Here is a 129798-nt window from a genome sequence, read left to right on the forward strand (position 1 = left end):
GAAGACCCTCAACGAGATGGATTGACACAGTGGCTGCAACAATGGGCTCAAGCATAACGATTGTAATTATTGTACATGACCGGGCAATGTTTTGTTCTGTGGTACATAGGGTCGCTATGAGTCAGAACCAACTCAATGGCACCTAACAACAACATATGCCAACAATACCACAGGTGAGGGACATGCTTCATAGTTGAAACATGTATACCAGACTAGTGGGCACAGCAGCCCAAAAACAAAGACAAGAAGACAGGAAGGAATAGGAAAACTGAACGAATGGAAACAGGGAACCTGGGGTGGAGAATGGGAGAGTGTTGACTCATTGGGGGGTTGGCAACCAATGTCACAAAACAATTTGGGTATTAACTGTTTAATGAGAAATTAATTTGCTCTGTAGGATTTCACTTAAATAGCAATAAAAATTGTTTCTATGTTCATGAGGGGTATTAATCTATAATGTCTTTGGTCTTCGAATAAGGATAATGCTGGCCTCAAAAAATGAGTTGAGAAGTGTTTCCTCCTCTTCCATATTCTCGAAGAGTTTGTAGAGAATTACCATTTTCTTCCATAAGTGTTTGATATAATTAGCTAGTAAAGTCTGGAGTTTTATTGGTCACAAGGGTTTTAACTACAAATTCAATTTCTTCAATAGATAGGACTATTCAGGTTATCTATTTCTTTGTGAGTCAGCTTTGGCAGGTTGGGTTTTTCAACAAAATTTAGCCATTTCATCTAGTTTGTAAAATTTATGGACATAGAATTTTTCATAATATTCCATTATTATCATTTTAATGTCTGTAGGAATCTGTAGTGGTGTCCTTTCTTTCCTGATATTTTTAGTTTCTATATTTTCTTTCGCTTATGAGTCAGAATCAATTCGACGACACTGGGTATATTTTCTTTTCTTTTTTTTCCCTTGATCATTCTCACTAAAGGTTTATATATTTTGTACAGTTTTTCAAAGAACCAGCTTTCCGTTTCAATGATTTTCTGTTTCATTTTTCTGCTCTCAATGTCATTTATGTTTGTTCTTACCTTTGTTATTTCCTTCCTTCTGCTTGATTCAAGTTTAATTTAATTTGCACTTCTTTCTCTATGTCCTTAAGTTGTAAGCTTAGATCATTGATTTGAGACATTTATTCTTTTGCAATTCAGACCCCCACCCCATAGGAATTATTCTTGAGTGGTTGATCTTGATTCTCCTTTCCCCTTGTGAAGTTAGAGGAGATCAGACAGTGCCTCCACTCCTGTTTCACAGTTGGTGTCAGAAGCAGGATTCTTTGCAATGGATTCATGGTAGCATGGAACTTTGTAAGAGAAAGAATGAAGGGGTTTGGGAAATGAAACTTTTGATTCTTGGATAGTTACTTTGATGGTTGTTACCTGTAATGGCTGAAAGGAATGTTATGCTGCATCTGGAGAGGCCTGGGGCCAAAGCCAGGGCAGATAAACAGAAAGATTGACAGGAAATCAAGATCTACTGATTCCACCTAGGCAGAGGCCCAAGGCCATAGGCATATGAATGGGAAGATAGTCAAGCGGTGAAGAAAAAATGTAACGGGAATGTCTTTAAAAAGGTTATATGTTTAGGATTATATGTTTATCTGAATGTACTATGGACAGTGAATATTTCTCCTACCTAGTGTTGTAAACTCCATTGCCATGCAGTCGATTCTGACTGTTGTAGTTTGGGTTCTCTAGAGAGGCAAAACCAGTAAAGTGTATAAATTTATAGAGAGAGAGATTTATATCAAGGAAACGGCTCACATGATTATAGAGCCTGGAACGTCCCAAGTCCGTGGATCAGGCTAAATGCTTCTCTCAATTCATGTAGCCACTGGGGCTGGTGAACCCAAGATCAGCAGATCGCAGAGAGCGGGGCCCTTGCTCACAGGCTGTGAAGATTGACGAATCCCAAGGTCGGCCGATAAGCTGATAGCTCAAGTCCCAAGAGCCATAGGTCAGATGACCAGGAGGTAGCCACAGGATCCAAAGCAAGCCAAAAAGCCAGAATGTCTGCTTTCATTCAAATGCAGGCCACACCCCCAAGGAAACTCCTTTTCAACTGATTGGCTACTCACAGCAGATTCCATCATGGGAATGATCACATATAAACACTGAGAATCATAGCCCAGCCAAGTTGACACACAATCTTAACCATCACACTGACTCATAGTGACCCTATAGGACAGAGTAGCACTGCTCCATAGGGTTTCCAAGGAACAGCTGATGGAATTGAACTGCCAGCCATTTGGTTAGGAGCCAAACACTTAACCACTGTGCCACCAGTGTTGTATAGCTGACCTAAATGTGCAGTAGAAATGAATATTGAATATTACAGATTATAAAAAAAATTATAGACAGCATATTAAATCTAGCTTTAGCCAATACTTGATTGGATATGCTAAAAGGGGAACTAGGATTTGCCTGACGGAAACATAGATTATTGCCTTGAATGCAGTAACCCTGTGTATAGAGTGGGGGCTTAGGTTGAAAGCCTGAGCCCCCAACCAGATTTGCATTTGAAAAGATGTGCAGAACCAGCCGGAACTGCTGAAAGAACAGAAGATTTGCATTTGAAGGAAGGACCAAAGGAAAAAAAGTAACTTTTGTTTTCAGAATTTCAAGCAACCAGTTTGCTGTTGGATGCATCAAGGCAGGAAAAGTCACTGCTCATAAATGGAGCTCCATTCCAGGACTGGAAGTTAAAGGGAGCCCACGAGTGAACAGCTTGACCTGCTCACTTGCAGTGACCATCTGGGTCCCCTCCATGAGTAAAAGTGGGGGAAGTGCAGCAATAAAGAGACAGTTTAGTTTGGACCTGTTCCACTGGCACCCATTGACCCAGTCCACAGGGGCTAGGGATGAGAGAGTGAGAGGAAGGACTGGCTGGTTGGAAGTAAAAGGAGTCGTGTGGACTTCTAAGTTTACAGGTGGAACCCATTGACTTAGCCCAACGGGAGCTAGGGATGAGAGAGTGTGAAGAACCTGTCTGAAGTGCCGGGAGGTATGTGTGAACTAGAAAGCCTGAGGCTGCTACCCATTGTGTCCTAGCTTTGATGGCTAGAGATGAGCTGACCAGAACCCGACCAAATGAAGAGAAAGATGTTTGACACCATGAGGTGTCTACACCATGAGGTGGCATAGATTGTTGTAATTTGACACTTCCTCTGGACTACACTTTGCTTATGGATACAGATGTTCCAAGTTCCGACCAAAACAGAAAACTCCACCACCACCAAGGAAGGAGAGACCAGCAAGAGAGACCTGCAGGTGACAGTGCAGTGGGCTTCCTGTACCATGGAGTGAGAAAGCTGAGTGCCTTTGGGCAGAAACTGAGGGCCAAGGAGAGGTGTGCCTGTGAGCACAGCTGGTAAGAGGCTGTCCTGATGGAAGAACTACATCCTTGAGTGTTCCTGAGCATGAATTGTAACCTGTTACTTCCCTACTAAACTCAATATTTGTGAGTATCATCAGTGAGTTCTGTGTGGCCATTGCAATGAATTATCAAATCCAGCAGAGAAGTACAGAGTGCTGTGAGAGAGATGGCTGGTGTCAGAATTGGTAAAGGTGGTGAAGAGAGGAGGTATATCTGACCCCTGCCTCATAGGAATCAGCCTTAGGCTGCTGATCTTGATTCTCCTTCCACATTGTGATGTTAGAGGAGGTCAGAAACTGCCTCTACTTTTTACAGCAATATAAGATTCTAATGCTATAAACTTACCTTTAAGCACTGCTTTAGCTGCATACCACTAATCTTGATATATTGTCTTTCCATTTTCATGTAATTCAAAATGTTTTCTATTTTTTCTAGTGATTTCCAATTTGACCCATGAGTTATTTAAGAGTTTTTTGTTTACTTTCCAAATATTTGGGTTATGCCTTCTTCATGCCAAATACAAAAAACATTCCCAGGAACATTATAGATCTATATAGGAAATATTTTCACAGCAGAAAAGAAAAATAAAGTTTCTAGAAGATGCCCCATGTGTGTCAAAGCAGAACTGTGCTTCATAGGGTTTTTAATGACTGATTTCTCAAAGTAGATGACTAGGCCTTTCTTTTAAGGCACCTCTGGGTGGGCTCCAACCTCCTGGTTAGCAGCCAAGCACGTTAACTATTTGCACCATTCAGGACTCTTCCAGAAGACAACATAGAACGATATTGTCAGAACCTTGGGGTAAAGAATGATTTCATTAAAAAATAATACGAAGCACTAACTGTAAAAAGGACTACTTTAAAATACAAAACATCTGTCATAAAAGATACCATTAAGAGTGAAAAGGCAAGTCACAAAGTGCAAGAAGATATTGCACCACATAACATAAAGACTAGCCCAAAATAAGCATCTATTGTATCCAGAATATTTAAAGAACTCCTGTAAATCAATAAGAAAAAGGTGAAAAATTTAACAGAAAATGAACAAGAGGAATGAGCAGACATTTTGCTAAAAAGAGTAATATCTAAATGGCCAGTAAACATATGATAAGATACTCAAACTCATTAGTCACCACAGAAGTTCAGAGAATGGCTAAAATCAAATGACTACCACTATTAAGCATTGGTAGAAATGGGAAGGAACTAAAATGCTCACAGTGCCTATGGATATATAAATTATGTGTTTTCAAAATCTTTTTGGTAATATCTACTATATTAGAATATAGGCATTCCCTGCGAGTCAACGAATTTACTCCTAGGTATTACACTTAACAGAAGTGTATATACATATGCAACAAAGGACAGATACAAAAATAAATAAATTAAAAAGTTCATAGTGGCATTATTTGTAATGTTGTTTTTGTTAGGTACCATTGAGTTGGTTCTGACACATAATGACAACAGAACGAAACACTGCCCGATGCTGTGCCCTCTTCACGCTTGTTATGCTTAAGCCCATTGTTGCAGCCACTGTGTCAATCCGTCTCATTGAGGGTCTTCCTCTTCTTCACTGACCCTTGGCTTTACCAAGCATGATGTCCTTCTCCAGGGACTGATCTCTCCTGAAAATAGGTCCAAAGTATGTGAGACATCGTCTCGCCATTCTTGCTTCCAAGGAGCACTCTGGTTGTACTTCTTCCAAGACAGATTTGTTCATTATTTTGGCAACCCATGGCATATTCAGTATTCTTCACCAACACCAAATTCAAAGGTGTCAACTCCTCTTCAGTCTTCCTTATTCATTGTCCAGCTTTCACATACATATGAGGCTATTGAAAACACCCTGGCTTGGGTCAGGCGCACTTTAGTCTTCAACATCTTTGCTTTTCAACACTTTAAAGAGCTCTTTTGCAGCAGATTTGCCCAATGCAAAGTGTCTTTTGATTCTTACTGCCACTTCTGTGGTTGTTCATTGTGGATCCAAGTAAAATGAAATCTTCAACAACTTCAATCTTTTCTCTGTTTGTCATGATGTTGTCTATCAGTCCAGTTGTAAGGATTTTTGTTTTCTTTATGTTGAGGTGTAACCCATACTGAAGGCTGTGGTCTTTGATCTTCATCAGTAAGTGCTTCAAGTCCTCTTCACTTTCAGCAAGCAAGGTTGTGTCATCTGCATATCTTAGGTTATTAATGAGTCTTCCTCCAATCCTGATGCCCCATTCTTCTTCATACAGTCCAGTTTCTCAGATTATTTTCTCAACATACAGATTGAATAGGTATAGTGAAAGAATACAACCCTGATGCACACTTTTCCTGACTTTAAACCACACAGTATCCCTTTGTTCTTTCTGAACAACTGCCTCTTGATCTAGGTACGGGTTCCTCAGGAACACAGTTAAGTGTTCTAGAACTCCCATTTACTTGTAATAGCCACTCAGAAATAAAAAGGAACAAACTACCAATACACACAACTACATGGATGAGTTTCAAAAACATTATGCTGAGCAAAAGACACAATAGATTAAATGCCATAAATTCCCATTTATATGAAATTCAGAAATAGGCAATTTAATCTGTAGTGATATTAATCAGATCAGAGGCTGCCTGGGGAAATGATGAAGGTTTGATTGCAAAGGGTCACAGGGAACTGAAATATGATGGATACATTCTACACTTAGATTGTGGATGAGGTTACAAGGGCGTTTACATTTTTCAAAACACATTCAACTACACACTTAAAAGGGATTCATTTTATTGTATATAAATTATATTTAAATAAAAATTCTTTTAAAAATATATAAGGATAGGTAGAGCAAGATGGCAGCAAAACAGCTGCATGCTCCATCCCCCCCCCCCGAAAAAAAAAATCAGTTAAAACCAAGCAGAAATCGGTGGAATCAACTCTGGAAATCAAAGCGTTACAGCATCCAAGCAAATGCCAGATTGAGAAGAGGCTATAAAAGATAGTTTAGATTAACTAGTAAAGAAAGCCTGCCTTGAGCTCTGTGCATTTTTTAAGATCTATCTACTATATATGGGATCAAATTGACAACAGCAACTCAAAGATTAGATAGGAAACGTAGTGGGCAGTGGGGATAAACAGAAGCCCTGGTGGTGTAGAGGTTAAGAGCCCAGCTGCTAACCAAAAGGCTGGCAGTCCAAATCCACCAGCTGCTCCTTGGAAACCATATGGGGCAGTTCTATTCCATCCTACAGGATCACTACGAGTTGGAATCAACATGACGGCAACAGGTTTTTGGGGGATAAACAGCTCAGAAAAAGAGGGTGAGAATGGTTGCACAACTGGAAGAATGTAATCAATGTCACTGAATTGTGCATATAGAAATTGTTGAATTGGTGTATGTCCTGCTGTGTACACTCTCAACATCAACAACAATAAAATATTTTTATAAAGATACCACTATGTGATAAAGAAAAAGGCTACATATAAATGGTAGGAAAGTATTGATTCTATATCTGCAGGTGGACACTTTGTTTAGAGCACTGTACTGCCTCATCATAATGGTTTTTATCGCCACTTCAAGGATAGGTGTTACATCACTACGACAGCCACCCCAGTCACAGGAATAAAGTGGAGAATGAGTCAAACATACATTTGTTATGTCAGCTTTAACAGACTCTAGCCTCAATATAGACAAGGGAACACTTTGTACAATGCCACAACTTCTCATAGGCTGAGCATGTCCCCATTCCCTCCCCTCTTATGTCTTAACAAGCTTTCCCAACTCTCATCCCACTTACATTAGAAACCTACTGCCCACTCTTATTAACAGTTTATTTATCCTACATATACAAAGTCTTGTTATACCCTGTGGGAAGAAGTGTGTGAAGCGGGAGGAGAACACTGGGAGAGAAAAAGACTGGGCCCATGTCTTGAAGCAACCAGCCAGGCTATAATAGACTGGAGTTATAGACTAGGCGTGGTTTAGGCTTACAAGTCAGCATACTGGGTAAAAACTTCATATATTCAAAATTACCGTCTCTTCCTTTTTGATATTAGGGAAGTTTTCTATCAGCAAATCTTCAAAGATCTTCTCTGTGTTTTCCATTTTCTCTTCTGTTCTGGAATTCCGATCACACGCAAATTTTTGTTCTGGATTGTATCCCACATAGTTCTTAGGTTTTCCTCATTCTTTTTCTGATTTTTCCTCAAACAAACTGGCATCCATAGATTTGTCCTCAATTTTGCTGGTTTTGTCTTCCATTGTTTCAAATTTGGTCCTAAAACCTTCTATTGTGTTGTCCATTTCTGAAATTTTGTTGTTTATCTTTTGGATTTCTAATTACTGTTTTTGTATGATTTCTTATTATTTATTTTGACATTTTGCTCCTGTATTATTTTCCTGAATTCTTCTATTGCTTTTTCTGTGTTTTCCTTGATTTTGTCTTTTTTTTTTTTTTTTGGTTTGGTTTGTCTGTCTTTTTCATGAGCTTGTCTGCATTTTCCTTGATCTCTTTCAGAATGTCTTGGAGAGCCCTGAGTATTAGACTTTTGAATTCCCTATCAGGTAGTTCCAATGTTTTTTCTTCTGTTGGAAGGTCAACTAGTGCTTTATTCTCTTTGATTTCTAGAACTGTCTTATTCTGTTTTTTCATGTTTTGATATTGTCTGCCGTTTCCGAGACGTTCAGGTATTATTTCTTCATTGATTGTGGGTTTGTTTGCTTCATCCTGCTCTATTGTTTTGTTTGGTTATGTCTGGGTAGGTGAGCTGGGCATGCTTTGTTGCTTGTTCATCTGTGGGCATGACAGTTCTCACCACCTGTCCTGGTGTGTAGAGCTGGTCTCTCAGCTATGATGCAGCAGGGCAGGTCCAGCAGAAAGGGAATAAGTAGAGATGGGTTATTTGTCTGCGGCATGGACTATGCTGGGGGCTGGATTGGGGCTGCTGCGGTCTGTGGGGGGGGGTCTTGAGCCAGTGGGAAGAGGCCTGAGGTCTGGGCCAGGTTCCCTAAGGGCTGCAGTGGGCACAGGTGTGGTCCGGAGCTGGCAAGAAGGGCCTGGGGCCCAAGGTGGGTCCCCTCAGGGCTGCAAACAGTGGCAGGAGGGGTCTGGAGCAGGTGGGAAGGGACCTACAGTCTGGGCCAGGTTCTCTACTTGCCTCAGTGGGCAGTGGGAGGCGTCCAGAGCCAGTAGGAAAGGGCCTGCGTTCTCAGCCCGGTACATGGATGCCACAGTGGGTGGTGGGGGATATGGAGCCAATGGGAAGGGAACGAGGGTCTGGCTGGATCCCCTCAGGGACATGGGTGGTGGAGCAGAGAAAGATGGGGGGGGAAGCAGGGGCAAGGGGCCTAGATGGAGGGGGCAATAGGGTGAGTTGGTACTCTTGCTCCCAGCAATCAGGGTGGCTATGATGGGATGGTTATAACCACTGTTCACCAGAGGGGTAGAGGTTGTAGGAGCATGCTTCTGTGGTTACCAGGTGAGTCTGGGCTTCTCCTTGAGTTGCAACCAGCAAACATGGTCTTACTTAACACCAGGCCTTCATCTACTATTGGAAATTCCATGGGACTACCTTTCTGTGTGCAGGGTTGTTGGCTTTATTCCAAGATGGCAATGCTGAGCCGTTGTGTTTGGTCAGGAACCTCCAGTCCGTATCTCTATTCCTTCCCCATTTTCCATCAGTTTCTTTTTCTCCCCAGTGAGTTGCAATCTAATACTTTCTCTCTCCAAGGATCAGGGTTCTAGGACTGACATTTTTATCTGTTTTACTTAGTTTCTGGGGTCTTTGATGCAGTGGGATGACTTAGTGCATCTGACTAGTCTGCCGTCTTGGTTCCACCTCTTATTGTTTTTCAAGCATGTACAATTACATTTATGTAAGGTAAATTCAAGTTGACCATATACATCAGTTTGCCCAGGACAGTCCTAGTTTATTACTGTTCTGTGCCCCTTTCACTCTCAAAACATATTCTAGTTTGGACTACAAAGGGGTAAAACTAGAGAGTTCCTTTGTGGTGATGGAACAATTCTGTATCTTGATTGTGGTGGTGGTTATACAAGTCTATACATGTGATGTCATAAACTGTACACAAAGACGTATAAAAAAGAATTGGTGCATGCAAAAGCTGGTAGAATCCAAGTAAATTTGTAGTCTAATTAATTGTATTGTGCCAATATCAATTTCCTAGTTTTGATAAAGTATTATAGTTATATAAAATGTTACATTGGGGGAAGCTGTGTGATAGATACAAAAAACCTGTCTGTACTGCTATTTTTGAAACTTCTAGTGAGTCTATAATTATTTCAAAAAATAATTTTAATTTTATAAAATTGAATGGAATCATATAATTTATGTCTGAACAATGAATTAATAAATTTTATGGTCCCTCCTTTCTGGACTTTGCAGGTGCCTTATGCATAATGTGGCCAATACAGCTAAGTGGGCATCAGAAGTTCGTGGTCCTGACTCCCTGAGACTATCTCCCTGACATACTCTTTAAACTTGAGCCAAAACTATCCCCTGAGGTCACCTTTTAGAGAAAAAAAAAAAAAAACAGATTGGCACATAAAAAAAGGATATTATCCATGAGTACGATGCCCCAGTAAAAACCTTCTATTATGGATTGAATTGTGTCCCCCAATAAACATGTCAATTGGCCAGTTCATGATTGCCAGTGTTGTGTGATGTCCACCATTTTGTCATCTGATCTAATTTTCCTATGTGTTGTAAATCCTACCTCTGTGATATTAATGAGGGGGAATTAGAGGCAGTAATGCTAGGGAGGCAGTACTCAACCTACAAGATTAGGTTGTGTCTTTGGTCAATCTCTTTTGAGATATAAAAGAGAGAAGTGAGGAGAGACAGAGGGACTTCATACCACCAACAAACAAGAGCCAGGAAAATAGCACTTCTTTTGGACCCAGGTTCTCTGCACTGAGAAGCTCTTTGACCAGAGAATATTGATGACGAGGACTTCCTCCACAACCGAAGGAAAGAGAAAGCTTTCCCCTGCAACCGGCACTCTGAATTCAGACTTCTAGCCTCTTAGACTGTGAGAGACTAAATTTCTGTTTGTTGAAGCCATCCATTTGTGGTATTTCTGTTTTAACAGCGCTAGAAAATTAAAACACCATCTATATGAGAACAAAAAGTCAACAATAATTCTAAAGCAAAGATGAGAAAATAAGGGGCCAGAGAAACTAGAGCACTGAAAACAGAACAACCAAAACACAATTAAAGAGAATGCTGACACATTGTGAAAAATGTAACTAATGTCACTGAACAATTTGTATAGGAATTATCAATTAGGGACCTTATTTGCTGTGTAAAATTTCTCCAAAAACATAAGAAAACACTGTATGAAAAACTCATGATTCTATTCTGTAGCATAGATTTGAATATAACAATTTATTAACAAATAATTTCTCAGCCCCTCCCCCTTGCGACTACACTGAGTCATGTGATTGTGCTCTGGAGACTGAAGTGAAGGTCAAGGTGATATATATCACTTCAAGGCCTGGTCCATAAAAACTTTCCATGTGATTCTCTACTCTCTGTGTTCTTACACCTGAATGTCAACACCTGAGGCAACCTTGGCAACCATATTTTGAAGAACTCAGAGCCTCCTTTAGCCTGACAGCATGAAACATAGTGCCTCTCACACCCAATGCCAAATGGATTTTACATAAGAAAAAATTTTTGTTGTATTACATTTGAGTTTATTCATCATACTAACTAATGTACCTTAAGTAACACGTGGAGAATATTAAAATAAATCAGAAAACAACGTTAAATAAAAAAAGAAAAACTACATGAACAATAATCTGGTTTTGTAAATACAGAGAGAGAGAGTTACTTGGGTAACCAAGTGGAAGGTAACATCATGAATCAAAATATGGAATATAGAAAAAAGAGAAGGCTTGAGAGGAAATGTAAAATGTTCAATTTTGTGCATGTTAAGATAGAAGGGCTTATAGATCAGCAAGTAGAGATGTCCACTGGACAAATGAGAATAAAAGTTGGGATCTGGAGAAAGGTCTGGGCTGCAGATGGAGGTTTGGATGCAACAAAATATACAAAAGAATTGAAATGATGGATTTAGAGGCATCAAATAAGAAAAAAATGAGGATACAAATGGAGCAAGACTGGAAACCTAGACCACGTCATAAGCGGAACTAAGATTTTTAAATGAATTACCCTTCTTCTCATTTGCAAGGTGGGGGGAAATGAGCAGAAGAGACTCCTGAGTCAGATAGTCTGGGATCTTAAGTAGGCACAATACTGGCCCACTCTAGGACCTTGACAAGTCATCAAATTCCAATTTTTCAATCTGTAAAATACTGATTTTTGTTTATTTATTTTTTGGGGGGTTAAAAAAGTGATACGATTTCCTTTTGTGCAATCTTCACAAGGATAGAATACGTTATGGATGTAAACTTTGTTGACAAATTACAAAATATCGACAGAGAGACATCCTTAAAGACTGAGGTTGTTTACCAACTTCTGGCTTCCTTCCTCATACCTGGGGTGGGGGGGTTAATTTTTAGGATCTCTAGGTATTAGTAATTTTTAGGACCCCTAGGTATTAGTTAGCTCCCAGATAAAGACAAAATAAACTCTTCTAACAAAGGAGATAGAAACTTTCTTCCAGGTTCATATCACAGCAGAAAGATGATGTAGACATAAAAATAAATCAGGGGTAAAAAGGTTAAGAGACAGAATGAAGTGAAAACTTGTACAGGAAAGGACATTAACAGAATTTAGAAGAGCGGTGCTGAGAGGCTAAGATGTTTGGGTTTTAGTCAGTATTGATTTGGAGTGACAGCGTATTATTTTGAGTAGAGTTTTGGTTAAAAAAAATAACAACATATAACACCACCAAGAAACAAGAGCCAGGAAAATAGCATGTCTTTTCTGGGGGCAATAAGATCATTTAAAACTATGCTCCTCCAGGATCATCTGGGAATGATGAAAAAGGAAGACTTTGCCAGCATGTGACCGAGAACCACTTCCTAGTTCAACAAGATAGCTCCACTTCATCTCTCCTACTTATTAGATGATTCTGCAATATTTCATTTTAACCAAACGTTCCATTCTTCTAAAATAAGAAGCCTGAAAAAACATTGCAATATCAGAGTCTCTACTGGATAAGATGACATAAAAATTTCATAAAGAAAAGGGAAATGTCCTTTTATGAAAGGCCCTTCCTAGGGCTCCCTTTATGTCTCTGTTTCTCAGGCTGTAGATGAAGGGGTTCAGCATGGGAGTCACCACAGTGTACATCATAGCCATGACAGTCTCCTTAACAGTAGAATTATTAGCTGATGGGCCTAAGTAGAGACCAGTAACAGTCCCATAGAACAGTGACACCATGGAGAGGTGGGAGCCACACCTGGAAAAAGCCTTACCGACGCCCCTGACAGAAGGGACCTTGACGATGAAGGAGATGATTCTTACATAGGACATAATGATGAGTAAGAGTGGAATGACGAGAATGAGTCCTCCCATGATAAATATCACCAATTCATTAACATGAGTGTCAGAGCAGACCAGCGTCAGCAGAGCAGACATATCACAGAAAAAGTGGGGCATCAAGTTGTCTGCACAAAAACACAACCTGGCCATGAGCAGGGTGTGCAGCATGGCATGGAACGTGGTCAGCACCCAGGACAGTGCCACCAGGGAAAAACAGAGCTGGGGGCTCATGATGGTGGTGTAGTGCAAGGGGAAGCAGATGGCCACATAGCAGTCATAGGCCATGGCCACAAGGAGGAAGCTCTCCAGGTCACCAAAAAACAGGAAGAAGTACATCTGGGCCAGGCAGCCAGTGTAGGGGATGGATGGGTCTTGGCTGTGCATGTTCTGCAACAATTTGGGCATTGTGACAGAGGAGAAGCAAATATCAGAGAAGGACAAGTTACTGAGAAACAAATACATGGGTGTATGGAGGTGGAGGTCCAGGCGAATGAGGACAATGATGAGCATATTCCCCAAGATGGTAGTAAGATACATGGACAGGAACAGGGCATAGAACAGGTTTTGCTTCTCTGGCTCAACAGGCAGGCCCAGCAGGAGGAAGTCTGAGACTCCAGTTTGATTCCTTCCAGCCATGATCTGTCTCTTGTAGCTTTAGGAATAAATAAGAGCATCCATTAAGAACCTGAGTATAAAGAAACATGTTAGCTGTTCTGCAACAACACTTACTTCACCCTCATCACCCACAACAATAACAATTTCTGTAATCAGAAATGTGCCATATCATTCAATCTGATACACTCTTCAGACTTATTTTCTTCATTTCTCCTTAGCATGAACAATATTAATTTTTCCCTCTCTTCTAAAACACTCTCATTTCTTAGCTTCTGTGTGATCACACTGGTTTTCCTGCTACCTTCCTAGCCATTTATTCTCAATAACCATAATCGGCTTCTCCCCTAACAGGACCTTGTATGTTGGTGTATCACAGAGCTTTTTCCTAAAATCTGTTCTCTTATAATTCTACATCTATTCCTATGGCATGGATTACAGTCTAACTCTCTTGGGTAGCTCTCTCTATCGCCTTCAGAACTGCGTTACCAGTTTCTTAGTCATTATGTCTTCATGGATATATCACAAGCATCTTAAGCACAACTGATCCCAAACTAAACTCATGATCTCACTCTTCCTCTCTCTAATCTGCGTTTCCTCCAGTATTGCGTATCTCAGTAAAAGGTATCCGGGTGATCAAGTAGAAACTTGAGGGTTGTCTTTCATTCTTTCCTTTCTCTCACTATCAACATCCAATCTACCATCAAGCCCTGCAGATTCTGCCACTTAATTCTCTTTCTAATTTATCCACTCCTTACCCTAATTCCCACTACCCTAGACCAGGCTGACATCATACCTTGTCTGGATATTGAGACAGTATCTGCAAGAACATGTCCCAGTGCCCAAGCTCACTCCCCTTCAATCCCTTCATTCACGCTGTGGCATTCTAAGACGAAAAACTAATCATCTCTCTCACCTGCTCAAACTCTTTAGTAGCTTCCATGGCCCTTAAGATTAAGGCAAAATTCCTTTCAAGGGCACAAAAGGTGCTTCACGACCTGACCCTTGCCTACTTGCACAGCCTCATCTGGCTGCAAAATCACACTTACACACCGCTGTTCAGAAATACTGGACTTAAAACTCATCATTTCTTGCCTCTAGCCTTTTACACTTGCTGTTCCTCCTGCCTAGCATCCTCTTCCCTCTCTCCCTCTTCCCTTGGCTGAATCCTACTTGTCCTTCAGGTATGAAATTACATGCCCTTACTCAGCTAAACCTTCCCTGTCTCCCAGGCTAGGTCAGAACCCACTGCTGTGTTTCCACAGCATCTTGTACTTGTGCCCATAGCACTCCATGCACTTGGGGTTACTACAGCTTTTTCCTTTTCAGATTGTAAACTCTATGCAGGAAAGGCCATGTCTGCCTTCTTGACTGTTGCAGCACCAGCACCTGGCATGGTGCCTGACATGTAGCCAATGTTTCGTAAATGTTCATTAGCTGTCGTGAGACATGCATTCCTCCAACTTTGAAGATATCAAAAACTTCTGTTGTTATAATAAAAAAAAATAATAACCACTATTAAATCCTCCCAGAATAAGAACTCACTAACCTTAACCACTTAGCACTTGTTTTTGACACTTTTATTATCTAATTCCTGGATGCAGCTTAAAACCCCATCGCTGTTGAGTCGATCCTGACTCACAGCAACCCTATCGGACAGAGTAGAACTGCCCCATAGGGTTTCCAAGGAGCAGCTGATGGACTTGAAATGCCGACCTTCTGGTTAGCAGCCAAGCTTTTAACCACTGAGCCACCAGAGCTCCATGTTGCCTAAGACCCATGGAAAATATTATCCTACTTAACCACACCATTCTCCATCCTAAAACAGACAATCTAGTACACACATCCGTGCTGTCATGTCACTCCTGTGTTGATATCCACATGATTCAGTGGTATTGATGTGAAAAAATAAGCCTGACAGGGAGGTTTAGCAATATAAAAAAGGAATAAAGACATTTTCTACCCATGAGATCTATTTCCAGTTCTTCCCCAGATAACCATACCCCAAACTAAGAGAACTGAAGAGGATCATTAAGGGATATGGAAAGTTCCTTCCCTAAAGAGACATAAATGAATCCAACTTCTGGAATTTTCACTCACCGATGCTATTTAATCCAGCAACACTAACAGATTTTTTACACTTGGACATATGTGCTGGTATTGCAGTGGCGGGGAGGGGGGAGCATCTGATTTCTCAGAATTTTGCTTCCTTGGGAAACAAGTGAGTCCATCTCTGGTTTCCAGGGAGTTATTAGGAATCACAAACCAGAAGGATGCTGCCACTGATACAGCATATTAGCCTCAGCTACTCCATTAATGATACCTCTCATCTTCTTCTCTTCAAGACCCTCAGTTAGGAAGGACCCTAAGGGACCAGTTTATTCACTCCCCTGCCCAACTTACCTAGTGTGTCTGAGGGTGACTCCTGGACCCCGACCCGCGATTTTGCTCCCCTTTATTCACTATAGGCATGTGAAGCAACATCCTCTGTAATCATCACCTATGTCTGCCTGCACCATCCTTTCTTGCATCTCCTGTTCTACATTTCCCTGGGCCTATGGGACCCTAGACCCAGAGGAGTCTAGATCCTGGAGGAATTCATTAAAGACAAAGCACTTACCCAGGACTTCGCGAGCACAAATTCTCTCAGAGAACTACAGCAGCAACTGATTATACATTTAGTATACTTCGAAGCAGCGTGGGGTTAGGAAAAGCTCATCTATGCATGCTATATCATTGCCTGTTTAGGGAATAGACAGTAGTTCTGTATGGTAGAATGCACATTTTGGAAGGTGAAGGAGAATAGTTAGAGAGCCATAAAGGTAAGCAGGGACCAGAATATTAATGTCCTAAAATATCTTAGTAGTGTTGAAGCTTAAGCTTTATCCTGTGGGCAACAAGAAGCTATCAGTCGTCTTTGAGCAGAGTACCACCATGAAAAGATAGATGTTTTGTAAAGATTCTCACGATAGAAGGATCTCTCATTGCAATCTAATTCCCAGGAAACAAACCCCAGAAGAGATAACTCTGAAGCTAACAAAGATCAGACTTCTATGACCCAACCAAATGCAGATATGTAGAAGGCTGGTGTCAGAGAAATAATGAATCCTCCCATATCATGTTCAATTCCTCTTCAGACCAGGATAGAAATGGTAACCCAAATTCCCATCTCACTGAGTTACTTCTAGCTCTTTACCTCTCTAGGAAAACCTTAATGGCACCCCACCAGCTCCATCATCCCTACCACTCTGCATATATGCCTCCTAATGCTTAGTGAGCTGCTGTAGTTCTCTGTTGAGTTTTATTTTGGACATTGAAGTACTAAGCAGCATCCCCCAAAGAATCTCTTGGATATCAGACATAGTCCTTCCTTTCCTCATTGTGTAGAGAAACCCAATTTCTCCTTGTTAATTTGGATCGAATTACCCCAGGCAGTAGGGTCACCCCCCATGTTTTGCCTTTTGTTTCGGTGACATGAAGAACCAGGAAGTCTACAGTCCATGAGTCACACCTTTTGTGAAGTTTGTATGTACTCTTAAATAAGAGGGTAAGTCAAAAAGTACTGATACAAAATCATAGAAACCTTTATTAAACAAAAATATCAAAATTTGAAGCTATTGTTCCTTGACATATCCTCCATCTAGGTCTATATACTTCTGAAGGTGGTGTTCCCATAACTCTAACCCTCCCCTGAAGAATTCTATGCTCTTCAGTTTATACCGCATCAAAACAGCAGTTTTCGCATCTTCAAGGGACTCAAGTCATGTTCCTTTTAAATGTTCTTTGAGTTTTGGGAACAAAAAGAAGTCTGAAGGGGCAATATCAGGGCTGTAGGATGGATGAGATAAGGTTTCTCAATGAAATTCTAGTAGGACAGCCATTGCAACCCTCGAAGAATGAGCAGGTGCATTGTCATGATGGAAAAAAACTTTCCTTGCCTTTTTCTCCAATGCAGTTTTCAATTTCCTTAAAATGTCTTCAGAATAAGCCGCCACTAGACATTACAACAGACCCAACTGAAACAAAAAGAATCATAACAGAATACTATGAAAAACTAAACTCCCACAAATTTGAAATCCTACAGGAAATGGACAAATTTCTAGAAACACACTACCTACCCAAACTAACACAAACTGATGTTGAAAATCTGAACAGACCCATAACAAGAGATTGAAAACGTAGTTAAATAAATTAAAAAAAAAAAAAAACTCCCAACAAAAAAAAAGCCCTGGCCCAGGCGGATTCACCAGAGAATTCTACCAAACATTCAGAGAAGAGCTTACACCAGTACTACTCAAATTATTTGGGAACATAGAAAACGAAGGGATATTTCCGAATTCATTCTACAAAGCCAGCAAAACCCTGATACCAAAACCAGGCAAAGACACCACAAAAAAAGAAAATTACAGACCAATATCTCTCATGAATATAGATGCAAAAATTCTCAACAAAATTCTAGCCATTAGAATTCAGCATCATATCAAAAAAATAATACACCATGACCAAGTGGAATTTATGCCAGGTATGCAAGGATGGTCCAACATTAAAAAATCAATCAATGTAATCCAACAGATAAATAAGAGAATCACATGATCATCTCAATCGATGCCAAAAAGGCATTCGACAATGTTCAACACCCGTTCCTGATAAAAACTCTCAATAAAATAGGTTTAGAAGGGAAATTCCTCAACACAATAAAGGGCACCTATACAAAACCAACAGCCAACATCATTCTTAACGGAGAGAGCCTGGAAACATTCCCCTTGAGAACAGGAACAAGACAAGGATGTCCTTTATCACCACTACTATTTAACTTTGTGCTGGAAGTCCTAGCTACAGCAATAAGGCAAGAAAAAAAAATAATAAAGAGCATCCAAATTGTAATGAGGAAGTAAAGCTGTTCCTATTTGTGGATGATATGATACTATACATAGAAAACCCAAGAGACTTCATGGGAAAACTCCTGGGACTAATAGAAAGATTCAGCAGAGAAGCAGGATATGAGATAAACATACAAAAACCAGTTGAATCCCTATATACCAATAGAGAGAACGATGGAAAGGAGATCAGGAAAACAATGCCATTTATAATAACTCCTAAAAAAAATAAAATACTTAGGCATAATAAGCCCGCACGACCATCCTGTGTCCTTCAAAAAAATCTATCAAGAATACGCCTTTGGAATCCCCAAAAAACAGCTACCAAACCTTATGAGTGGTCTTCCCTCTCTTTGCTCATCTTTGAGGTCTTCCTGACCTGTCTTAAAATGCCTGCTCAGTCTAAAAACTGCTGTTTTATGTGGAGTAGCATTCCAATAAACTTGTTGCAAAGCTTCAATGATTTGGGAAGATCTCCACTTGAATTTTGTTAAAAATCTGATATTACCCCTGACCTCAAAATTGGTTTTTTTTCCCATGGCACAAAAAGTATCCTTTTTTTTTTTTTTTTAAGGCACCCTAACAAGACTAAGATAAGTGTACTACTGAGAGAACTTGTCTGCCGTCATCCACTGATTGCAGAGACATGTTTAAAGACATTTTGTTTGGAATAAACTCGTGCATGTATGGACTAGAACCCTAGTAGCAATACTTTCTGACTTGCCCTTATATATATATGTGTATATATGTTTATATATATATATATATATATCATATGCATCACTGGTGATGCGGGGATGTGTCTGACCTCTGTCTCATAGGAATCAGCCGTTGATCTTGATTCTTTTTTGCATTTGTGAAGTTCAAGGAGGTCAGATGAAAGCCCCACGCCCTTCTCACACAGGTACTAATGTTTTTACTGGGGAGGGTGGCTAAGCAGACAAATACGGAGTAATCTCTTCAGATGGAAGTGAAAGGGCTGTTCCTGTTGGGAGGAGTTATTCAACAGAATTTATGGACTCTGTGTCCCCAGCTTCCTGATTATCTGCCCATAACTTCCCCATCCCAAGTTTCAGGATCCCATTTCTTCCCAATCAATGGCCTCTCTTTAACTTCAGACACTATTCAAGGTTGGAAGTTCAACTGGCATTGTAATTCAGCCACTTTTATAAGACTCTGGGTTTTGTTTTTGGTAATATCAGCTCTGTTACTATAAGAAATAAAGCTTTCTTTCAGGCAACTTTGAGGTAGTTTATGTGGCGCTTGAACTCAGGAGGAGTTATGCTATTCCAAAAGAACTGCTTGACTTTTCTAATATGTACAAACAGAAACCTAGGAAATATGTGCGGGGATGGCTGTTGAAGATATGATATAATGGTGCAAGGAACATGAAGTTCAATCAGTCTGAGTTTACTCATATAGGCCCACTAAGCACAGATTCTACAATCAATGTTTCAGCTTGAGAGGTTAGGAAAGGATCTGATAGTTTATTTTTTTGGTTCAATGAAGTGTGGATTACACAGTGGCCTACGCTAAAGCAAGATGAAGTGCCAGACCTGCCTTGGTATACTGTAGAAGATACCCAAAGGCTTAGGGAAATTGAGATGTTAGAGTGCATTGATCAGATTAGGCCCACACACCCAAACATGGACTGCCCAGAGGACACACCTTTTACCACACAGTGAGGAACAAATTTGTGAAGGGAGCCCCAGCATCCTTAAAGACTGCTATGATTGCTATTTTATGTAAGTCAGATTTGATGTGGGAACTGCCCTAACTGAATTAACACACCTTATAGGGTTGCTATGAGTCAGAATCGACTCGACTGCACTGGGTTAACTACAATGGGTCTGATTGGACCCCTGGGTGGTAGGAGCCAAGTGGCTGCACTCAATCAACAAAGACAAGATGGGTGTGGTTACAGTAATGGACAGTGGAGTCAAACCTGTAACCAGAATTGTCTGACTAGTATGGACTTATGGCATTGGCTACTCAGTCATGATGTCCCTAGGAGTAAAATAGATAGGAAATCTACTAAATATTTACTTCGCCTGTACACACAGAAGAATTCTAGGTCAAGTGAATGGCAGTCTAAGTTGAATTGGCACAAGAGAGTCACAGCCCCTCTATCAATTTCCAGACTTGAGCCAGTTTAAATACTCACAACCTCTTGAATGAAGGTGAGATCGGGTTCCCTTGAGGAAGGACCCTACTGCACTTCCAAAAATTTATACCGTTAATCTTTCTCCAAGACTTTCCCAAAGACATCTACAGCCTTTTGCGAGACTGACTATTCATTGAAACAAAAGAAATAATCAGACTTCTCAGGAATTATTAAACACTGGCTCTGAACAGACGCTAATTCCGGGATACCCAAAACATCACTTTGGCCCACAAGTCAGAGTGGGGGCATATGGAGGTCAGGTTATTAATGGAGTCTTAACTCAGTTTCTTCTCACAGTGAATCCAGTGGGTCCCCAAACCCATCCGGTAGTGATTTTCCAAGTTCCAGAATGCATGATTGGAATAGACATACTCAACAACTGGCAGAATTCCCATGTCTTAGGTGTCTAGTGCTCCTATAACAGAAATACCAAGAGTGGATGGCTTTAACAAAATAAAGTTTATTTTTTCACAGTGTAGGAGGCTAGTAGTCTGAATTCAGGGCGCCAGATCCTGGGGAGAGCTTTCTGTCTCTGTTGGCTCTGGAGAAGATCCTTGTCATCAATCTTCCCCTGGCCTAAGGCTGACTTGACAACAGCCACTGCTCAGTGCCCAACTGCCAGCAGCCAAGACCAATGCTGAGTTTCCAATAACATAGCATTCCTACAGGTGATCGGCCAGCAAACTGGTGGCAGGTTGATTACATTGGACTGCTTCCATCATGGAAAGGGCAGCGTTTTGTTCTTACTGGAATAGACGCTTATTCTGGATATGGATTTGTCTTCCCTGTCTGCAAAGCATCTTCCAAAACTACCATCCATGGACTTACAGAATACTTTATTCACTGTCATGGTGCCCCACAACAAGTTGCCTCGAATCAAGGAACTCATTTCACAGCTAATTAAGTTTTACAATGGGCCCATGCTCATGGAATTCACTGGCCTTACCATGTTCCCCATCATCCTGAAGCAGCTGGTTTGATGGAGCAATAGAATGGCCTTCTAAAGACACAATTACACATCAGCTAGGTGACAATACCTTGCTAAGTTGGGGCAATGTTCTCCAGGAAGCTGTATATGCTGTAAACCAGCATCCATAAGCATATGGTGCTGTTTCCCCCATAGCCAAGATTCACGGGTCCAGGAATCAAGGGGTGGAAATGGGAGTGGCACCACTCACTATCCTTAGTGATCCACTAGTAAATGTTTTGCTTTCTGTGTCCTTGACCCTATGCTCTGTGGGTCTTGAGGTCTTAGTTCCAAAGAGAGGAATGCTTCCACCTGGAGATACATCACTCATTCCATTGATCTGAAAGAGCCGCTTTGGGCTTCTCATGCCTCTGTATCAACAGGGAAAGAAGGGAGTTACTATATTGGCTGGCGTGATTGATTCTGCCTACCAAGGGGAAATAAGATTGGTGTTGCATAATGGAGGTAAAGCAGAGTATGTCTGGAAGATAGGAGATCCCTTAGGGTGTCTCTTAGTACTACCATGCCCTGTGATTAAAGTCAATCAAAAACTACAGCAACCGAATTCCAACGTGACTACTAATGGCCTAGACCACTCAGTAGTGAAGGTTTGGGTCACCCCACCTGGCAAAGAAGCATGACCAGTTGCTTGCTGAGGTAAAAATACAGAATGGGTGGTGGAAGCAGGTAATTCTAAATACCAGCTACAACCACGTGATCAGTTGCAGAACAAGGACTGTAATTGTTATATTTCTTCCTTTTATGTATGCATCAAATATTTTGTTTTCTTCACTCATAAAATATAAGATGTAAATGGAGCTAGTGCATTTTCAGTTGTATTCATGTTAGTTGTATCATGTTATGTGCAAGTATGACTTTATAATTTTTTCTATTTAGAGATTAAGTATGGTTTAAGAAGATGTGTACAGGTGTAAGTTGACATGGGGTAGACGGTGATGGTTGCGTGTCAACTTGGCTCGGCCATGACTCTCAGTACTCTGGCAGTTATGTAATGATGTAATCAAGTCCATGATAAGATCTGTTATGTTCAGCCAATCAGTTGAAAGGGAGTTTCCTTGGGGGTATGGCCTGCCTCCAATATATAAATGTATGTTCCAACAGGACTCTACCTCTGGATCCTGCATCTGGCTCATCATAATCTGACCTTCAGTTCCTGGGACTTGAGCTAGTGGCTTACCTGCCCATCCTGGGATTCATCATCTTCCATAGCCTATGAGCCAGTGGTCTGATCGGCAGATCTTGGTTTTGTCAGCCCCTACAGCTACCTGAGTCAGGAGAAGCCTCCAGCCTGATGCCTAGCCCATGGACTTAGGGCTTGCCAGCCTCTACAATCACATGAGTCATTCTTCAAGATAAATCTCTTTCTGTCTCTCTCTCTCTCCACACACACACATATATATATGTATATGCATATATATATTTTTTATTTTTTATATATATATACACATATATACACACACATATAGGAAACCCTGGTGGTGTAGTGATTAAGAGCTATGACTATTAATCACAAGGTCAGCAATTTGAATTCACCAGGTGCTCCTTGGAAACCCTATGAGGCTGTTCTACTCTGTCCTATAGATTCGCTATGACTTGGAATAGACTCCACAGCAATGGGGTTTTTGGTTTATGTATGTATATGTATATATATATATATACACACACACACACATATATACGGTTCACTGGTTTTGCTTCTCTGGAGAACCCAACCTAAGACAACCCCCTAACGTGCAATAAGATTGAATCTGATTTTTGCTATTACAGGTAATGCCACAAAGACTATCTTCAAGCATATTATCTTTTCTTTACTTTGGAATTTATTACACCAAGGATTTCATGTTACTAGGATCCGCAATCAACACCAAAGGAAGCAGCAGTCAAGAAATCAAATGATGCATTGCATTGGGAAAAAGTGCTGCAAAAGACGTTCTTAAAGCATTAAAATGCAAAGATGTCACTTTAAGGACTAAGGTATGCCTGACCCAAGCCACAGTGTTTTCAGTCACCTCATAGGCATGCAAAAGCTGGACAATAAATAAGACCAAAGAAGAACTGACACCTTTGAACTACAGTGTTGGTGAAGAATACTGGATATACTCTGGACTGCCAGAAGAACAAACAAATCTGTCTTGGAAGTACATCCAGAATACCCCTTAGAAGCAAGGATGGCAAGACTTCATCTCACATACTTTGGGCATGTTATCAGGAGGGATCAGTCCCCGGAGAAGGACATTAAAGGACATTATGCTCGGTAAAGTAGAGGGTTAGCAAAAAAGGGGAAGACCCTCAAGGAGATGGATTGACATAGTGGCTGCAACAATGGACTCAAGCGTAACAATGATAGTGAGGATGGTACTAGACTTGGTAGTGTTTCTTTCTGTTGTACAGAAGATCACTAGGATTCTGAAACCACTCAACCGCCCCTAACAACAAAGTAATGTCCTAAAAATGGGGTGGGGTGAAATGATCACTAGTGTGGCTTTTCTTAAATATTACCTATATCATATGTCTTCCAAAAGCACTGTACAGATGATATACCATAAATGAATATGCCAGTTTTAATATATTATCTTCAGCAGTGGCTTAAAAAAGTAATCTGAAAGATCTTTATAAATACATTTATAAAACTTCACTGAAAGATACTTCTTAAACACCTAAATAAAGAGGCATACCATATTTCTTAATGGGAAGGTTTACTACCCTAAATATGTCCAAACCAAAAAAACCAAACCTGTTGCTGTTGACTCAATTTCAACGCATAGTGACCTTATACAACAGAGTAGAACTGCCCCATTGGGTTTCCAAGGAGCAGCTGGTGGATTCAAACTGCCAACCTTTTGGTTAGCAGCCTGAGCTCTCAACCAGTGCGCCACCAAGGCTCCATAAATACATCGCCTCCCTCAAATTAATTTATAAATTTGGTACAATCCCAATCAAAATTCCAACAGGATTTTTTTTTTTAAAACCTTGAGAAGGTATCTATAATAGCTAAAAATCAGTGAAGAGTTCAAAAACTGGCCCATGTTTGTATCACTTTTATGATTAAAATAGTATTCCAAAGCATTCTATTCAAGAGATGGTGTTAGAATAATGAGCCACCTACTTGGGGAACAAAAATAATGTTAAACCTCTATACTTCACATCCTACACAAAAAAAACTTCCAAATAGATAAAAAGCTAAATATATAAAACAAAATTACAAAAGAATAAGAAAAAATACGTAAAAAGCTTAAAGTTTAACTCCAACTTTTTTTCCAGACGTTTGTCAGTGGTCCCAACACCATTTATTAAAGAAATCAATCTCTTCCCCACTAATTCAAGATGCTACCTTTATCACATACCAAATTCTCTATATACTTGAGTCTATTTTTGTACTTTAAATTCTGTTCTATTGGTCTTTCTATTCATAAACCAGTACCATATTTTGCATGAATAAATGTCTTTGTGTGTTAGTTTTAAAACACGTCCACAAATTCTTTGACACTTTTTCCTGCAAATGATGGAGCTTAATTCCCCTTCCCCTAAATATGGGCCAGACTTAGTGGCTCACTTCTAGCAAACAGAATGTGGTGGAAGTGATGTTATGTGACTTCCAAAGGTAGATCACAGAAAGGTAGCTTCTACCTAATTCACTATTAGATTACTCACTCTGGGGGAAGCCAGCTGCCATGTTGTGAGGATACTCAAGCACTACTGTGGAGAGGCCCACATGGAGAGAAACTGGGGCCTCCTACCAACAGCCAGCAGCAACTTGCCAGCCATCTGAGTGAAACACCCTAGAAGTGGATCTTCCTAACAGACTCCAAGCCAGAGCTGCCTTTCCTGAAATCTTGACCCACTGAAATTACAAAAGGCAATGTTTGTTGTCATTTTAAACCACAAAGATTTCGAGTAAGTGATTATACAGCAAAAGATAACTAGTATGTTTAAAGCTTTATAATCTCTGGTAGGACTATCTTCTTTTCCTGATGTTTTTCTTTTTCAGAGTTTCCTATTCTTTCTTTTTTTATATGTAACCTTTAGTACCAGTTACATACAGAGAGAGAGGAATTACATAACTAGAAATTTATTGAATTACAAATTAATCTGAGGAAAATCAGTATCTTTGTATTGAGTCTTCCGCTCTAAGAAAATGATTTATCGTTCCATTTGTCCAAGTTTCCTTCTGTACCCTTCAGTAGCATTTTAAAGTTCATTCATATACTTTCCACATTTATTATTTAGTCTTGCTTAAGTCTTGGATTTTTTTTTTCTATTTTAAATGGTATTTTTATCCATTTTACACAAAAATGATTGTGGCTCATATATAAATAATACTCACCGGTGATTTTGGCTTACTAAGTTTTCTACTCTACTGACTTACCAAATTATCTCATTTTTGTAGTAGTTTCTCAGTTGAGTCTCTTAGGTTTTCCATATATGCAGTTATATCTTCTGCAAATAGTAATTATTATACTCAAGTTTTTCACTTTTGTCTAATGAATTTTCCCAGAATATAAATTCCATAAATTCAGAGATTTTTGTTACTTTAACTGCTTTGTCTGTCTTCAGCACTTAAAACAGTGGCTTGGCACAGAGTAATACTCATTAAATATTTGAAGTAATTAAATTAATTGCATAGACTAAAAGCTCCAGTACAATGTTTAATAACAGTACTTGATAGTGGGCACTCTTGTTCCTGAGTTGAACAGGGATGCCTCCAGTATTCTTCCATTAAACCTGAAGCTGGCTTTTCAGAAGACTCAGATGTACTAATCATCTATCCCTACTATATTGAGTGTTTTTAACTGAAATGGTTGGATTTTAGTAAATGTTATAAAAACAGTAAAAATTACATTTAAAAAATGTCACACATTTAAAGGGATTTAAATATTTTTTTAAATATTTAATTCAACAAGTAAAATACAGAAAATGGTAGCTATAAAACCATGAAAACCATAATTCAAACAATAACAGAGGAAAATGCTTTAACTTTTGCTATTTGAACCCCTTCACCACTGTTTAAATTTCACTCATTACATTAGTATAATACTGCATCTCAGCATCTGCAATTTTAACAAACACTTGGAAAGTCTTTTGTTCAGAAACAGATGCTGGTCTGACAGAAACACATTTGAAAATGTTCTTTTTCTGGTCATAGTTTCCCACACACCTATGAACTCGGGCTCTAATCAGTCTTGGAAGTTCACGATCCTGTTTATTAAAAAAACAAAAACGTCATTACTTCATCTGCATTTCAATTTTTTTTAATTAATATGATCAATAAGATCTGAATCATTCCCAAAGCTGTAACTCCCGCGTCTGATTCAGGGTCCCACTGCTAACACGACCAGGATAGCTAGGCATATATGGGCATCCTGCCAGGGTAAAAACCCTCATTTCATTAGGGCTTCTTACATACTAGTTAGCTACTACTAAGCTGTGCAGCTAGCTGTACCTCCCTGAGAAAACCACATCTGGAACACTACTGCCAGCCCTGCCACGGTTGGGCCAGGGAATGGCACCTAAGAGTTTCTGGTGACTCAGGTCCGGTTCTGAACCATCTCTTCCTCCCCCTGCTGCTTAATCTCTTTTCTAACTTTGCCTTTGATGTTCAGGGCTCCTAGCTGGTCATATATATAATTGTTTCACTTGTTTTTTCATGTCTTTGTTGTAAGAGGGATCACCAGAAGCATCTAACTACTCTGCCATCTTGGCCCCCTCTCATATTTTTAATGTAATGGGCTTTACAGGGGATTGGTTCTACATGACTTTGACATTTACAACCTGGTGACTGTCTGTATGTAGTATGGTGTTTGAACAACATCCAAATCACATGAAGTTCTATTTCACAGTACATAGAGTGGACATTAACCAATGCATGACTGTACTTTGCATTGCTAAACAACAGGAACACATCAAATAGGGCCACATATTACCACATGGAGGCCTGGTAGCACAGGGGTTAAGAGTTCGGCTGCTAACCAAAAGTTTGGCAGTTTGAATCCACCAGCCACTCCTTGGAAACCCTATGGGGCAGTTCTACTCTGTCCTACAGGGTCGCTATGAGTCAGGGTCAACTCAACCGCAACAGGTTTGGGTCTTTTTGTTTTTCTTTTTAACCACAGACTCTAACAACAATGATATTCTTAGGATATTATCCAGTATTCTCAACTCTACTTGAAACAGCTACTAGCAACTTGAAGATAACGTCTCTTTACAGTTGACCAAAGGTCATTTCATGCTTATCTGGAGAATGGAGAGATTAAAAATAGCTTCTTCTTTCAAAAAGTTTTTTTTTTTAATCCATATCAGGAGAGTGAATGCGTTGCCATCGAGTCAATTCCGACTCATAGCGGCCCTAGAGCAAAACCTAAAACTCAGCACACAGTAGGCACTGCTGAGAGACAATAATGGTAATAGCCAACCTGTAACTAGTACTTGCTGTATGCCAGGCAGTATTCTAAGGGCTTTACATTCATTAACGCATCTGGTCTTCATATCATCTCTATGAAGCAGATTCTACTATTCTCCCATTTTACAGGTGAGACACCAAAGTGCAGAAAATTTGAGTAACTTCCTCAAGATTAGCTAGTAGGGGCACAGAGGTGTCAGAGTCTCAGGAAGCTGACTCTTAGATGTTTTCCTCTACTAAAAACTCACACAGGCAGCTTTTTCCTTCTTTTGTATTTCCCTAAGTCCCCTCTGCATCAAGTGTGGTTACTGATACCTTGCTTTCACCCACACTACCCTCCCACACACCCAAATCCACCTTATTCTTCAGTTTAAACTCCATCTCCTTCCAGAAGTACCCCCTGACATCCGAGCCACAGGCACTGTTGCTTATTCTAAGTCCCCAGGGCCCTTACTGCCCAGCATTGTAACTCTCTGTGCCAGAGTTTCCTTTCTCCAACCTGAATATAAACTATTAAGGGCACATCCTCAGAATTTTATGCCCTTGGACATGAAACAGGTCCTCAAAGTCCATCCGTTTCACCCCCTCTCAATTTATCGATGAGGAAGCTGAGACCCAGGGAGAGGAAGTGACTTGCCTGGAGTTCCGTAGGTGGTTGGAAGCCAAACCAGGACTTGAATATATTGTTTTTCTCAATACTTCTCTGACACTTGTCAGAGCCCAACAAAGCTGGGCACCCCAAAGAGGCTGAATAAATGTTTTCAAATGAATGAATAGTTGAGCTGGAGAAGTACATACTCTGGGGTGTGACTATCAGTTCTGCACCCCAGGTGGAGGAAGGGCAGATGAGAGACAGGCTTCCCTCAGGAGAAATCAGTTCAGCCTGGAAAATTAGGTCAACCCCTCAGATCGAGAAGGGCGGCTTTGCTGAGGTCCATGAGGCAGAAAGGACAGTCAAGAGGCTTTGAAACAAGAAGCAGAAATCATCTTGCTCTGGCACCAGCTTTCCCGTAAGCTGGGCAGGGCTGAGGTCCCACTATCTCCAGCCTGGCTGTGGAGTGATAGAGAGCAGCTACCCTCAAGTCCATCAACAGCAGCTCCGTGCAGGGTGTGAGACTCAGCTGCCCTGAAGCCAGAGGCTGCTAACAGCTCCAGCACTCCCCTTTGCCCCCCTCAGTCCTGGGTTAGGTGGGACTCTTGGGGCTGAAGTGGGTCTGGAGTTCCGAGAAGTGCTTCTGGGGCCTGTGCTGGGAGTCTGGGCATCAAGGTCCCCAGATCCACTTCACTGCTCTTCTCACAGTGGGCCAGAAGGAAGAGCTATCCCAGAGCAGAGGAATCACATAGTGAGGTCACAGCTTTAAGGGTGGTGGTCACAGCTCAGCATGGGGACAGCCAGGGAAAAGAGGCCAGGGTCCCCTGGCTGTGTGATCTTTGACAACCCTGTCCCTCTCAGCCTTTGGTGCCCCTTGGTAGGGGGCAGAGGAGTGACAGCATTTTTACAGCACATTTGGCCAGTGGGGGTGGTCACCACACTGAGAGTCTTCCATCCCAATTCTTGGGTGCCAGACTCCTTCGTTCCATTTCTTCCATTGTCTCTCCAGCAGAGTAGGAAAGGGAAGCAGCGCTGGCTGAGGGCTGAGGGGTCCTCATGGGGCCAGCAGTTCCAGCAGGCCATCACAGCTCTCCATGGAGTTTCCTGGTTAATTAATTAGTATGTGACTCCCTTTGCTCCCAGCCTGAGTGCCACTCCTCCTGCCTTGGCCTATTGAGGTAAATCTTCTCTCCTGGGCCCACACACCTTCCTTCTACCTCTGCTGGACGTGGATCAGCCTCTGAGTGTAGAGCGCAGAGGGCAGAGTCTATTTGTGCTCACAGGTGAGTCATTAGACAGGGCGGCAGGGAGAGGAATAATCAATGGAAAAAAGGCCAGGCGGGTAAAACAAGCTTCTGAGGGAGAGGAATAAATGAGAAGTAACCACCAAAATGTGGCAGACAACATGTGGAAGTGGAAGAGAGCATAGGCGGGATTCAGAAGACTGGATTAGAATCCTGGCTCTGTCCCCAGATTGCTGTATGACTTCAGGCACAGTGTTCTCTGGGCCTTGCTTCCTCTGTTTGTGACATGGGTGCTGGGTGAGGTGATATCTAAGAATCATTGCCAGATATCAAGACAGGAAAGTGAGCTTTTTGTCTTATCCATCTCTAAATGCCCTCCGTGTCTGGTCCTCAAGTCAGTACCTGCCTGGCATAGAGTAGATACAGCAGTTAAGATTGTTAAATAAATTACTGAAGAGAGATGCATGGCACATTGGAAGAATAGAGGAGGGGGACTGTGTCTTTGGAATAGAAAATGGAGATAAGAGGGCTCATATTGAGTTAAAAACTGTGGTTAAAGTGGAAGCTATTTGGGGCACCATTGAGAAAAGAATCTGGGCTGTCCAGGAAGAAACTGGAATGAAGAAATAGGATAGAGGCCCAGGACCAAAGTTTTCCCCTGCCTGGCACTGCCCACTCCCCACTCTGTGTAGGCAGCCAGAGACCGGAGGCAAGAGGGAGCCAGAGCGAGGAAGGAGTTGGCATTCAGTGGTGTTGGTGTGTAGACTCGTGCCTGGATCTGTGTGCCTGCAAGAATCTGTGAATGTCTGTTTATGTCTCTGCACCTGTTTGCATTTGTGGGTCTGTGTTTGGGTTTTCATGTGTATGTGACTTCTGGGCACGAGCGTCTACATTTTCTCTAAGTGCATTGATCTGCATACATGTGTATGTCTGTGTATAAATGACTGTAAGTGGGAGTCCATGAGTGCCCACGTGTGTGTATGTTCCTGCCCAAGTGGGTGTGAGTGTATGTCTGGGCATGTCTGTGTGTCTGGATGCACCAGGATATGTCTGCGTCTATCAGAAAGCACACATCCCTGTGTATTTTTGTGTCTTGGTGCATCTGAGTGTTTGCTACCAAAGGTGACCCTTTCCTCATAGAGTTTAGGGCCACAAGCTGCCTGGGAGATAGGGTTTCCGGTTCTAGATCTTAAGTATCCCTGACCCATTTTGTAAACTTAAAGAAGTCCTTCCTATCTGTTTCAAGGAAACCCTGGTTGCACAGTGGTTAAGAGCTATGGCTGCTAACCAAAAGGTAGGCAGTTCGAATCTACCAGGCGCTCCGTGGAAACCCTGTGGGAATCAACTCGATGGCAGTGGGTTTGTTTTTTTTGGTTTTACCTGTTTCGAAGCAAACACCTTCCATACCTGGGCCTATGGAAAGGACTCTGAGTCAACAAGAGCAGCTCAGCAACCAGGGAAACTGGCCCTGTGCCAGGTGTCTCTGCAAGAACCAGCATAAATCACTCACCATATCTCCCCATCACCAAAAGTACTTAGGGCCTGGGGTAGGTGAGGAAATTGACTTTTACTAGGTGCCTACTATTTGCCAAGTGCTTTTTTATATATATTACCTTGTTTAATCTTCACAGCCAACTACGAGGATGCTATTATTATCCAACTTTTAGAAGGGGAAAAGAAAAATGAAGCTCAAAGAGGTTAAGTAACTTCCCTGAAGTTTCCCTTGTAACTTCCTTTGCACATGGTTTTCCCTTTGTCTGCTCAGTGAATGCCTTGTCCTCTAAGCTGGCCCTGTTCAAATGCCACCTCCTTTGTGGAGCCTTTCCTGGCTTTGCCAGGTCTGTTCCAGGCCTTAGGTCAGATGGGAAGCGACAACTAAATATTTGCCCTCAGAAGGTTCACCATCTAGTAAGGAAGGTGAGCATCCCAGAAAAAAAAATCACTTTGATAATGGGCAAATGAGGGCTAAGTTTCACGGGAGGGTTATGTTTGGGCTGGAGAAGTCAGGAAAGGAGATGGCGCCTCTTGGAAGAGGAGGAGCCAAAGCTGGGTATTGAGATAAGGCAGGGAGAGCATTTCAGGCAGGGATGGGATGGCATGTGAGAAAGATGAAACCAAGAGACAGAAACAAGGCCAAACTGGCTGGGTTGAGAGGGAGGGCAACACACGGAAGTAGTTGGAGCTAAGGTTGGACAAGAGCACTGGGAGCCATGTTGGAAGGCTTTGAATACGTATGCACTGTACTTAATGGGCAGTGAAGAGAGGCAGTAAAGTTAAGTGGGCACAGCATGGATAAGGAATTCCCTGGGTCCACACAGCTCTGGCTTTCTCTCTCTCTAGGGCTGCTGCCCTAGCCAGCAAGAAACAGGCTAAGGTCTCTGGGCTGAGATGGCTGACAATGGATCTGCCTTCAGGACTGGCAATCTCTGGCCAAGAGGAAAAACAGCCCAGAGGCTCTGCAGACAGTGCTGAGGTCTGGCACGCAGCCCTTCAGGTGAGAGGACCCAACGCTGCTCAGCTATCTTCCTGCCTTGTGTCCTACCTTCTTCCCCACCCCCCTTCATTCTGCCTTACAGCCTTAGCGAGGAAGAGGTCATATTTTAGCTCTACTCCACCAGCAAAACATCGTCCTGTGCCTTCACATTCTCTTCCAACTGCATGAAAGGCGTTTCCCACTCCCATGCCTCTGTCAACCTGATAATTTCCCACTCATTCTTCCAGACCTAGTTCAAACTTCAACTCTTCTTTGGAACCTTCCCTATATCAGGCATGGAGTCTCTGGGTGGTACAAATGGTTAAGTGCCTGACTACTAACCGAAAGGTTGGTGATTCAAACCCACTCAGATGTGCCTTGGAAGAAAGGCCTGGTGATCTGCTTCTGAATGGTCACAGCTTTGAAAACCCTGTGGAGTGCAGTTCTACTCTGCAACACATGGGGTTGCCATGAGTCAGAATTGACTCGATAGTAACCAGTTGGTCTGAAACAGGCAGGCAGAGAAAGTCACTCCCACTTTGTTCATACAGATAGTGTGGTGCTTGTTACATTGTGCATGGCTGAAGATCAAGGATGTGGTTGATGTACCTCTATAGCCCCAGAGCCCAAAACGATACCTTGCGCAAACCTGGCACTCAATAAACAGACATGAAGTGTACGGTGAGCTGTTATACTGCCCCAGGGAATTCTGCCCACTCCAACTCCAGCTGGAGCACTGCATCCCATTTCCATTAAGAAAAATATTGGCAAAGCAGTGGGTGTCTAGAATGGCAAAGGATCTGAAAATTAAGTCTATAAGGAAGAGTCTAAGGTACCAGGGTGTTTGGCTGGGGCAAAGAAGACTCACTACACACAAAATAGATTTCTTCAACCACCATGTGAAAAGCTGCAGAGAAAGCAGACTTGGATGTGTAACCTCAGAGGCCAAAACTGGGCTCATGAGTAGAAGCTACAGAGAAGGTTTCAGCTGAGATTAAAGAAAAACATACTTAAATAACTACATCCCTCCAGAAGTGGACTGGAATGCCTCAAGGAGCCATCAAGGAGCAGGGCGAACCATCAGAGTTTAGGCGGAAGGAAACTAATATCTATTGAGCACCACTTCTGTGCTAAGTGCTTATACATACATAACCTCATTAAATCCTGTCATCAACCATGTGAGATAGGAATCAATTTCCCCATTTTATAGGTCAGAAGAATGGAGATGACATGAAGATGGGTCTATGTTTACATGGCCAATCAGAATTAAAACCAAAGCAGCTCTGACTCCAAAGCCAGTGCTCTCTCCATGACATCCCGTACCCTCCCACATGCAGGCTGGGAGGGAAGGCCAGTGGCTTTGTGGAGGAGAATCCTATACTCAAAAGAGGATGGATTGGAGAGGGCTAAGGTCCTAGCTCTGAGACTGAGTGGGGGACTTTGATTCTATATTGGGGGAAGTGAAGGGGGTTGGCATGAACACGAGCAGATTATTTCCCTGGTACAACCAATCCCAGTAAGCCCAGTGCTGTCAACCAATACGTGACAATAATAGAGAAGCAGAAAAATGAAAAAAGAGGATATATCTGGAGCCTCTCCCAGGAAGTGATAGAAGTGGTCACTGTAGTTTGCCCATCATCTCCTCTTCTTCACTCTCACTTTGTCTTTGTTTTCCTTCACTGCTCTTTAAAAAGCTCTATTGAGCAAGTATTTATTAGACAAATTATGAGTACAGATCACTGTACAAGGCTGTAAGATGGCGGCCCCTGCCCACAGTGAGCCTCCCTGCTAAGAGATGACTTTCCTGGCAAAAGGTGAATGGGCTAGATTAGTAACAGAACATTTCTAGAAACCTAGGAGCAAAGGGAGAAAAGAATATGTTTAAGGAAGAGATTGAGTGGCGATGACACGAGTACATTGTTGCTGAGATAAGTGAAATCACTTGGTTAACTTATCAACTCTGCAAAGTTTTCTGCCCAACTGATTTTGTGCACTCTTTGGTCAGAGCAAGGACAAACTTTTTGTCTGGGTTATATGCCGATGTCTCACTCTCTTCACTCCATGCCTTCTCTGCCAACAACCCCAATCTCTTCCACCTGCCTGGAATGCCCCCCCACCCCTTTCCCCACCATACCATGTCTTTTTCCTGAACCCGTATTCATTCTCCAAGACCTGGCTCAAATCCCACCCCTTCTTTGGATTCTTCCCAAACTCCTCCAGAAAGAATAATTTATACTCACTTAGTTCATAAAATTAATAAAGTACATAACACTCTGCAAGCTGCTACAGGTCAAACTGTTTGAGGGCAGGAGCTAAGACTTGTTCATCACTCTGTCCCTCGTGGTATTCAGTACAGGTGTCAGCAAAGTACAGTCTGCAGGCCAAATCTAGCTGCCACCTATTTTTGTAAATAAAGTTTAATTGGAACACAGCCGTGGTTATTTGTTTATGTATTGTCATCTATGGCTGCTTTCATGCTACGAGGGCAGAGTTAAGTCATTGCCACAGAGACTGGCCCCGGAGCTTAAAATATTTACTATCTGGCCCTTTATAGAAAAAGTTGGCCAACCCCTGAGCTAGCATACAGTATGTGCTGAATAATTGAATGGTAAATTCAGAAGGTATTTTGTGAAGAAAATTTGACTGATATTCAGAAGGCCTGGGTCCCAGTCCCAGCTCTGCCCCTAACTAATTGTTTGCCTATTAAACAAGCAAATAACGATGATAGATAAATAATAGTTTTGAGTGCTTATTAGGTGTGGGGCTTTATCGGCTGAGTGTTTAAACTTCTTATCCACTTTATCCTCACAACCAACATCAGGAGTAACTACTAAGGAAACTGAGGTTCAGAGAGTTGACACCATCTGAGTGGCAGCATCAGGACTCAAAGCTAGGTCTGACATATTCCAAAGCCTGAGCCCTTGCCTACTAACTTAGAACACGCTTCTGAGACTCAGTTTCTTCAGCAATAAAATTAGGATTATTGCATGAGCACTGTAGTTTTCAAATCACTTTAGCAAGGAGAAAAATTTTTTTTAAACATTGTTTACATAGAGCCCCAATATCTCAGGAAGTCTACCTAGAGCTCCCAGCATTTAGGCCTGCTGCCTCATTTCTGCCCTCTGCACTCCCACCGGTCTGGGCATTCCAAGGCTCTGGCCAACCTCACATCCGCCCCAGGGTTCCTCCTCCTCGGCCTGATGAATGGGCCAGACGCCCAACCGCTGCTATTCCTGCTCTTCCTTGGCGTCTACCTGCTCAATGCCCTGGGCAACCTGAGCATGGTGGTGGTGGTGAGCTCCGATGCGGCTCTCCACTATCCCATGTACTACTTCTTGGGTCACCTGAGCCTCGTGGACGTCTGCTTTACCACCGTCACGGTCCCCAGACTGCTGATCAGCCTGCTCCACCCGGGCCAGGCCATCTCCTTCCAGGGATGCTTTGCCCAGATGTACTTCTTCGTGGCCCTGGGCATCACTGAGAGCTACCTGCTGGCAGCCATGTCCTACGACCGCGCGGTGGCGGTGTGCCGCCCGCTGCACTACTGCGCCCTCATGACGCCCGGGCGCTGCGCGGCGCTGGTGGGGGCGTCCTGGGCGGTGGCCCACCTCCACTCACTGCTCCACACGCTAGTCATCTCCGCGCTGTCCTACCCCGCCTGCGCCCCTGTGCGCCACTTCTTCTGCGATATGACGGTGATGCTGAGCTTGGCAACCTCGGATATATCCGCCGCGGAGACTGCCATCTTCTCTGAGGGCCTGACCGTGGTGCTGACCCCGCTGCTCCTCGTGTCCCTCTCCTATGTCTGCATCCTTGTCGCGGTGCTCGGAGTGCGGTCCGCTGGGGGGCGGCGCCGTGCCTTCTCCACCTGCGGGGCCCACCTGGTGGTGGTGTCGCTCTTCTTCGGGTCTGTCCTCTCCGTCTATTTCCGACCGTTGTCGGCCTACTCAGCCCACTACGACCGCCTGGCCAGCTTAGTCTATGCTGTGGTCAACAAAGAGGTCAAGGGCGCCCTAAAAAAGGAGTTCAGATGCCGGGCTGCACCCCAAGAGTTGTGAGGGCAGGGCTGAATTCACTAGCATTTCATTGATAAAGAACCTTTTTTCTTTCTTTCTTTTTAGCTTTCAACGTACTATCAGATTTGTCCAACAGTCTTTGTTAAATAAAAACTAGATCAAAAACAACAAAGTGTCTGTCCTTAATGACGTGTACATCCAAACCAAAACCAAACCCTTTGCCTTCCAACTGATTCCGATTCATAGTCACCCTACAGGACAGAGTAGAAGTGCCCTATAGAGTTTCCAAGGAGCTCCCGATAGATTCGAACTGCCGAGCTTATGGTCAGCACCCATAGCACTTACCCACTACGCCACTAGGGTTTCTGGTGTGTACAGACCAGTCGGTTAAATTAGTTTTATATTGCCTGAATGTTTGCAGTAGATTATACTTTTAAATTTTGGAAACTATAAAAGTGAACAAGGGGGCATAGAGAGGAGTCTTGTAGTTTGGCGAGCAGAAAGAAGTACAACCAACAGCAACCAAGTGGAGAGAAACCAGTAGAAACCTAAAGGGAGTTTTTCAGAGGTTTGCTACGTGTGCTGTAGTGTAACAAACCTTCTTGTAGGTTCCTCCTCAGGTGGAATCCCTGTATTTCTAAGGTCCGTCCATCTATTTCTTCCACAAAAATATCACCAAACTTCATTAATCTTGCTTTATCCAATCCTGGAACACCTGGACAAATATCATTAATATCACCCGCAAATAAAATTTTGCTGAAGATCATTCAAAACCAGTTGCAGCAGTACATCAACAGAGAACTGCCGGAAATTCAAGCCTGATTCAGAAGAGAACGTGGAACAAAGTATATCATTGCTGATGTTGGAAGGGTCTTGGCTGAAGGCCGAGAATGTCAGAAAGATGTCTACCTGTGTTTTATTGACTATGCAAAGGCATTCGACTATGTGGATCATAACAAATAATGGATAACACTGTGAAGAATGGGAATACCAGAACACTTAATTGTGCTCACGAGGAACCTATACATAGACCAAGAGGCAATCATTTGAGCATAACAAGGAGATGCTGGGTGGTTGAAAAATCAGAAAAGGTGTGCATTATAGTTGTATTCTTTCACCATACTTATTCATTCTGTATGCTGAGCAAATAATCAGAGAAACTGAACTATATGAAAAAAAATGTGGCATCAGGATTGAGGAAGACTCATTAACAACCTGCATTATGCAGATGAAACAACCTTGCCTGCTGAAAGTGAAGAGGACTTCAGGCACTTACTGATGAAGATCAAAGACCACAGCCTTCAGAATGGATTGCACCTCAATATAAAACAAAAATCCTCAAAACTGGACAAATAAGTAACATTATGATAAACAGAGAAAAGATTGAAGTTGTCAAGGATTTCACTTTACTTGGATCCACAATCAATGCCCATGGAAGTAGCAGTCAATAAATCAAATGATGTATTGCATTGGGCAAATTTGCTTCAAAAGGCCAGTTTAAAGTGTTGAAAAGCAAAGATGTCACTTTAGGTGTGCATGACCCAAGCCATGGTATTTTCAATCACCTCCTAGGCATGCAAAAGCTGAACAATGAATAAGGAAGACCAAAGAATTGACGCCTTTGAATTATGGTGTTGGCGAAGAATATTGAATATACCATGGACTGCCAGAAGAATGAACAAATCTGTCTTGGAAAAAGTACAGCCAAAATGCTCCTTAGAAGCCAGGGTGGTGCGACTTCATCTCACATACTTTGGACATGTTATCAGGAGGGACCAATGCCGAGAGAAGGACATGATGCTTTGTGAAGTAGAAAGAGGGTCAGCAAAAAAAGAGGAAGACCCTCAATGAAATGAATTGACACAGTGGCTGCAACAATGGGCTCAAACATACCAGTGATTGTGAGGATGACACAGGACCAAGCAGTGTTTCACTCTGTTGTACATAAGGTCACTGAGTTGGAACTGACTCAGCGTACCTAACAAAACAACAAATAATTCTTTGCCTCAAGATATCTCTCTTTCCAGGGAAGATGAATGGAGAGATACATCTCTCAGTGCTCTGCTTCCTAGGTGGGTTTCTCTACTCCACAGACCTCCAGGGCCACTTTTGAGTGGGCCTGTAATACAGATGTTCACTTCTGGCTGTTGCCAACAAAATGTACAAAATCATCTGTAAACTGGCTTTATTTTTTCCTTCTCCAATAGTCATGGAGAATCCCCCATGAGACAACATATGTAGGTTTGGGAAGAGACCACTGGAACAGGCATGTTGGTAGGTGAGGCTGCTGTTCACGCAGCTTCTTGTGCCTTCATGATTTGCTTGGGAGTGTTGCTAGAAGAATCACACAACACCCAATTTCTGATGGGTCACCAGGCATCCCATTGTCAGGCATCCCGTCCTTACCAGGACATAGAACCAAGTGTTGTTTTTCAACAGGAGAATATTCCCTTGCCAAAAAGGACAAGGCTTTTCTCCAAAAGAGCCTCTGGCTATGTTTCTCTTGTCAGCAAGGACCACAGGCTTCATGTAGCATCGCTGTCTGATAGACACTTCAAGAATAATCGGATTCATCTCTTGCTCTGGGCTTTCCTCAAAGGTTTCTGTTCCTTCTTTTATCTCCCATAATAATTTTATACATTTATTCTATAGTTTCTTTTGGATTGTCTCTTATTGCCAGTTCTTGGAGTGATGTTTTTCCTGTTTGCCTACTGGTTTATTGCTTTCTAAATTTTTACAACCAAATTTTAGAGGAAATCTTGTGGAACCTGAGGAGTGCTTTTGTTTCTCCCTAAAAGTTTCAAAAGTTCTGGATTAAGTCTTGATTTCTCTGCTTGGTCTCTTGTGTGCCAAGCAAGGGAGTGACAGAAACACCACAAATAACCCATAGGGCAGGCTCCAGGCAGATTTAAATTCACAGGCACAGACTAGCAGGATGCTCCAAGCGGAGGGACCTCATATCTCTCCACACTTGGACCATTTACAGAAGTCTTGGAAGAGGGGAAGAATAACCCAACAAGCTGGATGACCTTGAGCTTTGCAATTTGCAAGTAAGATTTCAGTCTTCTTGACAAGAGAAACAGCCTGTTCACGGAAGTCATTTGCATGGGAAGTTTACATAATCAGCACTGGGTTAGCAGAGTTCCTGCTGAGTCATATTGTTGCTAGGCTTCGTGAGGAGAGACCCTGGAAACAGCCAGTGGGAAAATTGATTTATTTTTTCATATTCCACTACATAGGTAGGTTAATTTGGACCTTTCACCTGTGCATTTGTTGTTGTTGTTGTTGTTCGGTGCCATGCGTAACAGAAATCTTGCCTGGTCCTGTGCCATCCTCACAATCGTTGCTATGTTTGAGCTTATTGTTCCAACCACTGTGCCAGTCTATCTCATTGAAGCTCTCCCTCTTTTTGCTGACACTTGACTTTACCAAGCATGATGTATTTCTCCAGCAATTGGTCCCTCCTGATGACATGTCTACAGTAAAAGAAGGAAGTATCTCCATCCTCGCTTTTAAGGAGCACAGGGGTTCCATTTCTTATCAGAAATCATATATCTAGTCAGAGCCCAGGGTGAACAACAAGTTTTCTTGCTGCTTTTTGCAAAAGGGGCAGAGCCTCTGTGCTCTAGGCTTATTCAAAGACCTCAGTTCCAGCTTCTTGCCTCTCATGAACCAAGGCCACGTCTTCAATTCCTGTATGAATGTTGAAGGCCCAGCATACAACTTATATCAGAATCTGAAGCCCTCTCAGGCCACTACAGCATCAGCTCTTACTAAGTATTCTTATTTCCATCTCAACTATGACTTCAAAATTTTTTTTAATTTCTTTTCAGACAAAACTTTCCACACATTTATAAATGCTAGAGGGCATCCATGTTCACTCAGTCCACCATGCTGCTAGAAGTCGAAGCCTATGTTATTTTTAATGCCTTTTTGGTATCAGATTTGCTTTTCTTTTAAATATACCACTGTTCTGAGTAGATTAGCACAAAGGAGCTCCAGCACATTTGGAATAAAAACACACGCATTTGTGTGCTTGCATATAAGAAGGTCTAGAAAGATAAAGTGTGGGCCTTTCAATACCATTTGAGTTTTGTTTAAATAAACACATCAGTTTTATAAATATAATAAACAAAGCACAAAGCAAGAGTATCAACATCATCAAAGTAGGGTTCAAGGTAATAAAGGCATTAAATTAGAAATACATATGTGTATGTGTGTGTATGTACACATATATAGTAATAATAAAAACATAATTCAGTAAGATAAAATAATCAGAAATTTAATGCCTTAAACAATATGGTATTGGCATAAAACAAAATATTAAAAATACATGGCGAGAGGCTGCGGAGAGATTGGAACTCTTATACACTGCTGATGGGAATGTAAAATGGTACAACCACTTTGGAAATCTATCTGGCGTTATCTTAAACAGTTAGAAATAGAACTACCATACAACCCAGAAATCCCACTCCTCAGAATATACCCTAGAGATACAAGAGCCTTCACACAAACAGATATATGCACACCCATATTTATTGCAGCTCTGTTTACAACCGCAAAAAGTTGGAAGCAACCAAGGTGTCCATCAACGGATGAATGGGTAAATAAATTGTGGTATATTCACACAATGGAATACTACGCATCTATAAAGAACAGTGATGAATCTGTGAAACATTTCATAACATGGAGGAACCTGGAAGGCTTTATGCTGAGCGAAATTAGTCAGAGGCAAAAAGACAAATATTGTATAAGACCACTATTATAAGATCTTGAGAAATAGTAAACCTGAGAAGAACACATACTTTTGTGGTTACGAGGGGGGGAGGGAGGGAGGGTGGGAGAGGGTTTTTTATTGATTAATCAGTAGATAAGAACTGCTTTAGGTGAAGGGAAAGACAACACTCAATACATGGAAGGTCAGCTCAATTGGACTGGACCAAAAGCAAAGAAGTTTCCGGGATAAAATGAATGCTTCAAAGGTCAGCGGAGCAAGGGCGGGGGTCTGGGGAACAAGGTTTGCGGGGACTTCTAAGTCAATTCGCAAAATAATTCTATTATGAAATCATTCTGCATCTCACTTTGAAATGTGGCATCTGGGGTCTTAAATGCTAACAAGCGGCCATCTAAGATGCATCAATTGGTCTCAACCCACCTGGAGCAAAGGAAAATGAAGAACACCAAGGCCACACGACAACTAAGAACCCAAGAGACAGAAAGGGCCACATGAACCAGAGACCTACATCATCCTGAGACCAGAAGAACTAGTTGGTGCCCGGCCACAATCGATGACTGCCCTGACAAGGAGCACAGCAGAGGACCCCTGAGGGAGCAGGAGATAAGTGGGCTACAGACCCCAAATTCTCATAAAAAGGCCAAACTTAATGTTCTGACTGAGACTAGAGGAATCCCGGCAGCCATGGTCCCCAGACCTTCTGTTGGCACAGGACAGGAACCATCCCCGAAGAAACTCATCAGACATGAAAGGGACTGGTCAGCGGGTGGGAGAGAGACGCTGATGAAGAGTGAGCTAATTATATCAGGTGGACACTTGAGATTGTGTTGGCAACTCTTGTCTGGAAGGGGGATGGGAGGATAGAGAGAGAGGGAAGCCAGCAAAATTGTCACGAAAGGAGAGACTGAAAGGGCTGACTCAAGAGGGGGAGAGCAAGTGGGAGTAGGGAGTGAGATGTATGTAAACTTATATGTGACAGACTGATTGGATTTGTAAACGTTCACTTGAAGCTTAATAAAAGTTAATAAAAAAAAAATACATGGCGAATGTGTAGAACCATAATCACAATACCCATTGCCGTGGAGTCGATTCTGACTCATAGCAACCCTATAGGACAGAGTAGAACTGTCCCATAGGGTTTCCATGGAGCGGCTGGTAGATTCCAACTGTGAACTGTTTGGTTGGCAGCCATAGCTCTTAACCACTGCACCACTGTTGTTGCTGTTGTTAGGTGCCGTCAAGTCAATTCCAACTCACAGCGACCCTATGTACAACAGAACAAAACACTCCCCCATCCTGCACCATGCCCACAATCATTTTTATGCTTTGAGCCCATTGTTCCAACCACTGTGTCAATCCATCTTGTTGAGGGTCTTCCTTTTTTCTTTGACCCTGTACTTCACCAAGCATGATGTCCTTCTTCACGGGCTGATCTCTCCTGACAACATGTCCAAAGTGTGTAAGACATAGTCTTGCCATCCTTGCTTCTAAGGAGCATTCTGGTTGTACTTCATCCAAGACAGAGTTGTTCATTCTTTTCGCAGCCCATGGTATATTCAATATTCTTCACCAACACCGCAATTCAAAGGTGCTAATTCTTCATCAGTTTTCCTTACTCACTGTTCAGCTTTCACATGCATATGATGCAATTGAAAATACCTCGGCTTGGGTCAGGCTCACCTTAGTCTTCAAGGTAACATCTTTGCCTTTCAACACTTTAAAGAGGTCTTTTGCAGCAGATTTGCTCAATGAAATGTGTCTTTTGATTTCTTGACTGCTGCTTCCATGGCTACTGATTGTGGATCCAAGTAAAATGAAATCCTTGACAACTTCAACCTTTTCTCCATTTATCATGATATTCCTCATTGGTCCAGTTGTGAGGAATTTTGTTTTCTTTATGTTGAAGTGCAATCCATATTTGAGTGTGTGGATCATACCAAATTATGGATAACATTTTGAAGAATGGAATTTCAGAACATTTAATTGTGCTCATGAGAAACCTGCGCATAGATCAAGAGGCAGTTGTTTGGATGGAACAAGGGGGTACTGAGTGTTTTAAAGTCAGGAAAAGTGTGCATCAGGGTTGTATTCTTTCACCATACCAACTCAATCTGTATGGTGAGCAAATAATCTGAGAAGCTGGAATATATGAAGAAGAATGGGGCATCAGGATTGGCGGAAGACTCATTAACAACCTGCATTATGCAGATGACACAACCTTGCTTGCTGAAAGTAAAGAGGACTTGAAGCACTTACTGATGAAGATCAAAGACCACAGCCTTCAGTATGGATTGCACTGCACTGCTAGGGCTCCATAATCATAATAAACCAAAAAGTCAATTCCAACTCATAGTAACCCTACAGGACAGAGTAGAACTACCTCATACGGTTTCTAAGGAGTGCCCGGTGGATTTGAACTGCTGACCTTTCAGTTAACAGCTGTAGCTTTTAACCAGTATGTCACCAGCGTTTCCAATAATCATAATATGTAGCTTTAAATGAAAACTTCCAGAAATTAAAAGATCAAGCAGGTAAAACATTAAGTAATAACACAGAGGACTTGAATAATACAGTTAAATAGCCTGATTCAATATACTTCTTTATTTAGTATAATATTTATAAAATTCTATATAAGCTTATGTCAAACAAACATAAGATATAAGTTCTTTTCAAACACTCACCTGTCATGTACTAAGCCAAAAAAATTAGTCAAATAGAAAATCAATCAAAAATGTAGAAATAATATACAAAACATCTTATAATTAGAAATTAACAACAAAATGATAGCCAAAATCAATCTCTCCTCTTCAAAATTTAAAGAGAAAAATACTTCAAAATATTTCTTGAGGAAAAAGAGAAAACATTCAAATTACACATTATAAAGAAATAATCAGCTATGCATATTCTCAACAAGGTAAATAAAAGTGAAAAAATAATAATAAAAAGAAATAAACAACAATGAAAATTCTCTGTATCAATAATACTTAGAGAAAAATGTAGTTGTTAAAAGTATTTAATAGAGAAAAAGACATTTGAAGAATACATAAAGGATTTAACTCAAAGTCTATGAAAATAAAACAACAAAAACACTAAAGAAAATTAGTAAAGAGAAAATCAATAACTGATGAACTAGAAATACAACATAACAGTAGCTTAGTCAGTGAAACTAAAACCTGATTGGTTAAAGAAAAACAAACAATAATGTAAGTGTCTTAGTCATCTAGTGCTGCTATAACAGAAATACCACAAGTGGATGACTTCAACAAACAGAAGTTTATTCTCTCACAGTCTGGTAGACTAGAAGTCCAAATTCAGGGTGTCAGCTCCAGGGGAAGCCTTTCTCTGTCCGCTCTGGAGGAAGGTCCTCGTCACCAATAAGCTGACAGCCAACACAAACGAACAGTAAGCATAATGCTTAATGGTAAAACATGGAAATCATTCTCCTAAAGTAAGGAACAACACAAGAGTGTCCTTTACAAACACTATTATTTTACATTATTCCTTTTTTCATTTTATTGTGCCTTAGGTGAAAGTTTAGAGAGCAAATTAGTTTCTGTTTCAACAATTTATACACAAATCATTTTGTGACATTGGTTGCAATCCCCACAATATGTCAACATTTTCCCCTTCTCCACCCCAGTTTCTTCATTTCCATTAGTACCATTTTCCTGTCTCTTCCTGCCTTCTTGTCCTTGCTTTTAGGTAGGTCTTGCTCAGTTGGTCACATATACAGGATTGAGCTAAGAAACACATTTCTCACATGTGTTATTGTTTGTTTTATAGACCTGCCTAGTCTTTGACTAAAAGGTGAACTTCGGGAGTGATCTCAATTTGGAGTTAAAAGGGTGTCCAGGGGCCATAGTCTTGGGGTTCCTCCAGTCTCTGTCAGACCAGTAAGTCTGGTCTTTTTTGTGTGTGTGTGTGAATTTGAATTTTTCCTACATTTTTCTCCCACTCTGTTCGGGACTGTCTAAATGTAATCGTTGTCAGAGCAATTGATGGTGGTAGCAGGGCACCATCTATTTCTTCTGGGCTCAGGCTGGTGGAGGCTTGGTACTTGTGGTCCATTGGTCCTTTGGACTAACATTTCCTTTGTGTCTTTAGTTTTCTTCATTCTCCTTTGCTCCAAAAGGGATGAAACAAGTAGATGTATCTTAGATGGCCACTTGCAAGCTTTTAAGACCCCAAATACTACTCACTAAAGTCGAATGGAGAACATTTTCTCTATGAACTATGCTACACCAATTGAGCTAGATGTCCCCAAAGACCATGGTCCCCAGCCCTCAGCCCAGTAACTTGGTCCCCCAGGGAATTTGGATGTGTCTATGAAACGTCTGTGACTTTGCCTTGGTCAAGTTGTACTTACTTCCCTATACTTTGTACTGTTCTTCCCTTCACCAAAGCTATCACTTATCTACTATCTAGTGATTTCCCCTCCCCTCTCCTTCCCTCCCTCGTAACCATCAAAGATTTTTTCTTTCTATGTGTAAACCTTTTCTTGAGTTTTTATAATAGTGGTCTCATCCAGTATTTGTCCTTTGTGGCAGACTTATTTCACTCTGCATAATGCCCTCCAGATTCATCCATGTTGTGAGATGTTTTGCAGATTCATCACTGTTCTTTATCGTTGCATAGTATTCCATCGTATGTACCATAATTTGTTTATTCATTCCTTTGTTGATGGCCACTTAGGCTGGTTCCATCTTTTTGCTATTGTGAATAATGCTGCAATGAACATACGTGTCCATGTCTATTTGTGTGACGGCTCTTATATCTCTAGGATATATATATTCCTAGGACTAGTATTGCTGGGCCATATGGTATTTCTATTTCTAGCTTTTTAAGGAAGCACCATATTGTTTTCCATAGTGGTTGTACCATTTTACACTTCCACCAGCAGTGTATAAGAGTTCCAATCTCCCCACAACCTCTCCAACATTTGTTATTTCTGCTTTTTTATTTTACTTTATTCTTGAAGTAGTATCCAATGCAATTAGATAAGAGAAAGAAATAATAAAACTAAGCACTGGAAATGAATATGCATACTTATCAATATTTATGTTAGCTCTGATGCAATACTCAATAAATTTAACAGAAAATCTTTATTAGAAACAAGAGAATTTAATAAGGTGAACAGCTGCAAAGTAATATGTAAAACAATAAATTTTCTATGTACAAACAATAACCTGTAAGGAAACATAATAGTGAACCCCAAAACATCTTTTTTAAATGTAAAATACCTAGGATTAAACATAGAAAGTAATGTACAGATTCAAAGTTAAGAAATCAACAAAATTCAGTTAAGGAAAGAAAGCCGTAATAAATGGAATGGTGTTCTTTATTTATAGTTTCTAAGACAATCATATAAATAACACATTCTCCTTATTAAATGTATAATTCATTGCAATTAAAATTAATTTCCCAATAAGTCATTTACTGGAATTTAATAAAATAGATCTGAAGTGTATTTGAAAGAATAAATGTGTCGGGAAAATTTTAGAAGAGAAGATTATTGATAACTTGTCACCCAAGATATTTAAAAATGTTATTATGAAGCTATGCCTTATTTAGTACTAATACAAAATAACAGAACTCTTTAAAGTAATTTGGCAATTTTTATCCAATTTAAAAATGTTCATATTTTTTGATCTAATGTACCCATTTCTAACAGCATATCTATAGAAATACAAAACAAAACCACAAAACTATATATAGGCCACCCTATAAAACTGAAATCTTTTTCAAAATCATACAAAATTGAAAACGACCCAAGTGTCCACCAATAACAGATTATTTAAATAAATTATGGTAAATATATCCAGTCAACAAAATACTACCTAGCTTCTGAAAGTAATAAGGAAGAGTCACATGTCCTCATATAGAATGATGTTCACATTATATTTTTAAGGAAAACATTGAGTAAATAGCACATAGCTCTATTTAGTTATTATACATAATGCTAACTTGTACATGGAAAATATCTGGAAAAATGTTTCCCAAATTTTAACTGCCTTCACTGGGACCAGAACTATGGCGACCCTCACATTCTTCTTTATTCATTTATTTATACTTTGAGTAATTTCCAGTAAGCATGTATCATTTTAGTAATCAGTAAAAAAAAAAAAAAAAATTAAAGAAGAAATGAAGTCAAAGTTAACCTGACTAGGAACGCTCTGTATAAAAGGTGGGATTTTTAAGACATAAATCTATTTCAAGGGATAGATGAAAATGCATTCAAATCAAATCAATCAGTGTTTATTCTATATATAACAGATGTCAGGCAGTAAACTAGGCATTATAGAGATTAGAAAGCACATGTGTTTAAAATGCTTATATTTTGTAAGAAAATAAAGAAAGAGTTAAATAATTTCTATACAATATTCCAGAAAGAAAAGCACCTACCTGAGAGTCATAAATAGATTCTAGACCTTCTCTCACTATTTGTGTTACCTTAGGCTATCCTCTGGGCCACTATTTTATTGCCTATAAATTTAACAATCTACAGCAGAATTCTATGATACATTCTATACTATACAATTTTAGTGCAAAAGGAGAATTCTCATCCAAAATATAGTTATTATCAAAAGAAGTAATTTGTTAATAATTGACAAATGATTAGTAAATTCAGAAAGGGAAAAAAATAATTATAAAATGTGATCATTAAATAAAATTAATTCACACTGTAAAAGAAAATTAAGAACTGAATAGGTTAGCAAGAGGAGAAATGATGATACCAGAGAGTAAAAAATTACAAAAGTATGCACAAAATTCTAACTTTTTCTGAATAAAATATTAGAAGGTACTCTACTGAAATGGTGAGGAATCTGGATTTTATTTCTTAGGGAATTAGGGACCACTGTATATTCTTTGGTAGGAGCCACGGTGGCGCAGTGGTTAAAGCCCTGTGGTTAAAGACCAAAAGATCAGCAGTTCAAACCCACCAGCCTCTCTGTGAGAGAAAGATGTGGTAGTCCACTTCCGTAAAGATTTACAGCCTTAGAAACCCTATGGAGCAGTTCTTCTCTGTCCTATAGGGTCACTATGAGATGAAATTGATTTGACAGCAGTGGGTTTGGCTTTTGGGGGATGTATTCTTTGAGTATATTTAATAGTCTTTGCTAACACTGCAATTCAAAGGCACTGATTTTTCTTCAGGTTTCCTTATTCATTGTTCAGCTTTCACATGCATAAGATACGATTGAAAATACCACGGCTTGGGTCAGGTGAACCTTGGTCTTCAAGGTGACATCTTGGCTTTTCAACACTTTAAAGAGGTCTTTTGCAGCAGATTTGCCCAATGCAATGTTTTTCTTGATTTCTTGACTACTGCTTCCATGGGTGTTGATTGTGGATCCAAATAAAATGAAATCCTTGAAAACTTCAATCCTTTCGCCATTTATCATGATGTTGCTTATCGGTCCAGTTGTGAGAATTTTTTTTTTTTTTTTAAGTCAAGGTGTAATCCATATTGAAGATTGTGGTCTTTGATCTTCATCAGTAAGTGTTTCAAGTCCTTGTCACTTTGGCAAGCAAGATTGTGTCATCTGCATATGGCAAGTTGTTAATGAATCTTCCTCCAATTCTGATGTCCCCTTCTTCTTCATACAGTCCAGCCTCTCGGATTATTTGCTCATCATAAGATTGAGCAGGTGTGGCAAAAGGATACAACCTTGAAGCACATTTTTCCTGACTCTAAACCATGCAGTATCCCCTTTTTCTGTTCAAACAACTGCCTCCTGATCTATGTACAAGACTGCAAAAAGAACAAACAAATCTATTTTGGAAGAAATACAACCAGAATCCTCCTTAGAAGCAAGGATGGCAGGACTGCACCTTACATACTTTGGGCATGTTATCAGGAAGGATCAGTCCCTGGAGAAGGACATCATGCTTGTCAGAGTACAGGGTCACCAAAAAAGAGGAAGACACTCAGCAAGATATATTGACACAGTGGCTGCAACAATGGGTTTAAGCATAATGATTGTGGGCATGTCAAAGGACCGGGCAGTGTTTCACTCTGTAGTACATACGGTTGCTATGAGCTAGAACTGACTCGACAGCACCTAACAACAACAAAAACAGCATTCTTTTGTGGAGCCCTGGTGGCGCAGTGGTTAAGAGATCAGCTGCTAACCAAAGGTGAGCAGTTGGAATTCACAAGGCACTCTTTGGGAACTGTAGGGGGTGGTTCTACTCTGTCCTATAGGGCCGCTATGAATCAGAATCAACTCGACGGCAATTACTTTGGTTTTTGGTTTTGGTGAGTACAGTGAACACCAAAGTTAGAGTAGTGTTTATTCAACACTTAATAAAATTTACTGAGTGTTCACCGCATGTCAAACATTCTGCTACATCACTCCTGGGATTGAGTGATAAATCAAAGAAGCGTGTTGATGCATCGCCTAGTAAAATGTGAGGAAACACCCTCTGGAAGTGGTATGGATGCTACATTAGAAGTGCCAAGTTTGGGTGCTACTTAACTATTCAGAATACTACTCATTTTCAATATTAACACCTACTGTTTGAAAACATAATTTAATCCTTAGAGTCACTGGCCCAAAGAAAAGTGAAATATTCTGTTTGAAAAGACCCTTCCCAAGGCTCCCTTTATGTCCTGCTTCCTTAGGCTATAAATAAAAGGATTCAGCATGGGGGTCACCATGGTGTACATCACAGCCATGACAGTCTCCTTTACAGTAGAATTATTAGCTGATGGGCATAAATAGAGACCAATGATCATCCCATAGAAGAGAGACAACATGGACAGGTGGAGAAAGCCTTTCGGATGCCTCTGGCAGAACGGACCTTGAGGATAGAGAAGACAATTCGTACATAGGACGAAAAGATCAACAGGAATGGAACAATAATGACAAGCCCTCCCAAGATAAATATCATCATTTCGTTTATCTGAATGTCAGAGCAGGCCAACTTCAGCAGAGCAGACATGTCACAGAAAAAGTGAGGTATCACATTGTCTGCACAGAAAGACAACCGAGCCATGAACAAAGCGTGCAGCAAAGAAATGAACGTGGTCAGCACCCAGGACAGTGCTACCAGACAGAGACAGAGCTGGGGGCTCATGATGGTGGTATAGTGCAAGGGGAAGCAGATGGCCACATAGCGGTCATAGGCCATGGCCACAAGCAGGAAGCTCTCCAGATCTGCACAAAGCAGAAAGAAGTACAACTGGGCCAGGCATCCGGTATAGGGGATGGATGGGACTGGGTTCTGCATGGTCTGCAGCAATTTGGGAATGGTCACAGAGGAGAAGCAGAGAGCAGAGAAGGACAAGTTGCTGAGAAACAAATACATGGGTGCGTGGAGGTGGGAGTCCAGTTGAGTGAGAATGATGATGATGAAGTTGCCCACGACCGTGGTGAGATACATGACCAGGAACAGGGCATAGAACAGGATTCACTGCTCTGGCTCAATGGGCAGGCCCAGGAGGAGGAACTCTGAGACAACAGTTTGGTTTCTCCTTCCCATGTTGCTTTTGTTTTACCTTTTAAAAATTAATAATAATTTGTATGAAAGTATGAATATATTATACACATATACACAATTGCAGAACCTTCGGAAAAACATTTTTAGTTAAATGCCGATAGGTCATAAGTCCTCTCCCAACTACATAAACAAATGCTTACTTAACTAAAAACTACAACAGCATATGAAGTTATGAGTCAAAATTAACCATATTCCAAACTTCTATAAGAATGTTCCATAACTGTATCATGGGTGGGATCAGATCAACAGGGTCTGAAACAAGGCAGGAAATTGTCTAAGAAAACACCTCTGTATGCCTCTATTTTAAGGATGCAAATACTATAACATCAGTCGTAAAGCCAGTCACCATTCTTATTCATTTTTATCACTCAGGAATGGTGATGGTGATGATAATGGCAGTGGTGATTGTGATGGCGATGATAGTGATAAGACCACAGCAATGTTTGTCAGTGCTTACTCTGGGCCATACACTAGGCTAAAACCTTAATATGCATTAATTCATTTAGTCAGGAGTGCTTCCAGGACAGATACATACTGCAGGTTGGTAGGTATTATCAAGATAAAGCCTAATAGAGGGAGCAGAGGCAGCATGAGTTCTGAGAGTAAAGCATTCTGAGGGAGGGAGCGGGAAATGTTTTTTAAGCTAATATACCCAAAATATTATTTCAATATTTAATAAATGTTAAAAATTATTAATGACATATTATACATCCATTTTTCTTACTATATCAATGTAATCCGGTGTGTGCTTTGCACTTACAGTGTATCTCAGTCAGCCTACATCCACATTTCAAGTGCTCAAGAGCCACATGTGGCTAGGGACTATTGTATTACCCAGCACAACTCTAAGGTACAGCTTTCCATGGCATATTCTGTAACAAATTAAAATAGCAGGTAAATTTTTAAATAGTGAGTAGCTATGCTGGAAATCAGAATGGTACTATTGGAATGCCTGAAGTTTTGAGGATTTCTGGGTCATATAAACCCACTGGGAATCAGACTGAGGAAAAGTTAATCAGGGTAACTGGCTCTCACTTAAAACAAGCAAAGGAGAGGCCCACCTAGAAAATAAATGGACCATTTTCTCCAGAAGCACTAGAAAACTCTGAAATTCAGAAAAGAAAAATTGGGCCCCAGGGCTGTTCGAGGGTGAAAGGAAGAACAACCAACCAACTCTGAGGACTGCAACAGACTCCCAGATATGAAGCACTTGACCACAACCCAAACCGAAACATCATCCTAGCCACATTTGGCCCATTGAGTAAACTGGAGCAGGCCCCTAATGAGGCCAGTTCTGCCAGATACAGAGGGAAAGAACACTCTGGCAAAGATCAGGTCACCACGACAAACCCAGCAGTGAAGTCCCCTAAACCAACTTCCACCTAACTCTTCACTTTCATAGGGCCTGCAGACCCTGAGACTCCACCAGTGGAGGCTGAAGGAGAAGGTGGGCCAGGGAGCAGTCAGGAGCAAGAGAATTGAAGGGCCGCCAGAACCATGAGCACTTGGGAGTTCTTCTGAGCTGCCTCTCCACCCACTTTACCTGGAATAGGTAGTGTGCAAAACCAGATGGAGGCTCTGCCAGCCACACATCCATCAGCCACCTGCCTCCTTCTTTCTCTCTGGTCTGCTCCCAACACTCCTACCCCAAAGGAAAGCCCACTTATTTATCGACCCACCCTCACCCCATGTGTCTCTCAGTTTGTCATACTGCGGGGCTTGTGTGTTGCTGTGATGCTGGAAGCTAGGCCACCAGTATTCAAATACCAGCAGGGTCACTCATGGTGGACAGGTTTCAGCTGAGCTTCCAGACTAAACCAGACTAGGAAGAAGGACCCAGCAGTCTACTTCTGAAAAGAATTAGCCAGTGAAAACCTTAGGAATAGCAGTGGGACGTTGTCTGATATAGTGCCGGAAGATGAGCCCCTCAGGTTGGGAGGCACTTAAAATACCTACGACAGAGTGGCTGCGACAATAGGCTCAAGCATAGCAACAATTGTGAGAATAGCAGCACAGGACCCGGCAGTGTTTCATTCTGTTGTACATAGGATCGCTATGAGTCAGAACCAACTCAACAGCACCTTACAATAATACCCTCACCAGTTTATCACACTCCCTCAGTTACCCACCTCAGTGGACATGGGGAGGGAGATGATCAGCCTAAACAGATCCAAGCCCATGCTCCCTGCCTGCCTCAGCCTGAAGGCCATCTAAATCCACAGTGGATGCTCACACTGCAGAATGTCATGAAGGTCTGAGTTGCTCAAAATTAGAAGGCAGTAGAGGAGAGTGCTGAACTCTCCCAAAGCTTCTGGATCCAATTCCTGGCATTGCAACTACTGGAAAAATGACACTTCTATTCTGATCCCCTTGTTACCTGGATTAATACTGCCCCAACTCACACAAGCATCTTGTCACCTTTCCCTTTATGACCTCATGACCCAGGAGACATTGGTCAGGGAAGTAAGAGTTAGAAGGGAATAGAATTGAGATGGACATTGAGAGAAACAGCCAGTATTGGGAGGACTCCAGTGTGGCATACAGAGTATTTAAATTCTAGGTCTCTGGAGCTGGTCTGGCTGGGATCACATTACTCTACTCCTCACCAGCTTCGTGATCTTGCCCCAGAAACCTAACTTCTCTAAGCCTGTATTCTCTGATTAGTCTAATGGTGATACGACAGCATGTAACTCGTCATGCCATAGGAAAGAAAAAAATTAAACAATCCATGTTAAAAAAATGTGACATATGGTGAGACAAAATGTGGCATAAATAAGACTTACTACTGTTGTTCTGGTTTTTTACTGGGTTACTGTTGTTTTAAGTACTATTACCCAGGTGCAGTATTTCACCAAGTACCCTTACCCTGATTGTCCCTTCAATGAACCCAATGCCTTAGTGCTAGTAGAGAATGTGTGGAGGAGCACTGTGGGATGGAAGAATCTAGTGGCCCAGAAGGGACAGATCAGAGCTCAAATAACAGGGATTTCCTCTCAGGCTATCAGATGACTGTATCCCTAGTTAAGATTTTAATACTAGGACAGCACAATAGAAGGTGACGAAAACTGGCTCCATGGAAGAGAGCCCCAGGATGGTGTCTTGGAAAGTCCCTCCCTGGCAAAATATTCAGGAGTCCAGAGAAGTGAGACTGTGTCATTTGCTGGCCTGTGACTTTGGTAGATTGCTGAAGTTTTCCAGCCTTCCATTCCACCATCAGTAAATTTTTCCCACCTTGCAGAATTGTAGGATTAGAATAACTGGTAATTGTAACATACAATGTTCTCTAAAAACATTTGGAGGTGGGTGTCACTACTGGGAGTGAAAAATAATAAGGTTGATGACTTCTAACTCATGCTGCAGAAATCACCCTGTAGAATTGAAATTCTAGTATATTGGTGTTAAGAAGGTCTATAAGGTAACTGCTTCATCTGAACTCCTTCCCATCTTACCCAGCTTGTCCAGTGTGGCTCTGGAGCCTGCTTCCTGTTTCCTACTTCCACATCACGCATTTCCAGCCCAAGCCACTGCCATTGTCTTCTGACTCCTCTCTTCTACAATGCCCTGACCCCTGGGATCTCAGGGTCCCAAAGAAACTCATTAGTAACAAACTGAGTACACACCACCCTTCCTCCCCTGCCCCACTCCCTTACCCATGCACCTTTCTGAGCCACATTTCTGATGAAGTCACATCCAGAGATAGAATTCTGGGTTCACCTCAAGACTGACCTTTTCAAGATAGCTTTCCCTGACCAAGAGAGCCCATACTAATAATTCCCTTTTCTATCTTTTATAGTATCTGGCCTTCTACAACAGTTATCAAAATCAAATATTAAGAACTTGATCAGCACTGTCTTATGTTGTCCAGTGATTACCTCCATATATACTGACTTTCTCTCCTTGGCTGGGAGTCCCTGGGTGTACAGTTAATGCACTCAGCTGCTAATCAAAGGTTGGAGGTTTGAGCCTACTCAGAGATACCTTGGAAGAAACCCTATGACACACATGGGGTTGCCATGAGTCAAAATCAACTCAATGGCAACCGGTAATTACCATGTGCAAGGCATTTAAGCATGTTCTGTGGGAAAAATCGGTGACCGAGGTAGACAAGATCCTTGCCCTCAAGGAGCTTACAGTCTAGCTAATGCCAGTTATCATAGGGCAATACAGGATGCAAAGAGGACACATATCAAGGACACCTGTGGTGAAATAAGTTCCTTTATGCAGGCTTTTGCCTTGGTTCTTTGGAAAAACAGCTTGAGAGATTTTTCCCTTAGTCCCTGAGGAGTTACATTGGCACGAGTTTTCTACCACAGAGGGTTTGTTACTTTCGTCCAGATTGATTCTCATTCCCTCGGTAAGCTGAAAACAACTTGGTTTTGATACTTTTTTGTCTGGTTCTGGGCTGCAGCCTGCCCTGTGATTGGTATATACCTTGCTGGGATTGGTCAATGTTGTTGTTGTTAGGTGCCATCGAGTCAGTTCCAACTCATAGAGACACTATGCACAACAGAGCGAAACACTGTCCGGTCCTGCGCCATCCTCAAAATCGTTGTTATGCTTGAGCTCGTTGTTGCAGCCACTGTGCCAATCCACCTCGTGGAGGGTCTTCCTCTTTTCCGCTGACCCTGTACTCTGCCAAGCATGATGTCCTTCTCCAGGGATTCATCCTTTCTGACAACACGTCGAAAGTATGTGAGACGCAGTCTCGCCATCCTTGCCTCTAAGGAGAGTTCTGGCCGCATTTCTTCCAAGACAGATTTGTTTGTTCTTTTGGCAGTCCGTGGTATATTCAATGTTCTTCAACAACACCACAATTCAAAGGCGTCAACTCCTCTTCGGTCTTCCTTATTCATTGTCCAGCTATCACATGCGTATGATGTGATTGAAAATACCATGGCTTGGGTCAGGCGCACCTTAGTCTTCAGGGTGACGTCTTTGCTCTTCAACACTTTAAAGAGGTCCTTTGCAACAGATTTACACAATGCGATGTGTCTTTTGATTTCTTGACTGCTGCATCCTTGGCTGTTGATTGTGGATCCAAGTAAAATGAAATCCTTGACAAATTCAATCCTTTCTCCGTTTATCATGATGATGCTCATTGGTCCAGTTGTGAGGATTTTTGTTTTCTTTATTTTGAGGTGCAGTCCATACTGAAGGCTGTGGTCTTTGATCTTCATTAGTAAGTGCTTGAAGTCCTCTTCACTTTCAGCAAGCAAGGTTGTGTCATCTGCATAACACAGGTTGTTAATGAGTCTTCCTGCAATCCTGATGCCCCATTCTTCTTCCTATAGTCCAGCTTCTCGTATGGTTTGTTCAGCATACAGATTAAATAGGTATGGTGAAAGAATACAACCCTGACGCACACCTTTCCTGACTTTAAACCAATCAGTATCCCCTTGCTCTGTCTGAACAATTGCCTCTTGATCTATGTAAATCAATAGGCTATGCAAATGAGATGGCTAGAGCCTACTATGCAAATGAAATGTCTGTGGCCTACCAAGAGTTTGTGGTACCCCACTGGGAGGGGCCAAGCCTTAAAATTGACTATAAGTTATGTGTACAAGCAACCAACCCCACAGAGATTTTTGAGGCAGGAAGAGAAGAAGCAGGAAAAAGCAGAAGGAACAAAGAAGACAGAAGATAGAAGAAGCAGAGAGAGGAGGCAAGAAACCTCCTAAAAGAGCTATAACACAGGTCAAGGGCTATAACACTGAAAACAGTGAGAGGCCCAGAAAGGGCCTAGTGGCAGAGCTGATGGAGAAAAATGGCAGGGCCAAGAGGCGGCTGCCCTAAGGATGCCGAGAGGGGGCCTGCACAGTCGAGAGGAGCTGAGAGAGCTGTCCTGCACTGAAGAAGGGAGACTTTGCCTACATGCTTCCTGATCCTGATTCTGAATTGTAGCCTGTGGATCCTGATTCTGAGCTGTTCCTTTATAGAAACCCTGTTCCTTAATAAACAACTTAACTGTAAGTATGGTCTGTGAGTTCTGCATGGTCGTTGCAATGGATTATCTAACCCAGAAGAGAAGCAGAGAGTGCCATGGGAGGGACAGCTGGAGTCAGAATTGGTAAAAAAGTTGGAGAGTGGATTAGCCTTGGACTGATCCTGATTCTCATTATCCCGCCCTGAAGTTAAACAGGTTCTGACACTCTTGCTACTGCTACTCCCTAGATTTTACAACACCTAACCTTATCTAGGGAAACCCTGGTGGTGAAGTGGTTAAGAGCTACGGCTGCTAACCAAAGTTTGGCAGTTCAAATCCACCAGGTGCTCCTTGGAAAACCTATGGGGCAGTTCTACTCTGTCCTATAGGGTTGCTATGAGTCAGAATCGACTCGACTGCAGTGGGTTAGCCTTATCTAGGGGGCATTGGTGGTGCAGTGGTTAAGAGCTTGGCTTCTAACCACAGGGTCAGCAACTTGAATCCAGCAGGTGTTCCTTGGAAACCCTATGGGGCAGTTCTACTCTGTCCTATAGGGTCACTATGAGTCGAAATTGACAATGGCAGCAGGTTAACCTTATCCAGTATGTCAGGGAAGACATCTTGAGGGAAAAGAAAAGTTTAATTGGAATCTGAAGAGCTTTCCAGGAAAAGGGGCTGCAAAAGTACCCAGAGACAGAAAATGGCATATAGAAAAGCCCAGAGCTGAAAGAAATCCTAGAGCTTTTTCACAAAGCAAAGAATGTTCAGTATGCCTGAGGTGTATGGTATGATCAGAGGGGGTACGGATAGAAGGCTGTGGGAGGAGGGAAAGGTGAGATAGAAAGCTGGAGAGGCAGGCAGAGTCTGGTCTTGAAGGGCCATGTAAACCAAAGTAAGAAGCTTGTATATTACACAAACAGCAATGAGAAATCATTGAGGTATCTGAAGCAGGGAATAAACAATCAAATTTGAATTTTTAGAAAGATCTCCCTGGCTGTTGTATGGAGAACGGATCAAAGGCAGTTGAGACCAGAGTCAGGGAGACAAGTTAAGAGGGTGTTACAGTCATCCATGGGAAGGTTGATGGTGATAGGGCCTAAACTTCTGTAGTGGCAGTGGGAATAGAGAAGGGAACAAGTTTGAGAGATAATTAGCAGTAAAATTTTCAGAATTTTGGGATGGTCTGGGAGGGAAAGAAGCAAGCACATCTGAGTTGTTATTGTTCCATCTGGCTGCGTATTGTTCCATCATTCTGCTGTATCCCAAGTCACTTATCCCCTGTTGAACAATTATGTTGTTACAAACGTTTTTGTATAATAAACTGAAGTGAGGTAAGCACTCTTAGCTAAATCTTTGCAGATAACTCTATCCCTTTTCTACTAATTCCCATAAGTGGGATATTCCTGTGCTGAAAAGTACTCTGCCCTTTCAAGGATTTTCATACATACTGCCAAATAGTACCCCCAAAACTTACACCATTTTCTTTTTCATGATCAAGACGTGGAAACAGAATTCCCTCCAGATGGTGTAAATGAAGACACTTTGAGGAAAGAAGTACTGACCAAAGTATGGGCTGAATTAAGGGAATGTAGTTTTTAGCTGCTGCCAAGCCAATTCCAGTTGATGTGTGCAGAGTGAAACTGCTCCATAGGGTTTTCGGAAGCAGATCACCAGTCCTGTCTTCTGAGCTGCCTCTGGCTGGGTTCAAACCGCCAATCTTTTGGCTAATAGTTGAGTGCTTAACTGATTGTGCCAACCAACTCGAGTTAAGGGAATAAACAAGGGATATTAAAGCACTCAGAGACCAGCAGGAAGCTGCTACTACACTTGGGCTGAAGGGCAAAAGGAGGAAATAGTGTTACCAGTGCCAAGTGAGAGCTGGAGCTATGAAAGACTGGCCAAAAGGGCAGAATCGTCATAGAAATACACAGCTACTGCCAGAGACATGGCACTGAGACAGTTCCTGAATGAGCCAAAGCCAACCAAAAGAGGGTCAAGGGATGCTTTCACATGAGTTAGCCTCCAGGGCACAGAGTAGGTCATCCAGGGCAGAGAATGGATATGAGGAGAAGAAGGGTAGGGGGAAGCAGTAAAATGAAGAATTGACAGCACATCTTCTTTGGTAAATTGTTCCTGACCCTTAGCCATTTATTTAATTAGAGTATTCCTATGCTTCCTCATTGTTTATATGCGTTTCTTACATTGTAGATAATAGCTATTTTGTATCATACATTTAGGGTCACCCCTAGAGTATGTGGCTAGGCAAATATTTTATACAAAGCCCCTGTCTATATAAACAACCTGAGCCACCCCAAATCAGCATGTCAGTACCACTCTGGCAGCCCAATGTCACATGAGCTCACAAAATAAAATACCGTGCAGGTGTTTTTAGCATATTATTTAACAATATGAATGATAGAACTAAAAATAAACTGTAACTAGAAAAAATTGATAATAGTATGGGGAGAGTGTAGGTGAGCTATATTCACAATCTTTACTAACACAGAGGCAGTAGATATGTTTTAAAGCATGTGTGTCAAGGAGGTCCCTGGATGGTGCAAATGGTTTGTACTCACCTACTAACTGAGCCCTGGTGGTGCAGTGGTTAAAACTACAGCTACAACCCAAAAGGTCAGCAGTTCAAACCCACCAGCTGCTGCTTGGAAACTCTATGGGGCAGTTCTACTCTGTCCTGTAGGGTCACTATGTGTCAGAATCAACTTGATGGCCATGCGTTTGGGTTTTTGTGGTTTACTAACTGAAAGGTTGGCAATTCAAACCCACCCAGCGGCACTGTGGAAGAAAGACCTGGTGATCTGATTCCAAAAAGATTACAGCCAAAATGACACAACCACTATGGAAAACAGTACGATGCTTCCTAAAAAAAAACTAAAAATAGAACTACCTTATCATCCAGCAATTCCACTTCTAGGTATTTAGCCTAGAGACCTAATAGAAGTGACACAAATAGACATATGCACACACCTATGTTCTTTGCAGCATTATGCACAGTAGCAAAAAAAGAAAAGAAAAAAAAGGAAACAGCCTAAATATTCTTCAATGAATGAATCGATAAGCAAAATGTGGTATGTACATACAATGGAATACTGTACAACCATAAAGTCCAAGAAGCATACTATAACCTGGAGTGATCTGGAGGGCATAATGCTAAGTTAAGTGAGTCAATCACATAAGGACAAATATTGTATGATCCTACTTTTATAAGAAGACAAGAATAGATATATATACAGAGACCAATGTTCATTGATGGTTACCAGGAACGGGGGACGGGGCAGTCACTCTCTAAATCGTAGATACTTGTTATTTTTGGTGATGAGAAAAGTAGCCCAGAATGTGGATGTCATGAGCACAGCTTGACCAAAGTAAATGATATTACTAAGAAGCACACAAGAACAAAGGACATTTGTGCTAAAAATATGACATATAGAATTTGGCTACAACACCAACAATAACCAAAAAACTAGTGTATGGTCACATCTGTAGGTGTATAGGCATATATGTGTACAGATAGGTACAGGTGAGTACATATGTGTGCACAGTTAGAAGTACTTATATGTATATCCTTGCCAACCGTGCCCTCCCCCAAGTGGTATTTTCATAAGTCGCAATTATGCAAATTTTTTACATGTTGCTGTAAAAAAATTAGCATAGTGCACTTACAAAAATACTTTGTGGGGGGAGGGTGTGGATGGAAAACATACATAGAAGGTGTGCATTATTTGTGTAAAAATATGGTACATACAGATATGTGTGTGCATACATATATAATCAGAGAGGACACAGTTACAGATACTTCTCAGACATTACCAAACACCTTGCAATAAAGGTTTTCAAGGCTTAGGACCTTAGTCTCATGGAACAACTCAAATTGGTACCACAAAGTTCATGTTCTGTGTCCTAGAAAGGTAAGTAACTCCTGGGGTCTTAAAAGCTTGTAAACAGCCATCTAGCGTACAACTCTCAGTCTCGTCTTGTTTGGAACAAAAGAGGAAAAAGGAAACCCAAGACTCAGAGAAGAAACTAGTCTATAGGACTGTCTACATGAACCATGGCCTCATATACCCTGAGACAAGTAGAACTAGATGGTGCCCAGCTACCACTAACAACCATTCTGTTCAGGAGCACAATAGGTGGACACTGGTAGAATGGGGGGAAAATGCAGACCAGAACTCAAATTCTTAAAAAGTCCTTATATGCTGAACCAGTTGAGACTAGAGAACTCCCTGAGTATATCATCCGGAAATACTATTTAAAACTTGAGCCAAAACTATCCCCTGAGGTCACCTTCTAGGGAAATAACAAATTGACACACAAAATAAAGGCTATTACTCATGAGTACAGTGCTCCACTAAAAAAAATTTTTTAAAAAATCTACATGAGACCAAAAGGACAACAATCACTCTAAAGCAGAGATGAGAAGATAAGAGCGTGATCTGTAGAGAAGTAAAACCAGTGAAGAATATAGAGAGAGAGAGAGAGATTTATCTCAAGGAAATAGCTCACACGGTTGTAAAGGCTACCAAGGCCCCAGTCCGTGGGTCAGGTGTCAGGCTGGAGGCTTCTTCTGGCTCCTGTAGCTGCAGGGGCTGACAAACCCAAGATCAACAGATAAGACAGCAGGCTGCTGGCCCAAAGGCTGTGGAGGCCAACTAATCCCAAGAAAAAAAAATATGGCAGACCACCAGCTCAAGTCACAAGAACCAGAGGTCAGATGACAAAGAGCCAGATACAGGATCCAGGGTGAGCAAAAGCCAGTGAGCTTTGCCAGAACATCCATATGTATTGGATGCAGGTCACACCCTGGAGAAAATGCTCCTTAAAACTGGTTGGCTGATTAACTCAGATCACATCATGGAGGTGATTATATCATATCACAAAATGAGGAATAACTATATCATTACCTAACTGCCAAATTACATCATTACATAACTGACAAACTACATCACTACATAACTGACAAACCACTGAGAATCATGGCCCAGTCAAGTTGACGCACAATCTTAACGATCACAGTCCACTCCTTCTAAGCTTGGCACCTGTACACATCTCCTTAAACCATACACACTCTCTAAATGAAGACAATTACAAAATCTTACCTGTGCCTAACATGATACAACCAACATGCGTACAGCTGAAAATGCACTAGCCCCATTTACATCTTATATTTTACAAATGAAGAAAACTAAAATATTTGTTGCACACATACAAGGAAGGACTACTCATAGAAATAAGTCTTCAGGTCTACAACAGGTCACATGGTCATAACTGGCATTTAGAACTACCTTCTTCTACCATCCATTCCAGACAATCAAGTGGATAGGATAACGTGTTCTGTGGAAACCAGGACACCCTTCAGTGACCATACACATGAGACACAAATATCTTCACTTCCACAGCCCATTTGGAAACCCTGGTGGCGTAGTGGTTAAGAGCTATGGCTGCTAACCAAAAGGTCCACAGTTCAAATCCACCAGGCACTCTTTAGAAACCCTATGGGGCAGTTCTACTCTGTCCTACAGGGTTGCTATGAGCTGGAACTGACTCAACGGCAACAGGTTTGGTTTGGTTTTCATGGCCCATTCAGAGAGGTCTATTCACATAATTCCACCTGAAACCTCCTTGTCTCCAATATTCCAATCATGTTCCTTCCAAGTCCCTGACCATCTAGTCAAACCATTGACCAGAGCCTGTAAATCGGTATACAATCACACATCTGACCATAGTAGGGTCTCCAATGAGGGGCTGGTGGATCTGAACTACCAGCGTTTTGGTAGTTAGTATGAATTCCAGCCACATATGAAAGTGGGCTTGTGGTTAGTAATTTTGCCAGGAGAAACTCTTGCTTGCTTTCTTTTCACTTGAGCCCAAACCAAGGCTAAGACATATTGGATTTTTTTCTAATTCACCCACTGCAGATATCATCCTGCAAAGACCCTGTCTTCTATCAGATTTCCCACTCTGACTCTGTCTATGGCATACCTGGTCCATTAAAAACTAAGTGTTTGTGACCACCAGACGCCCTGGTAACTCAGAACTAAAGCAACTCCCGAAGTCCACCTTTCAGCCAAAGATTACACAGGCCTATAAAACAAGCAATAACACACGTAAGGAACGTGCTTCTTAGTTCAATCAACTATACAAGACCAAATGGGTAACACTAGCCCCAAAGCAAAGACAAGGAGGTAGGAAGGGACGGGAAAACTAGGCAGATGGACAAGAGGAACTCAGGGTGAAAGGGGGAAAGTACTGACACATTGCAAGAATTGCAATTAATTTCACAAAACAATTTGCGTATAAATTTTTTAATTAGAAACTAATTCATGCTGTAAACTTTCACCTAAAGCGTGATAAAATCAAAAAAAAAAAAAAACTGAGCTCTACTTCTGCTTCTGACCAAAATGCAGTAACAGAGACTGTCTGTACCCTCCTGCTCAAACATAAATGTGAGACAAAATATGTGAAACAGCTTTCAAGATACTGTGCATCACTTCTCCCAAGCCAGATCCCTGAATTCAGATTTGTAGCCTCCTAAACTGTGAGAAAATATATTCTTCTGTTAAAGAAAAAAAACAAGATATTAAGCATTAGGCAACAAAGAAAAGTTTTTGTGGGTCAGGAATCTAGGCAAGGCTTGGCTGGGTCCTCTAGTTCAGAGTCTATCACAAAAATAAAGAACAAAACTATTCCAAATTTGATTAAAAAAAAAAACTATAAACCCACAGACCCAAGAAGTTTGACAAACCCCCAAGTGCAAAAAACTGAAAATAATATGAAGGAACATCATAACCAAATTGCTTAAAACAAAAAAAGTCTTAAAAGCAGCCAGGGTGAGGGGGGACACCTTATATACATAAGAACAAACATAAAAATGACAGTAAATTTCTCACTGGAAGCAATGCAGTCAAGAAGACAATCACTGTATGGCAACAAACTGGCTAACCTAGATGAAATGGACAAATTCTTAGAAGCACACAACCTACCCAAACTAACTGAAGAGAAAATAGAAAGTCTCAACAGACCCATAACAAGTGAAGATATCAAATCAGTGATCAAAAACCTCCCAACAAAAAAAAAAGTCCTGGATCAGGTGGCTTCACTAGGGAATTCTACCAAAGATTGAGAGAAGAATTGTCACCAATACTGTTCAAACTCTTCCAAAAGCTAGGGAAGGAAGGAATACTCCCTAATTCATTCTATGAAGCAAACATAACCCTGATACCAAAACCAGACAAAGATACCACAAGAAAAGAAAACTACAGGCCAATGTCTCTTATGAATATGGATGCAAAAATCCTCAACAAAATACCGGCAAACAGAATCCAACAGCATAGTAAAAAAAGTCATACACTATGACCAAATGGAATTTTTTCCAGGAATGCAGGAATGCTTCAACATTAGAAAATCAAACAACATAATACACCACATCGATAGAACAAAGGAAAAGAACCACATGATCATCTCTTTGGATGCAGGAAAAGCATTTAATAAAATCCAGCACCCTTTCTTGATGAAAACCCTAAATAAGATTGGAATAGAAGGGAAATTCCTGACTATGATTCAGGATATATATGAAAAACCAACAGCCAACATTATACTTAATGGAGAAACACTGATAGCTTTCCCAAAGAAATTGAAAACAAGACAAAGATGCCTGCTCTCACCACTTCTATTCAATATTGTGTTAGAAGTCCTAGCCAGAGCACTAAGACAAGAAAAAGAAATAAAAGTTATCCAGACTGGAAAAGAGGTAAAATTATCTCTATTCACAAGTGATAAAATCCTATATATAGAAAATCCCAAAAAGTCCACAAGAAAACTTCTACAGCTAATACAGGAGTTTAGCAAAATTGCAGGGTACAAAGTCAACAAACAAAAATCATCTGGGTTTCTATACACCAGCAATGAGAAATCTGAAAGGGAAACTAGGGAAAAAATTCAATTTACAAAAGCATCTAAGAGAATAAATTACCTAGGAATAAATCTAACCAGAGACGTGAAGGATTTATACAACGAAAATTATAAAACACTGCTGAAAGAGATTAAAGAAGGCTTAAATAAATGGAAAGATGTTCTATGTTCACAGATTGGAAGACTTAATATTCTTAATATGTCAATACTATCCGAAGTGATCTATAGATTCAACGCAATCCTGATCAAAAATCCAATAGCCTTCTTTACAGAAATAGAAAAACAAATCTGCTACTTTGTATGAAATGGCAAGAGGCCCCAAATAGCTAAAGCAATGTTAAAAGAGAACGAAGTAGGAGGAATCACACTTTCTGCTTTTAAAAATACTATATTGCTACAGGAGCCCTGGTGGCAGAGCGGTTAAGAGTTATGGCGGGCTACGGCTACTAACCAAGAGGTCGGCAGTTTGAATCCACCAGTCTGTCCTTGCAAACTCTATGGAGCAATTCTACTCTGTCCTATAGAATCACTATGAATTGGAATCGACTAAATGGTAACAGGTTTTGGGTACAGCTACAGTAGTCAGTCTGGCACTGGTATAACAATAGACGCATAGAACAATGGAATAGAATTGACGGTCCAGGAGTAAGCCCACGCATCTATGGTCAAGTGATTTTTGACAATGGTGCTAAGTCCACTTGATGGAGAAATAAGAGTCTCTTCGATAAACAGTTCTGGGAAAATTATATTCCACATGCAAAAAAATGAAACAGGATCCATCCCTCACATCATATACGAAAACAAATTCAAAATGGATTAAGGGCGTAAATGTGCAAACTAAAACCATAAAATCCTTAGAAGAGCAAGCAGGGACAAAGCTGTCAGGCCTAGCTTTCAACAATGGATTATCTAATAGAATAATAAAAGCACGAATAGCAAAAGACAAAATAAATAAATGCAACCTCATAAAAATTAAAAACTTTTCTCCATCAAAAGACTTTACCAAAAAAGTGAAAAGACAAGCTGCCGACTGGGAGAATATCTTCAGAAACCATATATCTGACAAAAATCTAATAACCAAAATCTACAGAAAACTTCAACAACTTAACAACAAAAAGACAAATAGCCCAATCCTAAAATGGGCAAAGGACTTGAATAGGCTTTTCACCAAAGAGGACATTCATATGGCCACCAAACACATGAAAAGATGCTGGTATCATTCGCTATCAGAGAGATGCAAATCAAAACCACAATGAGATACTATTTCACTCACACTAGAATGGCTAAGATTTAAAAAAAAGAAAACAGAAAATAACAAATGTTGGCAAGTATATGGGGAAATTGGAACCCTTACCCATTGCTGGTGGGATGCAAAATGGTACAACTGCTCTGGAAAACAGTGCTGCAGTTCCTCAAAAAACTAAAAATAGAAGTACCATGTTGTTATGTTGTTGTTAGGTGCCATCAAGTCAGTTCCAACTCACAGCTACCCTATACACAACAGAATGAAACAGTGCCTGGTCCTGCACCATCCTCACAATCATTGTTATGGTTGAGCCCATTGTTGCAGCCACTATGTCAATTCATTTCATAGAGGGTCTTCCTCTTTTTGTCTGACCCTCTACTCTACCAAGCCTGATGTCCTTCTCCAGGGACCAATCCCTCTTGATAACAAGTCCAAAGTAGGTGAGACAAAATCTTGCCACCCTTGCTTCTAATGAGCATTCTGGCTGTACTGCTTCCAAGACAGATTTGTTTGTTCTTTTGGCAGCCCCTGGTATGTTCAATATTCTTCACCAACAAAATAATTCAAAGGCATCGACTCTTCTTTGGGCTTCCTTATTCATTGTCCAGTTTTCACATGCATATAAAAAAAAAAAAAAGATTGAAAACAGCATGCCCTGGGTCAGGCACATCTTAGTCTTCGAGGCGACGTCTTAGCTTTTTAACAATATAGAGAGAACTTTTGCAGCAGATTTGCCCAATGCAATGCATCATTTCATTTCCTGACTGCTGCTTCCATGGTTGTTGATTGATGATTCAAGTAAAATGAAATCCTTGACAACTTCCATATGACCCACAATTCCATTCCTAGGTATATCCCAAAAGACTTGAAAGCAGAGACTAATACAGCAATGTTCATTCCAGCACTACTCACAATAGCCAAAAGGTGGAAACAATCTAAAAGTCCATCAACAGATGAATAGATAAACAAAACATGATACATACCTACAACAGAATACTACTCAGCCTGTAGGAGAAATGTACTCTTGCTTGATACATGCTACAATATGGGTGAAGCTTGAAGACATTATGCTGAGTGAAATAAGTCAACCACAAAAGGACAAATATTGTATGACAGCACTTATATAAAAAGACAAGAAAAGGCAAATGTGCAAAAACCAAATTTATTAGTGACTACCAGGGGTGGGAGATAGGAGAAGAGGGGGGATTAATGAGAATGGAAAAATCGTATTAAGGGTATAGTTGCACAGAAGAGGGGGGATTAATGAGAATGGAAAAATCGTATTAAGGGTATAGTTGCACAGCTGATTATTGCAGATGCTGTTAATAAGTTGTACACTTGTAAAAGGTTTAATTCGCAAAAGCTGTGTATTAGATACATTTACAACAGTGACCAAAAAAAAGAGTAGCTGCTGAGGTTGCTTGTGTACAACCAAACACCTCATGGTATTTGGTTTCTCGGTTTGGAGGTTTAGGGTCATGGTTTCATGGGACATCCCAGTTAATTGGCCTAATAACATGTTTAGTGTCTCTCTTCTACCTCCTAGTTGGATGTGTAGTGCCTGGGGTCTTAAAAACTTGCAAGCGGCCATCTAAAGCACAACAATTGGTCTCTATTTGCCTAGAACAACAGAGGAAGAAGGAAAGTCAGGAATAGGAGGAGGATATGGAATGTGTGGCTGATTTCCTTCATGAACAACTGCCTCCTTTACCATGAGACCAGAACTAGATGGTGCCCAGGTACCATTACTGAACATTTTGATCAAAGATGCCATAGAAGAATCTTGACAAAAAGGAGGAAAATGCAGAACATAATTTCAAAGTCTCATGGACTCCACACTTCCTGGAGCCATAAACTTTGGGTGAACCCCCGAAACTATTGCCCTGAGATCATCTTTAAGCCTTAAACCACAGATATCTCCTGAAACCTTCTTAAAACCAAACAATAGTTTAGCTTAACTAGTAAAAAATGTCTGCCTTGAGCATTATGCTATTTTAAGAACTCTCTATGTGGGATCAAATTGACAACAGCACCTTGAAAGCTTAGATAGAAAGCTTAAGGGGCCATGAGTTTATATTAATGGGGAGGAACAATTCAGAAAAGGAGGGTCAGAATAGGTACACAACTGGAAGAATGCAATCAATGTCACTAAATAGGAAGTGTAGAAACTGTTGAATTAGTGTATGTTTTGCTGTGTGTTTTCTCAACAACAACAAAATAAATGAAATTATATATACATATATAAAAAGGAGGCAAGGGAGCATTTTTAAAGTACTAAAAGAAAAATTATCCATCTAGAATTTTATACACAGAGAAAATACCTTTCAAAAATGAAGACAAGAAAAGACTTTTTCAGATTTACAGAAGCTGAAAGAATTCATCAGCAGCAGACCAATCCTACAAAAACACTAAAGAAATTCCCTCAGACAGGAGGAACATTATACCAGAAGGAAATTTGGAACTACACAAAGGAATAAAGAGCACCATAAATGGTAACTACTTAGGTAAATATAAAATTTTATTATTATTATCTGAACCCCTTTAAAAGATGATTGACTAAAGCAAACAATAACAATGCACTATGAGATTTATAACATAAATAAAAAAAAAATTCATACCCAGAAGTAAAATGTACGACAACAATAGGTTGGGAATTGAAAATGGAAGTATGCTCCTGTAAGATTCTTATACATGAAATAGTATAATATTACCTGAAGATAAACTGTAATAAGTTAAATATGTATACTATGAACTCTAATTAGGAGTCCTGGTGGCACAGTGGTTAAGCGCTTGGCTACTAACAAAAACGTTGACAGTTTGAACCCTCCAGTAGCTCCCTGAGAGAAAACACCTGGCGATTTGCTCCCAAAGACTAAACCAAACCACAACCAAACCCATCGCCATCGAGTCAACTCGGACATATAGCAACTGTATAGAATAGAGTAGAACTGCCCCATAGGGTTTCCAAGGCTGTAAATCTTTATGGAAGCAGACTGCCACATCTTTCCTCTGAAAAGCAGTTGGTGGAGTGCATTTGACCACCCACATTTCAGTTATCAACTGAGTGCTTAACCACTGCTCCATCAGACCACAGCCTGGGAAGCCCTGTAGGGCAGTTCTACTCTGTCATATAGGGTCAGCTGCGAGTCAGAATCGACTCTATGGCATACCACAACAACAAGAACTCTAAAGCTTCCACTAAAATAACAAAACATAGCCAGTAGGCAAAAGAAGGTGATAAAATGGGATCATAAAAAATAATCAAAAAGAAAGCAGAAATAGTCAGGAAAGGACATATTAGAGAAAGTACATTTCAGAGCAAAGAATATACCAAGAACAAAAAAGATAATGTTAAGTGCCATTTTATGTCATCGGAAGACATAAAAATCTTATACCTTTATGCAACTAATAAAAACCGAAACCAAACCCACTGCTGTCCAGTCGATTCTGACTCACAGAGACCCTATAAGACAGAGGAGAACTGCCCAATAAGGTTTCAAAGGAGCAGGTAGTGGATTCGAACTGCTGACCTTTTGGTCAGCAGCAGAGTTCTTAACCACTGTGCCACCGCGGCTCCAGTTAGAGAGACTCAAAATGCATGAAACAGGACTAGATAAGTAGAAGATATATAGGTCAATGGAACAGAGTATAGAGTCCAGAAATAGATCCACCCACACATGGCCAATAGATTCTAGGTGAAGGTACCCAGCTAATTTAATGGGAAAACTATAGTTTGCTTTTTTTTCTTTCCCCCAAGACACTGAAACAATGGAAAAAATGAATTTCAACCCCTAATTCACACCTTATACAAAAATTAATTTGATATGTATCACCAACTTAAATATAAAAGCTAAGACTAAAATAACTTCTAAAAGAAAACACCTAATTCACACCTGTACTGTTTCAATTACTGGAGTTTTTTTTCAAATAGGTATTGATAGTGACAGTTGAAAATACCAATTTATGGTTCCTGTTCTTCAAATATTTCTTAGAAAACGTTACCCATTTTCTCTTTCAAGTGAGTTTGAGAATAAATTTCTCAGTTTCCAATCCCTAATTCCATTGGGATTTTGACTTGGATAATACTGAGTATATTTGAAGAGAACTGATGTTAAAATATTGAGACTTCAAAACTCATCATATTGTACAATTTTAAATGGATGGATCCTACTGTATAAAAATTAAACTTCAAAAAGCTCTGTCATGGATTTAATTGTGTCCCCTAAAAAATATGTGTCTCCTTGGTTAGTCCATGATTCCCAGTATTGTGCGGTTGTCCTCCATTTTGCGATTGTAATTTTATGTTAAGAGGATTAGGGTGGGATTGTAACACCACCCTTACTTAGGTCACCTTCCTGATCCAGTGTAAAGGGAGTTTCCCTGGGGTGTGGCCTGTACCACCTTTTATCTCTCAAGAAGATAAAAGGAAAGGGAAGAAGCAGAGAGTTGGGGACCTCATATCACCAAGAAAGCAGCACCTGGAGCAGAGCTCATATTTTGTACCTGTGGTCCCTGCACCTGAGATTCTCCCAGAACAATGAAAGACTGATAACAAGGACCTTCCTCCGGAGCTGACAGAGAGAGAAAGCCTTCCCCTGGAGCCAGTACCCTGGATTTGGACTTGTAGGCTGCTTGACTGTGAGAGAATAAACTCTTGGTTAAAGCCACCCACTTGTGGTATTTCTGTTACAGTAGTACTAGATGACAAAGACAAGCTCTTAAAAACACATTGAGGCACCGTTTCCGGGGTCATTTTGGTTATCCACTTACTGTGGTATCTTTTATATCCTTCAGTAATTTTTTCTTCCTATATTTCTTCCACATATTTTCATTTCTATAGAGAATAGGATCAATTTCATTGCCTTTTTAGTTGGATTTTGCTGGTATAGGAGAAAGTAATTTAAATTGAATATTAATCTTTTATCTTGTCACTGATACTTCTGTTGTATTATGCCTCAGAGATTTCAGGGCTTATCTGTTATAATATATAGTATTACCTTGACTACAACATGTATTTCTGGAAATACAATATTAAATGAAAAGCATAATTACAAACTGTATGAACTATAATCTACTTCTCAACATATATGTACTTATACAGAAGTAGTTGCTTGGGTAACTAAGTAGAAGGTGGCATCACAAATCAAGATATGGTATACAGGATAAAGAGCAGGTTTGGGGTGGATATACGCAGTTCAATTTTGTGCATGTTGAGATTGAAGTGCTCATAGAATATCAAGTGGAAATGACCACTGGGCTAATGAGAATAACAATTGGGATCTATGGATAAAGGTCTGAGCTGAAGGCAAAGATCTGGAGGTCAGCAGAATAAGTGAGAGAATTAAAATGATGAGTTTGGATATCATCGCTTAGAAGGGACTATAAGGAAATAAAATGCACTCAGGTTGGAAACCTAGTCCATGCCATAGGCGAAGCTAAGAGTTTAAAAAATAATGGCTTCCCCCTTCTTTCTGAGGTGGGGGAAAAGGAGAAGAGCAGAATCAGAAAGTCTGGAACCTTAGATAGGCTCACCAATGGACTCACTCTGTGACTTGGTAAGTTATCAAATTCCATATTTGTCAAGTAGTGATAATATTGTCTCTCCTTCCCTACAATTTTCATGAGGGCAGAATAAGAACACAGATGTAAAAATTTTTTGTAAAGTCCAAAATGGAAAACAGAAGATTCTAGCTAGAATCTGGTAGATTCTAGCTTCCTTCTTTTCTGGTGGGGAATAAAGTTTAAGGCCCCAGAGAATTAACTAATGCTCACTTAAATGAAAAACACACTACTGTAGTTAAAAAAAAAGCCTAGGGGATAGAAAAGGTAATGGTGAAATGAAAATAAATCAGGGAAAAATTGTTAAGAGATAAGATGATGGGGAAAATTGAGCAGGAGTACATAAGTAGAAGATATTTTATTCAACGATAAGAAGTCTGATCGAGCAGATGGAGGATGGGAGACTAAGATGTTTGGATTTTATTCAGTATTGACCAAGAGTAGTGTGGAGTATTATTTAAAATGATAACACAATCAAAACACATTTTGGTTTAAAAAAATTAACTCCTGTGATACATCAGTGGTATAACAACAGAGAGCATAAAGATCCTATAAAATGGTAGTTCTTAAATTATATTTTCCCTAGTAGGAACACAAAGAGGGAGGTATAGCCAGCAAGTCACCAAGACCCCAAACCCTTCCCTAGTTCAACTACACAGCTCTACTTCTTCTCTTTCACCTAGTGGAGAATTGTGTACTATTTGGTTACAAAAGACATTTCCGTGGTGAGGTAAAAAGAAGTCTGAAATAGTGCCCTAATTCAATACCAACATACCTACTAAAAAAAAAAAAAATTAATGTAAAAATTCCAAATCATAGAGAGGAGAGAATTTTTCTTTTACAAAAGACTCTCCCCAGGGCTCCCTTCATATCCCTGTTCCTCAGGCTGTAAATGAAGGGGTTCAGCATGGGGGTCACCACAGTGTACATCATAGCCATGACAGTTTCCTTAATAGTAGAATGATCAGCAGATGGGCATAAGTAGAGACCAATAATTGTTCCAAAGAAAAGAGACACCACAGAGAGGTGGGAGCCACACGTGGAAAAAGCCTTACAGATACCCCTGGCAGAAGGGATCTTGAGGATGGAGGAGATGATTCGTACATAGGACATGATGATGAGTAAGAATGGGATGACAACAACGAGTCCTCCTATGATAAATATCACCAACTCATTAACTTGAGTGTCAGAGCAGGCCAGCTTCAGCAGAGCAGACATATCACAGAAAAAATGGGGGATCAAGTTGTCTGCACAAAAACACAACCTGGCCATAAGCAGGGTGTGCAGCATGGCATGGAACGTGGTCAGCACCCAGGACAGTGCCACCAGGGAGAAACAGAGCTGGGGGCTCATGATGGTGGTGTAGTGCAAGGGGAAGCAGATGGCCACATAGCGGTCATAGGCCATGGCCACAAGGAGGAAGCTCTCCAGGTCACCAAAAAACAGGAAGAAGTATATCTGGGCCAGGCAGCCTGTGTAGGGGATGGATGAGACTTGGCTCTGCATGTTCTGCAGCAATTTGGGCATTGTGACCGAGGAGAAGCAGAGGTCAGAGAAGGACAAGTTGCTGAGAAACAAGTACATGGGTGTGCGGAGGTGGGAGTCCAGTCGAATGAGGACTATGATGACGAGGTTGCCCAGGACGGTGGTAACGTACATGGCCAGGAACAGGCCATAGAACAGGATTCGCTGCTCTGGTTCAATAGGCAGGCCCAGGAGGATGAACTCAAAGATGGCGGTTTGATTCTTTCCTGACATTCTCTGTTCCTTACATCACTAGGAAGAAATAATAGTGTTCATTAAAAACCTGACCAGAGGAATAAACATATTTCTGTGATACGTGGTCTGTTAGATGCTCTGTAATGATACTTTATTTTTCCCTCATCATAACAGTGTCAATTTCTATAATTAGAATCTCAATGATCAAAAATGACTTTTTTTTACTTTTCTATAACATATAACATTATGCCCTCCTTCCAGAAGACTCACACCTCTTAGTTTGTGACATAACCAATGGTCTGTTTTTTCTGCTACTTGCCTGGCCCTTCATTCATTCTCAGTGACTGTAATTGGCTTCTGCTCTGTGCCATATCCATTGCTGTCAAGTCAATTCAGACTCATAGCAACCCTATAGGACAAAGTAGAACTGCCCCATAGGGTTTCCAAGAAAGAGCAAGTGAATTTGAACTACCGACCTTCTGGTTGGCAGCCGAACTGCACTCTGCTCTGTCAGTACCTTGCATATGTTGTTCCCAGTGTTATTTCCTAAACAAGGTTCTCTTATACATATACCCCATGAAAATCTCATCTGCTCCTATGGTGTACATTTCCATGTAATCTCGGAACTGTATACTCAGTTGCTTATTTTCCCTTGGTTATATCACAGACATCTTAAACCCAACAGATCCCAAACTAAATTCATGATCCAAACCTGCATGCCTCCAAACCTGCATGCCTCCCAACCTGCACTGCCTCAAATGTCTCGTGTCTCAGTAAAAGGTATCCAAGTGATCAAGTCAGAAATTTAAGAGTGTTCTTCCATTAATTTCTTTCTCTCATCATCAACAACCAATCTATCAAGCCCACAGATTCTGCCACGTAATTCTCTTTCTAATTCATCCATTCTTCATCCCAACCACTACTCCTCTAGCCCAGGCTAACGTCGTATCCTATCTGGACAATTCTTGCAGGAACATCTCCCAGCTCCCAGGCTTACTCTTCTTCAATCCCGTCATTCACCCTGCAGCATTCTAAAATGAGAACCTGGTCATCTGTCTCTCCTGCTTAAGCTCCTTAGTGCCTTCTCATTGCTCTTAAGATTAAGGCAAAGTTCCTTTCAAGGGCAAAAAATGTGCTTCAGGACCTGACCCTTGCCTACTTTAACAGCCTCATCTGGCCACAAAGTGACACTTGCACTCCACTCTTCAGCAATGTGGGAATTCAGAGTCATCATTTCTTGCCTTCAGCCTTTCTTATTTGCTGTTCCTCCTGCCTCGCACCTTCTTCCCTTTGCTCCCTCTTCACTTACCTTCACCCTACTTAGTCTTCAAGTATAATATCACATGTCGCTTACTCAACTAAACATTCTCTGTCTCCCGGACTAAGTCAGGACACACCGCTGTGCTTCCACAGCATCCTGTACTTGTCCCAAGAGTACTCTATACACTTGAAATAACTTTAGCTTTTTCTCTACCACATTGTAAACTCCATGCAGGAAAGGCCATGTCTGCTTTCTTGACTGCTGTAGCATCAGCACCTGACATAACGCCTGGCATGTAGCCAGTGTTTCATATGCGTTCATTGGCTGTCATTCAGTTATGACATGCATTACTCCAAATTTAAAGGCATCAGACATTCTCATTAAGTCAGAATAACTACTTCTACTAAATTCTTCCAGGACAAGTACTTATTAGCTTTAACCATTTAGCACTAAATTTTCACACTGTACTGCAGACTTCATGGATGTAATTTAATACCCATGAAAAATATCAGAGAACCTCAGAAAAACTGCTATTCACTAATGCAAATAACTCGGTCTAAACACCCTTATGTTTAAATCTACATGATGTTATTTTTATTATTGTGATTAGTAGTCTGATGGGGAATTTTAGACATTATGGGAGAAGCAGAAAGAACAAAGATAATTTCTACTCTGAAGCCCTCACTTGAGTTCTTTCCCAGATAACCAGACCTCAGTGTGCCTCAAAACTGACAAAGCAAGAAAGAGCATTAAGGGATATGGGAAACTCCTCACTGAAAAGACAATGGTGAGTCCAACTGCTGGGCTTTTCACCCTGCTGATACTATTTAATCCAGTGGCATTAACAGTTTTCATATTGGCTATTATGTGCTGACACTAGAGTGGGAAGAAACACCTAGGGAAATCATACACTTGTTTTCTCAGAATTTTGCTTCCCTGGTAAATGAGTGGCCTCCATCTCTAGTGTCAAGAACATGATTAAGGATCACAGACAAGGGAGATATCACTTCCAGGCGCTGCCAGTGAGGAGGTATATGAGCTTCTCATTTCCTACACATATTAAATCAGTTAGTTCTCAACCTGGGCTGCACATAAGAATCATTCAGGGTAGTGCTTCTAAAAATTTAATGTTCATGCAAATACCCTGGTGACTCTGTTAAGATATTGATTCTGAGCCTATAGGTCATACGTTTTCAATAAGCACCCAGGTGATGCCAATGCTGCTGGTCCATGGACCACACCTTGACATACAATGCTTTAAAAAAAAAATACAGATAGGTGAGCCCCTTCAGATAAATGTATTCAGAATCTCTGAGAAGGAAGCCAGGGCAAAGTTTCTGAAGCTCCCTGAGTAATGTGAACATACAGAAAAGGCTTCAGATCTCTTGTATTAAATGCCTACCTAACAGAGCTATCATTATGCTGAAATGATATAATTTTGGGAGAACACATTGCATAGTAAGTAATATTTATGAATGTTATCATTAACAAAGAGGTTGTAACTGGTGAACATTAATAAAAAAATATTTCTAGAATGTGAGGAAGTCTTGGGAGGCAGAAAGGTGGTAGAGAGAAGGGCTATACTACCCAAAAAACTATCCTGCAGTATACAACCCTTTGCCATTGAGTCGATTCCGACTCATGGCAACCCAATAGCATACAACCTGGGACATCAAGATTCTCAGATTGGAAGGACACTAAGGGATCAGCTCATTCACCCTCCTGCCCAACTCACCCAGTGTGTCTGAGGGTGACTCCAGGACCCTGGCCTGAGATTCTGCTCTCCTTTATTCACTACAGGTGTGTGGAGCCTGTGTCTGTCTACACCATCTGTTCTTGCATCTCCTGTTCTAAATTTCCCTGGACCCTAGGGGCCCTGGATCCCAGAGCAGTATAGATCCTGGAGGAACTCATTAAAGACAAAGTAATTACAGGATGTCTCTAGGACAATTTGTCTAAGAATCCTGGAACAATGACTGATGGCACCCACTGATCACAACTGACTATACTTCCAGGAAAAGTAGGTATGGAGAAAAACTCATGTATGGAAACTAGATCATTGCCTGTTTAGGGAATGGACAGTAGTCCTGGGGTGAAGGAAAATGGTTGAAGAAACCGTAAACGTAAGCAGAGACCAGACTATGAATATCCTGATATCTTAGTAATGCTGGAGTTTAAACTTTATCCTGTGGGCAAAAAAAGTCATCATCGGTCTTTAAGTAGAGTACCACTGTGAAAAGATAAATGTTTTGGAAAGATTCCCAGGGTAGGCGAATCTCTCACTACAACCCAACTGCCCTTGTAGCACTAAAGAGATTGCAAAACAACACTTGTTTACGTTATGACAGCTGAAATAAGGAAGTATCATCTTGTTCGGCCTCAGGTGACTTGAATTTTTCGTCACTCTGTGCATGTCTGCAAATAGTCCTGAAAGCACAGTTAGTGTTGATTTTGGAGTTACAAACGAATTTTAACAAGTAGCTGAATTCACAAACAGGCAATCGGTGAATAATGAAGATCAACTGTACTTTGCTAATGAAATAGAAAAATTCTTTCGGTAACACAACTTATCCCAAACCGGTATGAGACTATTAGAAATGTTTAGTGGCTTTACATCTATTAAAGAAATTAAATCTATAATTAAAAGCCTTTCGTGTCTGTGTTCATGAGGGATATTAATCTGTAACATCTTCGTACAAGGGCAATGCTCACCTCGTAAAATGAGTTGAGAACAATTTTCTCCTCTTCTGTGGGGCCCTGGTGTGCAGGGGTTCAGTGTTTGGAAGCTAACCAAAAGGTCAGCTGTTCAAATCCACCAGCTGCTCCTTGGAAACCCTATGGGACAGTTCTACTCTGTCCTATAGGGTCAAAATGAGTCGGAATTGAATTGACAGAAACTGGTTATGTTCTTGAAGATTTTGTAGAGAATTACCATAATTACTTCCATAAGTGTTTGATATAATTAGCTAGTAAAACCTGGAGTTTTCTTTGTCACAAGTGTTTTCACTACAAATTCAATTTCTTTAATAGACAGAACTCTTCAGGATATCTGCTTCTTTGTGAGTAAGCTTTGGCAGGTTGTGTCTTTCAACAAATTTAGCCACTTATCTAAGCTATAAAATTAATGGGCATAGAATTTTCCATAATATTCCATTATTATCATTTTAATATCCGCAGGAATCTGTAGTGGTATCCTTTCTTTCTTTCCTGATATTTTTATTTTGTATAATTTCTTTTTTTGCCCCCCTTGATCATTTGACAAAAGGGTTATCAATTTCATATAGTATTTCAAATAACCAGCTTTTGATTTCAATGATTTTCTGCTCTCAATTTCATTTATTTTTGTTCTTACCTTTGTTATTTCCTTCCTTCTGCTTGATTCGGGTTTAATTTAATTTACACTTCTTTCTCTATGTCCTCAAGTTGTAAGCTTAGATCATTGATTTGAGACTTTTATTCTTTTGTAATATAAGTGTTTAATGCCATATATTTCCCTTTAAGTACTGCTTAGCTGCATAGCACTAATTTTAATATGCCATCTTTCCACTTCCATGTAATTCAAAATGTTTTCTAATTTCTCTAGTGATTTCCAATTTGACCCATGAGTTATTTAGAAGTTTCTTGTTTACTTTCCAAATATTTGGGTTGTGCCTTCTTCATGTCAAATACAAAAACCATTTGCAGGCATTATAGATCTATATGTGATAAATTTGCACAATCAAAAAGGACAATAAAATTTCTAGAAGATACCCATGTGTGTCAGAGTAGAACTGTGCTGCATAGAGTTTTAAATGACTGATTTTTAGAAGTAGATCACTAGGCCTTTCTTGCAAGTCACCTCTGGGTGGACTCGAAACTCCAGTTTTTTGGTTAACAGCCAGCCACATTAACTATTTGCACCATCTAGGTTGGACTGGGTTTAGAACTCCTCTAGAAGACAGCATAGAACAATATTGTCAGAACCTTGGGGTAAGGAAAGATTTAACCAAAAAATAATAAAAACCACTAACTGTAAAGAGAAGGATTGGTAAAAAAAAAAAAAAAAAGACTACTTTAAAATTTAAAACTTCTATCATAAAAGACACCTTTAAGAGTGAAAAGGCAAGTCACAAAGTGCAAGAAGATATTCTCAAAATGTAACATAAAGAGTAACCCAAAATAAAGATCTAGGGTATTCAAAATAGTTCAAGAACTCCTGTAAATCACTAAGAAAAAGATCAACAATTTAACAGAAAATGAACAAGAGGAATGAGCAGACATTTTACTAAGAAGGATATATATAAATGGCCAGTAAACATATGAAAAGATACTCAAACTCATTAATCTTTAGGGAAGTTCAGAGAAATGAGATACCACTAAACACCCACCAGAATGGCTAAAATCAAAACACTGTCACTATTAAGTGTCGGTAAAGATGGGAAGAAACGAGAACTCTCATACACTGCCTGCGGGTATGTATTTTACTGAGTTTTAAAAATCTCTTTGGTAATATCTACTATATTAGAATATAGGCATTCCCTATGAGCCAATAAATTTACTTCTGGGTATATATTCAATACAAAAATATGCACATATACAAGAAAAAAACATACACAAAAAAATTAAAAGCTCATCGTGACATTATTTTTAATAGCCATTCAAAAATTAAAAGGAATGAATTACCAATACTTACAACTACATGGATGAATTTCGAAAACATTATGCGAAGCAAAAGAGCACAAAAGACACAAAAAATTAGATGCCATAAATTCCTATGTATATGAAATTCAGAAAGAGGCCATTTAATCTGTAGGGATAAAATCAAATCAGTGGCTGCCTGGGGCAAATGATGAAGTTTTGTTTTCTTTCCTTTTCTTTTAGTTCAGTTTAGCTAGATATTCCCGGAGACCACAGTCCCCATAGCCCTCAGCTCAGTAATTAAGTCCCTCAGGGAGTTTAGATGTGTCTATGGAGCTTCCATGGCCTTGCCTTGTACAAGTAGTGCTGGGTTCCCCAGTGTTGTGTACTGTCTTACCCTTCACCAATGTTACCATTTATCTATTGTCTGTTTAGTGTTTTTCCATCCCCACCCCTCCCCTCCCTCGTAACTATCAAAGATTGTTTCTTTTTGTGTGTAAACCTTTTCATAAGTTTATATAGTAGTGGTCTCATACGATATTTGTCCTTTTGTGATTGACTTATTTCACTCAGCATAATGCCCTCCAGATTCACCCATGTTGTGAGATGCTTCGCAGATTCATCATTGTTCTTTATCGTTGTGTAATACTCTTTTGTATGTATGTATCGAAGTTTGTTTATCCATTCATCTGTCCACGGGGATCTAAGTTGTTTCCATCTTTTTGCTATTGTAAACAATGCTGCAGTGAACACGGGTGTGCATGTATCTATTCACGTGACTGCTCTTATTCCTCTAGGATATATTCCTAGGAGTGGGATTGCTGGATAATATGGTATGTCTATTAAGGAAGCACCGTATCATTTTCCAAAATGGTTTTACCATTTTACATTCCCAGCATCAGTGCATAAGAGTTCTAGTCTCCTTGCAGCCTCTCCAACATTTGTTATTTTCTGTTTTTTTAATTTGTGCCAGTAATGCCAGGGTGAGATGGTATCTCATTTTGGCTTTGATTTTCATTTCTCTGATGGCTGGTGACCTCAAACATTTTCCTCATGTCTGTTAGCCACTTGAATGTCTTCTCTGGTGAAGTGTCTGTTCATTTCCTTTGTCCACTTTTTAACTGAATTATTTGTCTTTTTGTTGTAGAGGTGTTGGATTTTCCTGTGCATTTTAGAGATTAGACCTTTGTAGGTTTGCCAAAGTTAAAAATTTTTTCCCAGTCTGTAGGCTCTCTTTTTACTTTCTTGGTGAAGTCTTTTGATGACTATAAGTGTTTTATTTTTAGAAGATCCCAGTTATCTAGCTTACCTTCTGGAGTTTGTGTATTGTTAGTTTTTTATTTATATTTATATTTAAATCCTTGATCCATTTTGAATTAGTTTTTGTATATGGTGTCAGGTATGGGTCCTGTTTCATTTTTTGCACGTGGACATCCTGTTTTGCCAGCACCATTTGTTAAAAAGATTGTCTTTTCCCCATTTGATGGACTTTGGGCCCTTGTTGAAGATCAGGTGACTGTAGGTGGGTGGACTTACATCTGGGCTCACAGCTCTTTTCCATCGGTCAATGTATCTGTCCTTGTACCAGTACCAGGCTGTTTCGACTACTGTAGTTGTATAGTAGGTTCTAAGGTCAGGTAGTGCAAATCCTCCTACTTTATTCTTCTTCTTCAATAGTGCTTTACTTATCCGGGGCCTTTTCCCTTTCCATATACGGTTAAAGATTAGTTTTTCATCTCTTCAAATAATGTTGTTGGTATTTGGATTAGGATTGCATTGTATTTGTAGATTGCTTTGGGGCAAATTGTCATTTTCACAATGTAGAGTCGACCTATCCATCAGCATGATATGTTTTCCATTTATGTAGATCTCTTTTGGTTTCTTGCAGTAGTGTTTTGTAGTTTTCTTTGTATAGGTCTTTTACACCACTGGTTAGATTTGTTTGCAAGTATTTTATTTTTTTAAATGGTATTGTTTTCCTGGTTTCCTTTTCATCATTCTCTTTATTGGTGTATACGAATCCAACTGATTTTTGTATGTTTATATTGTATCCTGCTTCTCTGCTGAATCTTTCTATTAGTTCCAGTCGTTTTCTCATGGAGTCCTTTGGGTTTTCTATGTATAGTATCATATCATCTGCTAGTAGAAACAGTTTTATTTCTTTCTTTCTTTTTCTTGCCTTATTGCTCTAGCTAGGACTCCCACCACAATGTGAAATAGGAGCAGTGATAAACGGCATCCTTGTCCTGGTCCTGTTCTTAAGGGGAATGTTTTCAGCCTCTCTCTATTAAGAATGATGTGGGCTGTTCGTTTTGTATAGATGCCCTTTATTATGTTGAGGAATTCCCCTTCTGTGCCTATTCTATTGAGAGTTTTCATCAGGAATGGGTGTTGGACTTTGTCAAATGTCTTTTCTGTGTTGATTGAGATGATCATTTGATTATTTTCTTTTATGTATGTGGTGGATTATGTTGATTGATTTTCTAATGTTGAACCATCCTTGTATACCTGATATGAATCCTACTTGGTCGTGGTGTATTATTTTTTTGATATGATGCTGAATTCTACTGGCTAGAATTTTGTTGAGAACTTTTGCATCTATATTCATGACAGATATTGGTTGTTTTGTGTGTGCAAGTGGTGTCTTTGTGTGATTTTGGTATCCGGGTTATGTTGGCTTCATAGAATGAATTCAGAAGTATTCCTTCCCTATGTTCTGAAATAGTTTCAGTAGTAATGGTGTAAGCACTTCTCTGAATGTTTGGTAGAATTCTCCAGTGAAGCCATGTGGGCCAGGGCTTTTTTCGTTGTTGTTGTTGTTGGGAGGTTTTTATTACCTTTTCAATATCTTGTCATGGATCTCTTCAGATTTTCAACATCATTTTGTGTTAGTTTGGGTAGGTAATGTGTTTCTAGAAATTTGTCCATTTCCTCTAGGTTTTCAAATTTGTTGGAATATAGTTTTTCATAATACTCTGTTGTGATTCTTTTCATTTCAGTTGGGTCTGTTGTAATGTGCCCCATTTCATTTTTAATTTGGGTTATTTGCATCCTCTACTGTTTTTCTTTTGTCAGTTTGGCCAGTAGTTTGTTGATCCTTTCAAAGAACCAACTTTTGGTTTTGTTGACTATTATTTTTCTGTTGTCTATTTCATTTATTTCTGCTCTGATTTTTATCATTTAAAGGATGAAGTATTGATTGCAAATGGTCACAAGAGAACTGTAGGATGATGGAAACATTCTACACTTGGATTGTGGTTACAGTTACATGGGTGTTTACATTTGTCAAAACTCATTGAACTGTGCACTTAAAAGGGGTTCACTTTATTGTATATAAATTGTATTTAAATAAAGATTATTTGAAAAATACGTAAGAAGAGTTAGAGCAAGAAGGCAACATAAGCAGCTGCATGCCCCCTTTTCCCCACAAAAAAATCAGCCAAAACCAAGCAGAAATTGGTGGAGTCAACTACGGAAACCAGTCAAAGGTTTACAGCATCCAAGCAAATGCCAAATGAAGAAAAGGTAACAAACAATAGTTTCGCTTAACTAGTAAAGAATGTCTGTCTTGGGCATTGTGATCTTTTAAGATCTATCTACTATATATAGGACCAAATTGACAACAGCAACTGGAAAGATTAGATAGGAAACTGAGGGGCCAGTGAGTTTATGTTAACAGAGAATAAACAACACAGACAAGGAGAGTGAGAATGGTTGCACAACTGGAAGAACGTAATCAATGCCATTGAATTGTACATGTCGAAATTGTTAAATTGGTATATGTTCCGCTGTGTATATTCTCAACAACAACAAGAAATTTTTTTAAAAGATACCATTACGTGATCACAAAAAGGGTTACATATAAACATTAGGAAAGTACTGATTCTACACTTGTCTGCAGGTGGACACTTTGAAGAGAGCACTGTACTGCCTCATTGGAATGGTTGTTATTGCCACTCGAAGGACAGGTGTTACATCACCACCACAACCACCACAGTCACAGGAATAAAGTGGAGAATGAGTCACACACACATTTGTTAAGTCAGCTTTAACAGACTCTAGCCTCAATATAGACAAGGGAACAGTTTGTACAATGCCACAACTTCTCTTAGGCTGAGCATGTCCCCATTCCTCCCTCTCTTATGTCTTAACAAGCTTTCCCAACTCTAACCCCATTTATGCTAGGAACCCACAGCCAACTCACACTAAAATGTGTTTAATGGTTTATTTATCCTGCATATACGTAGACTTTTTATACCCTGTGGGAAGAAGTGTGTGAAAGAGAAGGAGAATGCTTGGAGAGCAAAAGACTGGGCCCGTGTCTTGAAGCAACCAGCCAGGTTGTAATAGACTGGAGTTATAGACTGGTGTGGTTGAGGTTCTAAAACCAGCATGCTAGGTAAAAACTTCATATATTCAAGATTACCTTGAAAAGACTTTAGCAAACTGACCCATTATAGGATGACATATTGTTTATCAGTAAGTCAGACAGCCAGTGTTTCTTTCGTGCTTCACACAGCTAATACTTTTTTCATTGAGCCCCAGATGAAATTTATGCATTGTATTTAGAGGTCTGTGATATAAAGAAAAAAATGTGTATCTCTAAACACTAATCTCTCGTACAGCGTATGAAATACTCATAGTTCATTTCCATACTCTCTTTTTCTTTCTTTCTCTCTGTCTCTATCACTCTCTTATTGTTTTTTGATCAGAGAAGATGCTTTGTATTATCTCAATGTTTGGGATTTTTTGAAGGTTGCTTTGAAGCCTAAGATGTGGTCTATTCTGGAGAATGTTCCATGTGCATTGGAAAAGAATGTTTATTTAGCTGCTGTTGGATGGAGTGTTCTATATATGTCTCTGTGGTCACGTTGGTTGATTGTGGTCTTAAGATCTTCTGAATCTTTGCTGAGTTTCTTTCTAGATGTCCTGTCCTTTACCGAGAGTGGTGTGTTGAAGTCTCCTACTATTATTGTGGAACTGTCAGTTTCTTTTCAATGCTGTTAGAGTTTGTTTTATGTGTTTAGGAGCACTGTCATTGGATCCATAGATATTTATTATGGTTGTGTCATCACAATGGTCCATTCCTTTAATCACTGTATAATGTCCTTCCTTGTCTTTTATGGTGGATTTTGCTTTAAAGTCCTTTTTATCTGAGATTAGTATTGCTATTCCTGCTCTTTTTTGGTTAACGTTTGCTTGATACATGTTTTTCCAATCTTTGATTTTTAATATGTTTATGTCTTTGTGTCTAAGGAATGTTTCTTATAGACAGCATATTGATGGGTCTTTTTATTTTTTATCCTTGCTGTCACAATGTTTCTTCACAGGTACATTTAAGCCTTTTACATTTGGTGTGATTATCAATAGGTGTGAGTTTACTGCTGTGATTTTGTAGTGCCTTTTTCTGTGGTACTGCCGTTTTCTTTGTTCCTCTTACTCTCCTGTGCTGAGTTCCTTTTCTTTGTGAAATTTATTTTCATTATTGTAGATTTTGTGTTTACTGAGACTTTAGGTTTTTCTTCCTTATTTTGATGAGTACATTTGTTGACTTTTTTGTGGTTACCTTGAAATTTACCCTTATCTTCCTAAGTTTGATCCAGTCTTTTATTGTTTGATATTGACAATAAAGGTTTTGTGTCAACGTGGCTGGGCCATCATTCTCGGTTGTTTGGCAGTTATGATGTATTTTGGCAGTTGTATAATGATCTCATCACCTCCATGATGAGACATGGTATAATGTGATCACCTCCATGATGGAATCTGCTGTGAGTGGTCAACCAGTTGAAAGGAGTTTCCTTGGGATTGTGGCCTGTATCCAATATAGGTGGACATTCTGGAAAGGCTCGTGGGCTTTTACTCATACTGGATCCTGCAGCTGCTTTTGTTCATCTGACCTCTGGATCTTGGGACTTGAGCTAGCAGCTTACCTGCCATCCTGCCTGCTGATCTTGGGATTCATCAGTCTTCTCAGTCTGTGAGCTAGAACCCTGCTACCTGACTTGCCAGTCTTTGGTTTGCCAGCCCCTGTGGCTACATGAATCAGGACAAGCCCCCAGCCTGACCCACAGACTTGGACATTCCAGCCTTTACAACCTCATGAGCCTTTTCCTTAATATAACTCTCTCTCTCCCCCCCCCCTCTCTCTCTCCATCTCTCTCTGTCTATTTGCTTTGCTTCTCTAGAGAACCTGGGCTAAGACACTTTCTCTCCATTTGAAAGTTCTATATCTACACTTTATGTTCCCCCTTTTATTGTTCTGACATTGTCGTCATTTAAGATTGACATCTTTAATTGCCCATTTGGAATCTTTTAGTTTTGTTTTATTCTTGAGAGTTCATTATGCAGGTTGGAATTTGTATGACACTGATCTGTGTCCTAGATTCAGGTTGTTGCCTGATGTTGTTGACTCTCTAACTGAAGGACTTCCTTTAATAATTCTTTTAAGTTTGGTTTGGTTTTTACAAATTCCCTTAATCTCTGTTTATCTGGAAATGTCAACTTCACCATCGTATCTGAACCAGAGAATAATTCTTAGTTGGCACATTTCTTCTTTCAAGATTTTATACATATCCTCCCATTGCCTTCTTGCCTGCATGGTTTCTGCAGAGTAATCAGAGCTTAGTCTCATTTTTTCCCCTTCATATGTGACTTTTCGCTTTTCTCAAGCTGCTTTCAGGATTCTTTCTTTGTCTTTGGTCTTGGCGAGTGTGATTATGATATCTCTTGGTGACTTTCTTTTAGGGGTTTATCCTATATGGGTTCGTTGAGCTTCTTGGATGGTCAGCTTTTCATCTTTCATGATATTAGGGAAGTTTTCTATCAGCAAATCTTCAATGACCCTTTCTGTGTTTCCCATTTTCTCCCCTTGTTCTGGAACTCCGATAAAGTGTCAGTTTTTGTCCGTGTTCTTAGGTTTTCTTCATTCTTCTTCATTCTTTTCTCTGAATTTTCCTCTAACAAAGTGGCATCCATGGATTTGTCTTCAATTTCACTGGTTCTATCTTCCATTGTTTCAAATTGGGTCCTAAAGCCTTTTTTTGTGTTGTCCATTTCTGAAATTTTCTTGTTTATCTTTTGGATTTCTATTTGCTGTTTTTCTATGATTTCTAATTTTTTTTACTTATGTTGATATTTTGTTGCTGTATTATTTTCCCGAATTCTACTATTGCTTTGTCTGTGTTTTCCTTGATTTGGGCAATTTTTTTTTATGCTTAGTTTGTCTTTGTTTTCCATGAATTTGTCTGCATTGTCCTTGATTTCTTTCCTAATCTCTTGGAGATCCCTGAATATTAGACTTTTGAATTGCCTATCAGGTAGTTCCAGTGCCTTTTCTTCTGCTTAAAGTTTAACTGGTGCTTTATTTTGGTCCCTTATGGAGCCAACTTGTCCTTTTTTAAAATATGTTTTGATATTGGCTGCTACATCTGAGACATTCAGGTACTAGTTTCTTTATTTATTGATTGTAGGTTTGTTTGATTCATCCTGCTTTTTTGTTTTGTTTGGTTTTGTCTGGGTGGTTGGGCTGGGTGTGCTTTGTTGCTCACTCCTCTGTGGGCATGATAATTCTCACCACCTTGTTCTGGTATGCCGGGCCAGTTGCTAATCTACAGTGCAGCAGGACAGGTCCAGCAGGAATAGGGAAGCAGAGATGGGTCATTTGTCTGCAGCATGAACCAGGCCAGGGGCTGGAGTGGGATGCTTGGGTCTGCAGGGGGTCCTGAGCCAGTGGGAAAGGGTCTAGGGTTCAGGGAAGGTTCCCTTGGAGCTGCAGTGGGTGGTAGGAGGGGTCTGCGCTGGCAGGTAGTGCCCTCGGGTCCAGGCTGGTATCCCTGGGTGCCGCTGCAGGCTGTAGCAGGGGTCTCGAGCTGGCAGGAAGGGGCTTAGGGCCTGGGCAGGGGCCTGTTGGGGCCATGGACAGTGGGGGAAGGAAAGAGGTTGAAGGGCATCAAAAGCAAGGGTAACAAGGCTAGACTGAGGAAGGCAGTAGGGTGGGTTTGTACTCTGGTTCCCAGCAGTCGGGGTGGCTATGAGATGGGGTGGTTATAGCCACTCTTCACCAGAGGGGTAGATGTTGTAGGAGCTTGTTTCTGTGGTTACCGGGTGAAAGAGTCTGGGCTTCTCCTTGAGCCGCAGCCAGCAAACATGGTCTTACTTATTCCTGGGTATGTCCATGCCATACCTCTATCTGCTATTGAGAATTCCATGGAGGTGTCTTTCTGTGTGCAAGGTTTTTGGCTTTATTCCAACATGGAATGCGAATCATGCTGTTTGGTCAGGAACCGCCGCTCCATATCTCTATTCCTTCCCCATTTTCTGTCAGTTTCTTCTACTCAGTAACTTCCAATCTAATATTTATCCCTTCATTTAAGGTTCAGAGTTCTAGGATTGATGTCTGCATCTGTTTTACTTGGTTTTTCAGGTCTTTGATGAAGCGGGATGGCTTAGTGCATCTGACTAGTCTGCCATCTTGGCTCCACCTCTTATTGCTTCTTAAGCATATAGATTTACATTTATGTAAGGTGAATTCAAGATGACCGTATATACCAGTTTGCCCAGGACAGTCCTAGTTTGTTGCTGTTTTATGCCCCTTTCACTCTGAAAACATATTCTAGTTTGAGCTACAAAGAGATAACACTAGAGAGTTCCTTTGTCGTAATGGAACAATTCAGTATCTTGATTTTGGTGGTGGCTATACAAACCTATACATGTGATAAAATGTCATAAACTGTACACAAAGACATATAAGAAGGAATCGGTGCATGTAAAAACTGGTAGAACCCAAGTCTGTAGTCAACTTAATTGTAATGTGCCAATGCCAGTTTCCTGGTTTTGATAATACAGTTATATAAAATGTTATCATTGGGGGAAGATGGGTGATGGATTCAAAAGACCTCTCTGTTTTTGAAACTTTTGAAACTATTTTTGAAACTTCTTGTGAGTCTATAATTATTTCAAATAAAAATTTTTAATGTGTAAAATTGAACGGAACCATGTAAATTATAATATGTTTGAACAATAAATTAACAAATTATGTAGCCCCACCTTTTTAGACTTTGCAGTTGCTTTATGAAACTCCTCTGAGTTAATGTGGTCAATACACCTAAGTGTACATCAAAAGTTCATGCTCCTGACTCCCTGAGACTGTTTCCCTCACATGCTCTTTATACTTTGAAACGAAACTATCGCCTGACATCACCATTTAGCAAAATAACAGACTGGCACACAAAATAAAGGATATTACCCATGACTATGTTGCTCCAGTAAAACGATCTGTTAAGGGTTGAATTGTGGCCCCCCCAAAAAAATGTGTGTCAACTTGGCTAGTCCATGATTCCCAGTATTGTGTGATTGTCCACTATTTTGTCATCTGATGTGATTTTCTGATGTGTTGTAAATCCTACTTGTTGTTAATGAGGTGGGATTAGCGACAGTTATGTTAACTCAACCTGCAAGGTGAGATTGTGTCTTAAGTCAATCTCTTCTGAGATACAAAAGAGAGAAGTGAGCACAGAGACAGGGGGACCTCATACCACCAAGAAACAAGAGCCGGGAGAATAGCACATCTTTTGGACACAGGGTCTCTGACTGGGGAAGGCTGATGACAAGGACTTTCCTCTGGAGACAACAGAGATAAAAAGCCTTTCCCTGGAGCTGACACCATGAATTCAGACTTATAGCCTCCTAGACTATGAGAGACTAAATTTCTCTTTGTTGAAGCTGTCTACTTGTGGTATTTCTGTTATAGCAGCATTAGATAATTAAGACACCATCTATATGAGAACAAAAGGTCAACAATTACTCTAAAGCAAAAATGAGAAGATAAGGGGGCAGGGAAACTAGAGCACTGGAAATGGAGCAACCAGAACACAATTAAAGAGAACGCTGACACATGGTATAAATGTCACTAATGTCACTGAATAATTTATATAGAAATTGGCAAATGGGAACCGAATTTGCTGAGTAAACTTTCACCAAAAGCATAATAAAATCCTATTTCAAAAAAAAAATTCATGCTTCTATTCTGTAGCATAGATTTGAGTATAATAATTTATGAACAAATAATTTCTCAGCCCCTCTCCCTTGCAACTACAATGAGTTATGTGATTGCATTCTGGAGAACGAAATGAAGGTCAAAGTGATGTATATCACTTCCAGGCCTGGTCCATTAAAAACATGCCATGTGATCCTCTACCTTCTGTGTTCCTCGGGGTGAATGCCAATACCTGGGGCAACCTTAATAACCATATGTTGAAGAACTCAGAGCCTCCGTTAGCCTCACAGCATGAAACATAGTGCCCCTCACGCCAATGCCAACTGGATTTTACATGACCAAGAAAAATCTTTGTTGTTTTACATGTCAGAGTTTATTCATTATACTAAATAGTACACCTTAAGTAACACATACAGAATATTAAAATAAACCAGAAAACAATGTTAAATTAAAAAAAAGAAACACTGCATGAACAATAATCCCTTCCTGGAAATGCACAGAGAAAGCAAGTTCTTTGGGTAACTAAGTGGAAGGTAACATCATGAATCAAGACATGAAATATGGAAAAAGAGCTGGCTTGGGAGGAAATACAAATTGTTCAGTTTTGTGCATGTTAAGATTGAAGACCTTATAGATCATCAAGTAGAGATGTCCGCTGGAAAGATGAGAATAAAAATTAGAATCTGGAGAAAGGCCTTCCTTGGCTGCAGATGGAGATTTGGAGGTCAAAAAAATACACAAGGGTATTGAAATGATGGATTTGGAGACATCAAATAAGGAAAGCAATAAAGATGCAACTGGAGCAAGGCTGGAAACCTAGACCCCAGTACGTGGAGCCAAGAATTACCCTTCTTATTATTTCCAGATGAGGGAAAATGAGAACAGACTCCTGAATCGGATGGTCTGGGATCTTAAGTAGGCTCAATACTAACCCATTCTGGGACCTTGACAAGTCAGTCATCAAATTCTGTATTTTTTCAAACTTAAAAATAGTGATAATATTTCCTTTTGTGCAACCTTCATAGGGGTAGAAGAGGTTATAGATGTCAACTTTTGTTGATAAATTATAAAATATCAACAAAGAGAGAGGCATCCTTAAAGATTGTGGTTGTTTACCAGCCTCTGGATCGCTATCAGTCAGAATCGACTCAACAGTAACCGGTTTTTTTTGGTGGGGGAGGGGGGCTTTGGCTTCCTTCCTCATACCTGAGGGAGTAATTTTTAGGACCCCTACTTATTAGTTAGAAACACTGGTGGCATAGTGGTTAAGTGCTATGGCTGCTAACCAAAAGTTCGGCAGTTAGAATCCACCAGGTGCTCCTTGGAAACTCTATGGGGCAGTTCTACTCTGTCCTATAGGGTAGCTATGAGTTGGAATCAACTCGATGGCAACGGGTTTTTGGTTAGGTATTAGTTAGCTCCCAGGTAAAGACAAAATAAACTATTCTAATAAAGGAGTTGGAAAGTTCCTTTCATGTTCATATCATGGCAGAAAGATGATGTAGACATAAAAATAAACCAGGGGTAAAAAGTTTAAGAGACAGAATGATGCAAACACTTGTACAGAAAAAGATATTAATAGAATTTAGAAGATGGGTGCTGAGAGGCTGAGATGTTTGGGTTTTAGTCAGTATTGACTTGGAGGACAGAATATTATTTCGAGTAGTTTTGGTTAAAAAAAAAACATATAATAAATTAGTGATGTAACAGCTGGAGGCAATTAGACCATTTAAAACTATGCTCCTTCAGGATCATCTGGGAGTGACAAAAAAGGAAGACTTTACCAGGAGGTCACTGAGAACCACTTCTTAGTTCAACAAGATAACTCCACTTTATCTCTCTTCTTTTATTAGATATTTCTGCAGTATTTCATTTTAATAGAACTTTCTATGATGAACAAAAAAAGAAGTCTGAAATAATATTGAAATATCAGCATCTCTACTGGATAAGATAACATGAAATCCCAAGTGCTACCATCATAGATAGAAGGGAAATGTCTTTTTATGAAAGGCTCTTCCCAGGGCTCCCTTTATGTCTCTGTTCCTCAGGCTGTAGATGAAGGGGTTCAGCATGGGGGTCACCACAGTGTACATCATAGCCATGACAGTTTCCTTAATAGTAGAATTATTAGCTGATGGGCATAAGTAGAGACCAATAACAGTCCCATAGAACAGTGACACCACGGAGAGGTGGGAGCCACACGAGGAAAAAGCCTTACGGATGCCCCTGGCAGAAGGGGCCTTAAGGATGGAGGAGATAATTCTTGCATAGGACATAATGATGAGTAAGAATGGGACAACAAGAATGACTCCTCCTGTGATAAATATCACCAACTCATTAACCTGAGTGTCAGAGCAGGCCAGCTTCAGCAGAGCAGACATATCACAGAAAAAATGGGGGATCAAGTTGTCTGCACAAAAACACAACCTGGCCATAAGCAGGGTGTGCAGCATGGCATGGAATGTGGTCAGCACCCAGGACAGTGCCACCAGGGAGAGACAGAGCTGGGGGCTCATGATGGTGGTGTAGTGCAAGGGGAAGCAGATGGCCACATAGCGGTCATAGGCCATGGCCACAAGAAGGAAGCTCTCCAGGTCACCAAAAAACAGGAAGAAGTACATCTGGGCCAGGCAGCCTGTGTAGGAGATGGAAGGGACTTGGCTCTGCATGTTCTGCAGCAATTTGGGCATTGTGACTGAGGAGAAGCAGAGATCACAGAAGGACAAGTTGCTGAGAAAGAAGTACATGGTTGTGTGGAGGTGGGAGTCCAGTCGAATGAGGACTATGATGACGAGGTTGCCCAGGACGGTGGTAACATATATGGCCAGGAACAGGCCATAGAACAGGATTCGCTGCTCTGGATCAATGGGCAGGCCCAGGAGGATGAACTCAAAGATGGTGGTTTGATTCTTTCCTGACATTCTCTGTTGCTAACATCACTAGGAAGAAACAATAGTGTTCATTAAAAACCTGACCAGAGGAATAAACGTATTTCTGTGATATGTGGTCTGTTAGATGCTCTGTAATGATACTTTATTTTTCCCTCATCATAACAATGTCAATTTCTATAATCAGAATCTCAATAATCAAAAATGACTTTTTTTCACTTTTCTATAATATATAACATTATGCCCTCCTTTCAAAACACTCATACCTCTTAGTTTGTGACATAACCAATGGTCTGTTTTTTCTGCTACTTGCCTGGCCCTTCATTCATTCTCAGTGAGTGTAATTGGCTTCTGATCTGTGCCATACCCATTGCTGTCAAGTCAATTCTGACTCATAGAAACCCTACAGGACAAAGTAGAACTGCCCCATAGGGTTTCCAAGAAGCAGCAAGTGGATTTGAACTGCCGACCTTCTGGTTGGCAGCCGAACTCTACTCTGCTCTGTCAGTACCTTACATATGATGTCCCCAGTGTTATTTCCTAAACAAGGTTCTCTTATACATATACCCCATTAAAATCTCATCTGCTTCTATGGCATAGATTTCCATGTAATCTCGGAACTGTATACTCCGTTGCTTATTTTCCCTTGGTTATATCACAGGCATCTTAAACCTAACAGATCCCAAACTAAATTCATGATCCAAACCTTCACGCCTCCCAACCTGCACTGCCTCAAGTGTCTCGTGTCTCAGTAAAAGGTATCCAAGTGATCAAGTCAGAAATTTGAGAGTGTTCTTCCATTAATTTCTTTCTCTCATCATCAACAACCAATCTGTCAAGCCTGCAGGTTCTGCCACATAATTCTCTTTCTAATTCATCCGTTCTTCATCCCAACCACTACTCCCCTAGCCCAGGCTGACGTCATATCCTATCTGGACAATTCTTGCAGGAACATCCCCCAGCTCCCAGGCTTACTCTCCTTCAATCCCGTCATTCACCCTCCGGCATTCTAAAATGAGAATCTGGTCATCTGTCTCTCCTGCTTAAGCTCCTTAGTACCTTCTCATTGCTTTTAAGATTAAGGCAAAGTTCCTTTCAAGGCACAAAATGTGCTTCAGGACCTGACCCTTGCCTACTTTAACAGCCTCATCTGGCCACAAAGTGACACTTGCACTCCACTCTTCAGCAATGTGGGAATTCAGAGTCATCATTTCTTGCCTTCAGCCTTTCTTATTTGCTGTTCCTCCTGCCTAGCACCTTCTTCCCTTTGCTCCCCCTTCACTTACCTTTGCCCTACTTAGTCTTCAAGTATAACATTACATGTCGCTTACTCAACTAAACATTCTCTGTCTCCCGGACTAAGTCAGGACACACCGCTGTGCTTCCACAGCATCCTGTACTTGTCCCAAGAGTACTCTATACACTTGGAATAACTTTAGCTTTTTCTCTACCACATTGTAAACTCCATACAGGAAAGGCCATGTCTGCTTTCTTGACTGCTGTAGCATCAGCACCTGACATAACGCCTGGCATGTAGCCAGTGTTTCATATGCATTCCCTGGCTGTCATTCAGTTATGACATAAATTATTCCAAATTTAAAGGCATCAGACATTCTCATTAAGTCAGAATAACTACTTCTACTAAATTCTTCCAGAACAAGTACTTATTAGCTTTAACCATTTAGCACTAAATTTTGACACTGTATTGCAGACTTCATGGATGTAATTTAATACCCATGAAAAATATCGGAGAACCTCAGAAAAACTGCTATTCACTAATGCAAATAACTCGGTCTAAACACCCTTATGTTTAAATCTACATGATGTTATTTTTATTATTGTGATTAGTAGTCTGATGGGGAATTTTAGACATTATGGGAGAAGCAGAAAGAACAAACATAATTTCTACTCTGAAACCCTCACTTGAGTTCTTTCCCAGATAACCAGACCTCAATGTGCCTCAAAACTGACAAAGAAAGCAAGAAAGAGCATTAAGGGATACAGGAAAGTCCTCACTGAAAAGACAATGGTGAGTCCAACTGCTGGGCTTTTCACCCTGCTGATACTATTTAATCCAGTGGCATTAACAGTTTTCATATTGGCTATTATGTGCTGACACTAGAGTGGGAAGAAAACACTTGTTTTCTCAGAATTTTGCTTCCCTGGTAAATGAGTGGCCTCCATCTCTGGTGTCAAGAATATGATTAAGGATCACAGACAAGGGAGATATCACTTCCAGGCGCTGCCAGTGAGGAGGTATATGAGCTTCTCATTTCCTACACATATTAAATCAGTTAGTTCTCAACCTGGGCTGCACATAAGAATCATTCAGGGTAGTGCTTCTAAAAATTTAATGTTCATGCAAATACCCTGGTGACTCTGTTAAGATATTGATTCTGAGCCTATAGGTCATACGTTTTCAATAAGCACCCAGGTGATGCCAATGCTGCTGGTCCATGGACCACACCTTGACATACAATGCTTTAAAAAAAAAAAAAAACATACAGATAGGTGACCCCTTCCGATAAATGTATTCAGAATCTCTGAGAAGGAAGCCAGGGCAAAGTTTCTGAAGCTCCCTGAGTAATGTGAACATACAGAAAAGGCTTCAGATCTCTTGTATTAAATGCCTACCTAACAGAGCTATCATTATGCTGAAATGATATAATTTTGGGAGAACACATTGCATAGTAAGTAATATTTATGAATGTTATCATTAACGAAGAGGTTGTAACTGGTGAACATTAATAAAAAAAATCTCTAGAATGTGAGGAAGTCTTGGGAGGCAGAAAGGTGGTAGAGAGAAGGGCTATACTACCCAAAAAACTATCCTGCAGTATATAACCGTTTGCCATTGAGTCGATTCCGACCCATGGCAACCCAATAGCATACAACCTGGGACATCAAGATTCTCAGATTGGAAGGACACTAAGGGATCAGCTCATTCACCCTCCTGCCCAACTCACCCAGTGTCTGAGGGTGACTGCAGGACCCTGGCCCAAGATTCTGCTCTCCTTTATTCACTATAGGTGTGTGCAGCCTGTGTCTGTCTACACCATCTGTTCTTGCATCTCCTGTTCTAAATTTCCCTGGACCCTAGGGGCCCTGGATCCCAGAGCAGTATAGATCCTGGAGGAACTCATTAAAGACAAAGTAATTACAGGATGTCTCTAGGACAATTTGTCTAAGAATCCTGGAACAATGACTGACGGCACCCACTGATCACGACTGACTATACTTTCAGGAAAAGTAGGTATGGAGAAAAACTCATGTATGGAAACTAGATCATTGCCTGTTTAGGGAATGGACAGTAGTCCTGGGGTGAAGGAAAATGGTTGAAGAAACCATAAACGTTAGCAGAGACCAGACTATGAATGTCCTGATATCTTAGCAATGCTGGAGTTTAAACTTTTTCGTGTGGGCAAAAAAAGTCATCATTGGTCTTTAAGTAGAGTACCACTGTGAAAAGATAAATGTTTTGGAAAGATTCCCAGGGTAGGCGAATCTCTCACTACTACCCAACTGCCCTTGTAGCACTAAAGAGATTGCAAAACAACACTTGTTTACGTTATGACAGCTGAAATAAGGAAGTATCATCTTGTTCGGCCTCAGGTGACTTGAATTTTTCGTCACTCTGTGCATGTCTGCAAATAGTCCTGAAAGCACAGTTAGTGTTGATTTTGGAGTTACAAACGAATTTTAACAAGTAGCTGAATTCACAAACAGGCAATCGGTGAATAATGAAGATCAACTGTACTTTGCTAATGAAATAGAAAAATTCTTTCGGTAACACAACTTATCCCAAACCGGTATGAGACTATTAGAAATGTTTAGTGGCTTTACATCTATTAAAGAAATTAAATCTATAATTAAAAGCCTTTCGTGTCTATGTTCATGAGGGATATTAATCTGTAACATCTTCGTACAAGGGCAATGCTCACCTCGTAAAATGAGTTGAGAACGATTTTCTCCTCTTCTGTGGGGCCCTGGTGTGCAGGGGTTAAGTGTTTGGCTGCTAACCAAAAGGTCAGCCGTTCAAATCCACCAGCTGCTCCTTGGAAACCCTATGGGACAGTTCTACTCTGTCCTATAGGGTCAAAATGAGTCGGAATTGAATTGACAGAAACTGGTTATGTTCTTGAAGATTTTGTAGAGAATTACCATAATTTCTTCCATAAGTGTTTGATATAATTAGCTAGTAAAGCCTGGAATTTTCTTTGTCACAAGTGTTTTCACTACAAATTCAATTTCTTTAATAGATAGGACTCTTCAGGATATCTGTTTCTTTGTGAGTGAGCTTTGGCAGGTTGTGTCTTTCTACAAATTTATCCACTTATCTAAGGTATAAAATTAATGGGCATAGAATTTTCTATAATATTCCATTATTATCATTTTAATATCTGCAGTAATTTGTAGTGGTATCCTTTCTTTCTTTCCTGATATTTTTATTTTGTATAATTTCTTTTCTTCTCCCCCCCCTTGATTATTCTGACTAAAGGATTATCTATTTGATATAGTATTTCAAATAACCAGCTTTTGATTTCAATGATTTTCTGCTCTCAATTTCATTTATTTTTGTTCTTACCTTTGTTATTTCCTTCCTTCTGCTTGATTCGGGTTTAATTTAATTTGCACTTCTTTCTCTATGTCCTTAAGTTGTAAGCTTAGATCATTGATTTGAGATCTTTATCCTTTTGTAATATAAGTGTTTAATGCCATATATTTCCCTTTAAGTACTGCTTAGCTGCATAGCACTAATTTTAATATGCCATCTTTCCACTTCCATGTAATTCAAAATGTTTTCTAATTTCTCTAGTGATTTCCAATTTGACCCATGAGTTATTTAGAAGTTTCTTGTTTACTTTCCAAATATTTGGGTTGTGCCTTCATCATGCCAAATACAAAAACTATTTCTATATGTGATAAATTTGCACAACCAAAAAGGACAATAAAATTTCTAGAAGATACCCATGTGTGTCAGAGTAGAACTGTGCTGCATAGAGTTTTAAATGACTGATTTTTAGAAGTAGATCACTAGGCCTTTCTTGCAAGTCACCTCTGGGTGGACTCGAAACTCCAGTTTTTTGGTTAACAGCCAGCCACATTAACTATTTGCACCATCTAGGTTGGACTGGGTTTAGAACTCCTCTAGAAGACAACATAGAACAATATTGTCACAACCTTGAGGTAAGGAAAGATTTAACCAAAAAATAATAAAAACCACTAACTGTAAAGAGAAGGATTGGTAAAAAAAAAAAAAAAAAAAAAAAAGACTACTTTAAAATTTAAAACTTCTATCATAAAAGACACCATTAAGAGTGAAAAGGCAAGTCACAAAGTGCAAGAAGATATTCTCAAAATGTAACATAAAGAGGATCTAGGGTATTCAAAATAGTTCAAGAACTCCTGTAAATCCCTAAGAAAAAGATCAACAATTTAACAGAAAATGAACAAGAGGAATGAGCAGACATTTTACTAAGAAGGATATATATAAATGGCCAGTAAACATATGAAAAGATACTCAAACTCATTAATCTTTAGGGAAGTTCAGAGAAATGAGATACCACTAAACACCCACCAGAATGGCTAAAATCAAAACACTGTCACTATTAAGTGTCGGTAAAGATGGGAAGAAACGAGAACTCTCATACACTGCCTGCGGGTATGTATTTTACTGAGTTTTAAAAATCTCTTTGGTAATATCTACTATATTAGAATATAGGCATTCCCTGTGAACCAATAAATTTACTCCTGGGCATATATTCAATAGAAAAATATGCACATATACAACAAAAAACATACACACAAAAAATTAAAAGCTCATCGTCACATTACAGCCATTCAAAAATTAAAAGGAATAAATTACCAATACTTACAACTACATGGATGAATTTCGAAAACATTATGCGAAGCAAAAGAGCACAAAAGACACAAAAAATTAGATGCCATAAATTCCTATGTATATGAAATTCAGAAAGAGGCCATTTAATCTGTAGGGATAAAATCAAATCAGTGGCTGCCTGGGGCAAATGATGAAGTTTTGTTTTCTTTCCTTTTCTTTTAGTTCAGTTTAGCTAGATATTCCCGGAGACCACAGTCCCCATAGCCCTCAGCTCAGTAATTAAGTCCCTCAGGGAGTTTAGATGTGTCTATGGAGCTTCCATGGCCTTGCCTTGTACAAGTAGTGCTGGGTTCCCCAGTGTTGTGTACTGTCTTACCCTTCACCAATGTTACCATTTATCTATTGTCTGTTTAGTGTTTTTCCATCCCCACCCCTCCCCTCCCTCGTAACTATCAAAGATTGTTTCTTTTTGTGTGTAAACCTTTTCATAAGTTTATATAGTAGTGGTCTCATACGATATTTGTCCTTTTGTGATTGACTTATTTCACTCAGCATAATGCCCTCCAGATTCACCCATGTTGTGAGATGCTTCACAGATTCATCGTTGTTCTTTATCGTTGTGTAATACTCTTTTGTGTGTATGTCTCAAAGTTTGTTTATCCATTCATCTGTCCACAGGCATCTAAGTTGTTTCCGTCTTTTTGCTATTGTAAACAATGCTGCAGTGAACACGGGTGTACATATATCGATTCATGTGACCGCTCTTATTCCTCTAGGATATATTCCTAGGAGTGGGATTGCTGGGTAATACGGTATGTCTATTTCTAGCTTCTAAGGAAGCACCGTATCATTTTCCAAAATGGTTGTACCATTTTACATTCCCAGCATCAGTGCATAAGAGTTCCAGTTTCCTTGCAGCCTCTCCAACATTTGTTATTTCCTGTTTTTTTAATTTGTGCCAGTAATGCCACGGTGAGATGGTATCTCATTGTGGTTTTGATTTCCATTTCTCTGATGGCTAGTGACCTCAAGCATTTTCCTCATGTCTGTTAGCCGCTTGAATCTCTTCTCTGGTGAAGTGTCTGTTCGTATTTTTGTCCACTTTTTAATTGGATTATTTGTCTTTTTGTTATAGAGGTGTTGGACTTTCCTGTGCATTTTAGAGATTAGACCTTTGTAGGTTTGCCATAGTTAAAATTTTTTTCCCAGTCTGTAGGCTCTCTTTTTACTCTTTTGGTGAAGTCTTTTGATGACTATAAGTGTTTTATTTTTAGAAGATCCCAGTTATCTAGCTTACCTTCTGGAGTTTGTGTATTGTTAGTTATGCTTTGTATTGTGTTAATGCTGTGCATCAGGGCCTGTAGAGTTGATCCTATTTTTTCATCTATGATCTTTATAGTTTTTTATTTATATTTAAATCTTTGATCCATTTTGAATTAGTTTTTGTATATGGTATGAGGTATGGGTCCTGTTTCATTTTTTGCAGATGGACATCCTGTTTTGCCAGCACCATTTGTTAAAAAGATTGTCTTTTCCCCGTTTGATGGACTTTGGGCCCTTATTGAAGATCAGGTGACTGTAGGTGGCTGGATTTCCATCTGGGCTCACAACTCTTTTCCATCGCTCACAACTTTTTGCCATCGGTCAATGTATCTGTCTTTGTACCAGTACCAGGCTGTTTTGACTACCGTAGTTGTATAGTAGGTTCTAAGGTCAGGTAGTGCAAATCCTCCTACTTTATTCTTCTTCTTCAATAGTGCTTTACTTATCCGGGGCCTTTTCCCTTTCCATATACAGTTAAAGATTAGTTTTTCATCTCTTCAAATAATGTTGTTGGTATTTGGATTAGGATTGCATTGTATTTGTAGATTGCTTTGGGGCAAATTGTCATTTTCACAATGTAGAGTCGACCTATCCATCAGCATGATATGTTTTCCATTTATGTAGATCTCTTTTGGTTTCTTGCAGTAGTGTTTTGTAGTTTTCTTTGTATAGGTCTTTTACACCACTGGTTAGATTTGTTTGCAAGTATTTTATTTTTTTAAATGGTATTGTTTTCCTGGTTTCCTTTTCATCATTCTCTTTATTAGTGTGTAGGAATCCAACTGATTTTTGTATGTTTATATTGTATCCTGCTTCTCTGCTGAATCTTTCTATTAGTTTCAGTCGTTTTCTCATGGAGTCCTTTGGGTTTTCTATGTATAGTAACATATCATCTGCAAGTAGGAACAGTTTTCTTTCTTTCTTTCTTTCTTTTTCTTGCCTTACTGTTCTAGCTAGGACTCCCACCACAATGATAAATAGGAGCCGTGTTAAACGGCATCCTTATCCTGTTCTTGTTCTTAAGGGGAATGTTTTCAGCCTCTCTCTATTAAGAATGACGTTGGCTGTTGGTTTTGTATAGATGCCCTTTTTTATGTTGAGGAATTCCCCTTCTGTGCCTATTTTATTGAGAGTTTTCATCAGGAATGGGTGTTGGACTTTCTCAAATGCCTTTTCTGTGTTCATTGAAATAATCATTTTATTATTTTCTTTTATGTATGTGGTGGATTATGTTGATTGATTTTCTAATGTTGAACTATCCTTGTATACCTGATATGAATCCTACTTGGTCGTGGTGTATTATTTTTTTGATATGATGCTGAATTCTACTGGCTAGAATTTTGTTGAGAACTTTTGCGTCTATATTCATGAGAGATATTGGTCTCTTTGGTGTGTGTGAGTGGTGTCTTTGTCTGATTTTGGTATCCGGGTTATGTTGGCTTCATAGAATGAATTTGGAAGTATTCCTTCCCTATGTTCTGAAATAGTTTGAGTAGTAATGGTGTAAGCACTTCTCTGAATGTTTGGTAGAATTCTCCAGGGAAGCCATCTGGGCCAGGGCTTTTTTGTTGTTGTTGTTGTTGTTGGAAGTTTTTTATTACCTTTTCAATCTCTTGTTATGGATCTCTTCAGATTTTCAACATCACTTTGTGTTATTTTGGTTAGGTAATGTGTCTCTAGAAATTTATCCATTTCCTCTAGGTTTTCAAATTTGTTGGAGTCTAGTTTTTCGTAATAATCTGTTATGATTCTTTTTATTTCAGTTGGGTCTATTGTAATATGCCCCATTTCATTTTTAATTTCTGTTATTTGCATCCTCTACTGTTTTTTTTTTTTGTCCATTTGGCCAGTAGTTTGTTGATCCTTTCAAAGAACCAACTTTTGGTTTTGTTGACTCTGTTATTTTTCTATTCTCTGTTTCATTTATTTCTGCTTTGATCTTTATCATTTAAAGGATGAAGTATTGATTGCAAATGGTCACAAAAAAAACTGTAGGATGATGGAAACATTCTACACTTGGATTGTGCTTATGGTTACATGGGTGTTTACATTTGTCAAAACTCATTGTACTGTACACTTAAAAGGGGTTCATTTTATTGCATGTAAATTGTATTTAAATAAAGATTATTTTAAAAAATATGTAGGAAGAGTTAGAGCAAGATGGCAACATAAGCAGCTGCATGCTCCCTTTTCCCCACAAAAAAAGTCAGCCAAAACCAAGCAGAAATTGATGGAGTCAACTATGGAAACCAGTCAAAGGTTTAGAGCATCCAAGCAAATGCCAAATGAAGAAAAGGTAACAAAGAATAGTTTCACTTAACTAGTAAAGAATGTCTGCCTTGGGCATTGTGAACTTCTAAGATCTATCTACTATGTATAGGACCAAACTGACAACAGCAACTGGAAAGATTAGATAGGAAACTGAGGGGGCAGTGAGTTTACATTAACGGAGGATAATCAACACAGAAAAGGAGGGCGAGAATGGTTGCACAACTGGAAGTATGTAATCAATACCATGGAATCGTACATATAGAAATTGTTGAATTGGTGTATGTTCTGCTGTGTATATTCTCAACAACAACAACAAAATATTTTTTTAAAAAAGATACCATTATGTGATTACAAAAAAAGGTTACATATAAACAGTAGGAAAGTATTGATTCTACACTTGTCTGCAGGTGGACACTTTGAGGAGAGCACTGTACTGCCTCATTGTAATGGTTGCTATTCCCACTCCAAGGATAGGTGTTACATCACTACCACAACCATCCCAGTCACAGGAATAAAGTAGAGAATGAGTCACACACACATTTGTTATGTCAGCTTTAACAGACTTTAGCCTCAATATAGACAAGGGAACAGTTTGTACAATGCCACAACTTCTCATAGGCTGAGCATTTTCCCTTTCCTTCCTCTCTTATGTCTTAACAAGCCCTCCCAACTCTAACCCCACTTACGCTAGGAACCTACGGCCATCTCTCACTAAAATGTATTTAACAGTTTATTTATCCTGCATATACATAGGCTTTTTATACTCTTTGGGAAGAAGTGTGTGAAAGAGAAGGAGAATGCTTGGTGAGCAAAAGATTGGGCCCATGTCTTGAAGCAACCAGCCGGGCTGTAATAGACTGGAGTTATAGACTGGTGTGGTTGAGGTTCTAAAACCAGCATGCTAGGAAAAAACTTCAGATATTCAAAATATCTTGAAAAGACCTTAGCAAATTGTCCCATTATAGAATGACATATTGTTTATCAGGCAGTCAAACAGCCAGTTTTTCTTTCTTGCTTGAAACAGCTAATACTTTTTTCTTTGAGCCCCAGATGAAATTTATGCCTTGTATTTAGAGGTCTGTGGTATAAAGAAAAAAATATGTATCTAAACACTAATCTCTTCCACAGCATGTGAAATACTCATAGTTCATTTCCATTCTCTCTTTCTCTTTCCTTCTCCCTGTCTCTGTCACTCTCTTACTGTTTTTTGATCAGAGAAGATGTTTTGTATTATCGCGATCTTTTGGATTTTTTGAGGGTTGCTTTGTAGCCTAAGATGTGGTCTATTCTGGAGAATGTTCCATGTGCATTGGAAAAGAATGTTTATTTAGCTGCTGTTGGGTGGAGTGTTCTACATATGTCTATAAGGTCGATTGTGGTCTTAAGATCTCCTGTATCTTTGCTGAGTTTCTTTCTAGATATCCTGTCCTTTACTGAGAGTGGTGTGTTGAAGTCTCCTACTATTATTGTGGAACTGTCGATTTCTTTTCAATGCTGTTAGAGTTTGTTTTATGTGTTTAGGAGCACTGTCATTCGGTGCAGAGATATTTATTACGGTTATGTCCTCATGATGGTCCATTCCTTTAATCATTATATAATGTCCTTCCTTGTCTTTTACGGTGGATTTTGCTTTAAAGTCTATTTTATCTGAGATTAGTATTGCTACTCCTGCCCTTTTTTGGCTAATGTTTGCTTGATATATGTTTTTCCAATCTTTGATTTTTAATATAGTTATGCTGCTCTGAAGGCACTGGCAAAAAACAAGGCTCCAGGAATTGATAGAATATCAATTCAGATGTTTCAACAAACGGATGCAGCGCTGGAGGTGCTCACTCGTCTATGCCAAGAAATATGGAAGACAGCTTCCTGGCCAACTGACTGGAAGAGATCCATATTTATGCCTATTCCCAAGAAAGGTGATCCAACTGAATGTGGAAATTATACAACAATATCATTAATATCACACACAAGCAAAATTTTGCTGAAGATCATTCATAAATGGCTGCAGCAATATATCGACAGGGAACTGCCAGAAATTCAGGCCAGTTTCAGAAGAAGACGTGGAACTAGGGATATCATTGCTGATGTCAGATGGATCCTGGCTGAAAGCAGAGAATACCAGAACGACCTTAACATGTACTTTATTGACTATGCAAAGCCATTCGACTGTGTGGATCATAACAAATTATGGATAACACTGCAAAGAACGGGAATTCCAGAACACTTTATTGTGCTCATGAGGAACCTTTACATAGGTCAAGAGGCAGTTGTTTGGACAGAACAAGGGGATAGTGATTGGTTTAAAGTCAGGAAAGGTGTGCATCAGTGTTGTATTCTTTCACTATACCTATTCAATCTGTATGCTGAGCAAATAATCTGAGAAGCTGGACTATATGAAGAAGAACGGGCATCAAGATTGGAGGAAGACTCATTAATAACCTGCATTATGCAGATGACACAACTTTGCTTGCTGAAAGTGAAGAGGACTTGAAGCACTCACTAATGAAGATCGAAGACCACAACCTTTAGTACAGATTGCACCTCAACATAAAGAAAACAAAAATCCTCACAACTGGACCAATGAGCAACATCATGATAAACAGAGAAAAGATGGAAGTTGTCAAGGATTTCATTTTACTTGGATCCACAATCAACAGCCATGGAAGCAGCAGTCAAGAAATCAAAAGAGAGCCGGAGCCAAGATGCTTCTCTCGAGCCCTCTTTACAACAAAGACCAAAAAAAACAAGTGAAAGGAGTATATTTGTGACAAGCCGGGAGCCCTGAGCATCAAAGGCAAGCTTAGACAATGAACTGAGGGGCAGGGGGAGGAAAAGGCCATTCAGAAGTGGAGAGGAGTTACCGGACCTGAATCCCGGGGAGCCCTCAGGCACCATTCCCAGAGCAGCGGCGTTGGCAGTGGTGGGCTAGTCCTAGCATTTGGCCGCAGTTTCCTCAGGGAGAAGTAGCCAGCCACACAGCCAACTCACACCTCCGGAACCTAAGGAGAAGGGCGCTCTCGGCAAAAGCTAAGTACTTGAGTATATTTTACCGCGACCCCACCCCCCACCCCCAAGCCAGCTTCAGCGGCTGAATCCCTAGGCCTCAGATAGACCCTGGTGAGCACCTAGAGCCATCCTCCCGGCCTTGGGGAAGGAAAAAATTTGCAACTGGGGGGAAAAGATAATTTGCTAGCTCCATTAACTGGGGGAGCTCAGGACAGAACCGGCTCCTGTCCAGGCATAAACCGTTCCTGGACCTTGAGCACCTTTCCCTTCTGCATGGACCTGTGTGGGCCTATTTGGGGAGAATAGGCCCTTGCTGGCAAACTCCAACCTTTTCAGCTGTGCGGGTGGAGAGGTGGGTGTGTGACATTTGACATTGCTTTGCCCATTAAACAAGGTCCTCACCTAGCCACAACAGGGACCTAAGGACTGGTAGCTCCACTCAGGTCACCCAGCCACCCGTGACAGGGGTCCAAATATAACTGGTACCTCCCAGTCCTTACAACCAAAAACTCTGGGTGCCCATGGTCCCTATGCAGAACCCACTCACCAGCACGCTCTACGGAACAGAGACATGTTTTCCTCAGAGACACTTGGGGCTTGGTTCTCAGCCCCCAGCTTTGTTCAGAGCGTGACCACCTGCTGCAATCAGATAGCGGTATATATGCCAATCACCTCGGCCCCTCTAAGACCATAGGACAGAGCCTGTACCACACACTTGATATCAGCTGCCTGGAAACCTGAGCTGAATTCATACAAGAAAACTGAATGGACTCCTAGACTGATATACCTGATAACAGCTCTAGCCAGCTGGGGACAGCACACCAGAGCTCCAAAGGCGAAAATAACCAAACTAGCTCACTCAAGCAACCCATAGGGACATAACAAAATAAAACAAAGCAAGCAGCTACGACACCGTAAGCAAGCATAAACTAATACAATAACTTATAGATGGCTCGGAGACAACAGTCAATATCAAGTCACATAAAGAAACACGCCATGATCACCTCATCGGGCTCTCAAAACAAAGAATCCAGGGATCTTTTAGATGAAAGTGCATTCCTGGAATTACCAGATGCAGAATACAAAAGTTTAATATACAGAACCCTTCAAGACATAAGGAAGGAAATGAGGCAATACACAGAACAAGCCAAGGAACACACAGATAAAGCAACTGAAGAAATTAGAAAGATTATTCAGGAACATAATGAAAAGTTTAATAAGCTGGAAAAATCCATAGGCAGACAGCAATCAGAAATTCAGAAGATTAACAATAAAATTACAGAATTAGATAACTCAATAGAAAGTCAGAGGAGCAGAATTGAGCAAGTAGAAGCTAGAATTTCTGAACTCAAATATAAATCACTTGGCACTAATATATTTGAAGAAAAATCAGATAAAAGAATTAAAAAAAATGAAGAAACCTTAAGAATCATGTGAGACCCTATCAAGAGAAATAACCTACGAGTGATTGGAGTACCAGAACAGGGAGGGAGAACAGAAAATACAGAGAAAATTGTTGAGGATTTGTTGGCAGAAAACTTCCCTGATATTGTGAAAGATGAGAAGATATCTATCCAAGATGCTCATCGAACTCCCCATAAGGTAGATCTTAGAAGAAAGTCACCAAGACATACTATAATCAAGCTTGCCAAAACCAAAGACAAAGAGACAATTATAAGAGCAGCGAGGAATAACAGAGAGCCAATAAGAATAAACTCAGACTACTCGGCAGAAACCATGCAGGCAAGAAGCCAATGGGATGACATATTTAAAAAATTGAAGGAAAAAAATTGCCTGCCAAGAATCATATATCCATCAAAACTGTCTCTTAAATATGAAGGTGAAATTAAGACATTTCCAGATAAATACAAGTTTAGGGAATTCGTAAAAATCAAACCAAAACTACAAGAAAATACTAAAGGGAGGTCTTTGGTTAGAAAATCAATAATATCAGGTATCGACCCAAGACTAGAACAATGGGCAGAGCAACCAGACGTCAACCCAGACAGGGAAATTAAAAAAAAAAAAAAAACAAGATTAAAAAAAAAAAAGCCCAATTCAGGGTAACGGTGATTTTATTACATAAAAGAAGATAACATGAAAATAATAAAGAGGGACTAAGAAATGTAATCATACGCCTTCCATATGGAGAGGAAGATACAGCGATACAAAGAAATAAAAGTTAGTTTTAAATTTAGAAAAATAGGGGTAAATAATAAGGTAACCAGAAAGGAGACAAACAATCCTACTCCTCAAAATAAAATACAAGGGAAAAATACAGACTCAGCAGAAACAAAATCAACAACAACGAATATGAGGAAAAGACAATATATAAAGAAAATCCACTCAGCACATAAAATCAAGTGGGAAAAAGAAACTCTCAACAAACAAAAAAAGACATCAAAATGGTAGCACTAAATTCGTACCTACCAATAATTACCCTGAATGTAAATGGACTAAATGCACCAATAAAGAGACAGAGAGTGGCAGAATGGATTAAAAAACAAGATCCGTCTATATGCTGCCTACAAGAGACACACCTTAGACTTAGAGACACAAACAAACTAAAACTCAAAGGATGGAAAAAATATATATCAAGCAAACAACAATCAAAAAGAGCAGGAGTGGCAATATTAATTTCTGACAAAATAGACTTTAAAGTTAAACCCATCAGAAAGGATAAGGAAGGACACTATACAGTGATTAAAGGGACAATACACCAAGAAGATATAACCATATTAAATATTTAGGCACCCAATGATAGGGCTGTAAGATACATAAAACAAACTCTATCAACATTGAAAAGTAAGATAGATGGCTCCACAATAATAGTAGGAGACTTCAACACACCACTTTCGGTGAAGGACAGGACATCCAGAAAGAAGCTCAATAAAGACACAGAAGATCTAAATGCCGCAATCAAACAACTTGACCTCGTACACATACACAGAACACTCCACCCAACAGCAACCAACTATACTTTCTTTTCTAGTGCACATGGAACATTCTCTAGAATAGACCACATATTAGGCCGTAAAGCAAGCCTTAGCACAATCCAAAACATTGAAATATTACAAAGCATCTTCTCTGACCAGAAGGCCATAAAAGTGGAAATCAATAACAGGAAAAACAGGGAAAAGAAATCAAACACTTGGAAACTGAACAATACCCTGCTCAAAAAAGACTGGATTATAGAAGACATTAAGGATGGAATAAAGAAATTCAGAGAATCCAATGAGAATGAAAACACTTCCTAACAGAACCTTTGGGACACAGCAAAAGCAGTGCTCAGAGGCCAATTTATATCAATAAATGCACACATCCAAAAAGAAGAAAGGGCCAAAATCAAAGAATTATCCCTACAACTTGAACAAATGGAAATAGAGCAAAAAAAAAAAAAAAAAACCCACAGTCACCAGAAGAAAACAAATAATAAAAATTAGAGCTGAACTAAATGAAACAAAACAGAAAAACAACTGAAAGAATTAACAAGACCAAAATCTGGCTTTTTGAAAAACTCAACAAATTGATGAACCACTGGCCGAACTGACAAAAGAAAAACTGGAGAGGAAGCAAATAACTCAAATAAGAAATGAGATGGGCGATATTGTAACAGACCCAACTGAAATTAAAAGAATCATATCAGATTACTATGAAAAACTATACTCAAACAAACTTGAAAACCTAGAAGAAATGGATGAATCCCTAGAAACACACTACCTACCTAAACTAACACAAACAGAGGTAGAACAACTAAATAGACCCATAACAAAAGAAGAGATTGCAAAGGTAATCAAAACACTCCCAACAACAACAACAACAACAAAAACCCTGGTCCGGACGGCTTCACTGCAGAGTTCTACCAAACTTTCAGAGAAGAGGTAACACCACCACTACTAAAGGTATTTCAGAGCGTAGAAAAGGATGGAATACTACCAAACTCATTCTATGAAGCCACCATATTCCTGATACCAAAACCAGGTAAAGACACCACAAGAAAAGAAAATTATAGATCTATATCCCTCATGAATGTAGATGCAAAAATCCTCAACAAAATTCTAGCCAATAGAATTCAACAACATATCAAAAAAATAATCCACCATGACTAAGTGGGATTCATACCAGGTATGCAGGGATGGTTCAACATTAGAAAAACAATTAATGTAATCCATCAGATAAATAAAGCAAAAGACAAGAATCACATGATTTTATCAATTGATGCAGAAAAGGCACTTGACAAAGTTCAACACTCATTCATGATAAAAACTCTCAGCAAAATAGGAATAGAAGGAAAATTTCTCAACATAATAAAGGGCATTTATACAAAGCCAACAGCCAACATCACCCTAAATGGAGAGAGCCTGAAAACATTCCCACTGAGATCGGGAACCAGACAAGGATGCCCTTTATCACCACTCTTATTCAACATTGTGCTGGAAGTCCTAGCCAGAGCAATTAGGCTAGATAAAGAAATAAACCCCATCCAGATTGTCAAGGAAGAAGTAAAAGTATCTCTATTTGCAGATGACATGATCTTATACACAGAAAACCCCAAGGAATCCTCTAGAAAACTACTGAAACTAATAGAAGAGTTCAGCAGAGTATCGGGAAACAAGATAAATATACAAAAATCAGTTGGATTTCTCTACACCAACAAAAAGAATATCGAAGAGGAAATCACCAAATCAATGCCATTTATAGTATCCCCAAAGAAGATAAAATACTTAGGAATAAATCTTACCAGAGATGTAAAAGACTTATACAAAGAAAACTGCAGTACACTTCTGCAAGAAACCAAAACAGACTTATATAAGTGGAAGAACATACCTTGCTCATGGATAGGAAGACTTAACATTATAAAAATGTCTATTCTACCAAAAGCGATCTATACATTTAATGCAATTCCAATCCAAATCCCAAGGCCATTCTTTAATGAGATGGAGAAACAAACCACCAATTTCATACGGAAGAGAAAGAGGCCCCGGATAAATAAGGGATTACTGAAAAAGAAGAACAAAGTGGGAGGCCTTACTTTACCTGATTTTAGAACCTATTATACCGCCACAGTAGTCAAAACAGCCTGGTACTGGTACAACAACAGATACATGGACCAATGGAACAGAATTGAGAATCCAGACATTAAGCCATCCACATATGAGCAGCTGACGTTTGACGAAGGCCCCAAAACAGTTAAATGGGGAAAAGATAGTCTTTTTAACAAATGGTGCTGGCATAACTCGACACCCATCTGCAAAAAAAGTAAGACCCATACCTCACTTCATGCGCAGAAACTAACTCAAAATGGATCAAAGACCTAAATATAAAACCTAAAATGATAAAGATCATGGAAGAAAAAATAGGGACAGTGTTAGGAGCCCTAATACATGGCATAAACAGTATACAAAACATTGTAAAGAATGTAGAAGAAAAACTAGACAACTGGGAGCTGCTAAAAATCAAACACTTATGCTCATCCAAAGACTTCACCAAAACAGTAAAAAGACTACCTACAGACTGGGAAAAAGTTTTTGGCTATGACATTTCTGATCACCATCTGATCTCTACAATCTACATGATACTGCAAAAACTCAACTGCAAAAAGACAAATAACCCAACTGAAAAATGGGCAAAAGATATGAACAGACACTTCACTAAAGAAGACATTCAGGTAGCTAACAGATACATGAAGAAATGTTCACGATCATCAGCCATTAGAGAAATGCAGATCAAAACTGCAATGAGATTTCATCTCACTTCAACAAGGCTGGCATTAATCCAAAAAAACACAAAATAATTAATGTTGGAGAGGCTGTGCAGAAATTGGAACACTTCTACACTGCTGGTGGGAATGTCAAATGGTACAACCACTTTGGAAACCGATTTGGCACTTCCTCAAAAAGCTAGAAATAGAACTACCATATGATCCAGCAATCCCACTCCTTGGAATATATCCTAGAGAAATAAGAGCCTTTACACAAACAGGTACATCTGCACCCATGTTTATTTCAGCACTGTTTACAATAGCAAAAAGATGGAAGCAACCAAGGTGCCCATCAATGGATGAATGGATAAATAAATTATGGTATATCCACACAATGGAATACTACACATCGATAAAGAACAGTGAGGAATCTGTGAAACTTTTCATAACATGGAGGAACCTGGAAGGCATGATGCTGAGTGAAATTAGTCAATTGCAAAAGGACAAATATTGTATAAGACCACTATTATAACAACTTGAAAAATAGTTTAAACTGAGAAGAAAACATCCTTTTGTGGTTACAAGGGAGGGGAGGGAGGGAGGGAGGGTGGGAGAGGGGCATTCACTAATTAGATAGTAGATAGGAACTACATTAGGTGAAGGGAAAGACAGCATACAATACAGGGGAGGTCAGAACAATTGGACTAAACCAAAAGCAAAGAAGTTTCCTGAATAAACTGAATGCTTCGAAGGCCAGCGTAGCAGGGGCAGGGGTCTGGGGACTATGGTTTCAGGGACATCTAAGTCAACTGGCATAATAAAATCTATTAACAAAACATTCTGCATCCCACTTTGAGGAGTGGCGCCTGGGGCCTTAAACTCTGGCAAGTGGCCATCTAAGATGCATCAGTTGGTCTCAACCCACCTGGATCAAAGGAGAATGAAGAACACCAAGGACCCAAGGTGATTACAAGCCCAAGAGACAGAAAGGGCCACGTGAACCAGCAACTACATCATCCTGTGAGCAGAAGAACTAAATGGTGCCCGGCTACTGCCCTGACAGGGAACACAACAGAGAACCCCTGAGGGAGCAGGAGAGCAGTGGGATGCAGACCCCAAATTCTCATAAGACCAGACTTAATGGTCTGACTGAGACTAGAAGGACCCCGGTGGTCATGGCCCCCAGACTTTCTGTTGGCCCAGGACAGGAGCCATTCCCAAAGCCAACTCTTCAGACATGGACTGCACTGGAGAATGGGTTGGAGAGGGATGCTGGTGAGGAGCGAACTTCTTGGATCAGGTGGACACTTGAGATTATGTTGGCATCTCCTGCCTGGAGGAGAGATGAGAGGGTGGAGGGGGTTAGAAGCTGGCAAAAATGACATGAAAAGAGAGAGTGGAGGGAGAGAGCAGGCTGTCTCATTAGAGGGAGAGTAATTGGGAGTGTGTAGCAAGGTGTATATGGGTTTTTGTGTAAGAGACTAACTTGATTTGTAAACTTTCACTTAAAGCACAATAAAAATTATTAAAAAAAAAAAAAAAGTTCATGCTTCTGACTCCCTGAGACTGTTTCCTTGGCATACTCTTTATACCTTGAACCAAAACTATCCCCTAACGTCACCGTTTAGCAAAATAACAGACTGGCACACAAAATAAAGGATATTACCCATGAGTATGGTGCTCCAGTAAAAACCATCTGTTATGGGTTGAATTGTGACCCCCCCCCCAAAATGTGTGTCAACTTGGCTAGTCCATGATTCCCAGTATTGTGTGATTGTCCACCATTTGTCTTCTGGTGTGTTGTAAATCCTTCCTGTTGTTAATGAAGTGGGATTAGCAGCAGTTATGTTAATGATGCAGGACTCAACCTGCAAGGTGAGGTTGTGTCTTAAGTCAATCTCTTCTGAGATATAAAAGAAAGAAGTGAGCACAGGGACAGGGGGACCTCATGCCACCAAGAAACAAGAGCCAGGAGAATAGCATATGTTTTGGACACAGGGTCTCTGAATAAGAAGCTCCTTGACTGGGGAAGACTGATGACAAGGACTTTCCTCCAGAGATGACAGAGAGAAAAAGCCTTTCCCTGGAGCTGGCACCATGAATTCAGACTTACAGCCTCCTAGACTATGAGAGACTAAATTTCTCTTTGTTGAAGCCATCCACTGTGGTATTTCTGTTATGGCAGCATTAGATAATTAAGACACCATCTATATGAGAACAAAAGGTCAACAATTACTCTAAAGCAAAAATGAGAAGATAAGGGGGCAGGGAAACTAGAGCACTGGAAATGGAGCAACCAGAACACAATTAAAGAGAACGCTGACACATGGTATAAATGTCACTAATGTCACTGAATAATTTATATAGAAATTCTCAAATGGGAACCTAATTTGCTGAGTAAACTTTCACCAAAAGCATAATAAAATCCTATTTCAAAAAAAAAATTCATGCTTCTATTCTGTAGCATAGATTTGAGTATAATAATTTATGAACAAATAATTTCTCAGCCCCTCTCCCTTGCAACTACAATGAGTTATGTGATTGCATTCTGGAGAATGAAATGAAGGTCAAAGTGATGTATATCACTTCCAGGCCTGGTCCATTAAAAACATCCCATGTGATCCTCTACCTTCTGTGTTCCTTCAGGTGAATGTCAATACCTGGGGCAACCTTGACAACCACATGTTAAAGAAGTCAGAGCCTCCATTAGCCTCACAGCACGAAACATAGTGCCCCTCACCCCAATGCCAAGTAGATTTTACACGACCAAGAAAAACCTTTGTTGTTTTACATGTCAGAGTTTATTCATTATAGCAAATAGCGCACCTTAAGTAACACATACAGAATATTAAAATAAATCTGAAAACAATGTTAAATTAAAAAAGAAACACTGCATGAACAATAATCCCTTCTTGGAAATGCACAGAGAAAGCGAGTTCCTTGGGTAACTAAGTGGAAGGTAACATCATGAATCAAGATATGGAATACGGAAAAAAGAGCTGGCTTGGGAGAAAACATAAATTGTTCAATTTTGTGCATGTTAAGATTGAAGACCTTATAAATCATCAAGTAGAGATGTCCACTGGAAAGATGAGAATAAAAATTAGAATCTGGAGAAAGCCCTTCCCTGGCTACAGATGGAGATTTGGAGGTCAAAAAAATACACAAGGGTATTGAAATGATGAATTTGGAGACACCAAATAAGGAAAGCAATAAAGATGCAAATGGAGCAAGGCTAGAAACCTAGACCTCCATAAGCGGAGCTAAGATTTTTAAGTGTATTACCCTTCTTATTGTTTCCAGATGAGGGGAAATGAGAAGAGACTCCTGAGTCAGATAGTCTAGGATCTTAAGTAGGCTCAATACTGACCCACTCTGGGACCTTGCCAAGTCAGTCACCAAATTCCATATTTTTTCAAACTTAAAAATAGTAATAATATTTCCTTCTGTGCAGCCTTCATAAGGGTAGAAGAGGTCATAGATGGCAACTTTGTTGATAAATTATAAAATATCAACAAAGAGAGAGACATCCTTAAAGATTGAGGTTGTTTACCAACCTCGGGATTGCTATGAGTGGGAATCGACTCAACAGCAACAGGTTTGGGTTTTTTTTTTTTTTTTTTTTGGCTTCCTTCCTCATACCTGGAGGAGTAATTTTTAGGATACCTTTTTTTAGGTATTAGTTGGAAACCCTGGTGGCGTAGTGATTAAGTGCTACAGCTGCTAACCAAAGGGTCAGCAGTTTGAATCCACCAGGTGCTCTTTGGAACTCTATGGGGCAGTTTTATTCTGTCCTATAGGGTCGCTATGAGTCAGAATTGACTCAACGGCACTGGATTTTTTTGGGTTTTCGTATTAGTTGGAAACACCGGAGGCATAGTGGTTAAGTGCTATGGCTGCTTAGGAAAAGTTTGGCAGTTTGAATCCACCAGGTGCTCCATGGAAACTCTATGAGGCAGTTCTACTCTGTCCTATAGGGTCGCTATGACTCGGAATCATCTCCATGGCAACAGGTTTTTGGTTAGGTGTCAGTTAGCGGCCAGGTAAATCCAAAATAAACTAATCTAATAAAGGAGTTGGAAAGTTCCTTCCTTGTTCATATCATGGCAGAAAGATGATGTAGACATAAAAATAAATCAGAGGTAAAAAGTTTAACAGACAGAATGATGCAAAAACTTGTACGGGAAAGGGTATGACAGAATTTAGAAGATGGGTGCTGAGAGGCTGAGATGTTTGGGTTTTAGTCAGTATTCACTTGGAGGACAGAGTATTATTTCAAGTCGTTTTGGTTAAAAAACACAACATGTAACAAATTAGTGGTTTAGCAACTGGAGGCAATTAGATCTTTTAAAACTATGCTCCTTCAGGATCATCTGGGAGTGACAAAAAAGGAAGACTTTACCAGGAGGTCACGGAGAACCACTTCTTAGTTCAACAAGATAGCTCCACTTTATCTCTCTTCTCTTATTAGAGTATTCGGCAGTATTTCATTTTAATAGAATGTTCTACGATAAACAAAAAAAGAAGTCTGAAATAATATTGAAATATCAGCATCTCTACTGGATAAGATAACATGAAATCCCAAGTGCTACCATCATAGATAGAAGGGAAATGTCTTTTTATGAAAGGCTCTTCCCAGGGCTCCCTTTATGTCTCTGTTCCTCAGGCTGTAGATGAAGGGGTTCAGCATGGGGGTCACCACAGTGTACATCATAGCCATGACGATCTCCTTCACAGTAGAATTATTAGCTGATGGGCATAAGTAGAGACCAATAACAGACCCATAGAACAGTGACACCACGGAGAGGTGGGAGCCACATGTGGAAAAAGCCTTATGGATGCCCCTGGCAGAAGGGACCTTGAGGATGGAGGAGATGATTCTTACATAGGATATAATTATGAGTATGAATGGGATGACGACAACGAGTCCTCCTGTGATGAATATCACCAACTCATTAACCTGAGTGTCAGAGCAGGCCAGCTTCAGTAGAGCAGACATATCACAGAAAAAATGGGGGATCAAGTTGTCTGCACAAAAACACAACCTGGCAGTGAGCAGGGTGTGCAGCATGGCATGGAACGTGGTCAGCACCCAGGACGGTGCCACCAGGGAGAGACAGAGCTGGGGGCTCATGATGGTGGTGTAGTGCAAGGGGAAGCAGATGGCCACATAGCGGTCATAGGCCATGGCCACAAGGAGGAAGTTCTCCAGGTCACCAAAAAACAGGAAGAAGTATATCTGGGCCAGGCAGCTTGTGTAGGGGATGGATGGGACTTGGCTCTGCATGTTCTGCAGCAATTTGGGCATTGTGACCGAGGAGAAGCAGAGGTCAGAGAAGGACAAGTTGCTGAGAAACAAATACATGGGTGTGTGGAGATGGGAGTCCAGCCGAATGAGGACTATGACGACAAGGTTGCCCAGGACGGTAGTAACATATATGGCCAGGAACAGGCCATAGAACAGGATTCGCTGCTCTGGATCAATGGGCAGGCCCAGGAGGATGAACTCAGAGATGATGGTTTGATTTTTTCCTGACATGCTCCTTTGCTAATATCTTCAGGAACAAATAATAGCGTTCATTAAAACACTGACTAGAGAAATAAACACATTTCTGTGATATATGGTCTGCTAGATGCTCTGTAATACTTGGTTTTTCTCTCATTACAACAAGGACAATTTCTATACTCTGGATCTCTATAATCAAAATCTCAGTAATTAAAAACGACTTTTATTTTTCACTTTTCTTTTACATGTAACACTACTCCCTCCTTCCAAAATCACTCTTAGCTTCTGAAGCACACAATGGTCTGGTTTTCCTGCTACTTGTCTGGCCATTCATTCATTCTCAAAGACGTAATGGGCTTCTCCTCTGTCAGTACCTTACATGTTTATGCTCTCAGGGTTATTTATTAAACATAGCTCTCTTATACATATGCCCCAGGAAAATCTCATCTGCTCCTGTGGCATGGATTTCCATGTAATCCTCAGAACTGTATACCCAAATGCCTACTGATTACCTTCCTTGGTTATATCACAGGCATCTTAAACCCAGCATATGCCAAATTCAACTCATAATCCAACCTGCCCTTCTCCCAAGCTACATCTCTCCCAGTCTCTCATATCTCAGTGAAATGTATTCAAGTGAACAAGTCAAAAATCTATGCGCTTTCTTCCATTAATTTCTTTCTCTCATCATCAACATTCCATCTATTAAACCTACAGATTCTTCCACTTAATTCTCTTTCTAATTCATCGATTCTTTATCCCAAATGCTACTCCCTTAGCCCAGGCTGACATCAGCACCAGCACCTTGCACAGTGCCTGGCATGTAGACAATGTTTTATAAATGTTTTATTGGCTGTCATTCAGTTGTGACATGGGTTACTCCAGCTTTAAAGGCATCGGACATTCTTTTTAAGTTAGAATAACTATTCCTACTAAGTTCTCCCAGAACAAGTGCTTACTAGCTTTAACCATTTTGCACTAAATTTTGACACTCTGTTACAGACTTCATGGATACAATTTAATACCCATGAAAAATATCAGGAAACCTCAGAGAAACTGCTATTTCACCAATGCAAATGACTCAGCCTACGCTTAGTCTATGTTTAAATCTACATGATGTCATTTTTATTATTGGGAATAGAAGTCTCAGGACAAATTTTAGAAATTATGGGAGAAACAAAAAGAGGGAAAGTAATTTCTTCTCTGAAGCCCTCACTCCAGTTCTTCTCCGGATATCCATACCTCAGTATGCCTCAGAACTGACAGAGAAAACAAAGAAAAGTGTTAAGGGGTATGAGAAACTCCTCACTAAAAAGACAACACTGAGTTCAACTGCTGGGCTTCTCACCCTGCTGATGCTGTTTAATCCAGCAATATTAACAGTTTTCATACTGGCTATTCTGTGCTGACATTATAGTGGGAAGAAACATCTAGGGAAATCACACACCTGGCTTCTCAGAATTTTGCCCCCTGGTAAATGAGTCGCCTCCATCTCTAGTATCAAGAATATGATTAGGGATCACAAACCAGGGAGACATCACTTCCAGATGCGGCCAGCGAGGAGCCATATGAGCTTCTCATTTCCTACACATATTAAATCAGTTAGTTCTCAACCTGGGCTGCACATAAGAATCATCTGGGACAGTGATTCTAAAAATTTAATGTTCATGAAAATACTCTGAGAATTCTGTTAAGGTATTAATGTTCATTCCACAGGCCATACATTTTTAATAAGCACACAGGCGATGCCAATGCTGCTGGTCTACAGGCCACGCTTTGACCCAATGATTAAAAAATATATATATACAGATTTCTGAGCCCCTTCAGATAAATGTAATCAGAATCCCTGGGAGGGAAGGCAGTGGAAATTTTTTAAGTTCCCTGAATAACGGTGAATACAGACAAGGCTTAAGAACTATATATTAAATGCCTAGCTCTCAGAGCCATCATTATGCTGAGATGATATAATTTTGAGAGAACACATTGCATAGTAAGTAATATTTATGAATGCTAACATTAACAAAGAGATTGTAATTGGTGAACATTTAATTTAAAAAATATTTCTAGAATGTGGGGAAGTCTTGGGAGGCAGAAAAGTGGGAGAGAGAAGGGCTATGCTACCCTGAAGTATATTATAACCGTTTGACGTTGAGTCTATTCCAACTCATAGCAACTCTGTAGCATATAATCTGGGAAATAAAGACCCTCAGGTTGGAAGAACCCCAAGGGATAAGCTTATTCACCCTCCTGCCTAACTTACCTAGTATGTCTGAGGGTGACTCCAGGACCCTGACCCAAAATTCTGCTCCCCTTTATTCACTATAGGTATGTGGAGCAACACCCTCTGTGGTCATCACCTGTGTCTGTCTGCACCATCCCTTCTTGAATCTCCTGTGCTGTATTTCCCTGGGCCCAAAGGGCTCAGGATCCCAGAGGAGTCTAGATCCTGTAGGAACTCATTAAAGGCAAAATAATTACAGGATGTCTCTAGGACAAGTTGTCGAAAAGTCCTGGAGCAGTGACTGATGACATCCACTGATCACAACTGACTATACTTTCAGGAAAAGTAGCATGGATAAAAATTTATGTATAGGTGCTAGATCATTGCCTGTTTAGAGAGTGGACAGTAGTCTTGTGTGCCTGGAGTCTATATTTAGTAAGTGAAGGAAAATGGTTGGAGAATTCATGAAGGTAAACAGAGATCAGACTGTGAATGTCCTAAGTTATCTTAGTAATGTTAGAGTTTAAACTTTATCCTGTGGGCAACAAAAAGTCATCAATGGTCTTTAAGTAGAATATCAACATGAAAAGATACATGTTTTGGAAAGAGTTCCAGGATAGCTGAATCTCTCACTACAACCCAGCTCCACATGTGACAGTATAGAGATTGTAAAAACAACACTTGTTTACAGCATAACAGCTGAAATAAGAGTCATCTTATTCTGTCTCAGGCTGCACATCAGGTCACTTGAATTTTTCATCACTCTGTGAATGTCTGTAAATGGTTGTGAAAGCACTGCTAGTATAGATTTTGGAGTTACAAATGAATTTTAACAAGTAGCTGAATTCACAAGGATACGGAACCTAAATAATGAAGATCAACCGCACTTTGCAAATGAAATAGAAAAATTATTTTTCAATAACACACTTATCCAAAACTGATATATTAGAAATATCTAATGGTTTTACATCTATTAGAGAAATTAAATATATAATTAAAAACATTTCGTATCAACTCCACAGGAAAACTACTGGAACTAATAGAAAGATTCAGCTGAGTAGCAGGATAAAAGATAAACACACAAAAATCATTTGGATTCACAAACACCAATAAAGAGAACTATGAAAAGAAAATTAGAAAAGCAATACCATTTAAAATAACCCTTAAAAAAAAAACTACTTAGGAATAAATCTAACCAGGGACAAAAAAGACCTATACAAAGAAAACTACAAAATACTACTGCAAGAAAAAAAGAGAGACCTAAATAAATGGAAAAACATACCATGTTCAGGGGTAGAGTCAACATTGTGAAAATGTCAATTCTGCCCAAAACAATCTACAAATACAATGCAATCCTGATCCAAATACCAAGAGCATTCTTAAATGAGATGGAAAAACTAATCATTAACTTTATATGGAAAGGAAAGAGGCCCTGTATAAATAAAGCATTATTGAAAAAAAAGAACAAAGTTGGAGGCCTCACACTACCTGACCCTAGAACTTACTATCCAGCTACGTACAATACTCGAAACAGCCTGGTCGTGGTACAACACCAGGCATATTGATCAATAGAACAGAATCAATAACTCAGATGTAAATTCATCTATCTACAGCCACCCAATCTTTGACAAAGGTCCAAAGTCCATTAATTGGGGAAAAGACAGTCTTTTTAACAAATGGCGCTGGCAAAACTGGATGTCCATCTGTAAAAAAAAAATGAAATAGGATCCATACCTCACACCGTACACAAAAACTAATTCAAAGTGCATCAAACACCTAAATATAATACCAATAACTATAAAGATCATGGAAGAAAAATAGAGTCAACACTAGGAGCCATAATACACGGCATAAGCATTATACAAAGCATAAGGAAAATATACAAACACCACAAGGTAAGTTAGATAAATGGGATCTTCTAAAAATTAAGCACTTATGCTCATCAAAGACTTCACCAAAAGAGTAAAAGAAGAACCTACGGACTGGGAAAAAATTTTGACTATTACATATCTGACAAAGGTCTAATCTCTAAATTCTATAGGAAAATCCAACACCTCTACAATTAAAAGACTAATAATCCAGTTAGAAAATGAGCAAAAGATATGAACAGACACTTCACCAAAGAAGACATTCACACGGCTAACAGACACACAAGGAAATGCTCGAGATCACTAGCCATTAGAGAAATGCAAATCAAAACTACATTGAAATACCTCAACATCACTGGTATGAATCAAAAAAACAGAAAATAACGAATGTTGGAGAGACTGTGGGGAGATTAGAACTCTTATGCACTGTGGGTGGGAATGTAAAATGGTACAACCATTTTGAAAAAAAAAATTGCACTTCCTTAAAAAGCTAGAAGTACTATACGACCCAGCAATCCCACTCCTAGGAATATATCCTAAAGAAATAAGAGCTGTCACACAGACAGACATATGCACATCCATGTTCACTGCAGCATTATTCAAAATAGCAAAAAGATGGAAACAACCTAAGTGACCATCAACAGATGAATGAATAAACAAACTATGGTACAAACACACAATGGAATACTACGCAAACAAAAAGAACAATGATGAATCTGTGAAACATCACACAACGTGGATGAATCTAGAGAGCATTATGCTGAGTGACATAAGTCAATCACAAAAGGACAAATATTGTATGAGACTACTATTACAAAAACTCATGAAAAGGTTTACACACAAAAAGAAATAATCTTTGAAGGTTACAAGGGAGAGGAGGGGTGGAGAGGAAAAAACACTAAAGAGACAATAGATAAGTGGTAACTTTGGTGAAGGGTAAAACAGTACACAATACTGGCGAAGCCAGTACAACTTGACTAAGGCAAGGTCATGGAAGGTTCATAGATACATCCAAACTCCCTGAGGGACCAAATTACTGGGCCGAGGGCTGGGGATTATGGTCTTGGGGAACATCTAGCTCAATTGAAATAACACAGTTTATAAAGAAAATCTTTTGCATCCTACTTTGGTGAGCAGTATCTGGGGTCTTAAAAGCTTGTGAGTGGCCATCTAAGATACTCCACGGGTCTCACCAAGTCTGGAGCAAGGAAGAATGAAGAACATCAAAGATACAAGGGAAAGATTAGTCCAAAGGACTAATGCACCACAACTACCATTTCAGGAGGTAGCATATGATCAGGAATCAATGGTACTGAAGGAAGAAGTCCAAGCTGCACTGAAGGCATTGGCAAAAAACAAGGCTCCAGGAATTGAAGGAATATCAATTGAGATGTTTCAACAAATGGATGCAGGGCTGGAAGTGCTCACTTGTCTATGCCAAGAAATTCTGAAGACAGCTACCTGGCCAACTGACTGGAAGAGATCCATATTTATGCCAATTCCCAAGAAAGGTGATCCCACCAAATGTGGAAATATCATTAATATCACACGCAAGCAAAATTTTGCTGAAGATCATTCAAAAGCAGCTGCAGCAATATATCAGCAGGGAACTGTCAGAAATTCAGGCTGGATTCAGAAGAGGATATGGAACCAGGGATATCATTGCTGATGTCAGATGGATCCTGGCTGAAAGCAGAGAATACCAGTAGGATGTTTACCTGTGTTTTATTGACTATGCAAAATCATTCAAATGTGTGGATCATAACAAATTATGGATAACATTGAGAAGAATGGGAATTCCAGAACACTTAATGGTACTCAGGAGGAACCTGTACTTAGATCAAGAGGCAATTGTTCGGAGAGAACAAGGGGATACTGATTGGTTTAAAATCAGGAAAGGTGTGTGTCAGGGTTCTATCTTTCACCATACCTATTCAATCTGTATGTTGAGCAAATAATCCGAGAAGCTGGATTATATGAAGAAGAACGGGCATCAGGATTGGAGGAAGACTCATTAACAACTTGTGTTATGCAGATGACATAACCTTGCTTGCTGAAAGTGAAGAGGACTTGGAGCACTTAATAATGAAGATCAAACACCACAGCCTTCAGTATGGCTTACACCTCAACATAAAGAAAACAAGAATCATCACAACTGGATCAATAAGCAACATCGTGATAAATGGAGAAAAGGTTGAAGTTGTCAAGGATTTCATTTTACTTGAATCCACAATCAACAGCCATGGAAGCAGCAGTCAAGAAATCAAAAGATGCATTGCGTTGGACAAATCTGCTGCAAAAGACCTTATTAAGTGTTGAAAAGCAAAGATGTCACCTTGAACATTAAGGTGAACCTGACCCAACCCATAGTATTTTCAATTGCATCATATGCATGTGAAAGTTGGACAGTGAAGAAGGAAGACCAAAGAAGAATTGGCGCCTTTGAATTGTGGTGTTGGTGAAGAATATTGAATATACCTTACTTGAACTGCCAAAAGAACAAACAAATCCATCTTGGAAGAAGTACAACCAGAATACTCCTTAGAAGCAAGGATGGCAAGACTGTGTCTTACATACTTTGGACATGTTGTCAGGAGGGATCAGTCCCCGGAGAAGGACATTATGCTTGGTAAAGTACAGGGTCAGCGGAAGAGCAGAAGACCCTCAACGAGATGGATTGACACAGTGGCTGCAACAATGGGCTCAAGCATAAAGATTGAAATAATTGTACGTGACCAGGCAATGTTTTGTTCTGTGGTACATAGAGTCGCTATGAGTCAGAACCAACTCAATGGCACCTAACAAAAACAACAACAACATATGCCAACAATACCACAGGTGAGGGACATGCTTCATAGTTGAATCATGTATACCAGACTAGTGGGCACAGCGGCCCAAAAACAAAGACAAGAAGACAGGAAGGAATAGGAAAACTGAACGAATGGAAACAGGGAAACTGGGGTGGAGAACGGGAGAGCGTTGACTCAATGGGGGGCTGGCAACCAATGTCACAAAACAATTTGGGTATTAACTGTTTAATGAGAAATTAATTTGCTCTGTAGGATTTCACTTAAATAGCAATAAAAATTGTTTCTGTCTATGTTCATGAGGGGTATTAATCCATAATGTCTTTGGTTTTCGTATAAGGATAATGCTGGCCTCATAAAATGAGTAGAGAAGTGTTTCCTCCTCTTCCATATTCTCGAAGAGTTTGTAGAGAATTACCATTTTCTTCCATAAGTGTTTGATATAAGTAGCTAGTAAAGTCTGGAGTTTTATTGGTCACAAGGGTTTTCACTACAAATTCAATTTCTTTAATAGATAGGACTATTCAGGTTATCTATTTCTTTCTGAGTCAGCTTTGGCAGGTTGCGTTTTTCAACAAAATTTAGCCATTTCATCTAGTTTGTAAAATTTATGGACATAGAATTTTTCATAATATTCCATTATTATCATTTTAATGTCTGTAGGAATCTGTAGTGGTGTCCTTTCTTTCCTGATATTTTTATTTTGTATATTTTCTTTCGCTTATGAGTCAGAATCAACTCGACGACACTGGGTATATTTTCTTTTCTTTTTTTTTCCCTTGATCATTCTCACTAAAGGTTTATATATTTTTGTACAGTTTTTCAAAGAACCAGCTTTCCTTTTCAATGATTTTCTGTTTCATTTTTCTGCTCTCAATGTCATTTATGTTTGTTCTTACCTTTGTTATTTCCATCCTTCTGCTTGATTCAAGTTTAATTTAATTTGCACTTCCTTCTCTATGTCCTTAAGTTGTAAGCTTAGATCATTGATTTGAGACATTTATTCTTTTATAATTCAGACCCCCACCCCATAGGAATTATTCTTGGGTGGTTGATCTTGATTCTCCTTTCCCCTTGTGAAGTTAGAGGAGATCAGACAATGCCTCCACTCCTGTTTCACAGTTGGTGTCAGAAGCAGGATTCTTTGCAATGGATTCATGGTAGCATGGAACTTTGTAAGAGAAAGAATGAAGGGGTTTGTGAAATTAAACTTTTGATTCTTAGATAGTTACTTTGATGGTTGTTACCTGTAATGGCTGAGACGAATGTTACGCTGCATCTGGAGAGGCCTGGAACCAAAGCCAGGGCAGATAAACAGAACGATTGACAGGAAATCAAGATCTACTGGTTCCACCTAGGCAGAGGTCCAAGGCCATATGCATATGAATGGGAAGATAGTCAAGCGGTGAAGAAAAAATATAACTGGAATGTCTTTAAAAAGGTTATATGTTTAGGATTATATATTTATCTGAATGTACTATGGACAGTGAATATTTCTCCTACCTAGTGTTGTAAACTCCATTGCCATGCAGTCGATTCTGACTGTTGTAGTTTGGGTTCTCTAGAGAGGCAAAACCAGTAAAGTGTATAAATTTATAGAGAGAGAGATTTATATCAAGGAAACGGCTCACATGATTATAGAGCCTGGAACGTCCCAAGTCCGTGGATCAGGCTAAATGCTTCTCTTGATTCATGTAGCCACAGGGGCTGGTGAACCCAAGAGAAGCAGATCACAGAGAGCGGGGCCCTTGCTCACAGGCTGTGAAGATTGACGAATCCCAAGGTTGGCCGATAAGCTGATAGCTCAAGTCCCAAGAGCCATAGGTCAGATGACCAGGAGGTAGCCACAGGATCCAAAGCAAGCCAAAAAGCCAGAATGTCTGCTTTTATTTGAATGCAGGCCACACCCCCAAGGAAACTCCTTTTCAACTGATTGGCTACTCACAGCAGGTTCCATCATGAGAATGATCACATATAAACACTGAGAATCATAGCCCAGCCAAGTTGGCACACAATCTTAACCATCACACTGACTCATAGTGACCCTATAGGACAGAGTAGCACTGCTCCATAGGGTTTCCAAGGAACAGCTGATGGAATTGAACTGCCAGCCATTTGGTTAGGAGCCAAACACTTAACCACTGTGCCACCAGTGTTGTATAGCTGACCTAAATGTGCAGTAGAAATGAATATTGAATATTACAGATTATAAAAAAATTATAGACAGCATGTAAACCTAGCTTTAGCCAATACTTGATTGGATATGCTAAAAGGGGAACTAGGATTTGCCTGACGGAAACATAGGTTATTGGCTTGACTGCAGTAACCCTGTGTATACAGTGAGGGCTTAGGTTGAAAGCCTGAGCCCCCAACCAGATTTGCATTTGAAAAGATGTGCAGAACCAGCCGGAACTGCTGAAAGAACAGAAGATTTGCATTTGAAGGAAGGACCAAAGGAAAAAAAGTAACTTTTGTTTTCGGAATTTCAAGCAACCAGTTTGCTGTTGGATGCATCAAGGCAGGAAAAGTCTCTGTTCATAGATGGAGCTCCATTCCAGGACTGGAAGTTAAAGGGAGCCCATGAGTGAACAGCTTGACCTGCTCACTTGCAGTGACCATCTGGGTCCCCTCCATGAGTAAAAGTGGGGGAAGTGCAGCAATAAAGAGACAGTTTAGTTTGGGCCTGTTCCATTGGCACCCATTGACCCAGTCCACAGGGGCTAGGGATGAGAGAGTGAGAGGAAGGACTGGCTGGTTGGAAGTAAAAGGAGTTGTGTGAACTTCTAAGTTTACAGGTGGAACCCATTGACTTAGCCCAAGGCGGGCTAGGGATGAGAGAGTGTGAAGAACCTGTCTGAAGTGCCGGGAGGTGTGTGTGAACTAGAAAGCCTGAGGCTGCTACCCATTGTGTCCTAGCTTTGATGGCTAGAGATGAGCTGACCAGAACCCGACCAAATGAAGAGAAAGATGTTTGACACCATGAGGTGTCTACACCATGAGGTGGCATAGATTGTTGTAATTTGACACTTCCTCTGGACTACACTTTGCTTATGGATACAGATGTTCCAAGTTCCGACCAAAACAGAAAACTCCACCACCACCAAGGAAGGAGAGACCAGCAAGAGAGACCTGCAGGTGACAGTGCAGTGGGCTTCCTGTACCATGGAGTGAGAAAGCTGAGTGCCTTTGGGCAGAAACTGAGGGCCAAGGAGAGGCGTGCCTGTGAGCACAGCTGTAAGAGGCTGTCCTGATGGAAGAACTACATCCTTGAGTGTTCCTGAGCATGAATTGTAACCTGTTACTTCCCTACTAAACTCAATATTTGTGAGTATCATCTGTGAGTTCTGTGTGGCCATTGCAATGAATTATCAAATCCAGCAGAGAAGTACAGAGTACTGTGAGAGAGATGGCTGGTGTCAGAATTGGTAAAGGTGGTGAAGAGAGGAGGTATATCTGACCCCTGCCTCATAGGAATCAGCCTTAGGCTGCTGATCTTGATTCTCCTTCCACATTGTGATGTTAGAGGAGGTCAGAAACTGCCTCTACTTTTTACAGCAATATAAGATTTTAATGCTCTAAATTTACCTTTAAGCACTGCTTTAGCTGCATACCACTAATCTTGATATATTGTCTTTCCATTTTCATGTAATTTAAAATGTTTTCTATTTTTTCTAGTGATTTCCAATTTGACCCATGAGTTATTTAAGAGTTTTTTGTTTACTTTCCAAATATTTGGGTTATGCTTTCTTCATGCCAAATACAAAAAACATTCCCAGGAACATTATAGATCTATATAGGAAATATTTTCACAGCAGAAAAGAAAAATAAATTTTGTAGAAAATGCCCCATGTGTGTCAAAGCAGAACTGTGCTTCATAGGGTTTTTAATGACTGATTTCTCAAAGTAGATGACTAGGCCTTTCTTTTAAGGCACCTCTGGGTGGGCTCCAGCCTCTTGGTTAGCGGCCAAGCATGTTAACTATTTGCACCATTCAGGACTCTTCCAGAAGACAACATAGAACGATATTGTCAGAACCTTGGGGTAAAGAATGATGTCATTAAAAAATAATACGAAGCACTAACTGTAAAAAGGACTACTTTAAAATATAAAACATCTGTCATAAAAGACCCCATTAAGAGTGAAAAGGCAAGTCACAAAGTGCAAGAAGATATTGCACCACATAACATAAAGACTAGCCCAAAATAAGCATCTATTGTATCCAGAATATCTAAAGAACTCCTATAAATCAATAAGAAAAAGGTGAAAAATTTAACAGAAAATGAACAAGAGGAACGAGCAGACATTTTGCTAAAAAGAGTATATCTAAATGGCCAGTAAACATATGATAAGATACTCAAACTCATTAGTCACCACAGAAGTTCAGAGAATGGCTAAAATCAAAAGACTACCACTATTAAGCCTTGGTAGAAATGGGAAGAAACTAAAACTCTCACAGTGCCTATGGGTATATAAAGTATGTGTTTTAAAAATCTTTTTGGTAATATCTACTATATTAGAATATAGGCATTCCCTGCGAGTCAACGAATTTACTCCTAGGTATTATACTTAACAGAAGTGTATATACATATGCAACAAAGGACAGATACAAAAATAAATAAATTAAAAAGTTCATAGTGGCATTATTTGTAATGTTGTTTTTGTTAGGTACCATTGAGTTGGTTCTGACACATAATGACAACAGAATGAAACACTGCCCGATGCTGCGCCATCTTCACGCTTGTTATGCTTAAGCCCATTGTTGCAGCCACTGTGTCAGTCTGCCTCATTGAGGGTCTTCCTCTTCTTCACTGACTCTTGGCTTTACCAAGCATTGATGTCCTTCTCCAGGGACTGATCTTTCCTGATAATATGTCCAAAGTATGTGAGACATAGTCTCGCCATTCTTGCTTCCAAGGAGCACTCTGGTTGTACTTCTTCCAAGACAGATTTGTTCATTATTTTGGCAATCCATGGCATATTCAGTATTCTTCACCAACACCAAATTCAAAGGTGTCAGCTCCTCTTCAGTCTTCCTTATTCAGTGTCCAGCTTTCACATACACATGAGGCTATTGAAAACACCCTGCCTTGGGTCAGGCGCACTTTAGTCTTCAAGGTGACATCTTTGCTCTTCAACACTTTAAAGAGCTCTTTTGCAGCAGATTTGCCCAATGCAAAGTGTCTTTTGATTCTTACTGCCACTTCTGTGGTTGTTCATTGTGGATCCAAGTAAAATGAAATCTTCAACAACTTCAATCTTTTCTCTGTTTGTCATGATGTTGTCTATCGGTCCAGTTGTAAGGATTTTTGTTTTCTTTATGTTGAGGTGTAACCCATACTGAAGGCTGTGATCTTTGATCTTCATCAGTAAGTGCTTCAAGTCCTCTTCACTTTCAGCAAGCAAGGTTGTGTCATCTGCATATCTTAGGTTATTAGTCTTCCTCCAATCCTGATGCCTCATTCTTCTTCATACAGTCCAGTTTCTCAGATTATTTTCTCAGCATACAGATTGAATAGGTATAGTGAAAGAATACAACCCTGATGCACACTTTTCCTGACTTTAAACCACGCAGTATCCCTTTGTTCTGTCTGAACAGCTGCCTCTTGATCTAGGTACGGGTTCCTTAGGAACACAGTTAAGTGTTCTAGAACTCCCATTTACTTGTAATAGCCACTCAGAAATAAAAAGGAACAAACTACCAATACACACAACTACATGGATGAATTTCAAAAACATTATGCTGAGCAAAAGACACAATAGATTAAATGCCATAAATTCCCATTTATATGAAATTCAGAAATAGGCAACTTAATCTGTAGTGATATTAATCAGATCAGGGGCTGCCTGGGGAAATGATGAAGGTTTGATTGCAAAGGGTCACAGGGAACTGTAATATGGTGGAAACATTCTACACTTAGATTGTGGATGAGGTTACATGGGTGTTTACATTTTTCAAAACACATTGAATTACACACTTAAAAGGGATTCATTTTATTGTATATAAATTATATTTAAATAAAAATTCTTTTAAAAATATATAAGGATAGGTAGAGCAAGATGGCAGTAAAACAGCTGCATGCTCCATCCCCCCACCCCCCCAAAAAAATCAATTAAAACCAAGCAGAAAACGGTGGAATCAACTCTGGAAATCAAAGTGTTACAGCATCCAAGCAAATGCCAGATTGAGAAGAGGCTATAAAAGATAGTTTAGATTAACTAGTAAAGAATGTCTGCCTTGAGCTCTGTGCATTTTTAAGATCTATCTACTATAAATGGGATCAAATTGACTACAGCGACTCAAAAGATTAGAAAGGAAACTTAGGGGGCAGTGGGGATAAACAGAAGCCCTGGTGGTGTAGAGGTTAAGAGCCCAGCTGCTAACCAAAAGGTTGACAGTCCAAATCCACCAGCTGCTCCTTGGAAACCATATGGGGCAGTTCTATTCCATCCTACAGGATCGCTATGAGTTGGAATCAACATGATGGCAACAGGTTTTTGGGGGATAAACAGCTCAGAAAAAGAGGGTGAGAATGGTTGCACAACTGGAAGAATGTAATCAATGTCACTGAATTGTGCATATAGAAATTGTTGAATTGGTGTATGTCCTGCTGTGTACACTCTCAACGTCAACAACAATAAAATATTTGTAGAAAGATACCAACTATGTGATAAACAAAAAGGCTACATATAAATGGTAGGAAAGTATTGATTCTATATCTGCAGGTGGACACTTTGTTTAGAGCACTGTACTGCCTCATCATAATGGTTTTTATCGCCACTTCAAGGATAGGTGTTGCATCACTACGACAGCCACCCCAGTCACAGGAATAAAGTGGAGAATGAGTCAAACATACATTTGTTATGTCAGCTCTAACAGACTCTAGCCTCAATATAGACAAGGGAACACTTTGTACAATGCCACAACTTCTCATAGGCTGAGCATGTCCCCATTCCCTCCCCTCTTATGTCTTAACAAGCTTTCCCAACTCTCATCCCACTTACATTAGAAACCTACTGCCCACTCTTATTAACAGTTTATTTAACCTACATATACAAAGTCTTTTTATACCCTGTGGGAAGAAGTGTGTGAAGGGGAAGGAGAACACTGGGAGAGCAAAAGACTGGGCCCATGTCTTGAAGCAACCAGCCAGGCTATAATAGACTGGAGTTATAGACTAGGCGTGGTTTAGGCTTACAAGTCAGCATACTGGGTAAAAACTTCATATATTCAAAATTACCTTCTCTTCCTTTATGATATTCGGGAAGTTTTCTATCAGCAAATCTTCAAAGATCTTCTCTGTGTTTTCCATTTTCTCTTCTGGAATTCCGATCACACGCAAATATTTGTTCTGGATTGTATCCCACATAGTTCTTAGGTTTTCTTCATTCTTTTTCTGATTTTTCCTCAAACAAAGTGGCATCCATAGATTTGTCTTCAATTTTGCTGGTTTTGTCTTCCATTGTTTCAAATTTGGTCCTAAAACCTTCTTTTGTGTTGTCCATTTCTGAAATTTTGTTGTTTATCTTTTGGATTTCTAATTACTGTTTTTGTATGATTTCTTATTATTTATTTTGACATTTTGCTCCTGTATTATTTTCCTGAATTCTTCTATTGCTTTTTCTGTGTTTTCCTTGATTTTGTCTTTTTTTTTGGGGGGGGGGGTTGTCTGTCTTTTTCATGAGCTTGTCTGCATTTTC

The 129798-nt window shown here is 40.0% G+C and overlaps 5 protein-coding genes and 1 pseudogene across 5 annotated transcripts; 1 reads left to right on the forward strand and 5 right to left on the reverse strand.

Moving 5' to 3' along the window:
• Positions 1-12508: 12508 nt before the first annotated feature.
• Positions 12509-14768, reverse strand: LOC100662926 (olfactory receptor 1E5-like). The gene has a single exon (XM_003423489.3). The coding sequence runs from the start codon at positions 13451-13453 to the stop codon at positions 12509-12511; it is 945 nt and encodes a 314-aa protein (XP_003423537.2). The 5' UTR covers positions 13454-14768.
• Positions 14769-32089: 17321 nt separating this feature from the next.
• Positions 32090-36361, forward strand: LOC135228021 (olfactory receptor 1L4-like). The gene is made up of 2 exons (XM_064270342.1): positions 32090-32185; positions 35317-36361. The coding sequence occupies exons 1-2, from the start codon at positions 32090-32092 to the stop codon at positions 36220-36222; spliced, it is 1002 nt and encodes a 333-aa protein (XP_064126412.1). The 3' UTR covers positions 36223-36361.
• A 13102-nt stretch (positions 36362-49463) lies between these two features.
• On the reverse strand, positions 49464-50401 carry LOC135228022 (olfactory receptor 1E5-like; annotated as a pseudogene).
• Positions 50402-71258: 20857 nt separating this feature from the next.
• Positions 71259-74603, reverse strand: LOC100672260 (olfactory receptor-like protein DTMT). Its single transcript, XM_064271570.1, has one exon. The coding sequence runs from the start codon at positions 72832-72834 to the stop codon at positions 71890-71892; it is 945 nt and encodes a 314-aa protein (XP_064127640.1). The 5' UTR covers positions 72835-74603; the 3' UTR covers positions 71259-71889.
• A 16040-nt stretch (positions 74604-90643) lies between these two features.
• LOC100672549 (olfactory receptor-like protein DTMT) lies at positions 90644-92998 on the reverse strand. The gene has a single exon (XM_064270343.1). The coding sequence runs from the start codon at positions 91586-91588 to the stop codon at positions 90644-90646; it is 945 nt and encodes a 314-aa protein (XP_064126413.1). The 5' UTR covers positions 91589-92998.
• Positions 92999-113887: 20889 nt separating this feature from the next.
• On the reverse strand, positions 113888-115964 carry LOC135228042 (olfactory receptor-like protein DTMT). Its single transcript, XM_064270398.1, has one exon. The coding sequence runs from the start codon at positions 115235-115237 to the stop codon at positions 114293-114295; it is 945 nt and encodes a 314-aa protein (XP_064126468.1). The 5' UTR covers positions 115238-115964; the 3' UTR covers positions 113888-114292.
• Between the last annotated feature and the right edge of the window lie 13834 nt (positions 115965-129798).

Source organism: Loxodonta africana, chromosome 18 (assembly GCF_030014295.1).
Source record: "Loxodonta africana isolate mLoxAfr1 chromosome 18, mLoxAfr1.hap2, whole genome shotgun sequence".
Taxonomy (NCBI): Eukaryota; Metazoa; Chordata; class Mammalia; order Proboscidea; family Elephantidae; genus Loxodonta; species Loxodonta africana.

Coding starts and splice junctions, on each gene's coding strand:
- LOC135228042 (XM_064270398.1), bottom strand. CDS start 115,237: ATGTCAGGAAAAAATCAAACCATCATCTCTGAGTTCATCCTCCTGGGC.
- LOC135228021 (XM_064270342.1), top strand. CDS start 32,090: ATGGATCTGCCTTCAGGACTGGCAATCTCTGGCCAAGAGGAAAAACAG. Junction 32,186..35,316: donor TCTGGCACGCAGCCCTTCAG/GTGAGAGGACCC, acceptor GGGCATTCCAAG/GCTCTGGCCAACCTCACATC.
- LOC100672260 (XM_064271570.1), bottom strand. CDS start 72,834: ATGTCAGGAAAGAATCAAACCGCCATCTTTGAGTTCATCCTCCTGGGC.
- LOC100672549 (XM_064270343.1), bottom strand. CDS start 91,588: ATGTCAGGAAAGAATCAAACCACCATCTTTGAGTTCATCCTCCTGGGC.
- LOC100662926 (XM_003423489.3), bottom strand. CDS start 13,453: ATGGCTGGAAGGAATCAAACTGGAGTCTCAGACTTCCTCCTGCTGGGC.